Genomic DNA, 144,179 nt, shown 5'->3' with positions numbered 1-144,179 from the left:
CCAGGCTTGTCAGGTAAAACTGGAGAGGGGAGAGTAGTTGTTACACATCAGACCGGATTGTCTCTACTGTTTCATGTCAGTCAGTAGCCACTAACCTGCACTGGATGCAAGGCTCGTCTGTTCTCAGAATAGCACCGCTGAATCTGTTTGTGAAGCTTCCCAACATCCTGAAGACAAAACAAGATTATTGGTCAGGAGAGTCAGTACCTCGGTGGTGGGTATCCCTCCACAGTAATTCCCAGAAGTTTTTCTTTTTATACCTTGACCAGCATGAGGTTGTCGAAGCTGCAGTCCACCACCAGCTTCAGTGAGCTGGGCGTCACCTCTCGGCGTGGACGTTTCCTACATTTCTGGGCCTCTCCTCCGTCTTCCTCCTGATGATTGTGCCTCTGCAGCTGACGCTGCTGCTTCCTCTCCTTTCGTCTCTGCCTGCAGCAGAAAGCAGAGGACAGATACTGATATTTGTATACATTTGGTGCTGCAGTGAGGGGTTTTCATATCCCTGTATACATGATTTGTATGCAGTGTGATGGGCAAATCGAACACTCTGTGTCACCAAGTAGGCAGTAACCAGCCGTTTTAGTTAATGTTATGCCAGTGAACCAAATTAACAGCATTTCAAGTGGACTCATTTTTAAACTTTACTCAAATAAAGTGTTTTAGATACCATCTGCATAAACTGCTGGTTTGTTTACAACCTGCCTGATCATCTTTTGATCCTGTTTCCACTTCTGATTATTTTAGATGTTCCCAGATCCCAATAGTTACATTGTCATAACTAAAAGAACTGATGGCTGGAGTTACAAACATAACATTCTAATTGTAATAAGCCAGATTTTCCCATTACTGCTGATGGCTGATTTATCTGTATGCTTTGCTTTCGCAGAAATAAGTTAGGCAGCTATATGATGACCAACGCGTATCTGAGATGGTCCAGAAAATAACACTTTGATACTCAATTAAAGGTTCAATGTGTAAAACAGGCCAGAATTTAAAAGGGAAACATTAAAACAATTAACCAACATTATCAATAGAATGTGAAGAGGAAACAGTGTTGATGTTATGTCAAAGACGTCTACTGAAATTAGCAGTCTAACTGATTAGTTCCGCTTCGTCCAGTCTTGTAATACCACGTGTTCCTCTAGAGGCGATAGTGAGTCACTGAACCACCAGCACAGCTGCCTGACCATGGATGTATTGTGCCAGACTAGCTTGTAAATATTACAGCCATGTTAGTGTCTGTGGAACTGCAAACTCCCTGTTGCTGCCTTTACACAGGTCCACCAGCCCCCTGTGGCTGCGCTGCCACCGGAAAGACTAGACAAATATGTGGGTCGTTTTCTAGTTTCTGCCACTTTGGATTTAGTCCAATAAACAAACTAATGTAGCGTTACACGGACTACAACCCCCGGTTAACATTAGTGCCCCAGTAAGCACAGATAAATAAGCCACTGACTGACTGACAGGTATTACTCAGGAGTAAATGCAATACACAATATAAAGAATAAATTACAATACAATAAATATGTCAAACTACTACAAACTCAAATATGAACATCAGAGATTGTATGGACCCAGTTTAGAAGTACTGCCCCCTATTTCTTTGGAGCAGGTGGCACAGAATTACACATTGAACCTTTAAAAAAGAACAAACATATGTTATACAAATAGATAATGTTATCGCACCTCTATAGCTGACGGCATTAATGACTCTGACAGTATTGCTAACAGGGTTCAAATGAGCTTACTTACTTTCGTAGATCCCTGTCATCTTCCCATTTCTGCTGCTTCTGAAGCTTCTTCCTTTGCCTTTTGGACAAAGTTTGGTTTTCTGCTGCCTCTTCTGCGTTACTACTCACTACCTTCTGACTGCTCTTATTATCTCCATTATTATTTTCCTGATGGGCCGAAGCTTCACTTTTCACGCTATCATCAGCCATCTGTGAAGAAACAATGACTAACGTTTGCTGGGAAATGTTGCTGTATCAACTAGCTGTTGATGTTAGCTTTGTTAGCTGCTCTTTGCACAATGCTAACTGGCAGCATTTAATATTAGAGTTCGTTTTTATAATTTCACTAAGAACGAAACCTTTTAAAAGTACTTCATTGCCCTAAATGATATCTAACCACAGAAAGCCAGAGAAACCATAAAAATAAAGTCAACGACTTAATGGGCTGTTTAACTTAGCCACACATTTACACATGTATGTTATCTTCTTCTTCTTCTTCTTCTTCTTCTTCTTCTGCTGCTTTGAGATTTCATAGCGTGTAGCTGCTTTACCGCCACCTACTGGACCGGAGTGTGGAGCATTAGATTGGCAGGGGAAAAACTACATTAATCTTTTTATTGATCAGCCATACCATGTCAATAAAGAAAGAAAGAAAGAAAGAAATAGATTTTTTTATATAAATGTTTTTATATAAATTATAAATTATATAAAAATAATAAATAATAATAATTTAAACAAAACAATAAGAAGAATCTTTTTGGTGATTTGAATATATTTTAGCTACTGACATGCATTTTTTATTTGTTATAAATTTACAACAAATAAGAAATGCATTTGTTATGAATGTGATGATAACAAAAATCTATCATCACATTCAAATTAAGTGATATTATTTTGCCTTCAACACTTAATTGCATATGCTGTTTGAAAGTAGGCTTCATGTATGTTATGTTAGCACGCAACCCCAGCAGATGCTTTCAAATTACATATTCGCAATTAATATTTTTCAGTGTTATATTTCGGTACCATATAATAATAATAATAATAATATCAAAGATCTCTGGATGGCAATCATCTGTATAGGTTATGTCTTTTAACAAGTGACGTTTAATGTTATGTGACGTTTATTAACTGTAAAAACCCATGGCACTACACTCACTTGGGTAAGGGTCATCAACATTATACCTGCCCAGATTTAATTTCAGCTGGCCAAAAAAAATCACAGTTGACTTTGTAAACAAAGAGGGCATTGCAAAATAGCCAGAGGCTTGTGTGTGTGTGTGTGTGTGTGTGTGTGTGTGTGTGTGTGTGTGTGTGTGTGTGTGTGTGGGTGTGTGTGTGTGTATGTGTGTGTGTGTTTGTGTGTGTGTGTGTGTGTGTGTGTGTGTGTGTGTGTGTGTGTGTGTGTGTGTGTGTGTGTGTGTGTGTGTTATGGCTTATGATGTTATGGAATGCGTTGCAGACACAATGACTCTGTGTGTATACAGTTAGGGCTCTGTAAAATGATCCTGTGTCTATCATCCCCTGCTAACCCAGTTTCTATATGCGCCCACAGCCAGCAGAGAAGCCTTTAACACTTTAGCACATTTCAACATCATCAGTGCTAAGCCAGTTTGCGGGCCTCGCAAACCCGCGGGTATATTGTCAGTGCTGAATGGGACTTCTAGAAGATGAACACCACAGATGTAATTTTTGTGCAAGTTATTTTTGGTCAACTGTGGCCGAAAAGAACTGATTCCAAAGAAACAACCTGGACTCCTCAATAGGACAGAATGGACATAATATCATATCATGTTTTGAGTGTCTAAATACAACGTCTGTCTCTGAAAGGCTGTCTGCCTGCAGAAAGTGTTCATTACAGTTTCAGACCAGCTAAAAAGCATATTGTCCTTATTAAAGTAATAGTTCAACATATTGGGAAATATACTAATTAATATCAGTCTCATGTCTGTGCGTGTCTAGCCCAGAGCTAGAGTCAGGACCTGGTTAGCCTAGCTTAGCATATAGACTGGAAGCAGGTGATAATAGCTAATATGTACTATGAATGACAAATATAGACAATTCTATGCTGTTCAAGCCGCCATACCTTACTTACTTGTAAAATTGTGTATAACACTGTAAGGTATGCAAAGAATTCCACTTTTTACGTTTTTGCCAAGAAACCTGTGCAGCGGCTCCTGTAGAACCGGTTACATGTTGAAAATATAGTCATCAAATTGAAATTACACTCTTACATTACATATAAAAAAACTAAAAAAACAGTTCTTTGTATGTTGCACTTATATTGGTTTGGCTTATTTGTAGCTAATAGTTTAATTCTTATTCTATTGTTTCTGTATGTTGCACTTGGTTTGGCTTATTTGAAGATATTGTTTTGCACTTAAAGGATTGTACCTATTTGAAGCTAATGTACTTGCAAGATTCTTGCTGTTCGGAGTTGTATCCTCATGATGATTGTTTGCACTTTTTGTACGTCGCTTTGGACAAAAGCGTCAGCTAAATAAACTGTAATTACATTAAATTACAGGTCATTTTGCAGATGCTCTTATCCAGAGTGACTTACAGTGAACTAACTACAGGGACAGTCTCCCTGGAGCAACTCTTGGTTAAGTGCCTTGCTCAGGGGCACAATGGTGGCAGCCCTAGTATTGAACTCACGACCTTCTGGTGTTTGGAAGGCGTACCACCACCCACACCCTTACAGTGTTGTGTCTCCTATTTTTATCAAATAATGCATTTCTTCTGATAACAATGCAACAAATGATTTTGATGAGTTAAACCATAACCACCTAACAAGTTATTTTTTGTGACTACAGTAGTTGGCTTCAATTAGCTACTCCACGCACACAGCACCTCCAGACTATTTATGTTTGACAGAAGAGGTACAATAATGTTATACTTTTCGAGAGACTACAGTACAGACAATTCATACCTACATTGTGTTTATAGGTGTTTTTTGCAAAAATACTGTTGGTATTCCTTTAAAAATCAAAACTATACATATAGTTTGAATGCGGCGCAGAATCCAAAACTTTGTATTTGTACAATATGGAATGAAAATAAAAAATAAAACTACGAACCTGTACGAACAACAATCAGTGAAAAACATGACAGAGAAGTCTGCAAAAGGGTTTTGTGTTTATTACATTTTCACACATTTAATCTGATGAAACATCCCAGGGTGTATTCGTGACACAATCTTGAATCGAAACTGTACACTGGCAAAACACATCAAAAATAATATACCTAAACAAAGCCTTTATTTGAGCATTACTTTCACTTGGGACAAGATTCTACATCTAAATCCACCTTTCACCGTTTGAAATAAAAGTACCCTCATTCCAGAGGTCAAAAACGTCTTGACTTTTTCTCTTCGTGACTCATTGACTTTCTTTTACATTCACAATATGTATCGTCATAGTTTCAAAGCAGCAGGATGGTCTGGCTTCAACCCCCCACCCTGTTTGAAGGTCCTTGTGTAAGGCTTTGAATCAGAACATGAGGCCTTTCTTGAGAAAAAAAGTATTTACACAGAAATTAATTTCCCTATATAACAAACTGTATTTTTGCTCTGTTGCACATGAGAAAAAACTAGCTTTTCTCTATGCATATTCAAAAACCTCTGCTGCAATATTACTTGCAAAGTGCTGCAAAAACCACAAAACAAAAGAAAGTTAATTTCTCCCTTAACTCTAGTGGCATATAGTGATACCGACGGTTTTCGTTTTATTTGTCTGGATATTGAGATATGTCTCTTAGATTTCTGCCTCCGGTTTTGAAAAATGAGGATTAAAAAAAGTTAAAAAGCATCCTCTCTTTTTTACAGAGCCTTCCAGGTTTCATATGGTCAAAGAAAAATATTTGCATCTGAAATCATGTTTCCCCCCAATGTGTTTTTCAATCCTCGGATTATTAATAGGTGTAGGAATCTATTTGCTTGGTATATTAATCCGCGCACTCGGTTTATCAAACGATTTAGCAATTCGTTTGCACAGATTTCCACATAATTTTTGTTATGCCATATGACCCCCATACTGTTTTTTCGTTTTGTTTTTTATCTACCAGCTAGTGCAAATCAAAATGTTTTAGATCCGACCCTTTAATTTAGACTTTTTCCAATCTGAATGTATAATATTGTCCTAACACAGTTATGGCAAAGTGATAGACTGCAGTCATGGAGCAACATTTAAATCCAAAACAGTGACCACAGTTTAGCATTTTCTACATTAATTAAAACAAAAACCTTCATAACTATTCATTTCAATATAATACAATACTATTAAACATGAACACTTCTTAGAAAAAACATCTAAAAAAAAATCACTGTGATCTTTTCACAAATGGGGTGGTATTCTTTTATAACAACAACATCATTGTCACTATTATAAAAGAATGTCTGATGTTTGATTTCTAGTGTCTTAGCATAAAGACAGTAAAGTAACAAACAGTTGATTCAAAACAAAAGGATGGACTGGCCAGCAGATCCATTGTCTGAACTATTTTAAGTACAAAACAATAAGTCAGTGTCAAAATAATTACTTAGAAACAGTGTTACACATAAAAATACATGTCAAATGGGGCTAAAAGGTACATCTGTACAAACTGTAGAGTCATCCTTGAGGTCCCTCTTTGCCCTTCTGCTAGATCGCATCCTGTAGCTGCACTGCTCTTTACACCTTTTTAAGTGCTGCTTGGAAACTAAAACCCTATTTCTTTACATTCCAGTGAGTGGAAGAAGGATTTTCCTTGAATAATTAATTCATGTCCATGTGCAAAACTTAAATGATTCTAATGTGATATAATATTTAAAAATGTATTAAATATTCTGCTATGCAGGACAAGTGAGAGATCTCTAGGGTGTCTACCATTGTATAGGTGCAACACACACATTTCATCAATAGTGTTATGTAAATGAGTTCAACATGGTTCATTAACTTATTGTGACATAAAAACTTATTGTGACATAAAAACACATATTGGTAAATGCTGACTTTTGTAAAGCAATAGTCATGACACTGCATAAAAGCCAACATACAAGAGACGGTAAGAACATGTTAACTGGTATAGATATAGTCATCATAAAAGTTATTAAGCAATAATGTGTTGAAATTAAATGAATTACAAAATCACAAACAAAATACAAATTAAATCCTGATGAGTTTAGGGGATGATGGATTACAGTGCTAGCAAAGACATTGCAATATAGGCCTACAAATTAATTAAGTGAGACTTTCACATTTTTACAATGTGGTGAAATGAAATACATACTTTATACACATCTTGTACACGTTTGGGAAAGTAGGATGTGTATGAGCACTTTATACAATGGGCCTGATCCATCAACTCAAGCCAATAAAAATAGAAAATGCACTACGAAGAGACCAGAACCCAGAGCAGTCCAGCATCCACTCAGAACTCAGCCCTGTTGGGAACCAAGAAAACAAAAACAGACACTTAATTTAAATGTACACATTAACAGCTGAAATCCATTAGAGCTGTTTTTCTTCATTACTCAGTCTGAAATCATGTTCATGTTAGCTGATTTCTGCTTGAAGGGGGTTATTTTTCCCAAACCAATCAGTAGTGACTGAAGTATTAGACACAGTCTGCTATAGTTTGCTGTAAGCAGATATATTATATCTTAAATATGGCAATTTAATATTTGTTTTTTGTCTGTAAATTGATTTACTATAATCTGTATAGGTGATTTATTTTTATTTTTATTTTTATTTTTATTTTTATTTTTATTTTTATTTTTATTTTTATTTTTATTTTTATTTTTATTTTTATTTTTATTTTTATTTTTATTTTTATTTTTATTTTTATTTTTATTTTATTTTATTTTTAATTTATATTTATTTTATATTTATATTTATTTTGATTTTATATTTATATTTATTTTATATTTATTTTATATTTATTTTATATTTATTTTATATTTATTTTATATTTATTTTATATTTTATTTAATGAATATTCATTATTTATTGTATAGCACTTTTAAGAAGGCATTGTAGGGAAACCAGACTGGCCATCTGTCAAATTATTTATTTTGACAATTTCCAAAAGATTTTCTGACTGATTAGATAAAAGCGGACCTTTTTAAATTACTGAAATAATTAGAAATGTGAACAGACCTCAACAGTAGTCTGAAACCAGGCTAACTTTAGATACTTGAGAAAAGTTAATGTAACTAGTTCCTAGAGTAAGGCCTCTAATTAGATTATAATTTTTTCCTTTACAGTGTAATAATGAGAAGGACAACAGTGTTTGCTTCACTGTGTCTTTACTTACATACATGTACATACTACTATGCTTGAGCTTCCTCATCTCAAAAGTAGTGGTAGGTCATAGAACTACGACTCAACAACTATCTGTTAACCAAAGAAAAAGAAAGAAAAACAAAAACACATTTTCTCCCAAAATGTCTTGTCTGTTCAGGTACAATGTGTAGTTTCGAGCCACCTGCAACAAAGAAATAGGGGGCAGTATTTCACCTCTACTATTGGAACAAAACAAGCTAATCATTAAGCGTATTTTACGTTTTAGAGTATTATAATGTATTCTTTATATTGTGCATTGTATTATACAGCTATATATATTTCTCTTCTAGTGTTGATATATTTACTGCATGTTTTGTTTACTCCTGTGCAAGTCTGTCCATCTGCCTGTCAGTCAGTCAGTCCGGGCGGTATATAAGTCTAACGTATTATTATTATTATTATTATTATTATTATTCTGTTAGTGAGAAATAAAACCAACAAACTGTGTTTCCTGGTTTATGTACGGACAGTCATGAGTTATAAGGACACGTCTTTAAATGCTAAGCTATGGACTGGACCGACCTCAGGTGTGTTGCCTTCCAAAGCATTTCTCTCTTACTGCGCACTGATAAACTGAAAGGGCTCTCTCCCTTCCCCAAACCTGTTGCCCACCTATCTTATATGTTTGTATGTGTTTTATAACCGGTGGCGCATAATTCATATTTAGTAACCAATATGGAAGACAAAAACGTAAAATGTATCATCAATCATTCAATTCAAATTTCCGCTATCATTTAATGTTTCAATCAATTAATCTGACACAGTTACCCATCACTATGTTGGTATGGGGGTGTTCATAAACCAAGCCTCAAGTAAATATCAAATACTTTCAATTAGCCAATAACATAATTGGCCATGTTAGACTTGATGGACAGATGAAGACTTTGGTAACAGTGGTGTTGTAAAATAAAATAAAAAGTTTGATGAAAATGGTGTTATATCTTAAAGTAGAAAAGACTTCTGTATTTGCTTGAGTTACACCATGCTCTGTTCTGAACCTATCCATGTACTCTCTCAGATATTGCCCTTGCAGATTAATCACTGCCAAATTAGTTTTGAGATTAATCAATTTCCATATAAAACATACATACAGTATGTTCTCTTGTATCCACCTTTAGTTTCAACATTTTGTGAACAATCTGCATTTTTTAAACCTGTAGGTAATGTGTCCATTGCCAAACTCAAAGGAACCACGACAATAGTTGTACACAATAATTGTTCATCGACGTTCCCCAAACACAGTTTTGTATCCAGTCTTTAGGATTTAAACAACTTTCCATTTAAAAGCCCATTTTTCCAGCCTAGACTACGAGACTACAGGCTATCTGTTTTCTTTATAAACATAACTGATCCCCTCCAGTATGTGAATCTCTCAGATGAGAAGGGGAACTCCAAATGTCCTGCTGCTATGTGGCATGTTGTGTTTATGTAATTGCTGATCGGAGGCCATGTGCTCTCTGTCTTTAAATGACTGGTCCTATAAAAAGCCGTCTGACCCCACTGCGACTCTGACCTGCCAGGCAGCCTCTTGATGTCAAGCAGCAGCTGAGGCAGTCTGTGTATGCGCATAATAAACGCCTGCCATCGCATGACCTTTTACTCCTGCACACACTACAGTGTGTCCACCATACACTTTCAAACACCTAGCCCATGAAGAATCTTATATCAATATAATCCTCTGTATCTCTGCTGTGATATCAGAATTCACAGCTTGTGAGTGCTAGCGTCTGCAGAGGTGCTCAGTTGCAAACTTTACAAGCACATAGTCTCTCTTCCTTTTGCATGCATGTTGAATCTTAGTGCATGATTGGTTGCATGCTTAATGCCCTTATCCAATCGGAATGATACTAGAAATTTCATAAATAGACTGACTAAGTTGCCTTTAGGGTGTTAAATTGTCACATGGAGAGAGTGAATTCAATCCACTATGTACTTAAAGGCTTTTTGAGGTTAGATACGGGCCTCTATGGAGACACAAAGTGTTGAGAATAAATAAACAAGACATGAAATAAATGCCCATATACTGACGATTATGTTATTTCATCCTGTTTCTTTTGAATTATAACAGAGTTTACTGCAAGTTATTTGTTTAAACCTTTGACGATAGCAGGAAAATAAAGCCCAATTGGTAAGGAAGCCTAATGTGTCATTTAGAAATTAATTAATAAGACCCAGTAGTTTTTATTTAAAATGTCCTTTTCCAAAGTCTGTTTTTATTTTCATGATGCCACTTTTCATTACAAAGTCTTAGTGGGTCAATCAAGATGAATCGAGCAGAGCCATCATTTGATTGGGTATTGCTTTGATCTGGATAACAGTCAATAATAAACTGTGCATGTATTGGATCTACTATCCATCCATCCATCCATCGTCTACAGCTTATCCGGGGTCGGGTCGCGGGGGCAGCAGCTCCAGTAAGGAACCCCAAACTTCCCTTCTCCGGGTCACATCCGCCAGCTCCAACTGGGGGATCCCGAGGCGTTCCCAGGCCAGTGAGGAGATATAATCTCTCCACCGAGTCCTGGGTCTTCCCCGGGGTCTCTTCCTAGCTGGACATGCCTGGAACACCTCCCTAGGGAGGCGCCCAGGTGGCATCCTTACTAGATGCCCGAAGCACCTCAACTGGCTCCTTGCAACGCTCCTGAGCTTCTCACCCTATTTCTAAGGGAGATGCCAGCCACCCGTTTGAGAAAACCCATTTTGGCCGCTTGTACCCGTGATCTCGTTCTTTCGGTCATGACCCAGCCTTCATGACCATAGGTGAGGGTAGGAACGAAGATTGCCCGGAAGATTGAGAGCTTTGCCTTCCGGCTCAGCTCTCTTTTCGTCACAACGGTGCGGTAAAGTGACTGTAATATCGCCCCCGCTGCTCCGATTCTCCGGCCAATCTCTCGCACCATCGTGCCCTCACTTGCGAACAAGACCCCAAGGTACTTGAACTCCTTCACTTGGTGTAAGGGCTCATTCCCTACCCGGAGTAGGCAATCCACCGGTTTCCTGCTGAGAGTCATGGCCTCAGATTTGGAGGTGCTGATCCTCATCCCAACCGCTGCACACTCGGCTGCGAACTGATCCAGTGACTGTTGAAGGTCACAGACCGATGATGCCATAAGGACCACATCATCTGCAAAGAGCAGCGATGAGATCCCCAGGCCACCGAACTGCAACCCCTCTTCTCCACGACTACACCTCGATATCCTGTCTGTGAAAATCACGAACAGGATTGGTGATAAAACGCAGCCCTGGCGGAGGCCAACATTCACTGGGAACGAGTCCGACTTACTGCCGAGTATCCGGACACAACTCTCGCTTTGGGCGTACAGGGATTGGATGGCTCTCAGAAGTGACCCACTAACCCCATACTCCCGCAGCACCTCCCACAGTATCACCCGGGGGACCCGGTCATACGCCTTCTCCAGATCCACAAAACACATGTAGACCGGACGGGCGTACTCCCAGGCCCCCTCCAGGATCCTTGCGAGAGTGAAGAGTTGTTCACTCTCCATTGTTCCAGGACAGAATCCACATTGTTCCTTTTCAATCAGAGGTTCGACTATCGGCCAAACCCTCCTTTCCAGCACCTTGGAGTAGACTTTACCGGGGAGGCTGAGAAGTGTGATGCCCCTGTAGTTGGCACACACTCTTTGGTCCCCCTTTCTGATCTGCGGCCTCAGATCAGATGATACGATCACAAAATCGATCATTGACCTTTGGCACTGTAGCCAGGCTGACAGAGAGCCACAGCTCTACAGAGCCTTCTGTTCCTATATCTCTCAGTAGTGACGACTTCATGAGTTTCTTTAACGATAAAATTATAATTATTAGAGACAAAATTAATCTCCTCCTGACCTCAATTGGTAATGACTTAACTTCAACTGTTGGAATTTTAAAAACATCTGTAACTCCTGAAATATATCTAGACTGTTTTACTCCAATCAACCTTAACCAACTAACTTCAACAATCTCATCGTCTAAACCATCAACCTGTCTTTTAGACCCGATTCCAACTAAACTGTTTAAAGAAGTTTTACCCTTAATTAACACTTCGTTATTAAATATGATCAACCTGTCTCTATTATCTGGCTACGTACCAAAATCCTTTAAAGTAGTTGTAATAAAACCACTTCTTAAAAAGCCTAGTCTTGATCCAGAGGTTTTAGCCAACTATAGGCCGATATCTAACCTACCCTTTCTCGCTAAAATCCTTGAGAAAGCAGTCGCAAAACAGTTGTGTGACTTTTTACATAATAATAGTTTATTTGAGGTTTTTCAATCTGGATTTAGAGTTCATCATAGCACAGAGACGGCACTGGTGAAAGTTACCAATGACCTTCTATTGGCATCAGACAAAGGACTTGTCTCTGTTCTTGTCTTGTTAGACCTCAGTGCTGCTTTCGACACTGTTGATCATGACATTCTACTACAGAGACTGGAACATTGTGTTGGCATAAAAGGAACCGCACTAAACTGGTTCAAGTCCTATTTATCTGAGCGATCTCAATTTGTACTTGTTAACGATAAATCTTCCATGACAGCCAAAGTCAGTCTTGGAGTTCCGCAGGGTTCTGTACTTGGACCGATTCTATTCACCTTATATATGCTTCCTTTGGGCAATATTATAAGGAACCACTCTATAAACTTTCATTGTTATGCGGATGATACCCAATTATATCTATCAATTAAACCAGATGAAACCAATCAATTGGCTGAACTTCAAGCATGCCTTAAGGACATAAAAACTTGGATGTCTAGCAACTTTTTGATGTTAAACACAGACAAAACTGAAGTTATTATACTTGGCCCTAAACGCCTCCGAAACGCATTTTCTAATGACATAGAAGATCTGGATGGCATTAACTTGGCCTCCAGCACCACTGTAAGGAATCTTGGCGTCATCTTTGATCAAGATCTGTCGTTTAACTCCCACATAAAACAAATCTCAAGGACTGCCTTCTTTCATCTACGTAACATTGCAAAAATAAGACACATCCTGTCTCAAAATGATGCAGAAAAACTAGTCCATGCATTTGTTACTTCAAGGCTGGATTACTGCAACTCATTGTTATCAGGTTGTCCCAAAAAGTCGCTTAAGACTCTTCAGTTGATCCAAAATGCAGCGGCACGTGTATTGACTAGAACAAGGAAACGGGATCATATTACTCCTGTATTAGCTGCACTGCACTGGCTCCCGGTAAAATACAGAATAGAATTCAAAATCCTTCTCCTGACTTACAAATCAATTAATGGTCAGGCTCCAGCATATCTTAAAGATCTCATAGTACCTTATAAACCAACTAGAGCATTACGCTCCCAGACTGCAGGGTTACTTGTGGTTCCTAGAGTCTCTAAGAGTACAATGGGAGCCAGAGCCTTCAGCTATCAAGCTCCTCTCCAGTGGAACTAGCTTCCAGTTTGTGTTCGGAAGGCAGACACACTCTCCACATTTAAGAGTAGGCTAAAGACTTTCCTTTTTGATAAAGCTTATAGTTAGGGCTGGCTCAGGTTTGCCCTGGATCAGCCCCTAGTTATGCTGCTATAGGCTTAGACTGCCGGGGGACACCTCCCTGCTCTCTTCCTTCTCTTCCTCTCTCCTCCCCTCCCTCTCTCTTCTTCTCCCTCTCTATCTGTATGGATTTATGTAAATGTAGTTACTAACTCACCATCCGGGGTATCATCCCCGGAGTGTCTGTCTCTCATGTGGCAGGTTGCCACTGATAAAGTTTACGTCAGGATCATGAATCGTGGCTGCGCCTGCTGACCTGGTCCTGCTGGACACCGGGAAGCCTTATTGACATTTTCCTGGATTCATCCATACTTTCTATTTCTTTTTTTTCCAACACAACATAATTTCTGTCAAATGTTGTATTTGTACTATGTTGTTTATCCAGTACACACGACATCTATTGCACGTCTGTCCGTCCTGGGAGAGGGATCCCTCCTCAGTTGCTCTCCCTGAGGTTTCTTCCATTTTTTCCCCTTTAATTTTGGGGTTTCTTTTAGGAAGTTTTTCCTTGTGCGATGCGAGGGTCTAAGGACAGAGGATGTCGTAACCTGTACAGTCTGTAAAGCACACTGAAACAAATGTATAATTTGTGGTATTGGGCTATACAAATAAATTTGATTTGATTTGATTTGATTTGAATAGCTTAGTAATAGAACTACAGTATTATAATTAGAAATACAAATTAATCTTGTAAATAGATACATGAGGGCAACAAATCTGAGTTTCTTTTTTTTAAGTCAAGCAGTAGAGAGAGTAGCAGCACTAACTGTAGCCCGGAAGTAGAGTTTGTATCAATAAAAGTAGCAGTAGTAATAGTATTAGTATTGTGCTTAGACTTCCTAAGAGACAGGAATGAAAAGAGGGACCTCTTTCAAACACAAGGTTAAGGTCAATCTTTGCCCTAAGGTCACTTGATGCTTACCAGACACTTTGACAGACTGGAGGGGTACCTAACCAGCCTGAAAGGTACTTGGGCTGCTCAAGTCTCAATCTTGTGTGATATTAGAGTAAAATTAATCATGGAAGTTTCTCATTAGATCCCAATAAAACAAAAGTTTTGCAAGAAAGAGTGTCCCCTCAACATGGGCGGCAGTAGCTTGGCCCCGAACGTGGAGAGTGGACTGGCAGTATGTATTCTTTATTTGAGTATTTCCACTGTACTTCATAGAGGAAATATTGTGCTTTTTACTCCACTACATCTATTGTTACTGGGTATTTTCGCAGATTACATTTTAACATAAAAGACTGGTAATGAAATATGATGCAATGTTCTTGATTAAACGACCAAACAGTATATAAATTAGCTTTAATAAACTGCACCCCAACCAGCTACAATATACATTAGACACATCAATGATGGTAATCCAATAACTATGATATTATGGTAATCTGAAAGGGATGGTAAATCTATTCTTAGTATTTGTTTGGGTATTGAGTTCCAATATCAACAATCATTCTCCAGGATCACTAGCAGGTGTCGAGAATTTGTTTTTCAAATTCTTTTCAACGTCAAGAATAAACTTTCCATCTCAAGTTCTCAAGTACTATCTATTACAATTAAAAGAAACAGTGGTACTATTGTAATTGTCATTACACTAGAAATCCATCTTGCATATCAAAAACAGACAATTACAATACAAGAACATGTACAGAGATTTGTTTTTGTGCAATCAAATTTGTGGGAGACAAAAGAATGCACCAATGTCACCATTAAAATGAAAGCAAATTCAGATTTCTTCATTTATTTATATAATAAGAAAAGGTTATCTTTGCTTCTAATGGAATTAAAAGTGTTTTGTATAGTGGCAAAATGCACTTTTTGTAAAGTCAATCTTTACACACATGACATAATACATCATCCTGGTTCACTCAGATCTACTTAAACCTGACACTGTACATACACAAGCTAAACAATCAGGACTACTCACCTGTCCAGGTAAGCTGCCGTTCATCTGTGCTCCACCACAAAGCTCATGGTGGTCCCATCAAACGAGGGCGGAGCGATGATCCGGGGCCCCTGCTGGGAGGTGATGCTGATGACTGGCTTCGTGGCGTTGGAGAAGCCCTGCAGCGGCCTGTTGGTGGTGACGTACTGTTGAGCCCCGTAAACTGCCTGGGGAGACTTTCCAGTGGCCATATAGAAGGGACTCTCCATGTACATGCCCTCAGTCTGCTGCGACAAGGCTTTGTCTCTGCTCTCCGCCTCTGACTGCATCGACATGTGCGACTGCACCAGTGTCCGGGCCGGGATAACCGATGGTGTCTGCATTAAGCCTGGGTAGATCATGTAGGTGTGTCCGTATACTCCTGGACTGAGGGCCAAAGGTGAGATCGGCATGGGAACTGGGGTCATAGGAGCTTGCGGCATGGGCACGTCCACGTACTGACCTGTTTCGGGGTCAAAGAGTCGCTTGGTGGTCGGTTGCACAGGAGTGTCCACCAGGTAGTAGTTTCCAGTGGTGGGATCTAGGAGCATCTTCCTTTGGGTGGCCTGGTAGGGGTCCAGGATGGGAGCAGGGGTGATTGCCGGAGAGAAGCAGTACACCTGAGGCTGATTGGTGCATATGCCCATTGGCATAGAGTGGTAGATGGTGGCAGAAGGGATCTCAGGTGAGCATGTGTCCATCACAATGCTGGAGGGTTGAGGGGACTGGTTGTGGTCTTCCAAGCCCCTGGTGGTGGATCCCAAGTGTCTTGAAGGAGGGGTTGGTTGTGTCTGGGTGTTAAATTTGTACACTTTATCAGCAGACGATGCTTGTTTGTTGCTGCTGGCGTGAGACTTGGCCGGAATGGTTAGGTAGTTCTCGTTATCAGCTGAGGGGCTCAAGAGCTCCCTTGTGCACCTCTCTACCACCTTTGATTCAGCGTCTTCATTTCCACGCATCTTCGTCTGACAGATTTTTAAGGACAGAGGCAATTTGGGGGATTTTGGAACAAAGTTCTTTGGGCTGAAAGGTGTTCGTGTGTTGGTGTTTGGCTTTGCCGTTGTGGACGCCTTAAAGTTAGAGTTGAGGCCGAACATGTTTTTGTTCCCTGTGGTGCTCGTGGCTTGCATTGACCTCGCAACCAGCCTATCATCACGGCTGCCGGGCCTCTGAAAGAACATTGGGAGGTCTTCGTCCTCTTGCCTCAGAAGGCTGTCAGTGCCAGGGGATGCTGCTACCGCTGGTGGTGTCTTTTCATTGTTGGGATAGGAGTCTCTTCTGAATGTCTTGTCCATGATGAACCCCCTCACTCCTTCATTCTCAGGTGCTCGATGCTCTTCACAGGCTAGTTGTGAAAGCACATGGCTGTCTGCCAGGAGATGGCGTTCATTCTTCCTTTTCCATTCATTTTTGTCATATATATAGAGCTGCTCCATGGTTTTCACAGCAGCCTGGAGTTTTTCTAAAGCCCCCTGGTTCGCTATCTTTGACTCTGGTTTCTTATCTGTGATATCTGGTATATTTTCCTGCTTCTTTGAATCTGCTCTGCTTTCAATTCTCAAACCAATGACTCCATCTGAGGAATTACTTGAGTTACCTATGTTTGCGCTTCCTGTTGCCATTTGCAGTGGAGCATTTTTAGCGCCCTCTGGAGACGATCTGTCCATGTCAAACTGCTCCCTTTTAAATAACTCAGTATGATTTCCAGAATATTTTCCGTTACTATTTGTATTTACAGACTGACATTTGATTACTATGGGGGACACAGAATTAGGATTTCGATGAGATATTTGATTATTTTGCTCTGGATGGCTGTCAGCAGATGTAAAGTTGGATTTATTTTCGTTGTTATCCAAAGAAACAAAGTGATATGAACTTTTAACCAATTTACGCACGTCTCTCACTTGGTGTATGGGCGTTTGCAGCTTTCCTTTATTATCTCTAATGTCTCTAACCATGAAATGTGGCACTTTATCTGACGACTCACCCTTTAAAGCTGCAGCCAGCTCCTGGCATTTGAAGTCATCTGTTCTGGTGAGGCTGGCTGCGTTACAGCCTATATTAGGGGCGCGCAGTTTGGAGACGCCAAAATGTTCCGTTTTATTGTCTCTCACGTTCCTTAAATTAATTTTAATTTCCGGAGATTTAGATGTAGCCACACTCCTGGAGTTTGCAATGTATAATTTGCTGTCAGATTGTCTTTGTATCTCTCCTCCATCTCCATATGGAGTATAATTCCTGTTCTGCAGCTGCTGTCCGACTTCTCCGTCACTGGTCAGCAGTTGGATACTTGGCACAAACAAATGTGACATTTTAGTCAGTTTGCCGCTGTCCGCAAAATACGGATCCACTTCGCCCTCTTGGTCGTTAGCTGAAGGCGACTTCTCTGGAGTTTTATCGTTTTTATGATCCTTCTGAAACTTTACCTCCTCGTGTTTCCAGCATCTGAAAGCACTATTTTGGCTGCGAAGCAGCGTGCTTTTAGGCGCTTCCAATGCGCCTTTTTTAGTATCGATTCCAGCTTCACTTACGAGTTCCAAATTAGTTTCTTGTGCAGGAGCGGCCGAGTCTTGCCTTCTTGAGTCGCTCTTGGTATCACATGAGCCACTGTCCAAAATGTCCCCTAATTCATCTACGCACATTATGGTATAGTCAGAGCTGCTCTCGGAAAACTTGGAGCTCTGTCTGTGCAGCTCCCTGCTCCCCTTCTCCCTGTAGCTGTCGCTCTCCTGGTGCACAAAGCACTGGGAAGGCGTCCGACGCGCCTCACTTATTTCCCCTCTTTCCATCTTGCGCTCCTGCTCGAACTGCATCTTCTTAGAAATCACATTTTTGATCACACTCGATGCGAATATGGCTTTCTTGTGTGTGTCTTCCATGGTTTTGGAGGGCGACTTGCTGGCCCCTCTCATCTGGCCGCTTGGCAAATTGTTGGTAACTTCATCTGTGGAACGTGATCCTGCAGCATTTTGTGCAAAGTTTGTGTGTCTTTCTCCCCCAGACATTCCCGATTTGACATTACAACGAAAATTCAAAGTCTCTGTGAGTGTAATCACTCCACCGTGGCTCTGACTGAATTCCCCCATCAGCTCTATTTGCTTTGTAGATGACGATGCGCTGTGGGGGTTGCCATTCAGAGTGAAGATCTTGCTGGTGGGCGGTTTGATGCTTGCCAGTGCAATGCCCTTATAACCTTTATTGTCTATATTTTTGGCTATTTCAAATGAGGCCTTTGAGTTTTGAAGGGAAACAACACCTTTGTCCAGTCCCTGTGACATATTCATATTGCCATATTTCAGGTCGACAAATGTGGACCACCTGTTTATCCCTTTCCCATGCTCTGATGATGATTCACTGGAGGTGCTGAAATTAATGGCATCAATGTAAGGATAAGCCAGACTCTTGAAGGTTTTGGCTGTCAGGTTGCGCACCTCCTTGTCAGCGTCATCCAGCTCGCTGACAGCGCTGGACGCACCGCTGGAACACTCAGTGATCTCTTTCCCCTTCAATTTGCGGCCAAAGTGTAAGCGTCCAGGCGCGGCTATGAAACACTTCGCCCTGTCACACAACGTCTCTGCCTTCCCATCAACTCCCCTAAACACAAACCGGCTCATGTCCCCGGAGCGCCTGGTATGATAAAGGATACCTTCCTGTGCTTGGATGTTGCTAGGGTCATTTATAGCTCGAGTGCTTCTGATTGACAGGTGGAGCTGTCCCTTACTGTTGTCACTGCACTGCTGTTGCTGCTGCTGCTGGGGCTTTGACACACTCTCATCTGAGCTGGTGAACTTGGCTGCGTCGCACAGATCACTTTCAAGCAGAGTGCTGAGTGTTGCTGCTGGGCCCTGCGAGCGAGCCTGATGGCTTTCCCCCCTTCCCCCCACCTCTCCATCGCCCTCAAAAGAAGCATAATCGACAAAAGAGTACACCTGGTTGTCATCCTCAATGTCCCAACTGGTGGAGGAGCCCACCCCAATGTCGTAGTCCTCCTCATGATCAGAAAGCTCCGAGAGCTGGATCTCGTGCGTGGTAATGTAATGGGACTCATCCTCAGTTACGCACGGGACGCAGGCGTATGAAAGCACTAAACTAACATCATCATCCTCCTCATAATCATCCGAATCACTTCTCCCCAGATCATTATCAGTGCAGTGTGATCCCTCACCTCTGGGTGTGTTTGTGTTGTCTTCTTTTATGGACACCCCGGGCTGCGTTATGGCACGCTCGCCTTTGTCTTCTGATTTGAGGCAATCTTCCGACTTTGCGTTAAGACAATGAAATTCCGATGACAAAGATGGATAAGATGGATCCTCCTTCACATCTTCTGCATATTTCTCAAATCCAGAATCCTCGTGCTTTTTAGTTTTAATATTGGTTTTAATCGCCAACTCATGGTTTGGTTCCGTTGCGCGTAGAGCTCCGGTGTCACTGCTGTTAATAAGGACAGACATTTGTTTATTTTCACCAAGGCGACAGTCTTTCTCCGGCTTTTCCCCGCCTGTGTTCACGTCAACTAACTCCAAATCGGCGTATTTGATTTCGTCTTGCTTCTCCGGGGCATCCTCCTCTCCGTCTGCCGGTTTTTGGAGCAGATATTTGACCTCTCGAGTCGCCGGTGTCTCCAAGCAGCTTTGCTCTGTCTTCATAGCGGAACCGGCAGGTTTAAGCTTACATTTGGTGTCTGAAAGAAACAGAGACGGAGAGACGGAGCCACCCAGGATTCCTCAGTCTTTTAGGCATAGATGGTGTTGTGCGCAAAGCTCCGCGCCCGGTTAGACAGACACGATGACAGGGAAGGGAAGCGCTCCACACATTCCAGTTCACCGCGATATGAAGCCCAAAGCCGAGTATCTAAAAAGGACCAGAGACATTACTAACTACTGTCTACGCCACATGCTTCTCAAGCTGTGGTTCGTGGACCAATAGTTGAGAGGACTCCCCTCTTAATTTTAGTGCAGCAACTTGCCTATTTTTTCCTGTTTCAAGATACAGGAACACATTTTAGTTTAAAAATAAATAAATAAGTCTAATTAATCTGAAAGTCAAGAGACAAGAGTCCACAAGACTGACCACCACTGACGGACCAACAGATAACTGTTTCGTGCAGACAGAAGACTCACTGGCTGTTTATTTTTTGAGTACACGCCAAGGTCAAATATAGAAGGCACCATGGCAAAATGTGAAAAGTGCAGCTATGTTTGACAGGAGGGAATGTATGCAGGGTTTTGTGACACCTCAGATGAAGGCTGTCTGACAGATAAACACTCAAGTGACAACAACTCAGCAACAGCACACCCCCATGAGAATTGATCCACTGTGCATGGATGACAAATATCTGGGAAACCTCATGTAATTACTTGGCCACTGCAGATGTGGTAAAAATACGTAATAAAAACAAATAAGTAAGGTAAGGGAGGCGAGGTAGTAGGGGAAAGTTACATATGTGTGATTTTATAAAATAAAAAATTCAGGCAATATGTGGTGCAACATTAATTTATAGAATAAAAAATCAAGAATCTTCAGTACATGTACAGTAAGTTAATAAGTGGGAAGGTACAATTTCATACACAAAGTTTGGAGAAGGTGCTTGAGTCCAACTGGAAAACCGGGAGGGAGTGATCCTGTAGTTATAGGCAAAATCGTATAAAAAATGAATAAGATTTAAAGGTGTACTCTGTGTATTGCATTTCCATAAGGTTTTGGGAACAACTCTGCAGCACAGGTTGAGATATCCTGACTGTCCCTAAGGGCCAAGCTCTAAAAATGCTGAATCCTGCACTTCCCATGTTGCAACTCTGTAGCATATATTGTCAGACACTCCCTGCCTCATAAACATCCACACACCACTCCACCATTTTGTCAGCTTTCTGACTTAAAAAAAACAAAACAATAATAATAAAAAAAAAATTAGTTTCCAAACCCAAGCAGAGATATGCAAGTGATAACACTGAGGTGACTTATTTAGTCAGACTTCACAAATCTCCTGCAGAGAAATTAAACAAGAGTTTTCACAGGCTGATTAGAGCTAACCGTGATGAGTGAATTGACTTTGACATATAGAAATAGTAGAGTATCCCTTTAAATACGAGGTGGAAGGAAAAGGAGTATGATGGAGGAGGAAATAAGTAAAAACCCCAGAGGCCTTATTTTTATGGTGCTGGTACAGTATATCATAGATGCCTTGCATATTGTGTTGTACTAATTTCCAGTAAAATAACAACATAAAAATGTATCCAAAATTTCAACCTAACATTTGGTATCTTATAAAATTCTTGGATGTCCAGCTGAGTTTAAAACATCAGTGGGCATGGCCGAGCTTTGTTAAAGCCCACAGTAAAAAAAAAGAACTAAAGAAAGTAACTAAAGAAATCAAAAAGTACAAAAATACATGGCATTAAGGTGATTTTCAGTTATTTTGAGATATCCTGTAAAGCTTATGATCTCCCTCGATAAGAGTTGCCAGACCTCAATCGAGCGTTATTCAGTCTTGCTGTTGGACATTTTATTTATCATAATTGCAGAATAAATTCAAAACGGCTGACTGACCTGTTGGGTATACCTCCAAGAGGCTTCTTTGTAGATCTCCGGATGTTACATTTGCCTACCAACTTTCATACATGCACATGAAAGTGTAACGAGCAGCTTAATTTTAGCAACATTATGGGGGGGTGGTATCGAGCCATTTTGCCCCACTCGAGTACGAGACCCTTATTAGACGTAAATGTCATATGTGTGCAAAGTTTTGTGAGTTTTCAAGGACATTCAGCCCCTCAAAAATGCGAGAGAATAATTATCCATGGATATCAAGAGAAATCTTGGAATTTAGCTTTCTTTTTTTTTATATTAAAGGAATTCTTTAAGTCTGTCTCAAAACAATAGTCAGGGGGCCATACCAACATAGAAACAAGTGTATTGTAATCACTCCTGCTGTTTGTAACACAGGAGTACCAGATCTTTTAATGGCCAGCATGAACAGGAGCAATGAAGCAAAACCTGTTTCATTGTTCATCACCTGGTTATTGTTTTAGGACAGACTTTTAACTTCAGACTGATATGAGAATCATCATTAGGATTAGGATAATAGACAGTTTTCCTAAAATCAGCCAACACTCTGACAGGACTCCAAAGTTGACGACTCCTGACATATAAGACATAAGACATAAGACATATGAAGAAACTCACTGGAGAGTCACAGATGACAGAAACAGCTGGGTTGCAATTTTGTCTGGAATCTTTTGTAGGTTGGAGTACATACACAAATATGAATGTGTTTTCAAATGTTATATTAAGATTCAACCATACATTAACACAATCATTCAAATGTTGTAACTCCCAGTTACATAATGATTTAACTGGAGGAGGCTTGTCGATACATTCAATAAGCTTCTTATGACCATAATTATAAATATTGTATATTAGATGAGTGGTAAGAGGAGAATGAGAATTATGTATTTTTTATATACATAAAAGATGATTGAGAAGTGCAGCTATAAATTATTTTTTCACCAATTTATGCCATCAGCTACAGAAAAACTATTTGAAAACTATGATAAGACTAATACATAAGAATAAAAATGACTTATCATCACTTAGGATGAGAAATAGATATTTAAGGGAAATCCCCAGTGTAGCTACGGTACTGTAGAACTCAGACAGCATCAGGTAGTCCAGTCTAATTGGAATGAATAGCTGGGAATGCTGAAGGTTGGCTGGTAGAGACCCTGAACTCACCACCAGGCTATGAGGGGGGTTGTCATGTCTGCTGTTGGTAGGCAACAAAAATCTCCCCGACACCCCCTGCCAGCAGTGTAATACAGTAGATACTGAGTGGGAAACCAGAGAGGACCCTGAGCTTAACTGGGGGAGATATTGCACTACAAGTATCACACCCATACTCTTTATGAGCTGATCGTAAGGCTGAACAGAATCATGCAGACAATATACAGTGGATATAAAAAGTCTACACACCCTTATGAAATTACAGGTTTTTGAAACGTAAAGACAGAAATAACAACAGCGTAAATTTCAGACTTGTTCCATCTTTATGTGATCTTCCAACAAACAAAAATCCAGAAAGAAAATAATTATAATAATTATTAGGACATTTTTAAATAAATAAAAACCACAACACCCTGATTGCATAAGTCTGCACACCCTTTCATAATGGGGGCTCTAACTGTGTTCAAAGTTATTTAATCACATTCAAAATCATGCCTTTACGTAAATAGCATACACCTGCCATCAATGAAAGTGATTCTGATTAAATTCAGAGTAAAGTCAGCTGTTGCTGTAGTGTTTGCTTGAATGTTTGGGGTTGTACTGGGAGAGCCATGGACCGCAAAGAGTTACCAAAGAAACTGCCAGATCTAATTATTGAAAAGTACAAAGGAGAGGGATATAAAAGAATATCGAAGGCATTGCATGTACCGTGGAGCACTGTCAAAACCATCATCAATAAGTGGAGAAAATGTGGCACCACACAGACATTGCAAAGATCAGGACGACCCTCCAAAGTTGATGAGAGGACGAGGAGAAAACTTATCAGGGAGGCTACCAAGAGGCCCACGGCAACATTAAAGGATCTACAGGAATTTCTGGCAGGTACTGGTCACTCCTTGCATGGGACAACCATCTCCCGTATTCTGCACATGTCTGGGCCATGGAGTAGGGTGGCAAGACGGGAACCCTTTCTTACAAAAAGAAATATCAAAGCCCGTTTGAGTCACCCCAAACCATGTGGGAAGATGTGTTGTGGTCTGAGGAAACAAAGGTTGAACTTTTCGGCCTAAATTCTTAAAGATATGTTTGCCGCAAAGCCAATACAGCTCATCGTCCAAGGAACACCATCGCGCCTGTGAAGCGTGGTGGTGGTAGCATCATGCTTTGGGGCTGCTTCTCTTCAGCTGGGTCAGGGGCTCTTGTCAAGATAGACGGGATAATGAATAGCTCCAAATATCAAGATATTCTAGCACAAACCCTGCTGTCCTCCGTCAGAAAGCTGAAGATAAAGAGGAGTTTCACGTTCCAACATGACAATGACCCAAAGCACACGTCCAAGTCGACCAAGGCATGGCTTCAGAAAAGTAAAGTCAAAGTCTTGGAGTGGCCCAGTCAGAGCCCGGACCTCTATCCCATCGAAAACATGTGGAATGACCTAAAGAGAGTACACAGGAGATCCCCTCGCAATTTGAAGGAACTTGAACTTTTCTTGAAAGAAGAGTGGGATAAAATTCTAAAGTCTCGATGTGCAAAGTTAATATTAGTATTATAATAGTTAATCACAAAGACTTGCTGTTGTAATAAATGCAAAAGGTGCTTCCACAAAGGATTAGTTGGGTGGGGTGTGCAGACTTATACAATCAGGGTGTTGTGGGGTTTTTTTTATTTAAAAATGTCCTAATATTGTTTTCTATTTTTTTCTATCTGGATTTTTGTTTGTTGGAAGATCACATTAAAGATGGAACAAGTCTGGAATTTACGTTGTTGTTATTTCTGTCTTTAAGTTTCAAAAACCTGCAATTTCATAAGGGTGCGTTCTAGTGATGCTGTGGCTGCCAATTATGATCATTTTGACAACTACGATAAATCCAACTACAACTGAGTGTACTCAGGTACCACGTTTATTGCTTGTCGGTTTGTGGTAATATGATTAATATAGGGCTGGGCGTTAAAATCATCTGCAAAATGTTCATGATACAATCCTCCACGATAACAATAATACTGAGATTCTTTACAGTTCTTTTTAAATATGTTTTCCTCTTCCTGCGAAACACAAGAAAAACAGCCAGCCTACCCCGGTGCTCTGTTACGGCTGCAATATCATTCGTTTCTCTATCATAATGTGATCAATTCGGTCCAATAACATTTGGAAAGTCTAGAAGAGTCGCAAATTGAATTATTTTATCGTCATTCAAGTTAGCGTAGGTCTAACCGGAAGTTAGCCAGCTCGGCAGTTGGAATTATCTGGTGCCTCTCCTCAAAAGTAGCGTGTAGCAGCGCTGATAATAAATAACTAGATTATAAATCATAATTAACCTTGTGGTTTCTTTAGGGCTCTTAAGACAATACTCAAAAATCATCATTTATTTTTGTATTTCATGTATTCCTGTATGTCATTTCAATTTATGTAAATGTATAATGCATATATGGTTACCCTAGTGAATAGATGTAGCTGTGTTATGCAATGTTAACAAAATATTTCAGTTACTAGATTTTCATATGCAATGCCTCTTCCATAATAAATGCAAAAGGTGGGGGGGGGGGGGGTAAACCAATAGAAATCTGGACACAAAAATAAATAAATTAAGCATTATTATTACTATTAATGTAATGTAGTTAGGGAACATTTAAATATGTATCACTAAAGCACAGTGTCACTTTATGATGGATAAATATTGCATTTGCATCCTTACCACTAAGAGCACTGCCCTCTAATGCCTTATCTTGAATTTCTTTTCAATAGCATTTTTTATACTGACTATAAATAGTAACATACATTAAATTATTTTATACCAGAAAAAGTATTTTACCACCCTGAGTAGAAGTTCCTCTCGTACAACCTCCACAAATCAGAGGGTAGATGAGTAGCCTCGGTGTGTAGCCTGAGAGGTGTAACCCCAGGAAGTCAGCAAATATGCAGCTGCTGCTAGTAAAGCTTAATTACTGTGATCACATAGTAATACTTGTAAGGGATCTAGATGAACATATCAACACCTCTCCTATGAAGATTCTGTTCAGAGAGGTATTAGTATTAGTACAAGTTTAAATCATTCGCACTCGGGCAAGAAATTACGTCTATAGATAGATATAACTTTGAAAATTGTTGTGCAACAGTTGCAATACACAGTAGGAGACAGTATAAGATTTACAAAACTAAAAAAGGAACAAATAGTGCAAGAATTTTAATACAAATAATATATATATATATATATATATATATATATATATATATATATATATATATATATATATAAGATAGAAACATTTAAGAAGATTAGATGAGATGGGGTAAGGTGCAATATTTAACAAGATGAGGAGGTAAGATGCAGTATTTGGCAAAATAACAACATCAAATCACAAGATAAAAATTACCAAATCAAAAAAGTATGAAGAGGGAAAGGAGAAAGAGAGAGAAAGAGAGGACCTTATATACAACTAATTTACAACAGCACAGAAGCCCACATTATTTTTAATTATTAAATATTAGCGATATATTTAATTAATATAATAAACGCATTTTTTTTTATTCAATGTATCTGTGAACTGACAGCATTTTCCATCTGTTTTCCCTGCTCTCCCCACAGTTTAAGCATGATAATAATTGTTATAGTTATGTTTAAAATAACTTATTTAAAGGTTATGAAACATTGCCATCTTGATTGAATGTTGAATAAGTCAACAATGATATGACACAACTCAATATTTAACTAAAATCAAGATTTTCCCTTCCCTTAAGTGTCGTTTTAGCCAAATGTAACAACACATGTGATACATTAAGCAGGACACAAACCCTGGTGTCTCATGCACTTTGCATGCCCACCACCTACCACAACCACCTCTCTGTGTAGTACAAGAGTGGCACCTCCTTGACTGGAGAAAGACACATTCCTAGCACATATATTCAATTCAGCAATTTAATTTTCTTGTATTTGGAAAAACTTAGCCATTTAGTGGTATATATTCTATATTCTAAGTATCTGATCACTCAGGTGTGGATTCAAAAGAATTGATCTTTGAAGCAGAAACATCAACGGGCAAGAAGGAAGCAGGAACTAACCGGAAAAAGTAAGGGTCATAACAAATCAGCAGGAAGACTTTAGAATTTTTAAATAGGATGATGAACAGCAGTGTCCTGGGTGTAAGTCATGCGTTTGTTTGAACCATTTCATCCCCTCATCCTTCTCCCTGCATGGACTTTGTCTCTGCTTATAGTACGTCACCTGACTTCCAAAAGCACTCGCTCTGAGTGTCTAATATTGCTGCGAAGCGAAATGACACGTGTAAAGCAAAAAATGCGTATCGATTATTATTCATACGTCATTTGATGATACCAGGCTGCACATCCTTGTTGAACTGTGATGTACTTTAAGTCTGCACTACAAGACATGCTACTGACCTGACAGCAATTCTTCAGTCCAAGGCCCAGCATCACTGTTCCCATTAGAAGGGATATTTATTGCTGAGTGAAATTGATTCAAGATTACAGCACAAAGTGCTAAAAAGTCACTTATTAAAATATGTTCTTTTCCATGTGGCCCCTGGCAGGAAAAGTTTGCACACCCCTGCAGCAGACAATCTGGCAAAGGGGGTGAGCAAGTGGGCCATTTATATGTGGTTAGGTGAGGATCTGGCACTCAAATCCCCTCAATAATATAGCTTACAGTATCTAAGGCTATACAACAACTCACCACACAGACTGTGAGACTCTGCTCTGGTCCCGGTAGTTGGTCGTCTGTCTGCGTAAATCTATTAAAACCTTTTGTTGATTGAGTGTCGCCACTATTGTAAATTTGCATCACAGATGGTATAAATTGTTTTGCATTTTGGTGTTGTTTATTAATCATGCCCCTTGGTGTGTTAAGGCGTTTAAGAGTGAAATAAATAGGAGTGCCTTGGTAGCAAAGTGGTTCCAGTAAATGTCATTAAAATTCCAAAATTGCACGTTTATATTTTTGGTCACAGATCTGGTGAAATTCCAACTCTGTCAGCCCAAACAGAATGAGTATGAGTATCAGTTGTTGCTCCAAACATGACTGGAGCCGAATTAGTGAATACTCAGCCGCACAAACAGGATATATTTAGCGTACTATTTTAGTGAGAGGCCTGGTGACTGCAGGTCTTGAGGAGATACAGTTACTTCAGGAGTCCACATTAAAACAGCAGGCGGTCAATCATGTTGGGCCATTAGTTCAGCAGGATTAAGAAGGTGGCATATGACCTGTAATGTAATGTAATAAGTAGTTAAGGAGAAGAGTGCACTGATAAATACACCTTTGCTTTCCTTTACATCCACTACTGGAATTACAACAGCCCAAACTTAACACTTAGGTCATATTTAATATATTGTTTCGTACTCTGACATGAAATACTTTGTAAAAGCGATCTATGTCTCACAGAATAGCAAGACGTCTTATTTAGCAGCTAATAGAGACTCATTTCAACATTTTCAATCGCACGGCAGCAGGGCTATAGATGGCTAAATGGCTGGCATGACATGGCAATGTTGTTTATGTCGGTGTTAACGTGCTAACATGCTAGACCGAACATGATAAACATTTTACCTGCTAAACTTTAGCATGTTTGCATTGTTATTGTGAGCATGTTAGCACGCTAAACAATAGCATTTAGCTAAGCGCCATTGTCTCACTGCTAGCATGGCTGTAGACTTGAAGTTTCATTATTAAATCATGACCACAACTTTTACTTACCTTCACCAAGAAGTATCAGTTGCTTGACCTTAAACATACCTTAATCTTGCTGTATTTGTCAGGAAAAGGGTAATACAGCCATATGAAGTTATCTCAGTGGGCTAATTAGCCTGACATAAAAGCTGAAGCCTATCTATGTACAGTAATTAACCTGCTAAGCTACCATATCATAATAGAATTGACAAAATAATTATTTTTATGTCCTTTGCTTTTCAAGTTAAATACAGTGGATCTTTCCATGGAGTCAACCAATTAGCTAGATTATTTCTGTCTCAAACAAAGGGTCCAAATTGCAATCATGGACCAATATCAGAAGTCTGACTCCACAGCAGTGGTAGAAAGGTCCTAGCATACAGCATGCACTCTATTGTAGGGTTCTTGAGTGCAGCACAGCATTTGATAGCTACAGCTGGAATTTTAGAGAGGATATGATGCTAACAACTAGCCGAGGTCCTGAGACTTTAGAGGCAGACTAATCTCTTCTCCATCTGGCACTGGCCTTTCATCAACACAGAGAGGAGCCAGAGATAATAAAGGTTGATATTCATCATGTGCTCTTCAATCTAAACTTGAAACTGCCATTAAGTGGAAGTATGACTTTCTATATGTGTAAACCCTGTGATGAACTAGAACCCTGTCCATTTGATACTCCCTAATTTCTTTACCTTGTTAATCTGTGAATTTTAGAGGTGTTGGTGTTTTTTGTTTTTTTACAGCCTTGCTGTTTCTCCCTGCTTCCAATATTTTTGCTTAGCTAAGCTTACTACATCCTGACTCAACTCTCATTTATTTTATTTATAAGTATACCAAGCAATTGGTATTAATTGTCATTTGAGATGTAGTTATCATCCACACAGTTAACCGGAGCAGACATGTAATATCCCTCCTCTCTTGACCCACCATGCCCTTTGACCCTGCCACCCACACTGAGGGATGACACAGAATACACACAAGTTTACTGTGTTCGGAACTATTGTAACTATGTTTGTAAAGCAGCCTTGCTGCTGTTAATATAGAGAGACTCATGAACAGTTTACAAATTCTTTACTGTCTAGGTTTCATGACCTATGACCTTGATTCTGATCCCCGCAAGAAGAATTTATTATTTCCACCACTAGAGAGCAGTGCATACTATTTTAGTGAAAGCAACCCCTGTGACTACTATGTGTCTTTAAATCTAAAAGATTGGATGAATATGGTATGATAAGTCAATATGATGAAGAACTGTTCAATGACAACACTTATGCACAGTAATCTGACACAAGATATAGACAAAATATATAATATCAACGTTTTTCTGAAGTTAATTGTTCTTTTTACTCTTAAACTGTTGTTTTCTGTGGACAATATAAAAGTTTGTATGTAATTTGTGCTGTTGTTTATTTGTGTCCAAAAACTTTATTTAGTATGATAAGAAAGATGCCACAACATTTGTTCTTTAATCTGGTACGGACATACTTAGGGCAGGTATCTAACTTTTACATTTTTAGATCACATGAAAAATCACACATTATCAATAGTCAAAGTCGACTAATATTATGTGAGAAGTCATGTGCCCAAAGGCTAAATATAGTATAAGACATTTTTCACTTTTCAGCAAAATGGTTTTAAGCAGAAGACTTCCACGAAAAAGGCACAAATGGTATACAATATTTATATTTGTCCGTTACATAAATACAACAGTATTGTCAAGAATTTACACTTGCCCTCACTTTCATCATAACATTCTGTTTAAGGTTATGAGAAATAGTGGTGTTGGTAAAGGTATGGTCTCACTTCCTGCTTCTAATTCTAACATTCTATACATATACTGTGAGTGTGGCTCATTGTTCTCCTGCTGCTCCTTCTCTCCTCTCTCTCCTGAGCCACACAGTCAGCTTTGTTTTTGTAGTTTTGTTTTTGGGAGCTGGGATAGTCCAACGTCAGACTCACACGTGGAATGTCTACTTCCTACTCGCTGTAAAGTAATAACTGTTAGAATCAGCGTAAGGAAGTACTACAAAACTCCGATATTGCAGCATTTTTCTGCTCCCAGTTGAGAAGGACTATGAAGTAAGAGGCGGGTCTCACTGGGAGAAAACTGCTGCAAGGAGCCACAAACTGCACAACAAAACAATTCTTCTTCAACTCAGACAGTAATTATGAGATGCCTCTTTTACCCGGACAAAAGGAGAGTTTTGAGAGAATGTAAGTGAGTATAATGAGGGTTACAGCTGTGTATGATTTCTCGCTGTGGAAAGGAATGTGATGCATTCACAGGGCGTGTTAAGGAATGTAAGGCTTGTCATATACAAAGCTTCATTTACTGTCATGTTTCTAAGCAGTAACAGCGAAAAACTGTAAAGTTGGCTTAGAGCTCAAATCTGACAGATTAATACTTATATTGCAGGTTTTATATCCAAGATAAAACTGCACTGCACTGAGTTTTAAAACTACACAGGTTGACAGATAGGACTGTTTTCTCTAAATAATTACTGTTTTCTAATCTGCTGTCAGTGATAAAAATAAAAATAAAATTGTATTAAATCTTTATTTTTTTGCTGACACGTCATGTGCAATGAAGGCATATTATTTGACTCTGTTGTAAGGAAGAGTCTAAATTACAATCATACATACATAGACTATAGAACTGCTAGCTTGCACGCCAACGTAAGTGTAGCTAACGCTGATGGCAAAATAGTGCAGATTAAAATACATTTCTAGCCAAAAGAAAGACATGAGAGTAACATAACTTGCTAAAACACAATATATGTACCTTTTGTTTAGAGTGCATGGAGAAATTAAAACTCACTTGGAAGAAAACATGAAGGCTTTCAGGAATTTTAGAAAGATTATCCTGGCAAAACCTTTTTTTTCCACCTGTTTTTAAATCAGGAGAAAAAACAACACCAGAATAATTTTTTTCTCATTTGCCTCTCAGGGCTTCCGTACCTTTACCTCAGGAGAGTGACATTGATCAATCTATTGTCTGTGCGTTAAGAAAAGCCTGGACGATGTTATGACTACCAACACCTCTAAAGTTAATTAGTGCATTGAATCGCAATCGTTTATTTCGTACTCAAAAAGAGAAAAAAACACCTGGTTTTAGAGTGAGTTACGTGCATAGACTGTATGATTACGTGGTGTAACAATTTCTTGATTGGGAGTGGGGAATTCCCGCAGAAAGCTAGCTTCCAGTTTATGCTACATGTAAGCTAAGCTAATCACCTCCTGGCTCCAGCTCTGTATTCAGACACAGACAGGAGAATGGTTTTCACCTCCTCTTCTAATATTGGTTGAACTATTCGGTACAATGAAAAATTACTCTATTCAGAGTTTTACATTTTTGAGAATTTAATGTGTAAGCAGCATGTGTGGTGGTGTTACCGTCAGTCTAACTAACTTAGATCATTGTAATGTAATTAAGTTATACTTAAACATATTACTTATAAAGTACCTGAGCAAATGCATCTGTGTTTCCATGCAATTCAAATGACTTAAAATAGTTCCAGTTAAATGATTTATGAGAATATTCGAATCAAAGAGCATCTGCATTAGCAGTAAACCGAACCTTCTGACATTTTGACTTGTCAAAGCAGGAAGAGCAGAGGTGTAACTGATAAAGGCTCCATTTACTCAAAGTGTACCAGTTAGCCATGCCAGGAAGCCATAATAATTGGTTACACCTGTGCAGGGGAAGATAGTCCAGAGTATGAAAGGCCAATGATGAATCGACAAAAACCAAATGCCAATTTTCTTCTCTTCCAGGCCCAGCTTCAGGCTTGCCTACATTTTCTTGTATAACCTGTTCCAATTCTGTGGGCATACATGGGTACTGGCTAATACCATAGCCAGGTTTCTCACATTTGGTCACGGTAAGTTTTATCAAAAAAATGTTTAACTTGTTATTGTACATATATTTATATTGTGCAATATGGATTAGCATTTTAAGCTTTCTGACTGGCTCTTTAAATAATTATTGGTTTTATAGGATAGGCTAAACCTCCACTAAACATATGGCATATGTTTGAAAGATAACATTTTATTTTTGACTTTGCAGATGCCTTAGCAGACACATTTTACTCGGTTGGCTTTGTGATGAGTCTGTGCCAGCTGCTCTCCATCCTGGAGCTTTTCCATATTGCAGATGGGATCGAGAAAGCCAGACTCCTCCCTCGCTTCGTCCAAGTGTGTATCACGCTCATTCATAGTCATATGAATGTTATAAAATTAACTATAAACTGTGCTTTCAAGAGTACTTTATCCATTTGAAGCGGTTGGTGGATTGTGCATACTATCTGTTTTCTTTAGGTTATGGAGAAGAACATCATGCTCATCATGATTATCATGCTGGAGGAGATCCAGAGTAAACCAGTCGTGTGTGCACAGTTTTTCTTGTGGAACATTATGGACATTATACGGTATGTACATTATACGGTATGTACATTATACGGTATGTACATGGCGCTCCATTGCTACACATTGCCACACAAATGCAGGAGCAACAGTTGCACTTCTGCCAGATGTTTAAATTTGCTTCACAAATATTCTTTACATTTTTGTCAAATAGTACAAGTTAAATAGTTTGGTCCAAAACAAGATATGAGAATTATATTGTATATTTATTATTATTACATAATCATTTTCAGTGGTTTCCTTTGAACATTCATGCTCCACAGAGGATGGACTTATTGTATTGGTATTTTAATGTGCCACCCCTAACCAGTTTATGGAGCTATGGAGTTTCTATCAACCCCACCCACACAAAATTGTTTTGGAATATCCCCAATGAACCCAATAATAACAGTAAGTAAGGTCTAAAAGGTAGATTTTGAGGACCTCCTCATGTGTTGATATTGCCTTGTAAATTACATTAAAGAAAATGTACAATCGAGCTAATTAATAAAAGCTATGTACCTGTCGAGCATTTGGCTCTGTTTGTAGTCCACCCATGCCTCTTGAAATAGCTTTAGTCTGATTCACCAGTTTATTAAGTGCACCTCTATAGTCTATAATCCATTAGAAAGCTCTGCACTAAATGCTTCCTTTGTGAAGCTTTAACACTCAGGTTTTGTTGACATTGGGTCAGAGAGGAGTTCCACACTATGGTCATTTTGGAGACTACAGTTAGTGGTGGTGTTGTATTACACTGAAATAGGTTTCTGGTGTTGACACCACCCCTTCCCCTTTACATAGACACTCATGCACAATATTAAAGACACCTTTTAATAATGTGCAATTTTGAAATAAGTCGAAGAGATCTACAGTGAATTCCTACATCCTTTCTTACTTTCATAGTTTTGTCCTTTTATTCCTTGTCAAGTTAAACTAGAATGAGTTGTTGTATCGCTCCACAAATCAGTCAAGTTGCAGTTTACAACCGCGTCTGTCCAAAATCTCATTAGACATTTGTGTGAAATTGTCATAAATATGAAATCAGGAGTTGTGGCCAAAACATATTTTGTGAGGTCACAGAGAGACCTTGACCACCATATTCTAATCTGTTCATCCTTGAGGCTGTCACCGGTACTGTAGACATATTCAAAAAAAAATATATATATAAAGATTAGTTCAGCTTTCAAAAATCAGCGAGCCAAGATACTAAAATTATTGTTCAAGTACTCTCCTCTTAGAGCTTGTAAAAAGTCTGTCTGCAGAACTGTGAACTTATTCAAGAGTATGTTGAGCTGCAGCAGTATCATCTATTAGAATGAAAATGAGATCCAGAGAGCTGCCAAGTGTAATAGTGAACATGTCTTACGATAAATATCCAATCAACTGTCAGTTATTGTGTAATATTGCCAGTATGCCCTCAGGTTAACATTTCAACGTGTACTGTTGGATGACAGGTATCCACATGAGCTGCTGTGTGTTATGGATAGACCCTCCATCACCATGCTGTGGATACGCTACACACTCTGGATCCCCTTGTACATTCTGTCAGTGGCCAACGAAGGTGACACAATCCTTTATTAACTTCTTTTTTACTATCAAATAGTCAAACTGGAAAGTTGTATTTAAAAACAACAACATAACAAATGCATGCTCCAGACAGCATCTTACTACATATAAAATAATAAATGGGAAGTTATACTGTAGCTGACCTGACACACAACAATTAACAATATGAGAGCTGCTTTAATGTGTCGAAGGCTGGTAATTTATTGAGGAAGTAGTGCGAGCAAACAGGAAATAAGTTGGCAAAGCAGATGATTACATGTCAGGAAGTGTGTGAGGAAAGGATTCCAGATTCTGCTGAATGTGTGTGATAAAACACATGTTCAGTGCATATAAACACACACTACAGACAGCTGTGAAGCTTGAGTATATCGGTAACACACAGGCGGTGTAACTACTCACTACTGGCATAGTGCGTCCTGTCAATACATCTTATCCAGAGTTACTTTACTAAGAAATATTCTTTATTGGCTTGCAGCATAATATTTAATAATGGTTTTAAGAATCCATGAGACAATAGAAATTCTGTGTTAAATGAATACTTCAGCATCTTGTTTGTGTTCCATTTCTTCCTCAGGTGTCACTATATACCAGGCCCTGCCTTATGTTGAGCGTAGAGCACCAAAATCATCCCCTTTGAATTCTACGGTGTCAACACACATTAACCTCCCCTTCGTCCTGATGGTCTACCTGCCTTTTCTGACTCTTGGTAAGATGAGTTAGCCAACATTCAGACAGAAAACAGCACTGTGTTAAAACAACAAGAGAAAAGAGAATGCATTGTTGAGGACAGTTTGAGTAACAACCCTCGAGTTTGTTTTGCAAAAAATGTCCGGGGTGGCACCAACACTGTGCCAATGCAGTAGGCCTGTTAAGTATGGAAGATGGAAGCTGCTAGAATAAAAAATAAATAAATACAATTTAAAATAAATAATTAATGCAAAAAATTAAAAACTAATTAAATAGGAAAGTAAATAAATAGAAAGGTGAATAAATAAAAAGACACATTTAACAAGAATATCAATTTATGTTGCAATTTATCAACATACCTACATATTTAATTTTGGTACATTTAATGACATTAATTCATTAATTACTTTTGGCAGCTTCTGTCCTCCAGCTGTACTTTGTGATTATCACCAGTATAATCATGCTAACACGCTGAGATGGTGACAATTGTAAATATAATACGTGCTACACATTAACATCTTAGCATAGTCACTGTGAGCATGTTAGCTTGCTAACGTTAGTGAGCATGTCAGCTTGCTAACGTTAGCCTTTCACTCAAAGCACTGCAGAATCATTTTATTTTTTTATATTTAGTTTCTACATAATTTTCCTACATATTGATTAACTGGGGTCTACAACTTGCAAATTACATTTTGAATATAGTCTCACAGAGCAGCTAGCATAGCTTTGGACTCTTAATCTGGTTACATTTCTGTTAGTTTACACATTAAAGGTACAACTTGTTAATTAGTGAGCTTAAGAAGTGTTGGTAGGTGTATTTTTTAACTCTTGACAGCTAGGCTAGCTGTTTCCCCCTGCTTCCAGTCTTCATGCTAAGCTTAGCTAACACAGACATGAGAGTGGTATCGATCTTTTACTTTTGGAAAGAAAGCAAATAATTGAATTTTCCAAACTGCCAAACTAGTCTTTCAAACTAACAGTATTGGGATTCGTTCAACTTTAAATAAGTGGAAGATTTGTTTGTTCCAGCTGTGTGATTACAGTCTAACAAAGACTCTTACATCTACAGCAGGTTTTATTCTGTAATGACCATCTTTTTGCAGCTGTTAGATTTGGACTTTCTAACAATAGTGGTGTCTTTTAGGAGCCTCTGTTACAGTCTGGCTACTGCTGAAGGAGAGACATCACCACCTGGAGAAATGGAAGAAGAAGATGAAAAGGATATGACACTTTATGAGCGAGTGTTTGGATGGGCTTCAGGAAATTCCTCTGAAGTTTATTTTATTGGAAAGGACAATGGGTGCTGTTACTTTTTATTTAATCCAGCAAGTTTTATGTCATCAAGACAGAGGACATTCTTCTTCACGTTTTTATACGTGATTGAAGTAGAACTACAACGGCAGTTTGTGTTTAAGATCATAAACGCACAGAGTCCATGTTGCTGTGGTGAGCCTCACGCATTCAGAGCCATCACTGCATCCGTGTCCAGCAGTTAGAGGCAGGACAGGAGCAGCTTGTTAAAGCTTCAGCTATGTCTTTGTGAGGAACCGCTGTATGCGTTGCCACGGTCACCGTCTGTCATGGCTCCTCTGGGCTACCATCCGTATGCTCTGGTCCACACAGCTTTCTTCTTGAACTCAGCGGAGGACTTCAGGGACAACAGGGCGGCTGAAAAAAACCAACCAGTTTTCATTTGTGCCAAGAATGTTATTTACCTTTATGAATGTATAATGTAAATACAAATACAGGCATGCCCTGTGGAGTTTTCTTTTAAGCAGTTTGTTTACATTCAGTTTCTTAACAACATTTTACATTTTTACAGCCTGGATGCCTAACACACAAAGTGCTTTTCCTTCCCCATAAAACATTTACATAGACCAAGTTTTGTGTATTTGGAAACCTGCTTGGTTTACATTAGAGTCAAAAGATTAATTAACACAACTTGTTTGCAGTTGGAGGTCTTCTATCAACAGTTTTACAGACTTCTAGAAAAGTGCACTCAGTAGACTGCGGATCAATCAATCAATACATTTTATTTGTCACATGTAATCATATAAGGTACAATTCCAGTGAAATGTAATCCTGCCAGTTCTTTCCTTCATCTCCACCAGAGGCCTGAACTACGAAGCGGGATTTGGTGTTAGCGAGGTAACGTCAGGATTAACCCTCTGTTATCAGTTTTATGATGGTGGTTCACTTTTTACCATGGGTTTTGGGCTAGGGTTCTGCTGCACACCTAACTTGCTCCGGAGCAGGTTTTGTTCGAGATAAGAGATCATCTTGTATAAAAGCACCGCCTGCTGACCAATCAAAGCTCGGTGTGGGGAATCGTAAGACAAAACGAAGTTATAAGCAAAATAAAGTCATAATCCAGGCTAAAAGCAACACAATCTGAACTGACAAATGCAGGAAGAAGATCTGGCAAAACATCTCCAACTGTGTAAATGCGTAAATTAACAGGCTTATAATATCACTCAGCTTTTTGAGTCGTGTGCTTACAGTCACACGTACAGTGTAGGTCTATGCTGTGGGTGATTATCAATATATGAAAGCAAGTCTGCTCAGCGCATTGAATTATGTTTTTTAATTTTTTTTATATATTTGCTCCCAAATCTGTTTTACACCGGTTGCAGCTGAAAGAATAACACTAAATTATTATCATCCAAGCCATGAGAATATATGTAAGCGACTCCTTCATTTAATAGAATACACACAAGTAATTATAGTGAGATCTACGCATGCTCTAGATGGGCAGTGATATCATATCTATTCATTTACACTTTCACACAGTTGGAGATTTTTTTGGCAGCTGTACTTCCTTCATTTGGCAGTTTAAACTGTTACTTCTAGCCTGGATTATGTGATTAACGTCTTCGTATTTGTCTAGTTTGCACTTCATTTGTAAAATAGGACGCTGTTTGTGATTGGTCATACGCAGCAAACCCCGCCCCTTTTATGTGAACGCTCTCATAGCCAGACTGAGTTGATAACCAGCGTGGTAGGACAGTTTAGGGTCGCGGTTGTTAGGGCCAGATAACAACGATATCCTGGGTATGTTGAACTCGTAGCTTCGTAGTACAGGCCTCTGGTGTGTCTCCCTCTCCCCTCCCGAACAAAGAGGACATAAATCTCACTTAATTGTCTCTCCAGGCTCAAATTGACATCATCTGTGACATCACTTTGACACTTCCTGAGAGCGGGAGAGTGTTAAGACTTTCAATAGTGTCTGAGTGAGGCTGAAATTTCATACTGTGTAATATAATCACAGATGTCTTGATTTTGTCTGAGGGGTGACCCACAGTGTCAGACTTTTAAAACACTGTCTCGTATTATCAACATTACACTTTCAGTGGCTCAGCGTTCCAGCAGGGCTTTACATTTTATAACAGTGTATTGTATGCTGTTGTGTTTGCATTTTGATTACCTTTGGCTGCGCGGATGGTTGTGGCCGACAGACTCTGCTCAGGACCTTCTGTGATGCTAAAAAGCCAGTCTATGAACTGAAAACACACACACACACACACACACACACACACACACACACACACGCACACACACACACACACACGTTGTCATCCTCATATTTGGCTCTAAAAAAGTAAACCATAACCAAGTCTTTGTTTATAAAATCAACAGGAAAGTATATGAAACCCTAACCTTGTGTCTTTGGCTGCTCCAGGGCTCTTTGTCCAGAAGCAGAGCCAGACTGTGGGACATTCCCAGCATGCATTGAGGCAGGGCATTGTCAGTGAATGACTCCTCGCCGTACAGACAGTGTTGCAGAGTCTGGGGCTTGGAGCCGGGTTGCCATGGGAACCACTGGGCCCTTATGCCAAGGAGGAGGGGCATGTAGTGGTCACCCCAGGAAACTACAGCAGCGGCGAAAACCTGGAACAGGAAGTCTGTGGCCTGCAGAAAAATTAAGGGAATCTAGGTTTAAATATTTATTCAGGTCTATCATTACTACTGGCCATCGTTCATGTAGTAACATTTACAACCTGTCTGACTGTCCGACTGCTAGCGTTGCTTGCAACATTTGACTTTATTGTAGCAATGTTGTTCCCACTTCTCAGCAATTAACATAAGCAACAAAAACTACGAAGATTAGACCCAAGTTAAAATGAACTGGAATTGTCCTTTAACAGAAGACGTCACCATTCTAATGTGGAGCAGACCATTTGCTTAGTTTACTTTTAAATACTTAAAACTTGTTTTAACCTTATTTAACAGGCCCAACAAGACAAACAACCTCAGGAACGTTATCCCAGAGGAGCCCTTAACTTTCGCATCGATGCTGAAACTTAATCACAGCTACAAGACAGCGCTAGAGAAACCACACGGTAGTTTGCCAGCATGGCACGGAAACATACCAGTTTCGTGTCTCCACATGTGACGGAGGTTGCATCATAGGCAACATTTCGGATGTGTCCCATTAGCTCCAGGAGCCACTCCATTCGTTTCATAACGCCTAGAACAATGAACAAAACATCTCAACGTGTGGACAATAACATATTGTAGAATTAGGACAAACATGCATTAATATGCATGCAGCGAAAAACAAATAGAAGCATACTATGTGTCGTCTTGTTAATAAATAAATCATTACAACCATTATGTGTGTAATTTGCAAACTCTCTAATTTAGTGCCACCTAGGGGTCGCATCAGAAAAAGTTTTTTTTTTTACTTTTGAAAACTTAAAGGGGACATATGAAAACTCACTTTTGCAGTGCTTGTGCACATACATTTTGGTATTTGGTGTGCGGGCTGTCAAGGTCAGAAAACACGGGATTCAACAAGCTCAAATCAAATTACTATGTCACATGCAGGCTCATTAGAATATACTGCGCCCCATCTGAGTATGGCGTATTGAGGTGTGCCATATTTTCTTCAAAAGCCAATCAGAGCTTTTCTGGGAGGGGGGGGTTTAAAGAGAAGGGCACTAAAACGGAGCGTTTCAGATGAGGGTGAATACAGGTATATATTTAGACAGATAGTATGAGAAATATTATGTGTTTTTGGAACATTAAAGCATATAAACATGTTCTAGTATAAATTCAAACATACAAATATGAACCTGAAAATTTGCATATGTCCCTTTTAGATAGTATGTTTTATGCCACTTTAAATATTTTAAACTATGCATTGTCAATCTTCCTAGTGGTTGTGAATGAATCAAGAGAAGCTCTTTAGCTCTAGAAGGTGACTCGTTACTGGCCTAACCTGTATTGGGGTTGGTGGCCAGGCGACACTGGTAAAAAGTCTGCAGAAGGAGCCAGCCGACTCTGCGGCTTGACCAACCACTAAGCACACCGGCAATGACGTCATTGAGACCCAGGAGGGGAACTCTGCCTTGGGAGGTCAAGTGAGCCAGGACGAAGCAGGTCTTCTCCATCTGAGCCTAAAGAGTACAGGTTTCACTTTAATTTATAAATGTACAGATTGTCTAGCTGTGTTTTGACTTTTGCTTTTTTCCTATACCTTATCCCATCGTACTGTACCTCTGTGACTTTTGTGATTCGGTCAATCTCTGCATCGGACATCTCAGACAGACATTTGGTGATTCCAACATACAAATCCACTTCATTATCCTGAAACAAACATCAGCAGGAGAAATAAGAAGATATAATACAGTACTATTTTTCAAAACAAATCACGTTAAAATGTCTTAAAATATGAGGCAATGACTAGGCTGAAAGTAGTTCAAATATTTGTCGACCAGTAATAAGTACGTAAAAGAGTAAAAATGAATTAGTGTTGGTTAATGTGTAAAGGCTGAAAGCAGTTGAAGTGCCAGAAAAGTAAGTAAGTGGGTAGTTGAAGTGTCAGTTGGTTGGTAAACATTGGCAGCAGTTTAAATGTCAGTTGAAGTATTTTAAATGTCTGGTGCAAAGAAAAAAAAAACTTATTTGCCAGTAAATGTGTAGAAGCTAAAAGATGAAACAAAAGATGAAAGTAGTTGAAATGTCAGTTGAAGCAGAAGTTCCAGAGGCAGTTGAAGTGGGAGCATAGTAAATAGTTGAAGTGTCAATTGTCAGCTGAAAATATCAGTTGAAGTACATGAACTGTAGAAAACTATAGCATGTGAAGAGTAAAAATGAATTGAAGTGCCATTTAATGTGTAGAGGCTGAATTGATCGATTTGTCATTTCATAAGTAAGAGATGAAAGGAGTTGAAATTGAAAACCATGGAAGCAACTAATATTTCCAGTTGAAGTTAAAGTGCCAGAGGTATTTGAAGTGAGCCCACAGTAAATAGTTGAAGCGACAGCTGTTGTATAAACAGAGACAGCAGTTGAAATGTCAGTGGAAGAATAGAAATGAAGTGTCATGTAAGTAAGTAGTTTCTGAATGTGTGTTTCGACTCAGCTTCGTACCTGGATTTGGTTGGGCAGCAGGGCAAAGATCTTCTCCGTGGTGGAGCAGAGGATGGTCCAGCAGTTGTTGGGGGGGTTCGGGAGAGCCATGGCCTGAGCGAGGCCCTGCAGCAGGGAGCGGCACAGGGACAGACGCTGGGGTCGAAGGTCCTCCTGGAACTGCTGCAGGCCCAGACTCTCCATGTGGACCTGGAGCTTGTCCTCAGCAACATGCTTCATCCACAAACCCAGGCTCTCATACAGATGAGCCCGAGTCTGGTACTGGAGGAGAGACATAAATTCTACAGTTATTTTGTTTTAAAAATATTAATATATTTAGGCAAAGTATGGCTTCTTGTATGGCTGCTTGTGTTTAGGGAATATATAACTATATATATGTGCAGGAGGTTGAAGTTAGAATATATATGTATAATATAAGTATAATATGTAAAAATATAAAAAAAAGATTCTGGTGATCTATTTTCTAAGTAAAAATAATAATTCAGTTTTGCCAGGACAGTTTTTCTAAAGTTACATTTTTGATCATCTGAGAAATTCTTTGACACATTTCGCTCAATACCAAACTCTACTCGAGAGGAACTTACACTGAGACTGTGCACAAGAGGCGGTGACAGCCAGGAGCCCAGAAAGAGAGAGGCACTCTGAGAAGACTGAGCTTGACATGCTGCCAGCACTACACACTGATGCTGCACATCCTCTCCTGTCGAAGAAAAGAAGATGCTGAGCTCGGTGCTTTGACTCTGCGAGCCCTTAGGAACAAAAGAGTCAAATCTCTTACCAAAGCTGAGCCTCATCAGAGGAGATAGCACAGCACTCCAGTTGATGGGTGGGTACTGGAAACTGGCTCCAACTGATGCCAGTGGAGTCAGAGCGGACTTAACCAGAGCTGGAAGGGCAAACTCTGGACCTGGGTACACAGGAAGAGAGGATATTCCAAAAAGTAAGAGAGCAAGGGGAAATTCTAGCATATGCAGGCAATTTGTATAAAGATATTGTTATATCTTATATTTACATTCGTACGGAAGCCCTCAGAAAAATATTGTTTCTGGTGATACATTTTTCTAATTCATCTAAATTGAGTTCTCTCCTGCATTAATTAAGAACAGGTGGGAAAAAAGGATATTTGCAAGGATAGTCTTTCAAAGTAACTTTTTTTTTTAAATTGTTTTTGGTAATACACTGTTTTGTGCGCTGTAAATGTGTATTATATGACATATTGTTTATTACAAATGTTTAATTCTAGCTGTTATATTTTGTATGGCCATTGTATAGCAATTTTTAAAAGCACAAGAAAACAGTGTTTGAAATAAAATAGAAAGAAAATGGATCATCAGAGTTGTTCAAAAGAACGTTATTAAATGTGTCTACAAACCTTTTGTCCCCGCCTCTGTGATGAAGTCAACGATGGATCTGATGACGCTTTTCTCTGAGAGGTAACTGAAATCCGGAGGAACTGAGAAGATGACAGGAGACATATCACACCAAATAGCTCCTCATTTTGAAGACAGACAACACCTACAGTAGGCTCCATCCCAGTAAACAGTTATAACATGGAGATTCACACTGCGACCGACTGTTTCCAACACTTCGAGCTGCTGTGCCTACCTGCTGTGTGACTGTGACTGGTGGACATGTGGGCCAAATGCAAATGACCAACCAAACAAGTGCTGTTGGACTGCAAACCAATGGCTCCCGAGAATGTTATGATCTGCAAAAGAGACATTAACAAAACAACTAAAATTAAATAGTCTCAAATGTGATCTTCAAAGTTACATTATACGGTATCTTCAGTCCAAGCAGGAATATTCAAACCTGCCGAGTGAGTAACAGAAATGTTGGCCTGATGGTGGTGTTAACAGTAATTACACAAACATTTTCTTTTTTAAACGCTGCATCACTTCAAGTTTTTGGCAAAATCAGACAAGAAGTGTCTGACATTAGTTGAGACTTCTTGTAGTATTTAGTAATAATACTACTGAGAGGCGAGAGGTCACATTTTCCCCCAATGAAAAAGCAGTATTAAGAATAGAAATGTGTTTACACACCTGTGTGATGGCTCGAATAACCTCATTCAGCCTGCTCTGCTGCTGGGAGGAAAGCTCCATCTCACCTGTTTGCTGTACCACAAGGGGGAACAATGACACTTACAGTACAGTATGATACTCATGAAAGCAAAAAAGTATTATGATCATCGCCACCTTTTTACACAGCCATCGACTGCTGACTCATCAGTCCTGTTAACCGGCCGCAAGTGATCAACAACCTCTTCGGTAGCAAAAGGCATTTTTGGCGTCGGCTTGGCTGCAAACAAGCCTTACCTTAGTCTGTTAACGGCCACATTTTGGTCTTTGTTATGGCTCAAAAACTGTCATCCATACAAAGGTTTGGTCTCATTTTGAAACTGGTGCATTTTCAGATTAATTCCATACCCGATAAGTTAGGATCCACTACAGGTAGGCACCACACAAAAATGAATAAGTCCCAATTTTTGTTATCTTCGCAGCCATCTTGACTGTGAACTAGCTGGGAGGGCTGAATATCTCTATGTGGTGCTCACTGCTAAGCCCTCACACCTGTGTGCACGTTGACTGATTTTAACTTAAAAAGCAGAAATCAGCTGTGATACATCTTCAGTAACTTTTTGCCCTCGCCTCTGCGTACATTATGCACTTGCCCACCAGTGACACAAACAAACAATATTTCAAACTGATTGCAGCAGATAAGTGGATTTCTTACCTGAAAGAGGTACCGCTCAGATCCTACTAAAGCCACGAGGCCGTTGACGGCGGCCAGTCGCTGCATAGTGGGACAACCCTGAAACACGAAGAAAACTCCTTTACTGAACATTCTTGCACTGGGAAACAGACTTGCTTGGTTTCATTCAATTAAAGCATAAAATAATAAATACATAATGTTTAAGTAACAGGTTCTTTCTGTTTGCAGTTTATATTTTGCAGGTAAAATGTAAACCTCAAACACCAGGAATCCTGGGTGTCAGAAAGAAGTACAGTTGCTCTACAGAACAATAATCGACACATTGTTTGATAATAGATTAATCATTAAAGTGATTTTTCATGATTTTTTCAAATGATATATTATAGATATATAGATACTTTATTTATCCCGAGGGAAATTCAGGCATCTAGTAGCTTAAAACATTTACACAATTAAACAATTACCCATCTACCCCCCCCCCCCCTCCCGCCATTACAAATGTACATTTCAAATAAGACTTAAAATAAAATAAAAAGTAAAATTAAGTGATAAAGTGATAAATGCTAGAAATACAATAAAACTGTTATAAATACAAAGTGAAAGTTAAAGTACAGTTGTGATTTGAAATTGAATTGAATCTGAATCTGAATCCCCCTGCCATCACCAAGATGAGTTGTACAGTCTTATGGCCAGGGGGACAAAAGAGTTCTTGAGCCCATCTGTGGAGCAGGACAGGGACAGCAGTCTGCCACTGAACACGCTCCTCTGCCGGGTGAATGTGCTGTGCAGAGGGTGGTGGGCGTTGTCCAGGATGGATAACAGTTTATCAAGGGTCCTTCTCTCTGCTACTGTCACCAGGGAGTCTGTGCCCACTACAGAGCCAGCCCTCCTCACCAGTCTGTGCAGCCGCCCAGCGTCCTTCTTCTTGCTGCTTCCTCCCCAACACACCACAGCATAGAAGAGAGCGCTGGCCACCACAGACTGGTAGAACATCAACAGCAGTGTTTTGCAGATTTTGAAGGACCCCAGCCTTCTCAGGAAGTACAGACGACTCTGCCCCTTCTTATGAAGAGTATCCATATTTGCCGTCCAGTCCAGCTTGTCGTCCAGCTGCAGCCCCAGATATTTGTAGGACCTGACCACCTCCACGTCGACCCCCTCGGTGGACACAGGTTGCAGGTGTGGCCTGATCCTTCGGAAATCCACCACCATCTCCTTGGTCTTGGAGGTGTTCAGCTGCAGTTGGTTCGACTTGGACCACCTCACAAAGTCCTCCACCAGGCTCCTGTACTCCCCCTCTTGTCCATTCCTGACACAGCCAATGATCACAGTGTCATCTGAGTATTTCTGCATGTGGCAGAGCTCAGAGTTGTGCTGGAAGTCAGAGGTGTAGAGGGGTGAACAAGACAGGGGAGAGTACCCCCTGTGGTGCTCCAGTGCTGCTGACCACAGTGTCGGACGTGCAGCCTTTCAGCCTGACGTACTGTGGTCTCTCTGTGAGGTAGTCCGTGATCCATCTCACCAGATGTGAGTCCACCCTCATCTCTGTCAGCTTATCTCTCAGGAGTGGGGGCTGGATGGTGTTAAAGGCGCCACTCCCCTTGTCCAGATGAGAGTAAGCCCTGAGTAACAAATAGAGGATGGAGTCATCCACGCCCACCTTCGCCTGGTAAGTGAACTGCAGAGGATCTTGTGCATGGTGGACCTGGGGTCTGAGGTGATGGAGCAGCAACCGCTCCATGGTCTTCATCATGTGTGATGTCAGTGCAACCGGCCGGAAGTCATCTGGTTCCCTAGGGTGTTTCTTTTTGGGGACAGGGATGAGACATGAAGTCTTCCAGAGAATTGGGACCCTCCCCAGCCGCAAGCCCAGGTTGAACATACACTGAAGGGGCTCCCCGAGTTCAGCAGAACAGGCCTTTAGCATCCTTGGACACACTCCGTCCGGACCAGCTGCTTTACTGGGACGCAGTCTCTTCAGCTCTCTGCTCACCTGACCTTTGGTGATGGTGGGGGGGAGGGGAGTTACATTATCCATGGTGATGTAATGATCCATGGTGACAATTATCCATGTTTTATTCCAACATCAGGGGGACTGCCGAAGAAAATTAGCCCTCGAGCTAGCTCGGGCAAATTTACATTTGTTTGAATGTTGTTTAAAATATACATAGTTTCAATTAAAATTAAAATTAAAAAATGGCAGAAAATGCTGTTTGCAGCTTCTCAAATATGGTATTATCTGTTTTATATTATAATTGAATATCTTTTGGACTGACAAAACAAGACATTTAAAGACATGACCTTGCACTTTGAGAAACTGGGATGGACGTGTTTCACTATTTTCTGACATTTTATAAACCAAACGATTAAACGAATAATCTTGAAATTAATCAAGCAAGCGATGAATCAATAATGAAAAAATTGTTAGTTGCAGCGCTAGAAAAAAGGTCTTCAGCGCTTCAGAGCAATCAGTTACTTATGACCGGCTGTAAAACAGGAGTATGGGGATGGCACATTCTTCACTTTGATTTAGGCTGACAAGCTAGGCAGATGTTGTAAATCTGATGCAGCTGTAAATAGGAAAGGAAATGCAGATGTAGTACCTCCGCCAGTAAGATCTTTATCCAAGCAGCCAGCAGACGAGGGAGGATGTCCACTGCTTTACCATGGCCGGACATCGACAGACCGTGGACCATCAACCCTAGAGCCAGGGAGAAGCCTGGAGTCTAAATATAAACATTAGAGTAAAGAAAACAGGGGTTTAGAGTATAGTGACGGTGCCTACTACAGCACTTACAACATAATGAATCATTCTGTTTCTATTGTATAGTTTTTTTGAAAATATTTCATATCAGTGTGGCTCAACAAGCTCTATCCTGCTGACCTGTTGGCTCTCCTCAGTCAGGGTGCGCAGAGTGTTCATGACCTCCTCAGCCTTGGCTGCATCTATAAGGCCTCCACTGAAGGCAGAGACACCCACACACGCCACAGAGTACGCCAAGACCTGCGCAGGTTGGACATATTCAGAGACAAAAATCCTTCAAATACCATTACACTGTAAACACATCATTTTATAATAAAGGTTCAGGCTTTATATCTATACCATTTACCCTCAGCCTGTAGGGTCTACATCCATTATGCCGCCTTACATTCGGGTCAATTAAAGCTACAGTGGGCGTCAGTGGAGTAACCACAATGTCTGCATGTTTTAAAACAGATTTTGAGTATTAATGCATCATAATGAATGTAGAAACATTATCAGACACCGACATCAACGCCTCACATTTAGTGTGGAGGAAACATTAGCTTGGCTTTACTCTAAATGAGGTTATTTTGTATGTGTTCGACTAGCTATTTTAAGGAATACAAAAACAAAACAATCATCACACAGCAAAATTGACAACAAAGAACATGTCAAATCATTTTCAGCGACAGTTATTTTAGTTTTCAAGTCAAATCCGTGTCAGTTCAGGGCAAGAAGACAGAAACCAAACCCCAGGCACGCTCACACATTAGGAGTAAATAGTATTCCTCAAAAGAATCCAGCAAATATTTCTGTGTTGTGTAGGGCGGTTTGTACCTCCTGCAGCATGCGTCCCTGCCCACTGCTGTCCTGCAGGCTGGACAGCAGCTTGTCGAGTGTTTGGGTGATGTGGACATGTTGGTCCGTCTGTCCACTACTGCAGAGAGCTGCGAGCACCAGACCCAGACCTAACACGCAGCCAGTACTGAGGGAGAGCACAGAGGAGGACGAGGTCAGGCAAAAGAAAACTAAATCAAAGTGGATGTGCAGGCGAGGTGAGGGTCATGAGACCGATGGAGCTGGCATCAATGAATTATTTTACTTTTCAAAATAAAAGCACAATGCTGGAAATTCCCTACAATGCAAAAGGATTCTTTATGACAGTGTTGGCTCACATGCTCACAAACCACTGGTATAAACCATACGGCATATTGTTATCCCATACTGGTTAGTGGTGGTGGTACAAATCTGGTGGTGGTACAAATCTGAGGTACTTCTATGCATTCTATGCAACGTTATACTTCTAATCCACTACCTCTCAGAGGCAAATATTGTACTTTTTACTCCTCGACAGATTTAGTTACTTTGCAGATTAAAATGTTTCATTAACTTCATGTCCAGTGAAAACCACGTATCTCCAAATTTGATGATTTTAATTTTTACGGTTTGTGATGAACGGACGGAGGAATTGTTGAGAAAATTCTCACAATTCTCAAGCAAAATAAACTATTAAAAAACCCTCTCGGATCAGCTGGATAATGCATCGGCACAAAGCTGAAAACAAGGCTGTTTTTCTGAGCTTGTGAAACTTTGACAATTTTTAGAGACATGTGGTTCTCACAGGACAACAAAGCTACAAACATATGATGAGCTTATAGAATATGATTTAATTGCTGTAGATTAAAACTACTCAACAGTAAATGAAGGACTTAAAATGAACACAGTGGGAAGTACAATGCAAAATACACATTAATATAGCAGTAATATGAATCCAAAAGCATCATATATAAAATAGTAAAACACTGACAGGGAACATTTTACTGCATAGTGAATACTTTCACTTCAAGTACTTAAAGTACTTACTTGCTTAAGTAAAGTTGAAGTGAATGCAGGACTTTCACTTGTAGTAAAGTATTTTCCCAGTGTGATATTAGTACTTTTACTTAAGTAAAGGATCTGAATACTTCTTCCACCACTGCTGGTTAGTACTTCACATCATGTGTAAGGACTCAGCACTAACTTGTATTCCAGGTTGGGGTCGAAGGAACAACTTTCGAGAGCCTCCAGAGAGCTGAGGAGGACATCAGTGTCCTTCTGAACATCACTGGATACCAGAGAGAGAGAGAGGGACTATCAGCTCGACTATAAAGGACGGGTTACAGCATGTGTTTGAGTCATTACTACAGACACGCAGACTCTACCTCAGGCGCTGGTGGTGCAGGCTGGACAGCACCATGCCGAGCGCCAGGCCGGAGTGGAACTGGACGGCCTGGGAGTCGTCAGCGGTTGTGGAGCCCGGCAGGCCGGCCTGCAGCGCTGACAGGACCTGCATCAGACCGTCCCTCTGCCACACCACCAGCACGGGGACCAGCAGTGACAACGCCAGGCTGGCACAGGAGCGAGCTATTGCGCTCGCTGTGTTCTCACCCGAGTAGGAACGCTGTGAGGGGAAAGGAGGAGGGTGTTTGATTGGTTGATTAGTCAGTGAGGAGAAGGTACAGCTGTGTTGCGTTACGCAGGTTGTGATGATATTTCTCAGTGCAGGCTACAGCACAGTGAGAAAACAGCAGACAATCTAGGACACCTGCAGGAAGTAAAGGCTCATTACATGCAACTAAAAGGATAGTTTCAAATAGTTTTCAAGTCTGTCACATATGTATGAAGCCTATAGTGTCCCCTGAGGGAGCTATGGGAAGTCGGATACGTTTTCACAAGTGATGTCTGACTCGAGTCAGTGTTGGTTGGGTCTGAAGACTACACGTTTGAAAATGAACAAAATCGGGTGCCGTGGAGTCACTGTTTCCTGCATGGAAACATTTTTACAAATAGGAAGTAAACATTTCAAAACCTTTGACTGGAATGCAGCGTAATCAATTTTATCAATATTAAGCATGTAGGGCTGCAACAAACTATTTTTACATTATCGATTAATCTGTCCGTTATTTCTCAATTAATTAATTGAGTTTGGTTTCTAAAAAGGACTAAGAAAAATAGTAATTTTATTTCTGATTTACTAACTTAAACAATCAATTATCAAAATTGTTGCTGATCAATTTCCTCTACGATAATTATTAGATTAATGGGCTAATTGTTTCAGTTCTATGCGTCTGAACCACACTGATTCTGGGAGCGCTGCCTAGTACAACAACATTTTCTGTTGGTTAACCAGCTGCTGTGTAGATTTGTTGACTAAATCTGTGGTTATGTGATACTGAAATAAGTATTTATTCTAAAATCTCAGTGTAGTAAATTCAGAGTTTATTTGAAATTTGATGGATATAAAACATGTTGTTATTATATAGAATATTTATTCTACATACTGTAGCAATACAAAATGTAATAAATAAAAGGTTTTTTCTTTTGTCTATGTAACAACCAAAATCACTTTATAAAGTGATTAGTCTTTTGTTCCTGCATTTATTTCATACACATATAAAAAAGTGATTTTATTGGGTTTCATATTAAGCCTCAGGGCAATATCAAGAGTACAACTGAACACTGGATTAAATACTTTTTAATGGACCGAGCTGCTGTGACCTAATGTACATTATTATTCATAGTAGACACAAAGACATCAAGCAAACAAACTCAGAAGAAACTTACATGAAGGAACCATGGGAAAACTTGACCTTTGGCCTTATAGCTGCTGCTGCTTATGCTGAGCAGGGTGTTGAGAACTATAGCCAACCAGCTGGCTGTGGGCACAAACTCTGGTCCAGCCTACAGTGGGGAGTCAGAAAGCCCTTTCATGAAGCTAACCAAAGGTTATAAAGTTTTACAATGACAGAAACACTGTGTAGTAAATCACACGGTGATAAAGAAACATATTACATATAACATAACATACTGTTTAACATATTGAGTATCTTACCCCGAGGTCGCCGTCGGTATCAGCAGGCAGGTTGCTCTCATATTTAGCCAGGACAGCAGCCAGGCCGCTCAGAGCCAGGATGGAGTTTCCCTGAACAACAGGACTGTCCCTGAAGAACACACTGCTGTTAGTATTGACACTCAAAAGGCCACATTTCTGATTGAACTCAATCTATCAAGTTGTAACCTACAGATCCCCTTCAACAATGTTGTTTCCGGTGAAACTAAAAAGCAGGGGACTCACTTTGTAGCAGCTTTGATGACGTCTGCCAGCTGATCTCTGGCCCTGAGAGGGAAGAGATGAAAAAAAAAAAAGATGGAGAGAAGAGGAAGAAAGGATGAAAGACACAGAGAGAAACGCGGTATAAAAAGAGGATTCTTCTTCTGCTAATGCAACAATGTATGAACAACAGCATGCATTCAAACTAACACACACTTTCATCTCAGACTGGTGCATCAGTCACCTGGCTGCAACAGCAGATGTTTGTTCTTTATGTGTGTGTGTGTTTGATTTACGATGACAATTATATATAATAATAATAATAATAATAATAATAATAATAATAATAATAATAATAATAATAATAATAATAATAATAAATATATATATATATATATATATATATATATATATATATATATATATATATAAATAATATAGTTAATTTCTATATGTATATTTTTGTATGTATATTTTTAACATAGTAACACAGAAGCGTATTTCTGAATAGTTCATTCATTGCTTGTAATTTATAACATTGTAACTGGTACATGTCACTTTCAATGGCTACACCTCCCTTTCTACTTTAATTTAAATGTTATGGTAGTATGCATATATATATATATAATTTATATATATATAAAATGTATATAAACTTATGTAATTTATATATTTATTTGAGTTTGTATACAGAGCATCTTGGACACAAACATCTGGAAATGAGCCAAGTGCTAGAAAAAGTGTAATGTAAACTTGTAGCTTGACAAATGACCTTGTAGGTTGTTGTATACAGTATGTGTATGAGTACATTTCATTATTTAAAATAAAAAAAAGATGCATTTGAAAAAAGTAGTGTGTACATTCACGTGTTGTTTTTTTTAGATTTTGTGCTCATTCTCAGAAATCGTGAATAAAGAAAAAGTTAGAAATGTCACTCTAACTGTAGTGAAGAAAAATATAGCATGAAATGCCAACATACAGTATAAATGTTTTATATCTCGGTCCCTTTGCTAATGTCAAGTCAAGAGTCAATTTATCAATCACAGTAAATAAATATAAGTCATTTGAAACCTGTGGTTTTAATTACATGTATGCCATTAAATTTAAAACCCAGAATGCCTTCCAAAAACTTTTATGTTGAACAATAAGTTCATATTTAGCAAGTTCCACATCTCTATGATTCACTTTGTGGCAGGGCCGAGCATTGATGATTGGTTGTGTCCACATCATGTGTCACCATAACAATGTGCCAAATATGGACAGAACAATGCTCGTCTGAGTACTTTCAATAAGTGCAAGTGTCTGGGGCAGTGTGCTGAGATTATGTATATCTTAGGTACATTTTTTTAATGTTATTGAGCAACCTTTTTCAAAGACTTTCTGAGCAATAATGTCCTGAAATTGAGTTTAGAGAAAAGTAGTAATAAGGTTATACGATAATAAAAGTGTTGTTTATATTGCCTGTAAATGTGCCCTTTAATACATCCTGCTACTTACCCCCTTTAGTAGTAAACTGTATTTGCATGTGTGTGTTTGTGTGTAAATATTCAGTAAAGGTAGCAGTGTATTCTCACCACAGCCAGGCACAGTGTTGTTTGTACTGTAGCTCTTGTGGCTCCTCTTTGCCTTGTTTCTGCTGTATTTCCAAATCAGCACGTCGACCCTGAGGACATACACACATACACACATACACACATACACACATACAAAACCACAGAAGGCCACATTTAATTTTACCATGCAGGACATCTAACCATTCTGGCAAACTCAAAGAAAGATGTATGGGTATGGGTTTTTATAGAACAATACGATGGCACAACATTGAAATTTCACCGGGAAAGAAATTTGGATAAATAACCATGTAAAACGATGTAATAGTATTAGTTATTGCAGTAGAATTCATGTAATTACTTCATAATACAGAGCCCATTATCTTCACCAGTAATTGTAATGTAATGGCTACTTGTTATACTGTATGTTGACATGCTAAATATGGAATGCAAGAGATGCAAATACTTAAATGAAATAGCTTTCTAATATCTGTGTGAATGAGTTATGACAAAAACACATTTAAAAATAAAAACTATATACATTTTCGTGTTTGAAAATGCATTATTACTGACAAAATGAAAACTCGATTGATAAAACACCATACTATGTGAAATTAACTTTTTCCTTTTCAATTCAACAGAAAACGTGCAACCTAAACGTGGAAATTAAACTGGACTTTTAAATCTGCAACGAAGCTCACTGGCTGAAGTCAAATCAGGACTTTGTGGTTAATGTGGCATGTGTCTTAGCCCCTAAATGTCACACCCTGATTGTAGCCTATTTGTAAAAATCTTTAATGGAAACAACCTTTTTCGTGGTTATTTTTTTATGGAAGGAGTTTCCAGGTCCTGCTTTGTAAAATCTGTCAACCATTAAAACAAATAGGCGGGACATAACTTCCAATTGGCCAAAACCCACCAATTTGAGTCAGAGACAAGGGAAGTCAGAGACATATGTTACTGCTCTGGTTTCTGGCCAGGGTTGCCATGTCTGGAAGAAATTCAGGCTTTGACAAAATAATCTCACACATAGTCCACTTACTGGCTTTTTCTAGAGTTAAGGTCTCCCGGCTATATATGACCACCGGTTATCATGTGACTACCGTTCCATACGTAGGTCATGTGATAACATAGGAGTCATCTACATGACAACTGAATAAATATATACCATGATGTGCGGTTGAAAGTTGCAATGAAAACCCTGTGAGAAGAAACTTTTCTCCTTGCTCTACTGAACAGTGCCTGGAGAATGTTCCTCTTTAGAATCACACGTAGAATCGATCAGTTCTTCCATAAACATGTCCCCAATCTATCAGTTGCCGGAAGCACAAACCTGCAGGACAGCGTGGAAAGCTCGGCTCATGAAACCTCGCCAGGCCTGGGGCAGGAGCAAAGCACGGTGCCATTCGGAGGGCTGAATGTTCACCTACGCATTAAAGACAACAAGCAGGAGTTTTAACTGTGTGAAACGGTAGTGGTTAAAAACCAAAGAGTGAGAGGCAGAAGATGAAAAGGTTTAGACATACTTCATGAACGAGGGATGCCAAGGTCTGCTGGTAGCTGCGGCTGCGGCTTATGAGGAAACGATCGAGCCGTTTGCCTTCGCGGTCCGTCTGCACAGGCAGCTCATAACTGAGCAGCAGTCCAGCTACAACACACACACACACACACACACACACACACACACACACACACACACACACACACACACACACACACACACACACACACACACACACACACACACACACACACACACACACACACACACACACACACACACACACACACACACACACACACACACACTCAATAAGCTATTTAAGCTTTGTAATGTTTTAGCCTCCGTTTCTTTTGCTGCTAAATGCTCCACGATGTTCACCAGCTAGTCTCTAAAGGGTCTGTCTGCTGGTTGGTGCCGGCAGGAAGTGTACTGTGGGTTTATCAGAACTTTCTCACTGAGAATTGCTGCTTGCTGCTGCTGGAAACAAGGTTGATGAGAGTGGACATCTTAACATCTTAAGCTTCACACAGGTAGGGGATGGATTTGCTCACCTGCTAGTCCAGGCTTCAGCCCCGGCTGCTTGTTTTTCTCGTAGGTTTTCAGCATGAATGATGGAATTCCAGCCATTGTTTTACCCTGGTCTGTACGCAGGTTCCCGCCTCTCAGGGCAGAGAAGTATACCCCACGTGGCATCTGGCGCATCTCCTGCTTCACCAGTGAGGTCAAAAAGAGATCGAAGGCTGAGAAGAATAAAACAAATTGAGAGTCTGTAAGAAGTTGTGAGATTGAACTCCTGCGATTTAACTTTCCAGAACTGTAAGGTGAGACCCAATTATGATAAACAGTAGCAGAAATCCAACTCCTCAACATGATCTCTCACTGGCTTTCCCCCACCATTATGAAGCCTGACCACAACGCGAGCATAAATGTACCTGGCAGAACAGATACGGGAGTGAGAGCCATCAGCTTCACATAAGATGAACCTGGGATGGAGAGATCCTGCTCTTCTTCCTCCTTCTCGTTCCCTTCTTCATCCTCCTCATTTTCAAGAGGCTTTGTAGCTGGTCTGGCCTAAAGAGCGGAAAGAGAAGCAGCAGCGGATACAACAGAACCAACGAGACGATGTAAACAGATGATCAAACAACCTATAATCAACAGATGTGAAACCTTCGAAGAGCTATTGACAGACTGTCTAAACTCTAGCAGGTCAAATCATAATATATATATAGACCAGAATCTAAATGACCATAACAATTCTACGAACAGTTAATTGAAGTATACACCTGGCATTCTGAAGCTTAACAAACTACTTATAATATTTACATCATTATTTAGTTAGTTTTACAGTATTCACTTTATTCTGAGCCGTATCATATCACACATAATCATTTGCATTACATTCTTGGACGGAATATCCACTAATATAAGTTTTGTTTGGAAGACAAAAGTATTCAATGTGAAAGGTAAAGTTACAGACTAGAGAGGAGCGGCACACTTACTGCCTCAGGAAGAAGATTTATTGTGTGGACCGCTTCAGGAAAATCTGCCAAAGCCCTGTAGCCACAGCTGGCCACCTCTGGGTCCTGTTACAGCAAACAAACAGACACTGTTTCTTTCCCCCATAGTTTTGTACACACAATGATGACTCAACATTTAAAATATAAGCACACTGTGGGAGATGTAGACGCTGTTTTTATACAGATGGCTATCTGACTGAAGTTTGAGCAGACTTTTGGGGCAGTGAAAGCAAAACATTGACTTTGTAAAGCTGAATACGCTGATTTCACAAAACGTATAGTCATTTCATCCATTGTTAATATAAAACTGTAAGAATGTACTGGGTGTTTAGTTCAGCATCTGCCTTCCTAAATCTGAGCAGATAATTTGTGTCACTCAGTCCGTTCTGTTTCTTAAATTATATGTAAGAAACATTTTTCCTGCACCATAATTATGACAGGAAGTATTTAAAATGGTTAATTAAAGCTTCAAAATTGACACAAATCCTCCCCCTCCATCACACACACACACACACACACACACACACACACACACACACACACACACACACACACACACACACACACACACACACACACACACACACACACACACACACACACACACACACACACACACACACACACACACACACCTTGCTCACAGCATAATTCCAGAGGAAGCTGACCACCTCCTCCTTCAGTTTCTGGGAAAACAAAGATAAATAATAAAAAGAGCTTAACAATGAGATACACTCGCTGCTTATGTTTGTAGAATTCAACAATGACACCGAACATGTTTTTTCTTTTTTTATACTGTAGCTATAGTCACATTTACATTTTGGAAAATATGCTTATTTCTTTCTGAGAGTGAGAAGAAAAGATCTCAAGTCTCATGTCTAATATATTACAGTTTGAGTACATATTAAAGTAACATATTCCACATGTTAGTGATCATTAAAAAGGTGTCTTTGTGCTAAGCTAGGCTAACCACATTCTGACTGTAGCTACAGACAGACAGAAGCTTATTTGGTATTACATCTTTCATTTTAAATTTCAAATGATAAACCAGAAAAAAAAGCTCATCCACCTGGATTCTGACACACAAATCTTTTGTTTACCGTTTAATACTTTAGATATGAAGAGAAAAAAAAGAAGAAAAAAGAAAAGAGTTACGACACCAAAAGGAATAACGGTAAATTATTTATTTTTAATAAACAATGTGTAGATTATTTATCTTATAAAGTGTTTTAATAATTTGTTTTGATATTTATTTTTTAGATATCACCACTAGGGGAAACCAAAGTAAGAAATGTTCTACACATGGTAGCTTAATTTCGGGATGCACCACAAAAGAGACAAAAAAAACCCTGAAGCTTTCATGAAGTAAACCAGACACCTCATATTCTTCTGACTTGACAGGGAGCTGGGGAACCAGAGTCAGAAGTTCAGCTATGATTTTGACCATCAGTGGACGGGAGTCGCAGCTCAGCTCGGGTCCGAGACTTCTCCATGTTGAGACGAGGTCCACTACCTGCAGAAAGAGGACTTGTAACACTCAGTGGTTACATTAAATTGTATATGCATCAAACATTGGCTGTGTGTGTCTGACCTCTGCCCGGCACAGCTCCTGTAGTCCTTGCAGGGCGAGAGCAGCAGGGGTTGCCATATCTGGTCTGGTGCACTGTTTCAGAGTGAGTGTAATTGCAGCCAACATGTCACCTCCATGCTGGTAAGGCCTGACACACACACACACACACACACACACATACACACACACACACATACACACACACACACACACACACACACACACACACACACACACACACACACACACACACACACACAGGCAATGTTATGATACATAATGGATGACAATCTTCTAAAAAAACCTATATTTGAGGCTACCAAATGTGAATGTAATTTAAACAACCGGAAGGAAAAAGCATCAGATGGATGACTTCACCTATGCAAAATTCTTTGTCAGTCCCCATTGTATTGAATCAACTCAACCCTAATTCCACTCTCAAAAAAAACGTCACACAGGTCAAGTGTATGTTGTGGTCTGACCTCTCTCTGCAGATGTCCCTGAGGCAGGCAGCTCTGGCTAGGATCTGCTCCCACTGGGCGTCCTTCCCCACCGTCACCCTACTGTCCTGCAGGCTAAGCAGACGCTGCAGATCAGGGTAGATACGATCCTGACAGGAAGGAACAAAGTCAGTTGTGAACAAGAGGCAGACAAGAATACAATACAGGAAATAATATTAAAGGGATAAGATTTTCACCCCTTTCCAACAGCGAACTGAAGCCTTTATCTCAGCTGTCTCTTCCCAGCCACCAGACTCCATTGACAAAATCAGTCATTTTACGTCGAAAAAACAAGGGAGTTGCTGGTCTACCGCTGCCTCGATCAGTTTGTTTTTCATTATAGTGTGCCTTTGGTGTTTTAAAAAGGTCAGTTCGGATTTACCAAAGTCACACTATAACACAAACTAACTAACCAATTGAGGCAGCTGTAGACCAGCAACTCCCGTGTTTCTGTATTCTTAATAAAGCTTACTCTTAAACTGATATTGACTTATTTTTAAAAGGGGAATTCCTTTAGGTGGCTAAAATATGTTTTGCTGCTGCCCCTTGTCTATTTAGTACATTGCTTTACTCCCATGCTCGTACCCCTGTCTGCGTCTCCAAATTGGGGGCGTGCTGACCGCTATCTACTGTAGCCAATACACTGACTGTAATATGTAGCTCATACAACCTTAAGTCAAACTATCCGAACTATCCCTTTAATATGAGGATGACCATTTCTAAATCACAGACCTGTTTCTTCCAAAGAGCAGCCATGAGGCGCATTGCCATTGCTCTCAGCTTGGGGGCGCTGGCCAGCATGTGGAGAGTCTGCAGCACCATGGGGACACACAGCTGAAACATTAAAGCACATGGCACGTGTTAATGGCTAATGTCAAGTGAAGTAAGCCTCCTGCATACGGACATGATAATGAGTTCCCTGCACAAACACCAGATTTGTTTAATATTCATTATATGAATGAGTAAGAACAATCCTCTAAGATCGTGGCAGTGGTTTGTATTTCATGTCATAACAACAGAGGTGCTCTGTACCTTATGAGTCCCGAGGTTTGGCAGGCAGTTCAGCACAGCGTGAGCCAGGACTGCATTCTTTTCCTTCCCCAGTTTGTACAACAGAACGGGAATAAGTGAAGGGACCTGCAGACACACGTCAGGTTGAATGAAGGAAACTTAACAGTCCACATTTTTCTTTTTCCTTCTTCTAGGACTGGGGAGTAAAAAGTGTTTCTTCTTCCTTTCCTTTCTGTGTTTCAGAGGAGTCTTAACCGCACCAGGAGAAGGAGGTCACGCAGATATTCCAGATGTTGGGAATGACAGATAACTATAAGCTTATTGAACAATAATAGTGTGTGGGATGCAGAGAAAAACATGTGCCGTCCCTGTAAAAACAAAACAATGTCCTCAACATGGTCATGGAGTCCCGGCTCATTTCCATTCTATGAAAGCTTCATGGATAGTTAGAGTGTGGAATGAAGAACAATGCAAAGTTAACAGTGGATCGTTCCCTTAGTGCTGAGGTCAAAAATACAAAACGAGTCAGGGTCCTTGGACGCATGTAGTCAACATGCTCTGCATTGTAACACCCTTTAATTAACATAAAGCACTTACTGCTGCCCCTGCACCTTGGCTGTTGCATAGCAACCCCTTCACCTGCTTGTGAAGAAGAGAGAGCGGCGAAGAAGAAGGAAATGGGAGTTTTTCCTTCAAATGTAATCCCTGAAAGGTCTGGTGTTGACCCTAAACCATAAACTTCAATCAATACCATATTATTCCAATAAATAATTATGGATAAATAAATGTTCCTCTGCGCCACCATCTCTTGTAACAAGGAAATACTCAAAACCTGCAACCGTTCCGTTTGTTAGTGTGATGCGAAACCGTGAGGATGGAAGTCAGATGGATTCAAATATGGCAATAACGTTCGACAAACGTATCAAACCACTGGCACAAGTGACACTCTGGGAGCAATTAGACCAGCAGGGGAATACTCCGAGGCATCTAACGAGCCCGGGTAATGAGCAGCCAATAACACCATGTGATATTTCACATCATCTTCTGGAGCTTGTGACTCCATTTACAGTCCCAGGGGGTCTGTTAAGTCTGTCAGTTTAAACCTCTCTCTTATTACAATTGCAGAACATCCAGAAGCTGAAGGCAGGAAGGGAAGAATAAATTACAAAGAGTCAACGCCAATGATACATTAGGTCCAAAAGATGCATAAATACGACAAGTAATCATTACTTAACCAATTTTACCAGTGTCATTAGTATTACCAGTAGGGAAAAATATGCAGGAAGTGTCATGTTTCATTGACTGTAGCTTAACAGAATAAAATAAAAAATAAAACAAGTGAAACAAACTGTAAATGATAGTTAAAAACTGGTTTTCTTCATTTCTTTACATATGAGGCATTAGAGTACAGGTAATCCTTTTTAGTAATGAGCACTGGAATTATGCAACTTCACAAAAAATACTAAGAAAAGATTTAAAACATCTGTCTGTCTTGTTCTTTGGTAAATGTACGCCCATGTTCATGTAGTGTTGTAACTAATTATTATGATTGAAGATAAATTCTCATGAAATGCCATGATAATAAAAACTGTTACCAAATCTGGCTTCACAAATGAAAGCCACTTCTATGGAAAAGTCTTCTTTTGGCATGAAAAGAAAAGGGACTGTAAATGTTTCAGTTTTAACAAACTGAAGAGAAAGAGAGTCTCGTGCATTGTGGATTATCTACCTGGCAGGGGTCGGCTGCAGCGATGGCCTGGCATGCATTCAGAGCCAGCTGGCAGACGTCTTCTCGACCCGTGATGATGAGATGGGTCACGATGAGGGTGAGGGAGCAGAGCTGGTTCTGGCTGGAGGACAGGGCCGAGATGACCGACAGCAGCCAATCGGCTGCCACTGCCGGATTATCTGTCACTTTGCGCAGTGTGGATAGGGCCACACTGAGCTCGTTGTACCAGGAACTGAGAGGAAGTGCCAATGGTGGACCAGACTGAGAGACGAAGAATGACGTTTGTTTGTTACTTGCTGAAACATGTTCGATGCTAAAAGTCTGATTCAACACATAAATATATAAACTAATCATCAACTGAAAAAGTAGAAACAGTTAAAAGGGAAATTCTACCCTTTGCGAAAGGAGCCAGGCTTTGTTCTTCTGTCTCAAACTTTAGTTTTCATTCCCTACACAACTATTACTTACTATTACTAAATCTTTGAGAAGCAGCATCGGTATTACCTGTCGGGGTTCATCCGTCTCCCTGCTGATCCTGCGGAGCAGACTGTGGGCCAAATCCTGGTTGAGTCTGTGCGTACGCTGGTCAGCCAGAGCCTCAGTGAGGCCGGAGCAGGACAGGAGCTGCAGCACAGGAAGAACCAGGACTGGACTCAACCAGGGCGACAGCTCAGTCTGTTCAGGGACTAAACTCAGAGCTGTGTTTTTGAGAGGGAGAGGAGAACAAAATGAATCACACGAAAAAGTATAAAGCAGGCGAGAGTCGGGGGCTTAAACAATGCCATCTTGGGAAATGATGCAGCTCGGAAGGAATATGACAGCTTCAACTATAATTTATAACGTATGAATTAATCACACTTCATTTACCACATTTCCTTTTTTTTTTTTAGGTCCTGTGATTTCTTAACGATTTCCTACGTGGAAAAATGTATTCTGGCACAAATTATAAGGAAAATAGAAACAATGTTCTGAGACAGTTCAGAAATGTACTAATGCAATTATTTGAGTATTTTAAAAAGGAACTTTTTGAGCTCTATTTGAACCTAAATGCATATGATTTATCGTTGCAAACTTTATATTTGAAATGTATTGACTTGTATGCTTTGACTGTGGACACATTCTACATGTTTGCCTGTTCAGATAACATGTTGTCCACTGAATACTGCCTCCATTTTTCCTCCTATAACAGTAGCACCAAATTGCATAGTCGTTTTCAGGAACCCTTCATAAGAAATTACAGTTACAGTACAGTTCCTGTGTAGGAGAATTATAGGACCATATAAATGCATAAGATCAATAGAATTAGTTAATGTGTAGGTATTGGAGAGACATGGGTTGATTATTTAAAGATAATACTTTAAAAAGATGAGCGTCTTTGGTCTTTTTCCTTGAATCATGTCATTTGGAAGCCAGAATCTCACGTTGAATTTCAAGATTTTGAACATGCCAGCTTTGGAGCTTCAGTGTTTTACCAAGTGAGTCATGCTACAGGTCTCACTCTGATCCCAAGATGAATCGTCTCTGTGGGTTACTGGATACTTAATAACCCCGGAGAACTTACTCAAGCTGTGTTTCTGTCTAATTTCTTAAGCACAAATTAAAATTTTTTACATAAAAGTGGAAATGCTACAAATTTGACAAAAAAAGTGAAAGTAATGCGATGCGTCTGTCTGAGGTTAAAGGGGGTTTCTCGAAAAAGAGAAGATGCAATAGATGCTGATGAAACAGATTTTTTAATTTTTTAAATACACCTCAACATTGCAGACTTCTTCTTCTAATGTAGACAAAGTATCCATATCATATTGAGATTCACTGTTACAGGACAGATAAGATTAGTGATTATGAGCAAAAATCAAATTAGATCTGTGGTTATAAAGGGCTGACCTATATCGCCAGGTCAGCTACATCCATCACTTGGCATATACAGACTGCTCTCACCTGAGTATTACAATTAACATCTGGAAATATTTCTTTATTTAGAATGTATTCAGTACAGATAGTACAGATAATTATACAGTATAGAGCAGTAGCCCTTATACTTTGCCATACTGTAATGCTGTCTGTGATAATTCCCAGTCATGCAGATATAAGGATATTTAATAATAATTTGCCAAAATAAAGTTTAGACTTTAAGACCACGTGTCGAGTACTGAATGTTTCACCCTTAGCTGCATAATAATAATAATAATAATAATAATTCAAATGTTTTTTTACCCAGACTGAGCAAGCTGGTCTGCTGGGATGCAGGGACTTCTAGCAGGAGCAGGGCCACGCCCAACAACAGCTCGTCCAATGGCAGCTCCTACAGATAACAATAAAGGTAACCCACAGCACACATAACGTTGACACACATAATGTACTAGTACATAGTGATCTGGTTTAGAGAAAATAAAAAATCTTCAGTTTTAATGGTTCATAAGCGTTGCTGTGTCACCTGTTGACAGACAGGCAGGAGCTTCTGTAATAAGTTGAGAAGAGGTCGGCAGTTTCCATTTAACTTGAGGCAGCATTGGCAGGCACAGAGCAGCTGCAGAAGCAGCTCGGCTCTCTCAGTCCTCCAGCGCTCCTCCTCCTCCTCCGACGCCGGGACGAGACCCTGAAGCAGAGCGTCTACGAATCCGCACAGCTCCAGCACCGCCTCCACACTGTCCACCTGTCAACGCAGAGAGGGCACCAACACCTCTTAATGCTTTGATTTTTACCACATTACCTTCACAAAATATGGTTGAAAAATTCATTTAACCTATCTGAACCTATGTGAAACAAAACCGCCACTTGAGTGGATATTTTTGCCCAAAGATTAAGAATAAGATAATGTTGGCATAAGATTTGTTCATATAAAAAGGTGACTGCTGTTTGCCAGGCTGTCTTTTTTTCTTTTTAATATATATATCATATATATACACACATCCTCTAGGAGCGCCACATTTGGAAATGTTAAAATCCTACACAGAGGCTTGAAGGGGAGGACAGATTCTTTTTCCTGATTAGCAAAATCTGACTTATTATTACTTTCTTTACTCACTAAATTAAAAAAGGCTAGGGAGGTGAAAAGAATACATTTGACTATATAATGTCCCTTCTTTTCCCAGGATTATCTCGAGCCAGTTCTTTAATCATCATCATGAGGTGACCTGACTGAAAGTGAGTGGAAGAATACTAAAAAGCAGAAAAGGTTGGAGAGAGGAGTGCCGGTGTTGTTGTAGTTTGTTGTGTTGGAGTACAGAAAGCGTAGCTCAAGTGTTTTCCAAAAGATTTCAAATTTCATGTCTGAATATTTAGTTGATATCGACAATGTGGATACGATGCAAGATTTCAGAACAAGACTTTGAAAGTCCTGTCCATAATGTTTCACACACTTAACAATAACAATCTGTTAATGTCAGTGGCACTTTTAGTGGACGTAAAATGAAGGTGTGAAATTGTTCCATAAGATTACATTGAAGCCCGTTTAACAGCTGCTGGCTGGAACACTCTTGCTAAACACTGGACCAATTTCAAAAACAACAGAATATCCCTTTAACTGCTTTTACATTCCAACTTTTCATTTGTTATTTTATAGTCACACTTTAAATTCAATGCATCAATTCCCGTGGGCAGAGACATCCCATTGCAAGACATGATTTAAAGATGTGTTGATGTTTTTGCACTCACACATTTTTATTACAATGACCTCAAACAAAAAAACAATACCAAAGTTTCATCAGTGTGTCACCTGCATGTGTGGCACCAGCTGACAGAGGCAGTGCAGCAGGCTGTCAGACACCGGAGAGGTCAGTTCCTGGTCCTTGTTCTGGAGGTCTGATCCAGCTCCTGGCTGTATGGGCAGCAGCACCCTGAGGAGACTGTGGCGCAGGAGTGCGTGCTGGGATTGCCTCTGAGGTTCACAGTACAGGTACCGCAGGAAGGGGGCCAGCATGGTGATGTAGGCTGGTTCATTTCTGCAAAAAATACAATCCAGAGACACTACTTAGTGTTGGCCAATGACAATATGCCCTTCCAAGGTACAGTTAGATACCAAGTGTGAAAAAGAAAACGAGTCATACTGTATGTGCCGTGGTGTGTCTGTATGTATTTGTCAAAAAAATGCATAATAACAGCTGACGGTGGTGTGATGAGTTATTTGGGATAGTTTGCTCGCCACAGATGGCTTTAAATTCATGCATTGACAGAGGGGGTGTTTGGATGGAGCGTTCAGGCCTCTGTGGCAGCCATGCTAACCTCTCAGCAGCCTGCCGAATGAAGTCATCAATCTCCAGCAGCAGAGCTGGCCAGCAGTCCACTCGGTTCTCTAGTACAGTGATGTATGGGTGAGGGCTGCTCCTGCGAAACACCGGGACAGAGCAAAGTGACGTCACAGATATGATACAGATGTTACTAGATGAAACGGTAAGGAATCACCAAAGTCATGTCTAGTCATCCCGTGGGGAACATGAAGCTGCATACCAAAGACCATGGCAATCCAACCAAGATGTTGAGACATTTCACAATTTGGTGCCAATCTGTCTGGTAGATGTTGACATACTGTAGAAGATATTACTAGCGTAGAAGATATTTAAGAAGGTAACATCTATTACAGGGTCTGGACTGGTAACTTCTACCTCTTTTTTGGTTGCCTCATCGTCCTGTTAATCCTGCAGTTTGAGACTATTTTCCAAAGTGTTCTTCATAACGGATCTATGAGTTTTTTTTCCTGTGCTTTGCATGTTGTAGCATATGATTAAAGGAGACATATGATGCCCATTTTCAATTTCAGATTTGCTTTTTTGGTTCTACTAGAACATGTTTACAAGCTTTAATGTTAAAAAAAACATTACTTATATTGCTACGACACCTGTTTCCACTCTCTTTCTGAACTGCTCTGTTTTAGCACCCGTTTTGTTTTGCCCCCCCTTCTGAAGAATAGTCTGCTCTGATTGGTCAGAGTTTCCCATCTTCCACAACTGCAGGATTCACTGTAATAGAGTTGAGCTGCACTTCTACCGTGAAACAGAGTCAAATTACATATGTGTGTGTGTGTGTGTGTGTGGGGAGTTACCCCATATGTTTTACTTTATTAAAACAGAGTTAGCAAAATGTGGAATAAGAACGTAAAAATAAAAGATAATTGATGTTCGCAGCCTTGCTGCCTGCTAAAAAGTAAAAATATATTTTTTTAATTTGAAAGTCTGAAATTTGTTAGCCCTCAGTTGAATCCAAGAGGTCAAATCTGAAATGCCTCCACGTCTGAAAATAAACTTTATGGTTTATAGAAACACTGTTTGATGCTTTAGTCAAAGAAATGCTAAATACCGTCCATATACAAGCTTATCTGCTCTAGCCTTGGATTTGTTGGAAATACAGAAACACAAGCTTCTTCCACTTACAATTGATCTTTAGCGGCGCAGAGAAACCTAAAGTTTCTCGACATTGCCAAGTTCCCGCCCTCCACCTGTCCTGCCTGTGAGTGTCAACAACACACAGCCTCCATTACTCTTGGATTTGCAAACCCATTAACATCCAGACAAAACACTGGGGTCAAATCCAAGGTGAAGCCTCTGTGTATCTTTAAGATTCCAGCCCACAGACAGGCCAAAGGTTAACACAACAGGATTGTGTGTGTTGGGTGGACACCACCATCAGGTCCACTTAACCAATGCCTTCCATCAATCACATATTTAAGTGTAGGAAGGAAGTTCGATGACTGAGCATGTCCGTGCATGTCTGCAGTGTGACCCAGACATGGACTATTCAGTGGCTGAATCCCCGCCCCTCCTCCTCCTCCTTCTTCTTCCCACTCCTCACACAGTGTAATCTGTCTGACCATCTCTGTCCCCCCTCCTTAGGTTCCCTGTGGCTGTCTCCAAACCTTCAAGTTCAATACAGCTCCCATCCATCAGCCTCTCACACCGCTCCCTACTTTTCAGCTGCCACACAAAGGAAGTGGCAGGAAGTCAAGGCAGAGCCCTTCCTCCTTTTACTTCAACTCCAAGTTCACCGCTGAATCAGAGTGCTGGCAGACAAATGGGCCAGGTAAGATCCGTCTGGTCTGCTGTCATGCTCAGCTTCCTGGGGATGTCTGCAGGTTAAAACCAAAACCTCTGGAGGGGGTTGTGACACAGTCCAGATTAATTATCAAATACGAATGAAGATTCTGTTACTGCGTTGCCTATTTCTCCAGTTTTCAATACGGCGGACTGGTCACAAACGTTCTCATTTTACAGATAAACAGTACGCTAAAATGTGTTTCTGGAAATATTTGAGGCGAGAAAATAGGCAATGCAGTAACATAATCTTGATTATAATGATGTGATAATTCACAAGACATGATTGACACTGCTTTAGAGACTCCTCTGCTCTGATTGGTTCTTTTCCTTCGGGCACTGGTATCTTGCAAATGCCATAATGAGGAGCAAGAGGAATCTCATTTTTTCACAGATTATTATGCACTTCTGCATGAGGCATTAATTCTGTAGAATATGATTTGTAAGCGGGGACATCTCTGCAGCATCACAATACTTCATTCAGATTAATGTTGCAACTAATGATTTTTGATTAATCTGCCGTATATTTTCTCGATTAATCAAAAAATATCCATCCCAGTTTCTCAAAGTCCAATGAAATGTTGTTAAATGTCTTGTCTCACAATATGATATCAAACAGAAATGCAGGTCATCTCCAAACTTTCTGACATTTTAGAAATTAGACGATTAATTGATTACCAAAATACTTTTTTTCTGTCGATCAACTAACTGCTTAGTAGACTTATCGTTGCAGCTCCAATTCAGAATTGCATTTTGAAAAATATTTTGATATTGCACTAGTCCCTATCGCGATTTCGATTCAATTCTGATCAATTGTTCAGCCGCACTAACTTCCCACATCAGTCCACAATTTAATAGTAATACAGACTCATATTACAACATATATTTGCTAAATACTATGTCCCTGTACCTGAGCAGGCAGGCCAGATGCATTGAGTATGTGGGAAAGCCCGCAGGGAACACTCAGGATAGACTTCACTTTACCGCCAGACTAACATCACATGAGAAATGAGGTGGTGTGGCGGACAGAGCCCTGAACCTTCCCTGATCCTGCTGGGGGCTGAAGTGGCTCAGAGTCTCAGTGGCAGATTGCACAGGGCAGTGGCGAGCAGACGGTCAACAATGGGCACCAGTGTGCATCCTCCATTAATCCTGCAGCATTAACAGTTACCCAGCAGTGCCAGGCCCAAAGACCAATGGAGGGCCAGACTGCCAGGCCAACGGCGCCACCCTGCTGCCCACAACACATTCATCTTCCCACCAGGGAGGTACAGGCTGCCAGACAGACGCAGACAGCAGAGACAGCGATGAAGACAGAATGAGAAAGAAAAAGGACAATGGGAAAAAGGGAGAAGACCGTAGAGGAAAAGAAAGAAGGGATAGAGATGTGAAGAAAGAGAGGTTAAGAGGGAGTGAGTGCAAAAAAAGGAGGAGGTGAGGAGGTAGAGAGAGGAATATGGAGAGCAGGAGGGAGGAAGGGTAACATGAAGGAAATGAAAAAAAGACAAAGCAGCACAGTCTTTTTATTACCCCGCTGTAACTGATTAAGGAGGCCCCAGGATCTTGGCAGAGGTGCTAGAGGAGGAAGAGGAGGAGGAGGAGGAGGAGGAGTTAGACTGACCTGTACCACAAACAACAAGACCGTTCTCTAATCAAAAGCAGTAACACAAGCATACAAGTAAGTTAGACCCATATTTCCACTGGTTAAAATATTGTTCAAAGCAACTTCCTTGATTTTTGTGATTTTATAAAGAATAATGGATAAAATAATGATGGTTCTTTTCAAGTGTCCCCGTTAAGCCATGACAGTGAGCCAGCACGAACAATACCAAGAACACCCTGAAACTGAAGCAGCTCAATGGAATTCAACCATTATTCATTTGATTATTTACACCTGTGTGTTTCCTACTGTAACATGTCACTAACTAGCCTGGTTCCGTCTCAGAAGCACAGCTACCAACACCTCTCAAGATCACCGATTAACAAGATGTACCTCATTTGTCAAATCTGTACGTAAAGAGAAAGAAGTAAAAATGACAATTTGTGATTTAATAGCTTTGGTCTGTTTGGGCTGGAGTGAAAGCTGTGTATCGAACTCTGGCTGAGACCACGTGAAAATGTGGGTCTTGTTCAAATTGTGGTGTGGTTTGCTTCTAGTGTGAAAACGAAGCACACCAACTATAGGACTGTGTGATAGTAAATATGTGATTGATTCTAAAGCTAAACTGCTGTTAAAGTCATCTTTAAATGTCAACTGTCAAGTTAGCAATTTCCCATATACAGTATGTGTGAAGCATAGCCTTTATTTAAGAAAATTGGTCACCATGGTAATATGCAAGTGTGTGCAGAATTTCCCTGATACGTCAAAAAGTGAAAAGGGAGTTCAAGCTGTCTGTTGTTTTTTTCTTGTGAAAGTGAAACAACGGAAACGTAACAACCACACGTTTCTGTCTGCATGTCCTTATTTGTGACGCATGTAATCCAGTTGCAGTCTCGACTAATAAGACTCATAATCCGTTATTTCTTGGTGTGACCAGAGAACATAAATGCAAACTTAGGAGGTAGCATTATGTGTTACACAATAGTTATAAACATTGATGTAGGAAATCGATATTCTTTTATTTTTTTTACCAGACAACACACAAAGACACTACCCAAGCCAAGACTGACCTGATGGAGTAAGGACAGGTGAAGTGTGCTTCTCCGTCTCTCTGGTCCGCCTGCATCTGTAGCAGCCGTCCAATGACCTTTATCAGCCCCTGGACATTTCTGTTCACAGTTCAAGCCAAACACAGAACACAGAGAAGATCAACAAACACTCAAAAAGGAGGAAAATTGTAAATCTTCTTTTCTGAGAGTGAGATGAGAAGATCAATATCAGTTGATTCGTCTTCGCCTGTCGCAATTATTACATAATCGCCTGATCGCGATTATTGAGAAATCTTTTTGCATAATCGTTGGAATCCACAACCAAGGGAAATCTAAACCAATGAATTAGGTGCTAATTCATCCCCTGGGTACGTAAAGTGTCTACCTGAGTAAGAGGTTCCAATGTCAGAGGGGGGAGAAAGAAAATGGAAAAAGAGAGCTTGGCTATCTAGATCTTAATGCTGTTGGACAGGTTGTTCGGTTTCAGCTCACATGAGAACGTATTTGTTGCTTGGCAAGCAACGTGATGACAGAGAGGTGCCAATAACGAGTCTCTTGATTTAAAGTGGAGAATCTCCCCTACGGATGCAGCAGTGTGTTTGACAGCTCTGGGTAAAGTTATACTGGAATCGTCACTCACATCCCTCTTTTTTAATTAGATAACTCACATAAAAATGTTTGAATGGAAGCATGGTGGTTTAAGAGTAGAGGTAGGATCTCTCAGGAGTATCTCAGTGTGTGGTCGAGAGAGAGAGAGAGAGAGAGAGAGAGAGAGAGAGAGAGAGAGAGAGAGAGAGAGAGAGAGAGAGAGAGAGAGAGAGAGAGAGAGAGAGAGAGAGAGAGAGAGAGAGAGAGAGAGAGAGAGAGACAGAGAGAGAGACAGAGAGAGAGACAGACAGACAGACAGACAGACAGACAGACAGACAGACAGAGAGAGAGAGAGAGAGAGAGAGAGAGAGAGAGAGACACTCCCTAACTGTTTCACCAGCTAGCCTCTAACTGTGTCTGTCTGCTGTTTGGTGCTGAGCAGATACTGTACAATGGGGTTTATCAGAGATTCTTCCTCGATAACAGCAGCCGCTGGAAAAAAGGATGACGAGAGCGTTGAGAATAAATCCAAAACAGTAACGTTGAATGTATTGTTCATATAAACATATCGATAAGTGCGGATATACTGTACATCCATTATTTTGGCATGTCAAAAGGATTAAGGGGAAGTATTTTTGTCCCACCAAATATTGGAAAAAAGGTCATTTAAAAGGCTGACTCAACATTTTCCATCTAAGATGTTGAACAGAAAAGGTCACTTTGCAGTTAGACTGATCCCTTTGCTCTGATGGTTGGTACATGGAAAGAATTAATAGATCCAGGTCAGCAGAGGGTTCAAGGACAATGTGGAAGTGTCCTATTACTGAAAGCTGAATTATGCTTCTGCATCGAGGTGCTGTGTTACCTACTGTACACGTAAAATACAAGTGCACTATGTACTGTGGGGTGGTTTGCCAGTGTTCATTTGGTCAGATAATTTAGCCATATGATCAAAAGTTCACATGTTCATTTAAAAAATGTTTTTTATTGTTTTATCTCCAAATGTCATTTTAGTTAACTCTCGTTTTGTCAAGGAGAAAAGGTTGATCTTTAGTTTTTGTTACTGAAGTGAAACTATTGCTTGTTCCTGTCAAGCTTGTTTTTTTAAAAGTTGACAAAAAAGTGCTTTTTAACAATGGTATATTTAGAAACCACACCAAGTGATCACACACCTTTGAATGCATCTACGGAAAAACTAGAATTTTTATAAAAACGAATTTAATGGGAATATGAGCAAGTGCTAAGTGAGGGCATATTTGAATGTTAATGCATTTTCAGAAGACCACAGTAGATGTCTACGAAAGCACTGCCTCATCTGTGAAGGATAGCAAAACAAAGTTTTATTTTTCTTGAGGTTCAACTTCAAGGATAATTCTGATTTGGTAATACAAATCAAATCGGCTGGCTGCTTATGTTTCTTATCTTATCAAGAAACACAGGGAACACATGGAGAGACCACTTATCTTGAGGCATGCCTCAGAACTAAGTTAAAGTTGTAATAAACTGGAATTAAACTTTAAGTAAATCAGGTACAAGAATGGCAAAAAATACAAAATAGGTCAAATCCAAACTTTAACCTGTGTAGTCCTTTAAAACAGATAAGGCTCTTGATGAACCCAGCACACCGAGTTTGCTTGTAGGCACGATGCTTGTGTACCTGGCAGAGGGCAGGAGATTGAGGACTCTGTTGAGTATGTAGTGCAGGTCTGCGTGGCCTTGGTCCACCAGCAGCACCACGGCATCGCAGCAGGATGAACGCAACAGAGCGCAGTCACTGCAGCTCTGCTGCCAAAGACTTTCCAACGCTGGACCCTAATACACAGCAACAACACACACAACTTTAGATTTTGATCCAGATTTAGCTTAAAAATACATTAAAACAGGACTCTCCAAAAGCAGAAGATGACTGTGTGGACCATGGATGTTTAAAGAAAACTGGAAACAGCATTGGAAGCAGGACCCCGTTAATTACCCGGATCTTCCACGTCAATGGGCCCATAGAGCAAGCGCACTAGCATTTTCTTTAACCCCAACTCCCAAACGCTCGGTCTCGAGCTCTTTCCAATGACCAATGGCATCATGTGACGGACCCAGAAGTTTTAATAACAGTTTGGCCACTATGTCAAATTGGCCAGAGCTGTTCCCGGAGGATAAAGAAGGAACAGAATTTGATGTCCTTCATACTTTCCAGTCCATATTCAGATTAGGAAACATTTCATTTTTAACAGCTTGGTTCTTGTTTCAAGCAAGTGACTCGTGCGGCAAAACATTCTGTTGTCAAAGGCCAAATGACATAGACATACTATAAAGTGGCAATAGACACGTTTTTTGCTTTAAATTATCATTATGAAGTAAATGTAGATTGTGTTTATATTGGTTCCCTATTAGCCTTGCTTTCACTATGCAATTCTGCCAGAAGGTACAAACTCCCGGGAATATGAAGGCTTTATTTACAGCACAAAGGAAGTGCTTCAACCATTGCGCAACTGTATCAGAAGGAGGATAGCGCTTTTGTTTTCCCCGGTAGCTATCAGTAGCTATCCCCAGTTACCAAAGAGTATCAATGTAAGTTCTTTGCAAATACTATCCCCAGTAGCAGAAATGGCGGACGGCCGAAGAACTGAAGTAACTGTGGAAAACAAAATGCAGTGTGTCCTGTAGGCATCAACTCCAGCCAACGAAACAATCAAAATGTTTCTGACACATCCAACCTATCCAATCAAATAGTCACCTTTCTTTCAACTTCCAATGAACCCTTACAGTGTAAAGTCATGCCCAAATATCTTGTTAAAAGAAAGCTATTTAATGGGGCCGTTAAGCCACAAAAAAAAACAATATTTTGATAAGTAACTCACCTGGGTGGAGGACTGTGTGATTTGTCCATTTGGCCCCTTCTCCTTCAGCACAGCAGCAACAAGATTTCTCACCGTCTGGAAAACAAAAAGCAGGCTTGTACTTTTTTGATTTAAATAAGGCACTGTCTTTTAACAAGATCTTTCTGTTGGTTGTCCTACCTTATGCTGGTTTGGTGAGTACCTACGTTGTTGTCCTGCATTGGTTGGAACTACTATCCTAGCTTACTGATTGGCTTACATGACAAACCTGCCTCTGCCTAGTTCAATGGTTTACTATATTTATTTCACAGTTTACTGGTGGGCAACCAAGGACGTGACTCGAGGAGTTATTTCTTCATTACACAAATGACCAGACACTTTTCCTGACATTAGAAGGGTAGATCCAATTGATTTTTTCTGTCATGAAAACTGGTCACTCTGAATCTATGCTGACCACTGTTTTGTAATGGAACAAACTACAGTTAACTTATTAACTTATCTATTCATCACAGTGATAGTTCAGCATTCTTGGAAGTCAATTTATTTGCTTTCTTCCTCAGAGTGAAATGAAACGATTGATATCAATCTCTTATTTGTATTTTAAGTCCAAAGCTGGAGTCAGGATGAGGTTAGCCTAGCTTAGCACAAACACTGGAAGCAGTGGGAAACAGCTAGCCTGGCTCTGTCCAAAGTTAAGAAATACAACTACCAACAGCTCTAAAGCTCACTGATTAACATGTTGTTTCTCATTTGTTTAACTTGTACACAAACAGAAATATATTACGACAGTTTATGGTTTTAGTTGTCTGGAAATATGTCTGACTGTGTGCTATTTCTAAGTCTTATTTTCACAGTGATGTTGGCAGGCCTGGTACCATCATGCCTGTAAAAAGGCAAAACTGTGGTCAATGAACATATGTGAGAAGCCGTGCTATAGACTATTCTGCTGCACAGAACTGAAGGGTGGATGGACTATTGTTCACCAAGAAATAGACCCAACACATAACTCCTCCTAAAACCACAAACTGTGTACAGAAATTGAGATACAAGGTGTAAATCAGTGAGCTTTAGAGGTGTTGGGAGGTGTATTCTTTTTACTTTGGACAGAGTCAAGCTAGCTGCTTCCCCCTGCTTACAGCCTTTATGCTAAACTAGGCTGGAGTCCTCTCAACTCCTTTAACAAACCCGGAATCCCTTTGAACCCATTATTAAAGATTTTCAATTTATCTAAACTTAAACTAAGGCTCTAATATACTTAAACAGTAATAATAATTTAATTTCTATAGCGCTTTTCTAGAACTCAGTCAAAATCTGATTATATATTTGCTAATTAACAAAATTTCCTGAAAATATTGTAGATTGCTCTTTTCCAATAAAACAGAGATACACAAGATTCAATGAGAGATAAACCAAACTTTGAGCTTAACACATTTTAATATTTTTTATCAACTAACCAACTTGAGAATGGAACCAGATATTGGATCCATACCCCTACCCGCTAGCTACTACTACGTCGAGTTATCCAAACGAGGCAGGGATTAGAAACGACAAAAGTCCCAGGAGTAGAAATGGGAATGAGGAAAAAAACTTGATGTGGACCACAGAAGATGGGAAGAAATTATTCACTCTCACATAACCGTTGAGACAGACAATTAGTCAGTAGCTTACCTGTGCTTGTATGACGGGGCTGGGGAAATCAAAACGTATCTTCAAACTCTCCATCATAGTTGCCGGTCATGCCTGGGAGCAGAAGGAAACTCCATTAGAATAATTTAACAAAACTTTAACAAAACTTATGACAGTAACCAGTGTTAGAATCCCAAGGGGGCTTGGTGCTACCCTTCTATTGAACTCTAGAATATCACATATCGGTGGTGTTGAAGTCAGCCTTTTTAAACAAAAGCTAAGTGATGCAGCCACCTGTTGCTTCATAGTATTAATGGGGCAAACATTCCAGGGAGAAGCACTGCATGGAGGTATTCAGCAACGACCCTTCGAAAGCTGATCCCGGCCATGTGTTATCAAATTATTGGCCTGTGGCCATGACATCATTTTCATTAAATTATTCATGAGTTATCAGTAGACCACCCCACTCACTCACAGGTTGCTAAGCAGACGAGTTCCCCATCTCCGGTTGTCTCATTGGGGCCTGACAATATGCCATACAGGTGCTGACCACCAGCTGTCTGCGGCATGCACCACAGCTGCTCACCAGCCCAAAGCAGGTTACCCTTTATTGGTTTACTTATAGGTTATAGGTTGTACTCACTGAAATATGTCTGCTGCTGACTATCAAAAACTAGTATTAAAAATTGGCACTGAATATATTTTATGGCAGGGCACAAAATTAGCACCATTTACTAGCCAAATGCTGGTAAAATATGCAAGTAGCTAGCTAAAAAAACCAATAACAATATGAATAGCGGGTTATTTAACCAGATAGATCTAATTTAAATTAATATTTCAAATCACATTTAGCCAATTTATGAAGACTAGTTCTGTAATCTAGACGAGTTTATTAAGGCAAAGCGTGTCGTTAGACAACATTTAGCGCTTGAGAATGTTATCTTCTTTTGTTGATTGAAAAATATACACTTCTTAAAGTTTAGTATAGTATTGTTGTAATATAATATGTTTGTACGTCGCTTTGGACAAAAGCGTCAGCTAAATGAACTGTAATGTAATGCTGTCCTTGCATATACCAGAAATGCTTTAAAGGAATAGTTATATATTTGCTTTCCTAGCCATTCTTAGCATTGGACTGGTAACTGACAAAAACACCTAAAACCACTAACTGTAGTTTTTACATTTCTGTTTGCGTACAGATCGAACAAACAAGATACAAAGTGTTAATCAGTGAGTTTAAGAGATGTTGGTTGGTGTATTTTTGGACTGTGCGAGGTTCGCTGTTTCCAGTCTTCATGCTAATATAAGATAAGCTAATCGGCTACCGGCAACAACTCAGTAACACAGACATGAGGCATGAGGTTGATATCAATCTTCTCATCTCACTCTCAACAAGAAAGTGAATTTAACAAAATGTGGAACCATTTCTTTAATGTTTCTCCCGTACTGTATCAAAAAAATATATATCATCAATAATTTCAAGTAAGAAAAAAGCATACAAAAGAGTTTTTAGTACTAACTGGAAACATTTTAGTCTCTATTCCGTCAGTAATCAGTAAACCGATATATTGGTTTAACATTACAATATAAACACATGGGAATACGAGCCTCATGTAGCCTAACCCCACTACCCCCTCCCTAAACACAGATACCCAACCCAACCCCCCTGCTGTTATCTAACTGATAAGCCAGTCTGCTTTGCTGTACTGTCCACCACCCTGCGCCTGTACACTCTACACTGGCTCCCACTGCCTTTCAGCTTCATGGCCACATAGACAGGTAAGTCAGCAGCACCTGCTACTAAACAACTATACTCCAAACTGACACTGAACTTTGTCAAGTGCTTATTTATTGATGTTTGTAGACAACGTGGCTGCTTATCGTGAAATATCGACATGTCACTACTTGTATGTCTTGCATTCTTTAGCATAGAGTTGGAGGAGTTTTGACAAGGATGTGGGTGGTAGAAGTTTTTTTTTCAGTGAAACTAATAAGAAGAACTCAGTCATCACTTGCCATAGTTAAGGGGAAGGCAATAATTTCGAAGTAGCTGGCTACTTCACTCATTTAAAGACTGCCAATAGTGCCATTTAAAAAAAGAAATTAACAAAACAAGACTGTCAATGGTCAGCTAAACCTAAAAGAAAAAAAAGTTTGTACACCAAACAGTTCTAGTGATTTCTTCAGCATATGTACCTTACAGCAAAAACAATATAGGCTGGCCTGTACTGCTAGGTCTGCATTAGCAATAGAAGGGAGGACAATGCATGAACAGAGTTGAGCCAACAGTGCTTTAGAAATTACACCACTGAGGCTTTACTGTGCAACACTCACTGCTGCAAACCGCACATGACGGACAAGCACGTGGGATTTTGATGGGCTTTTTTATAAGAGCCACAAACAAAATTAAGAGGGAAGGAGAGAACAATATTTTTTAACCTGATAAATTAAAGCCACTCTGTTGAGTTTCTGACCACTAGTAATGCTGTGAAGCAATCTTTTTATGAGCATGTGATCTGATACTATAGATTGTATATATAACTATAAGATGGACGACATGACATGACAGCTCCTGAGAATTTAAGCCAAAATATCTCCATCAAAATATCAACCTGGTGGCTGTTTGCAGTATAGGCCATAAACCCCGCCTCCTACAAAACACACATCAAATACATTTTCCAAAAGGTGGTTTTATCATGCAATCATGTTTGTTGAAGTGGTCATTACCTCCACTCACAAGGTTATGCTTTCGGCTCGGTTGGTCTGTTTGTCTGTCAGCAGGTTTACGGAAAAGCTACTAGCCCGATTTTCATGAAACTTGGTGGAAGAGTGTAGCATGGGCCAAGGAAGAACCCATTATACTTTGGAGCGTATTCAAATTATGTGACGGATACACACATATTTGTTCCCTTTCGTTAACATTGCGAGTTAGGGCATTTGTGCTGTATTCACGTGGTCTCGGAATAATCGGATAATCGGATCAATAATTGATCGGCACGATAATCGGAAAACAATCGGAATGATGAAGCTGCAATTATTGGTTGACCATCAGTGGACTTAAAAAAAAAAAAAAAAAAACAATTAGGATTGGTCCGGTGTAAACATTTTCAAACTGGTGTTATACTTAGCTAAGCACTGGACCGGACTGGTACACCGAGGTGTCTTTCTCACCTCTACTGAAATTGGATATCCCCGTCTCGGAAGAAAATAACATTGTATTAACCAAACGATTAATTGAGAAATTGATTAAATAATCGGCAGATTAATCGATTATGAAAAGAATCGTTAGTTTCAGCCCTAGCTATCAATGGATTGTTAACGCTGTAGACGTTCTGAGCAACAAAAACATCTAGCCTTCTGTGGCAATAGTATTGATAAACAAGTTTTAAAATGGAAAAGTTTTTAAAAGAGCTGTGGACATCCAACATGGCCACGTGAGAATGTACATTACTAACCCAGCAAAAACATAAACTATGCAAAACCTTAGATGATATTCTGACCAAACTAACTATGATAGGTATAGCTGTTATACTCAAGCATAATATAAAGTATAATATAGATTACTGCTGTTGTGATAAACAGCAACATCACCCCATTCACTATCATGTCTATTTTATGCTATCTTGCTTTCCCATTTTATGAAACATTACTCAATATTATATACTGTATATTACACTTTCCAATACAATCCAGCAGGTGTTACATCAACTGAGTGATGCAGCTGGAGCTCACGGTAGTATACTTTGGCAGCAAATTAGTGGTTGTTGTTCAAAGCATGCAGTTTGGTAGATTACATTTGTGCCGAATTAAAGGATGCTTTCTGCACTGTCAGAAAACGCTCTCAGTAGCGTTGTGTGTGTTACTATCTTTTGCTAATAAGTTTGTGAAAATAAAGTTGACAGATTTTTCAATGGGGTTTATTGTGGCGCGTTCTCTAAAGCTAGTCCTGGTCTGATGCTGGCTACGTGACGTACATACATAACCACGTAAGATAACTATAACACAAACCTTTGTTTGACAAGAACATAATTAGTCATTATAATAAATAAAATACAACACACACGCTAGCAAATTAAGTCATAGCTAGCTGAACAGGCTAATAACAGCTACAATTGAGTTATCAACACACAAGCTCAAGCCTCTATCTTTCTGTGCATTCGTAATAATAAAGCCAATAGGACTGCGTTTCCTCCTGCAGTAAGCTGGGTAACATATAAATTATAAAAGTTATACATGTTAATGCTCTAACTTTACCTAATTCATCCAGATCCTGCCTCCTACAAATCCGCATGTAACTACGGCGTGCATGGATGGACACAATTGATAGAGAGCGACACATGGTCACATCACACAGTCTATGGGTCACACACCATAACCATGTAAAATATACTGTAAATGATGTTGTAAAAACCTTAGAGTAACAATTAAGACGTTCATTAAGACTTAATAAGGAAGCTTTGAATAGCACGTTTACATTTGTAGATATATACACCAGAGCTTGTATTCAGTGTTAACAACTGGTTTAATAATTCCCTCATATAATGGACTATAGTTCTTGTATTAGGAATGAGACAGGGGGACTGTTAAGAAGTAAATGGCTGCCTATATTAAATTAAATCATCATTATTTGTTTTATCTTTATCTAACAAGGTTGCCACACTTGAGATTGAGATTGCACTTTCAAGGGTGACCTGAGTAGGAAGAATTTAAAAATAATAGAGGAATGGCTAGTAAACAACAATAATATACGTAAGAATATAATCAAAGTAGCAGTGTGTGATTATCTATCAACTGAGTTTTCATTTTTATTTCATTATTGTGAGTGAGTGTGCATTTTAACATGAAAATACCAATTAACATTGGATTTTTATTTTAAAATATTAATATTATTTAAATAATATTAATATTTCAAAATATTAATATTATTTAAATAATATTTAGAGGTAAATAATTAGCTATACATAAATACAACAAAGAGTCAGTATTATGTGACGATAAACCCATAATCAAACGTTTCGAATGCATCACAATAGCTTGTGTTTCAGGTTTGTTTGTTGAAATTCAGGTGTTGTCGCGTTAAGAATTTTAATCACATCAATCGCACATAAATGTTGGCTGCTTTAAACTGGAACATCTCGTTTAAACTGTTAAACATGCTTTATTTGCCGGTTTCCCCCTGGGACCTGAATGCAACATAATTACAGGATAGTTGTGGCCACCTGATTGGAGGCCCATGTTTCTGGTGTTCTCTTATTGGTTCTTTCCATCTCGTGCTCTGTCTGCAGCCCCAGCGTGTACACCAAGCTGCGCGTGCGCTTTTCCTCTCAGCATTGTTAAATTTGCCGAATTGAGGCAGAGAAGTAACAGAAATAAGAACATTTGACATTCAAAATAAAAGAATGGAAAATAATGGACAAGAAGGGAAGAATATTATGTCATTGAATGATTTGTCAGAAAGTAAAGCTGTACTTTATCTTAATTTCCCAATAGTCTGTTAGTAGTTAAATCAAATCCATAGCTGGTTGGAATATAGAATATAAGTGTTAACAGCAAAGTAAGAATTATTCTCCTAACCATGAATGTTTCTGGTAGATTATGCTTAAAGATGATCTACTTTTATAGTTGAGAGCAGTGCATGATTTATTGATTAAGATGGTTATGATATATATTAGATGTTATATTAAAGTTGTTTTACACAGCTACAACTACAAGAGTCTAATGTACTAGTATGGCGTATGTATTTACAGGTTGGGCCCTTTGACATTAAACATCTAGGGACCTATAAAGATCTTTCTTCAACCACACTGATTATTCAACATTGAGAATCACAGACATACATCCAAACTTCAAACGTTCTCACTTGGGTGCTACATTGTAATATTGCAATGTGATGTGGTGAATTTTTATATGCTGATTTAATATTTTTAAGACATAAAATATCTCGATTTGACCACTTTCTGGCCGACAATTAATAAATTAATAACTTCCCCACCAGAGTCAGAATGTTAGTCCTGGCACAGCACATAGAGCTTAATGTTGGGAAATAAATGTCTTAGGCAATCGAATAGTTGACTAAATACAAAAATAAGATACATCTAATGTTTAAATAACTGTAAAACAATATAGAGCCTTTATCTTTGGTACCTGGTCTACATTTTCTAGGAAGGGGTGCTTGGACTCATGAACCTAATATTTTTTTTAAAGCCCTCCATGTCAGGGCTTCTGGAGTAAATACAATGAAAATACCGTGTCAATTCAACGCAAAATAGCAAAAGTATTGCTTTGACAACAGTATTCTGTCATTTTGGTTGGTACACTGAATAGGACCGCACTGCAGGGGTTTTATTTTGAAAGTCCGCAGCGGAATGTATCTAGGCTATTGCGGGTAATTGATAGCCGGCAAGGCTTTGAAAGTCTTGAGGCTGACTTCAGTCCAGGAGAGACCATGTCCGCCGTCATAGGCAAACTGTACTCACCTCTACTCTCATTTAATACTAATTCTCCATGAAATAACAGTAACGCGGGGCCTCCAGGATGGCCAACTCGGTAAGTAGCCAATTGGAGGATTTTCTTTCCAATCCGGTCTAATGGAGTATTATTTTTGGACATTTTGCTGTTTTGTCACACCGGAGGAGTCGATGGTTTTTACTCCGTAACGAGGATTTTCAAGCCGTACAGCTAGCAAGAGCCGATACGTGCCGCTATGTTCTGAATGAACAATATAATGCAACAATTCGCTCAGAAACCTGGCAGTTTTTATATTTTTCTCCTTACCTCCAAAAACGCGTTTGCTAATGTGTAAAGGAGGGCAATTTCCAATTGAGGTGGCAATCCATCCTTCAATTCAGCATAATTTTACACGTAGTGCATAAAGAAGCACGTACATTGGGTGAAATGTCAACTTTCTCAAGGGTTTTTGTTATTTTCATTACTTTTAACAGCCATGTAACGGTAACGTTACCAATGGTAGAAAACAGTGGGAGCAAATTTCAATAATATAAAGTTTTTGGAAATGTTTACTACTCTATGAGTGCTATACATTCTGCATGTACGTGTATGCTTAAGCTAATAATAAAACACCATAAATCATTATAACGCAGGTGTGTAGATTAGTTTCATTAAATTATCAGATTTTTTCAATAGAGTTTTACATGACGTTCTCCAAGCAGTAGACGTACATACAGGCCTACTAACTGTATAATGTGCCGCTTTATAAAACATTGGGTGAAAGCAGCATATCAAAGTCATAGATGCGTTTACTTGAACGTCGGCGTTCAGGCTTTTCATTGTGCAATATGTACAACTTGGGCTAGAAATTCTTTATCAAACACGTGTTTTGGTCTGTTTGAAGTTTTTTCTTTTTTCTTTTTTTTCTTATTGTATTTGAGTAATAACCCAACATCATTTTAATTCGCAGGGTGCTGTTCAGGTGAAACTAGAACTTGGTCATCGTGCCCAGATCAGAAAGAAACCCACTGTGGAAGGCTTCACCCATGACTGGATGGTGTTTGTCCGAGGACCAGAGCACAGCAACATTCAGCACTTTGTGGAGAAAGTAGTTTTTCACCTGCACGAAAGCTTCCCTAAACCAAAAAGAGGTAAGATACCTATATTTCTGCTTTATTCCGTCCCCTTTGATGTTTGTTTTGGCACCATTTCCTGAGTTATGTTGTGAGAGGGGGAGACCTTCACACAAATGAGCTGGGTTTGAACCCATATCAGCATCAAGCATCTACAGTGCTCATGTGTCCTTGATCAAGTCTATTGAGTCTCTGTAGCTGACTCTGACCTCTGACATCTATGGCGGGTGACAATTTAAAAACAATTTTTTCCTTGTTTTTAAGTGTCCCTGTACTGGTGCATATTGTGGAGAAAAGGAAGTTGTTTTTGGGTCTGTGAGCAGAAACAATAGTGCTTTTTATGTCCTGTTGCGAAGGGTTGATACTATACAGTGGCAAATGAAACCAGTTATGTGTGTCTATGAAGATGGAATGGAAAGGTTGGAAATAATGTTTAATGATGCAAAAATGCATTTTATGGTGTTTTGTTGTCAGTTTGGAGCATTTTAGTGTTTCTTCTAAATGTCACTCCAAACAGACGTTTCTGTTTGAAATGTATTACCGGATGTTGCTTTGGATATGAACAAACCTTGGATATAAGTGCGGTTTGATTTAGGTGCTGTAAATGTAAAGCAGTGACGGGTATGATTTGTCAGTCAGGCACTCAGCTTCTAATAAGCCGGTGAGTTTTAAACATATTGAAAAATGAAAAGTCTAAGGTTAGACTTGTATAATTCCTGTTCATCATGAACTTGTGCAGTCTCCGAACCACAAATGAATTTACACACATACTCTGCATATGCACACATGTATGTTATAAGCTATTAAAACACTGTGCAATCACGGCAATCTTGCATGTTCTTTGCCAGCTTTGTCCAGTTTTCAATCATATATGACAAAGTCAAGCATCAAATTTTGACATCTGACAAGCTGGAACCAGAAACGTTTTGTCATTTTTGCCTTTTGATCGATTGATTGAATAATCAATTAATAATTTCAGCTCTGGATAAATTGAAAGATTCTGTGTCAGATTGTAGGATGAATGCATACTGAATCATTAATGTGGTACACTAATGGAGTATAAATTAAATAATATGTATGTGCATTGTCATCAATATGTCTATGGGCACTTGCAGTGCTAGATTGATCAGCGTATACTGTGTAATCTCATGCTGTATTCTGATTGGCTGGTTTGCAGAAACATGTTTCCCTCATGATTTGTGAGCTTTCCTTCTTGGACAGCCAAAGTCACACAGTGTATAAGGGCCTTTAATCTTTGTGGTCAATCATGCATGGTGTGTGTGAGGTAAAGGAGTACTAATGGAGCATCTGGCCAGGAAGGGATCAATTAAAATATCTTCTCCTTTTCGAACCCACTTCAGCCTTTTTGCCTGTTTGGTGAAACTTGGCATCAGTCCAATGTTAATTCCTCTTGTTGCTCCACATGTGATTACATAGGAGTCAGGTTGCACATAAACATTTGATTTATAGACTCCACTCTACCCAATAATATTGTGGTAAATTCTCTCTAATGTAAATAAGGACCAATATGTCTGACCACTGCATACTGTCTGGAGTACCTGGAGTCAAATTAGACTTTTTTCCCCCTTAATGTATCTAGGGCTGCAACTAATGTCAATTATTTATTATCATTTTTTTCTGTCAGTAATTTTCTCTAGATAGATACTTTTATTGATCCCGAGGGAAATTAAAGTTTTTGATCAAGATAATAGCAGTGAATTAACTAATTAATTAATGAATTAATCGTTTTCACGCCAAATGTATCCATGAGTTTCTTCTATCTTCTAATAAGCGTACTTCTGCAAAAGAGTTATTAGCCTGGCCTCAGTAGATAATTGTTTTGTGTTATGTCATGGTTCTTACTTTCGGGAAAACATTATCATAATGCCTAATTGTTCATGCATGGACCTGTTATCTAATAATGTCTATTTGTGACATCAGACTAAAAATATATTTTATAGCCCTATACAAATGAGTTACTTTTCATCATAAGGTTCCCTGTCTCACCTTCTACTGCATATGTGCACCTTACACAGACATGATGGTGTCACGACTAATATGTGACAGTAAAGCTCTTTTTGACAGGAATCTATCGATCAGTTTTTGTTGACAAACTAAAGTTTGGTTGATCCATGTCGAGCTGAAACGATTAGTCAATAAATCAATTCGAAAAAATGCCAAAAAAGTCTGGTTCCAGACTATCCAATACGATGCTTTCTTTTACAATTGCTTGTTTTCTTGAGTCAAACTAATATATCTGAAGATGCTATTTTTTCACTACTTTCTGATATCATAGACAAAACCTTTAGTCGATGAATCAATAAAATAATCAGCAGATTAATCATTAATGAAAATAATAGTGATTTGCAGCCCTAGTTCCACGTTAGAACGGATGGAAAGAACAATTTATTTGTTAAAACTCAAACATGATTTGCATGTTTGAGGTGACTCCAATTAGCTGGAGACCCGACCATTTGTAAATTGGTCTTTGTTCACCAGTCCTGAAATACTTTTGGAATACAGTTTGTATTAACTGTAATCCTTTTCCCACTTTTTTTAAAATAAAAAAACAATGTACACTAAAGATCAGTCAGAATGATTTGTTACCCATCAGTAATATGTACATTTTAATTAGAAAAGATTGAAGCTGTGTTATAAAGACTAAGGAGAACTAATCACCTTTTGCTTTAAAGAATCACAATCTTTTGCCTCAACTATTTGTTGTTAACACTTTTCCACCATCAGGGCAGAATAGCATATTATGCATCTTCATAATGCTTTCTCAGCAGGAGGCCAACAACAGAACTCCATTCTCTTTATGAAACGCATCATCATAAAATTGTATTACTATGTATTGTAAAATATGACTGGAATCTTGAGAATGATTCATTTAAGGATCTAAGCCATTAAAAGAATAATAATGCCATTTGTTCACTTCACCTGCTTAGGTACGGACGCTCAGCACCTTCTTAGCTAGATGCATGAATGAGTTTGCAGCACTTTGACCAGCGGTACCAGGGTCTAAATTTAGTTCCTGCTTTTATACCGGTTTAGACAAAGTAGAGACAAATAACTAATTGGTGGAAAAATAACCAAAAGGTTTGAAGTAAATTTTTCTTTTCAACATGTGAAAATGATATTTCTAGGCTGCTGGAAACACCTGAATGGTCTGAAATTCTAATGTGGCAGGTACATATATCACCTTGATTACTCACAAGCTTAGAAATTGATGGACTTCAAAGCTGTCAAAAGCTTTGAAAGAAAAGGTGTTTCGAGACGGGCCCAGTGCACACAGCACGTTGGAAATGTTAAATTGTATTTATGTACGCCGGTGCCACGAAGCAGTCTATAAATGAAATTCCTATCTGCTGATATGGAAACTTCAAAGCTTGAAAATTTCTCCTAAAAAGGCTTTTGATTACAAGACACCGAATGAGTTTTGGCTTCTGCACACCTCATTCTTCTCACGCCACTTTTTGTGCTCCAGCCCAGTCTTGATAAATGTGATATGTGGCTGTAAGAGTAAGACCTAAAGCCCAGCAGGAGAATACTTAGCCTTCAATAAGTCTCACACGATGACACATGCCAGGAGATCTTTCCAATGTCTGAAGTCTTCTGGGGCTGTGTGTTTTTACATGGTGACAAATTGTAAGCCAAAGTGCCCAAGTCTAATAGATCAGAGTGAATGACTGTATTATATGTTACATTTACATTAAACTAATGTCACCGACACAAGTCTCCCCTGTTTCTCCACCCGATTGAGAATCAATTATTTTAGCGATGAAATCTACCTTTTGTCTACATTTTTTGCTATATGTACATATAACTTCAATTCCTTTAATTCCTCAAGTTATTTAAGTGATAATGTACAGCAAGCCGGTCATTCTTGTGAAATGAACCCTAACAGGGTGAGCAAGTTTGTTATCCACGGCAGAAGCAAAACAATATTCAGCAACCATTTTATAATCAAATAAGTATTTAATCCATTTTCAAGCAAAAGTACCTTTTTACAGCTTCTCACTTGTCTTCTTTATCTCTTGTATTATTGAACTATGAATATTTCAGGTGCTGGAACGATAGATTTTATGTCACCTTGGACTTAAGAAATGTTCTGACAGTTAAGGAGCTGCAACAATTAGTCGGTTAATCGATTATTTCATTGACGGATATTTAATCGGCAACTCTTTTCTATAATTCATGATTTCTGTCATTTATCAAGCAAAAATGCCAAAGCTTATGAAATGAGTGGATTTGCTTCTTTTCTTTGTCATATAAGATAATACATTTTTATATCATTGAGTTTGTGACTGTTGGTCAGACAAAACAAGCTGATTGTATACCTCACTTTGTGCTTTGCATTTTCTTTCACATTTTATAAACCAAACAATGAATTCTGAAAATATTACTCCAAATAATCGTTAGTTGCAACCCTAAAGGCTGTTCTGACAAAGCCTAGTATATATTTTTTCGCATTGCTTAAATTTGTCAATTAATTCATTTTAAATTGAGTGGTTCTATAAATCGATTATCAAACTGTTGACTATTAATTCAATCAACTTGCAGCGCTTAGTTGTTGATGAAACAGAACAGGATTGTGATAGATATGTTGCTTTACACATTATGTTGACAAAAGACCCAAAAAGACCAAAAAAAAACATTTTCACCCAACGCAAATAAGTAACATTTGTAGATAGTGTTTGGTGTTGGTCAGTAAGTCTTACTGAGTGGTCCAACAGGGCCACAGCTGGCTACACGCATGCAGGCCGTTTTGGGATCAGTGCCAAGGATACTCTCTCTCTTTTCTCGTCTCTTGATGTTTAATTTCGCCCATTTTGCAGCAGTTGAAGATTACACTTCCTCACTTTAGAAGGAAGTTTTTTTTACTCACCTGCATACTTCCCATGGTGACTCGCTATCCACTCTAAAATAAATTGGGAGGCTCTTAAACACGCCGTAAGCACGAAGTAAATCTGTCGAAAGGAATTAAGTGCTAACATTTTGTTTTCAAGGCCTACAATCTGTGCGGTGTTTGAAGTCTATGGATAACATTTTACTGCTTTTCTGTTTTACTTTCATGGACAGCAGGAATATTTGTACAGGAAAGTAGCTATTGTTGGTTACTTGCTGGACTGTGGTGCCTCGGAAAGCTGATATTTAGTGGGAAGGCTCTGGGAGGAAAGAGCCCATCTCAAACTAATTGGACTGACACATACATTTTACTTCTCCCTCTTTCACTTGCATAGTCAAAGGCAGTTTGGGCAGCACAATGCATGAATATATTTTTAAAATCTTTTTTAAGATAAGAAACTAAAACAAAATCAAATCCTTAACGTTCATCCAATACATTTGAATACAAGGCCTGTGTGCTCAGATACCGCCTCTTTGATCTTCCCTTACATAACTGACATCAGTGTTTGATAAATGGAAGTTACATGTGTTAACTTAGATTCATGATTCTGCAAAAAGCACGGCAGCAGCAAAGCATTTGTTATGTGGACCAGGGATCCCAAAGGCCTGTCAAGATTTCAAAGAAAGGGGGTTAGTGAAAAGAGGGAGCTATAATCATAATTCAAACTCCCCTTTACTAATTTAAAATTGCAATGAAATTAATCATTGCCACTTGGCTTACTTGCAGTTTAATTTAAGAGGTGTCTATTGTTAGCTTTGTGTCAGCCACACTGTATTTGCTCTTATAAAGATACTGACGACAGGTAGGCTCTATATGGCACGCTGATAGGATTTCAAACGTCTTCCCCACATCAGTCGTTTCCTTGTTGCTCCAAAGACTGATTTCCTTCTTCTCAACATGTCACACAAGGTGTAGCAGTCAAAACATAGAAAGTTGTTAGAATGAGAAAAAGAGACTGTGAGCGTTAACTTCCTCCCACACTCTCAGTGATTTGTTGTGCTGCTCAGAGAAGCTGCCAGACACACATTAAGATTAATGACGAATCAGTCAGTAAAGCTGCCACTGCTTCATTATTGCCATGCGGTTAACGGGCCAGCGTGGAGACGTTGCCATAGAGACGGCCTAATGGCAATGCCGTTTGAACAAATGGAGGTAAAGAAGCTCTTTGGAACCAGTGAAGGGGGTGCTATTTTGGCAATAGGCGGCAGCGGCTCATGCTGCTTAAGCACCTCATTTGGAGCCTCGGTTGCCATTTAATCTACTCTGGAGATGGCTTCTCTTCAAAGGTGTTTGTGATATTTCAGAGGATTGGCACTTTTATGGAAAGATGTAAGATAGTGTAATGGGAAAGAAATGGGCAAGCTTGGTGAAAAGAGTTTTGGATTTGTGTTCTGTGCAGTGCACTAAAGATACAAGAGGTGAGTTTCTTTTTGTATTTACTAAGACCAAGGTGCTCTTTGTTACAGGGGGATAAACACTTTAAACCAAGATTTCTCCTGGTAGAAAAAGATGGTATGGTGGTGTTTCGGCTTGACTGGCCTGGCTCTGTAATCAAGGACCGTTTAACAAAACCTCTCCGGTGTATTCGAGTGTAATGCTTTTCAAAGCACCAAGGTTGGAATATACTGTATTAATATATTGTGCTTGTTTAGAATCGTGTTTTTAAATTAGTTGTGTTATGGTACACAAAATCCACAGTTCGGTATTTACCTCAGTTTTGGGATTTGGTAAGTTTTTGGTACAGCAGGAAAAACTAAATAAAGGGCAGAAGATAACTTTTTTTTAAATTTATTTATGAAAATTCGGTGTGAGAGCTACTGTTGTGACAGTGGATAATTCCTGTTCAACTGCAGATCATTTACACAGGGCAGTGAATAATTCCTGGACTGTAGCTTGTAGGGCTGTAACGGTTAGCTACATGTGCTGAGGTTAGCACAACAAGATGTTTGGCCCTGCGACTCAGTCACACTATGTCAAGGGAAATGCCGGAGCATTTAGCTGACGCTTTTGTCCAAAGCGACTTGCAATAAGTGCAAACAGTCATGAAGATACAACTCCGAACAGTAAGAATCTTGCAAGTACAATAGCTTCAAATTAGTCAAACCAATGTGAGTGCAATTTACAGAAACGATAGAATAAAAACTCAAACATTAGCTTCAAATAAGCCAAACCAAAGTGCTACATACAGAAATAAGAATTACTATTATTTTTCTTTTCTTTTTTTATTGGCCAATGTGTTGAAACGGGTGAGTTTTTAGTCTGCGACAGAAGGTGTGAAGACTTTCTGCTGACCTGATATCAATGGGGAGCTCGTTCCACCATTTTGGAGCCAGGATGGCAAACAGGGTTTTTATTTGAGGAGAATCTAGGTCCCACTCGCAGTGAGGGAATAGTGAGCTGATTGGCCGATGCCGAGCAAAGTGAGCAAGCTGGGGTGTATGGTTCGACCATGGTCTGATCTATGCACAGCACGGTAGGCCAGCACCAGTGTGTTTTTAGCAGATTTAGGCAGCCACTGGTAACCAGTGAAGGGAGCAGAGGAGCGGTGTAGTGTGGGAGAACTTGTGTAGGTTAAAGGCTGTAGAGGTTGGATGACAGGAGGGAGTTGCAGTAGTCAAGACGTGAGATGAAAAGAGCCTGGACCAGAACCGCCTTCTGGGTCAGTAAGGGACGTATCCTTCTAATATTATAAAGAGTGTATCTGAAGAAGCGGGGGGGATAAATATGACGAAATAAAATTATATCGGCGGCATAAAAACAAATATAAAGTGCATAAAAAAACTCACCATCACGCTGAATTAGTGGGAGCCCTGAGCTTGTGTCTCTGCAACGAGCCGGTCCAATATAGAGGTATAAATTCTTCAGCAATAGTAAAAGGTTTCTTCTCTTAGCGTCACTAAGTACGACGCTCTCAGTGCACTCGCATGTGTTGATGTGGTGACCATCAGTAATTGTTTATGTCCTTCTTGTTCATGTTTTTTTCTTTAAAGAAACTCCAAGGGCTTGTCTTTTAACGCCGGGTGCCGGCGAAGCCGTTATGAAGGCTTCGTTGCCTCATGTGCGAGCCTGTATATTATGCAGAGCGGCGCATGAGAATCACCTGTAGCGATAAACACGTATTTTAAGTAGGACTCCTGATGTTGTCTTTTAAATGTCTCCTCATTGGGTCTTTTCCCTTTTCCACTCATTGTTGCTTGTGGGCTTAATTTTAAAAGTAAAGTATCACGTGACAGACGAGCGTCTTGACATGTGTCAAGAGACACAAACGCACAGACAGATGTATCCGGTGATTTTTCAAAATAAAATATTTTTTTATTCAATCTTTCTGTGCGGCTCGGTACCAAATGACCCACAGACCGGTATCGGTCCGCGGATCGGTGGTTGGGACCACTACTTTAGGTAGTATTAGAGCAGGGAGAGAGCAGAGCCTGAGACTCTCAGTTCTTGGAGGGTGCAAAGAAGGATCTGGTGGTCAAACGCAGCAGAAAGGTCCAGAAGGATGACAACAGAGGAGAGGGAGACTGCCCTTACACCTCTAGTTGCTTGACCTCATTCATGCAAGGCAGTGTATAATTCCTTTACAACTTTAGCCTATTCTAATTTATACAAATACGTGGATGATTGGAGCTTCTGCTCATTTATACAGGGTGGGGGGTAATTCCTGGACAACTGCAGCTTGTGCACGTTTACACAGGGTGGTAGATCATTTCTGGACAACTGCCGCTTGCGTTTGTTTATACAGGGTGGTGGATAATTCTTGGTTAACTGCAGCTTGTGCTCATTTATACAAGGCGGTGGATAATTCCTGGACACCTGCAGTTTGTGCTCGTTTATACAGGCTGTTATTCCTGGACAACTGCTAGTTGTGCTTGTTTATACAGGGCGGTGGATAATTCCTGCAGATAACAGATCACAACTGTTCCCCTATCAAAGGTTTCCTGGTGGAGCTTGCTCTTTAAATTTACGTTCTACAAGTGCCAAGTTATACCCCTAATTAGAGTGCATGAGGCAAATTCTACAGTAAATATTTGGTTTGCAGAGCGAACAAAACCAAAGAAAGTCGCAAACCACACTGAACTTCCTATACCAAACATTTCAGGATAAATAGACATACTGTTACACCCATATTAGAAATCTCACTTCTATCTTATTCTCCTTTTTAGTCTTGAGGATGAGCACAGGCACATCCGTTAAACAGCAGTAACTCATCACCTTGTGTGTTCCCAGTAGGGAAGTTTGTGTGGCTGCGCTCTATTTATGTGATCCCATCAAAATAATTGTAATTGTCTTTACAACTTTAAGTATGCTTTCTATAGAAACACTTGGGGATCAGCTGTGTGCTGCTATTCTTAAAGTGGAAAAATGTACCTCAGAAATACTCCATGAGTGAATTTGAGAATACTTCCAATAAAGCATAAACTCTTCTCTGTGTGAGGCTTGTCCCACTGGTTTTTGTGTGTCGTCTTATTTGCCACAAAGCTGTAATGGGCTCATTGCTGCTCTTGTGACTTCAGACTTCAGAAACTGTGAGTTTCATCACAATTACACTTGGAAGCTATCTGAAGCTTTACGTTTACACCTCCTGTTTTAGGTTTTTCAAAATTAAATCTCCGAGACATACAAAATGACTTCCTTACACTCTCACTTACTTAAGAGTGTCTCCTTTCCTTAAAGAAAGAGCATTCTGTTCTGTTAGCCAGATTGGCAACAGTAGAAACTCCTCTCACACACACACACACACACACACACACACACACACACACACACACACACACACACACACACACACACACACAGATTGATTCCTTAATGATTGGGCCAGCATGTTAGCCTCTGGCCATCTCCTTGGCTCTGTAAGGCGCTCGCATGAAACCTTTTAACTCCCCTCATCCTCCGCTCAGGCTTAATTTGTGGCTTGTGTGCACATACCACATAAGTCAAGTCACTGCAGTGACCTATACATAAGATACAGATCCTCGGGCTGAAATATGTCTCAGAAGCTGCAGCGCATTCCTTTCCTCTTTGCTGTGGCTTTGCTAATGTGATCTTCCTGAGCTCTCATGATACCCGTATTGCTATCCTTGCAGGAGATGAGGGATGCTTTCCTGTACATGTGTGCATATGTGGTCTCTTTTGTCTTAATCCTGTCTGAATAAAGATTCAAAAAGGAAAAAATACTGGCATCATCATAACTAACTTCATGTAGTCAAATACTAGTGACTTTTTACAGAGAAGGATGCTGCATTTCAAGTAGGTTAAAGATGAAGTTATTTATGTTATTCAGTCTACTGTTCAATGTGGTGTTACAATACTGGGGGAATGTTTAAATTCATTAATTTGCCAAGAAAGAAGGCATCAAATGCATATGTATATGCACAGTAGAAATACTTGTATTACAATTTCTGAGCAGCAGCATAAAAATGTTAACTGTTTCAAGTGAGGCGGGAAACTCTTTTTTAAGAAACAAATTAAACACATTTTCAAACACATTTTAGCACTGGGGCAGCCAATTGCAAGTGAATGTTGGACTTGTATTTGGCATGTGGTCAGAAACAAGGCTCCGATGTTATGATTATGTTCCTCTGTATCTGCTGTGTAAAGAGTCAAACACAAATCAGTGAGAGGTCTTTTCTCATGCCGATTGCTCCTCATCAATTTCAGGAATCAAATTGTCCCAGTTAAACTTTCATTCATATCATAACAATAATAACTGATCAACTTTATACTCAAGACCTTCATTACATCAAGTATCTTGTAAGAATACGTTATGTCAGATTTAGTAGCTACAGCGCTTATTTTAATGTGTCAGATACATATTTAATGAATATTTAGGTAAGTCTAAGTATCAGATCAGACTGAATGGGCTGATATACAACGTTAAAGGACTCGGATTGGGGCCAAAAAAAACAGGTACATCCCTAATATCCATATTTTTTGACAGTCTCCGCTGTCTGCTCATTAACATTTTCTCCTGCTCTTCCAGTTTCAACAGCTCTCTGCAGTAATGTGAGTTCTAAAACATAATTCTTTCTGTATTAAGGGTAGGGGATTAGAGAAACCTGATTTCCAGCTAGATTTCTCCTGGAGAAAGCCAATTTCTTGGCCATGTAGACGAGGGCTGCAACTAACATTTTTTTATAGTATTGATTAATATGCAGACTTATAGTTTTGTCCAACCTGATTTCTTGAGTATGTGCATGTAAACATTGATTGATTATTGTCTGTGCACTTATCAACAGTAAAATAGTAGCATAATGAAGCAAAGCTTTGAGGAGAATTTAAATTAAGGATATTTATTTCAAGAGTTCATCAAATAAGTATTTCGACTATAGTTGTGTTTGTTTGCTGAACAGAAGCTATAGTGTTTTTTGTGGGGGGGGTTTTAAACTAATTAAAATTACAACGCAAAATGCAGCTCTCAAGCAGTGATTATCATCTCACTGAGGAAAAAGCCCCCCGTCAGTCAGGAGCAGGGAGTATGTCACTTGCAGGATCTGCAGAAATGCTGCAAGTTCTTCTTCATGGTGTCAGGGGTTCAGTTTTACTCAAATAAAACGCTGAAAACAACCCACAGAACACACATCAAATTACTGTGTTCCAGCAGCTGGAAGTTTGCTCTGAGATCATTTGTTTGCTGCAAGTTTCTGAGTTGGTGTGTACATTAGGGATTAAACAGGAGGTTGTATGTGCAGCGTTTTTGGATGAGAATACACAACTTTTTGGTTAAAGGGTCCTAAAACCCCCTCCTTGTCCCCCTCTTCTAGTGTCTGGCAAAAATCAAAGAGCTGCAGGAATTTGCCGGTAATTGTTTTACGATTCCTCAGAAATCATACCTACTTGTATAGATGGAACACAAAGAAAGCAAGAGCCATGAAAGCTGCAGGCTGGCTACTGCTGCTGGCATGAAAGGATGGGGAAGGGGAGGAGGTGCAGATAGACGGGGCAGCCACCACCAAATAACAGGAACTGAGCTGTAAATGCCGGCCGGCTCTCCCTCTGTTTCAGTCAATGAAAGGAGGTTGGAGGAAGTGGTTTCTTGAAGCATGGTTTATATGAGCTGTCTCTTGGCAGCTCTTTCACCCTTTCTCACTCGCCCCTGCCATAAAACATTTGCCTTTTTTTTTGTATTTACAGCACCTCCACACACCGTAGCTGGAAGATTTAAGTCAGGAATCACTAGACAAGCCATGGTATCCCTTTTCATCAATGAAATAAATAGAGCCAAAAGGTGAAATGATTTACCACAACTAGGCTAAGACCATTAGTGTACCATTTCTTTTGTTACAGTGGTTTAATTTGAGTCCATTGACAGAAAGTGATTATAGAAATCATTTGTCAAGCAAAACGCCAAACATTCAAATGGGAGGTTTTGCTGCTTTTCTCTGTTCTTATATCATCGCTAATTCGATTGGATTTGTTCTGTGGGGTATCGTAACTTAAAAAATGTAATTGATTAATGGAAGAAATAATTGGCAAATCAATTGTTAATGAACACAAATTGTTTGTTGCAGCCCTAGCTACTGTATATCCCCAGTGTTGATGCTAAACAATTTATCTTCAGATTATGTTTTCTATATCAATATTTGAATGAACATATCTTAAAAACAAGGACCTTCCAATTCTATTTCCCAAAGATCAGTTGACTTGTTTGCATCTCTTAAATGAAGTTATTGTTGTGACAAAGCTATACCATTGTGCACTGGTGATAGTTCTGTGAGCAATGAATCTTACATTGAATGTTTTTAGTTTGTCTCAATATGTTCGTGACTTTGCTGCAGATAATTATTGTCCCCAGAAGATATTAATAACTACTTTCTCAATGAATTGATTAATTGTTTAGTCTATAGAATGTCAGAAAACAGTGAAAATGCCCTAAACCCCAAGGTGAAGTCTTCACATGGCCAAAATTTCAACTTGTACACATGGAATATCAAAACTGAATTGGTAGATTGCCTTTTGTGCTACTGAGTATATTCATGCTCTCCAGAGGATGGATACCGGAAGTCTATAGCTTTCCTTTTGCACCATCCCCGGGCCAAAATATCAGCTATGCATGAAGGTTATCGTAAAATCAGAATTTAAGTTTCCTATGAATATTTCCTAAACTTCCTGATGAGATGACCCCTTTTGATTTTAATGACGTCATAACCTTTTGATTAGCGCTCTCTGAGGATCTTAAATCAACAGTATGTAGATTTAACACAGCTATATTATAATAGTCTCCACTCACCAGCATATGTACATGCGAGGTCTGAAGGAGCACCCTAATGATTTTGCCCCCAATGCCCACCCCAAGGTAAATTTCCCCGTTGTGGGACTAACAAAGGATTTCTGATTGTCTAATCTAGTCCCTTGAGGTGGGTGTGGCTTCACACCTATGTATTTTGAGTCCAGGATGTGCATACTGAATATGGTGTTGTTTATGTATATATTGTTTTGTCATTTAATCCAACCTCTGTTTCTTTCTTGACAAACATGCTTTTGTCCGTGTTCTTCCACGCTTTACTTGCTGCTGGTGGGATGGGAAGAGAATTCTGCCGATAACCTGGTTTGTTATTCAAATCAGCCCCAGGTTAACCAAGTGAAGATACTTAACATGGTGAGAGGTGAGGCGTGTATGTCCTTTTCAACCTTTTTCTTGCCACCTGTTCGGCCACTTATCTAGTAAATTGGCCTACAACACAAATTTGAATGTTTCTTGCATTCTGGTCTTTAATCTTGGCTGATTAATCTTGACCCCGTTGGTGTTCTAGGGTCTTGTTGTCAGCTGATTAGTGTGAGGTCGTTTGGGTCAGCAGAGTTCCTGCGGGACTGGAGAAAACTATAGTGTGACGTTGTTTTTAAGGGACTGTGCTCATTCAACCAGAGACGCCATCCCCACTGAGCTGCTAATCATCACCCACTATTGTTAGAGCAGCTCATATCATGGCTACTCAATGTTTTTTGGACTGTGTCATACAATTGTGGTTTGTTGAAGGAATTGAGTAATGCTATGCTCCAACTGTTGAATTGTTTCATTAACTCGAGTATCAAAGGTGTGTCTGTCTGTTTTTTTCTTTAATCAAATATTTACTTTTTTCACTATTTTAGTTCAAGTTCCTGCTTGTGTTGGGAAATAATTTACCATTTGAGAACTTAAATAAACGTTTTTTGTAGAAAAACATATTCAGGTTGTTTAAGTCAGGTATCAAAAAGCGTCTGAACTAAAACTCAAAAGTATTGTCAGCAAATAATAATTCAAATGACACTGATCTTTAATAAAGTGGTCACAGGCCAGAATATCTCAATCAAAGATTCACACTGAGACGCTATATTTCAGGAGCTTTGTGACAGTTGTCCAGTATTAATACTGTGGTGGATTGGTCCTGGAAATTGTAGAAACAGCTAAATCACTGCCATTGAAAATGAAAATATTTATTTAAAGACCCTGTCTAGACATATTTTTAACATTAAAAACTATGCAGTTTTGATTAGTAATAATAAGTTATAAGTGATGATAAGTCAAAAGATTACTGGAGTTGACAACAACTACTCAAAAAAGCCAATACTTCATTAATACACTTGTTGAACAAGCTGAGACAAAGCAGCTCCTTCTCCCTCTACCAGCAGGACCTTCAGGCAGTCCCATCAGCAGAGGGAGGAGGACAGATGATGGGAGGAATGACTGATACTGACTGATGTCCATGTTCTTCATTCTTTCTAGCTTCAGTCATGAATATTATTTATTTTTTGACATTTTAGATTTGTTTCCAGTTTATGTATTGCCGTTGCTGTTATCTTTACTCTTGCTGCTCTAGAAACAACATTTTGTTATATTTAAAATATTAATAAATTCCAATCCTGTTTGGAATTTACTCTTTTTTTTAAATAATATATATTTTTAAAAACTATATAAAATAGTAATAGTAGGAAACTACAATAGGAAAAAGCAAATAAATGTCAAACAATCTCTCTGGCCGGTAAATTCTTTATCTACCAGACACCTTTGCCGGTAAGTCAAAAAGTAAATTTTTGGACCCTGCAGACAGTTAATGAACACAAATAATCATGCAGGTTCCCTTAAATCAAAACATTGTTTTGTTGGGTGTTATAATAACATAAATAAATCAAAATAAATAAAACAATGCAATGAAGATGTAGATAGTTGATTGTTTGTAAGAGTTAAAACTGAGTCACGCATTGCAAAAAAGAGTAGGTATCAGTTTTATTTCATAGATTAGACGGCACTTGAATGACGTAAAAGCAAAAACTGGAATTAGAAAAATCGTTCAAAAGCATCTTCCCTTGAAATGCTAATGGTCTCGAGTATTTAGTGTAAATTTAAGCATTTTTACAATTGAATGGCTGCATTAGAGAACAGCAGCATAGGCGTGGGGTGGTGCTGAAATCTCATATTGTTGTATTTGTTTAGCAGGCCTCAAGATTTTGTTTTGATTTAATCCCTGTAACCAAAATAAGCGAGAACTTTTACAGTTGAAATATAAACTTTTCAGTGTTTTGTGCTTAAATAACCATGCTTTTTCTTTCTCTATGCTGCATATGTGGACAAACACCTGGCCTTTGCCTTTGCAATGCTGAGATGAATGGCTCCATTAGGAAACAGAGGGATTAACAGTAAATCAGCGAGCGGAAGGAGCTCTTATTTGAGCCACAAGCCTCACTTAAGAATTTCTTATTTCCAGTCTTGTCTTTTGTTTTATGGTCAGGCCTGTTGTCTAGACTGGCCTCATTACAAACCAGTCTGTGTAGAAAGGGCAAATACGTAGTGACTGGCATTGTTCTGTGATTGGCATCTTGGTTTAAACCAAGGCCATGTTAATAAACGACACGGCCTTGTACCTCCTTTGAAAGCTTCTGTGACCACTGGCAAGGTTTCTGTTACAGGTCAGTGGTTGCATTGTGCATCTCTGCCTCTCAGACGCTCCTTCAGATAATGTTAACCTTTTCAACCTGAACTACTGAACCCCAGCCAATACGCTGCACTGACTTTTCCTTCAGGGTTTTGCTCTCATTTTAACCATAACTTGACCTGTCACTTGAAATATGTGGAGAGGTAAAGATTACATTTATTTTTAGTTACAACACCACTGGAGAGTTTGGACAGTATTCAGTCAGTGCTCATTGCTGAAGAGTTATTGCTGAAATATATATATTTTTTAATTACTAATAAAAAGGTCATGGAGGTGCTGCCTTCAAAACAAAATAAACATGCAGGGTCTTCCACGGGAAATTCTCTATTCCCCTGGCAAACCAAAGGAAAGACTGGAGGCAAACACAAATCACCTCAGAGTAGTAGGCTAGAGTTGCTCATCAAAAATGGCATTTTGGCTCTAACTTTCTTTGCATTCATTTGAGATGACAAAGTGATTTGAGGCTCTAGCGAGCTACAAAATCAGTAAAGCGTTTCAGAGATGGAGACATAATGTTGCTGATGGGTTAGCCTTCTGCTAACCATTGCAGCATCCGTGAGCCGTTGGCTGCGGTTAGCAGAAGCTAAACTATAAGCAAAATGTTCTCTCCATCTCTGAAACACGATTGCCGATAATGTTTACTGATAACTCTGTTGATAAGTCCGTCTTCCTTTTTTGGGTTGCGTTGCAGTGTAGGCAGTTGCTGCCAATGCTAAAATAGCAACTTTTTCTGCAGAATAGTTATAGGCATCCAAAGATTTATACGCCCTCAGCTTCTCTTTACTGTGGATGCTTGGTTTCATTATCAGGGGTGTAAATGCTTTTTTTTATCTTTTTTTCTGGGGAAATTTTTATTATTTTTATTAGATAGTGACAGTAGAGTTATGAGATGGAGAATTACTTGCAACAAAGGTCCCTGGATGGAAATGAACCGGGAACATTGCTGTTCATGGCCGGCACCTTAAACCACTAGGTCACCACGGTGCCTGTACTTTTTAGCATATAACAGAAATGTCCATCGTTTGTCCATCAGGGAGTGCTTAGAAGATTATTATTTTTAACAGTAAAATGTCCCACTCAGTACATATCTTTATCAAATTTAAGGAATTTGTATCAAGTGTATTTGTTAGATTGTTCTTTTTTGCGTTAAAAGGAATATCCCAGTAGGTGCACGGAAAATATCTCTGCATGACGTCACGTCGACCCAGTTATCTATACAAATAAGAAAAATATACCAACACATGTAGAGAGTTTATGTGCTGGAGTGTGAACCTTTATTTCCATTATGGGGTGGTTTAGCTCATCTCCCTCTCCACCTGGGTTTGTATAAAGGTGTGGTGGTGAATGGGCTCTTTTAGCTGGGTGTAATTGAACCTGACCCACTTGCACAATTAACTCTAACCCATAATATTTGCTCAGTGGTCTTGGGTTTTGGATGGCTTGGCCCCAGCGGTGAGGTCGACCTCAGCGTAGTCTGCCGAGCCATCAATCACTGCTGCAGCTCTGAAGGGGACTGAAAACTTGTACTTATTCAGCGTATTAACATGTTAAAGGAAGTATTGTTTTGCATCAGGCGTTGTTTTGGCACCAATGAACATTTCAAGTGAAACCCAGTCCAAATCCACACAGGGTTCTGCTTCACTTGAGGTACAAAACATTCATTCACACATTTTATTGATGTTTACAATCTAATATTGAAAATAATATTACAGTAGTATGACTTAATAGTAATAGGTTATGGCATAATATTATTTTTATATAATATCATATGTTACAGTATTGTTATAGAGATTGATCAAATAAATAATAATAATAATAATAATAATAATAATAATAATAATAATAATAATAACAGTATAATAACAATGGCAAAAATTGTAATGATGATGATTATGATAATAATCTAATAAGTGAACACTGCTCAGTGGACCTTGAGTTAAAGCAGTAGTTTCAATACTTCTTCTCTATCAACAATAGTTGTGTATTGCCATTAGTGCTGAAATTATTACTCTTTTCTCTTTTAGTCAATTGACTAAAGAATCGACCAGATTTTTAGAAAAAAAAATGTTTATTAGTTGCAGACCTAATTTTCTTTTTTCATTATTTAACTGAGTTATTTTATGTGGTGTGGATTTAGTATTATCACTGCGGATACAGATTCTGGATACAGTAGTACAATAGTAATGACTGATGGTGATGGAGTATATTTTCAAGGTGCAATGCCATTGTTCCATTGTTGTTGTTTTTTACTGAAAAGAAGTTGTCACATCTGCAATATCCTCCATTTGTGCTTGGCATCAGAGTGGCCTTATCTAAAGATAAAGCTTTTGTTTGTTCCCCTCTCTTCCAGTAAACACACTCACGTCTCCACATACATGGACTTAATTGGTACTTTTCTGCAGTCCACAGGGAGAGAGGCTGACAAACACACACCTCCAGGGAAGAACACCTGAGCTCTTGTAGACTTTGTTTGTCTTTAAAGGCCCATGAGGTTGAGCAGGGGGGGGGGGGGGAGTGAGTCTACACAAGCTGGGTGGATTCATAAGCTTTAAAGGCCCTGCCCCGATTCAAGCCACAGTTTTTGTATTGATATCAGCAATGAAAATGGGAGTTAATGAGATCTCACAAGAATAGAGATGCATGTTAAGTGACTCAGTTCATTAAGTGACTTTCAGAAGCAAAGGCTTTATATATTTATATACACCTGATTTTTTAGTCAAGAATAGTGAGAAAATGTTCTAATTATATTAATGGATGTGTTCATGTGAGCACCTTTTCTCCCAGCAACCACCAGCACACACAGACCGCTGCTGTACACTCAGCAGTGATTGAATGGAAGCCACCGCTTTGCATTTATAGAACTAAATGAATTTAAACTTGTCTCCCTGTTTCCCTGTCAGCTTGTGTCGAAGGTCGATGGCCCTTCTTTAATGGCAAATTTCTCTTTCCTTTCAGTTATCAAGGATCCCCCGTACAAAGTGGAGGAGTCTGGATACGCAGGCTTCATCTTGCCTATTGAAGTTTACTTCAAAAATAAGGTACATTTAACATTTGCACTCACCAGGCAACTGTACATTTTACATCATCAACAATCGCTTTTAATCTGCTTGGTTTTTGTTTTTTGGCGTCTGACTTTTCAATGATTAGGTTTTTGCTTTTGGGTTTATTTATAGACTGAGACATCTGTAGACCTTATACCCATAATCTGTTTTTGTAGAGTTTTGGGGGAATTTCTGCTTTTTATTTTTGTTATAGTGAATAGAAGAGAGGTGAACGGAAATGAGGAGAGAGAGGAAGAATGAAATGCAACCAACAGTCACTGCCCCTATACTGGAGTTTTTGGAAATTTAAATATTCTACATCCATTTAAAGATTCTGTATATTTTAGTAGTTCTTCATTGTGAGACTGAAGAAGTCTTTGATTTAGAATAGTCATTCTATCTGAATAGTATCATTCATTCAATAACTACTCCTGGTTTGCTTTGGATTATTTAGAATTTGGATTTTGTATTCTTCTTTGGCGTTATTAATTCTGGTGTTTCAGTCATCGTTGTTGCCTTTGACGCCATATTTTACTGTCATTTTAAGTTGAACAAATGTGAGATGGCTGGAAGTGACAATTGACTTGAGAAAGGTGATATATTCTGTGAGATGATATCCATTTGTCAATTGTCAGAGACTTTGCCATATTGTTTATACCATGAAAGCTAATATTTCTGGGGGTTGTTGGCAAAGTTTCAAATCAATAAGCAGTTATTGTAGCTATTGTATGCCAATATTGTATTTCGGTTTGATGTTTGAAACGGTGAGATTTAGCAACTTGATTTGCCAGATATTTTTATTGGCTGGATTAGCTGAAAACAGAAAGTCCTGTATGCTTATTTTAAGATTATTTAGATTTTCCAGAAACAATATTGTTAAAAAAATTATTATAAACTGTCATAAAAAAAAGAAATGCCTTAGTTGGTCCATAAACTGGTCTTCATGCACAGTGTGCTGGCAACTGGCAAACTTGTAATAGATTTCCTAGCAGTAAATGTGCATATTTTGAGAAATCATGAACATCTGCCTGTCGGTATTTTGCATTGACATTTGCTTTTGACAGTTTCCTCTCAATGAGGTGGCTTGAAAATGTCTAGTCATTGTTAAACTTTGAGCGCTCATCCACTTGAGTTTTGTCGACTCACCAATTTCTATCATTCTGGAGAACCAGAAGTTACTAGGGGTCTGTCAACAACAACTTTGTCATTTAGATTTAAATGCAGTCTTCAAGTGATGGAGAGTAGTGCTGTTGATAAAATAATATAATGTTGGTTAAGTCCTGATGAACTGATTGTGACCGTTCTCCTCTATTTCCTCTCTGGGTGGATGACCACTTCTCAGGAAGAACCGAAGAAAGTTCGCTTTGATTACGACCTGTTCCTGCACCTGGACGGCCACCCACCTGTCAATCATCTACGCTGCGAGAAGCTCACCTTCAACAACCCAACAGAGGAGTTTCGTAAAAAGCTACTGAAAGCCGGAGGGGTAGGAATGCGAGTGGGAGGCCGGGGCTTGAGTGATTTTAATGCAATACAGCAACTTCTACTGCAGCCCTCCTTTTTTTTCCCAGGGAAAATGTTATAACTTTAGCTTTAGTTGCAGATAGAGATGTCCTGATCATGTTTTTTTTTCATCCAAAACCTAGTCCTTTTAATTTTCACATTTGCACAAACCAAGTCTAATCCGATGCATATATTTACCTAAATGTTGATTTAAATATATATCTGACAAATTCTTATAACAGCTGCCGCCTCTAAAGTTGACCCACCTTTTATGTGACCAAGGTACTTGATCCAAATATTGAAGTTCCTGGTTCAAGAGGACTTGAGCACACAAACCCAACAACAGCCATGCTTTAATTTGGCCTGATCAAGTTACTCACAGAATTAATATATTACTGACAACTGATATGACCTGGCGCCGCCTGTGACATTTGTCATTTTAACCGGTAAAATTGAATGGACTGTGCTGGATAAAAATGAGAAGCTACTAGCTGAGTGTTGTACACACTGCTCTTGGCCAATAAGAAAGGATAAGATAACCTCTTTCTTACCATCATAGTTTCATGAACCTGTGTGTTTTGCCAACCTTGGTGCCATTTACATTATGTTAATTTCCCTGACGCTTTTATCCAAAGTGACTTACAATAAGTGCATTCAACCATGTGAATACAACCCAAAAACAACTTCAGCAAACTTTTAGAATCAATAAGAGATTGTTTGTTTTTATTAGTAAAGATGCAGTCTGAACAAATAAGTTCTGTCTGCGACAGAAGATTTGTAAAGTTTCTGCTGTTCTGAAGTAAATGGGGAGGACGCTCCACAATTATGGAGCCAGGACAGCAAACAATCGTGACTTTGTTGAGCAGGAGCTTATGAACTCTAATTTTCACTACGAAAGGATCGCAGTGTAAATGTTAGCTGTGGTAAAGGAGAGCAGTGCACTGAAACACAGCAGAGTACAGTAAAGAAAGGATCAGACTTTATCTTAGCCTAATACGATCCGTTATAATATGCCCTGATACAATCCTAAGAATGGGCTCAGGACAGTTGCTTCCTCAGTGTTTGGTTCACTCATTCTGTTGGCCCCCTGCCAGAGAACCCCTGTAGTGGAGGTTTTATGACTGGAGCTAAGTGCTCTCTATTTACTCTGCTCTATCACCCCCTTCTAAGCCTCAAAAAGGGCTCTATTGCTGACATAGACCATATCAAAACTCACATTTTCTTTTGTCAGGAGTTGGGTCTCACCACTGAAAGATCTTAGCATATTACTTTGTACAATTTCATTCCATTCAGAGTTACTTAACCACACCTTGTTCCACAGTTTTTAACATTTCATGATTTTAATGAGTTGTATTTTGTAAATGATGGTTATCCATCTCTTTTGTTGTCCCTCTCTTTAACAGCAACGGGATCCTAACAAACGAAGTTCAGAAGACCCAAAAGTAAGATTTCCAACATGCTTTGGGGGTCATGGATGAAACGGGCTTGTCTAATAATAACCAATGTCATTGGGCAACTCTATAAAGTGGCTTCAAATGCTTTTCCTGTGATAATACCAGTACTTTTATCCTGGCAGGGAGATTTACCGTCATGTGCCTCAGCACTCCAATATAGACACACTGAAGCAGCTGTGTTGTCTTGACTTGCATGTTCTGGAGAGCGTTCTGGCCCTCTAATGACTGCAAGATATTCCATCCAAAACAGGCAGCTTTAGATGTTAAAATGCCTGCTGTGGCATTAAATATGTCAGTGCTCTAATTATCGCTCTTAAGTCTTTCTTGAGTCCAATAAAAACACTTATTTTACTTCATACTGGACTATTTGAAATAACCTTGAGTTACTGTACTTTTTAAACATTGGTTATACTTTGTGTGATGAGTGAGGTCTCAATACTATTTAACAAATGTGTTCCAAAAACATGAGTTTCTTTAAAAGCACCTGCATACACTGCAGTTTCAACAGCATACATGTTTTTTAAATATAGTATTGACTTTATTCACTTTCTCTCAAAGAGTGAGATGGGAAGATCAATACTAGACCCATGTCTGTGTGTTGATTACACAGCTGGAGAAAACAGCTAGCCTGTGTGACCAAATGTTGGATATCGTTTGAAATCTTCTACTTTAAACCAGAGAAATACAATTTTCAATATCTCACAATCAAGCATAAAAAAAGTGTTTATTTTGTAACAAAATCAGGCAATCTTTCTATTCTTTATTATTTGTACCTTTTAGCCCAAATAATTGAGTGGCAGAGGCAGTTAAACCCAGTAACCCCGCAAAATAACTTTATATGCAGGTGATGTTGTTTCATGTACTAGCAGCACTTTAAGCCATTCTTGTTATAAAAAGTTAAGTTCAGTTTCAGAATATAAAATCAACTGTCTTTGCTGCAGCCTCTCAATATACCAATAGCAGACTAGGAATCCCATCAGCTTTATAACTGTACCCCGATGAAAAAATGTTTCAAAGCAAAGAATCCTCTGATTATGTTGGTTTGTTGCCGTTCCTCTGGCAGGTGATGGTAATGCAGGAGGGCTCCACTTCCCTGTTTGGCCAGCATCTGAAGCTGCCTACACTTCCTAACAGCTCGCTGACATCCACCTTCTCTGACCAAAAGAAGAGCAAAAGCTTCCACGGGTCAAAGGTCAGTGTTGTGTCCAGGTACTTTCCTCGAGCAAGTCAACCTTCTCCTCATCTCCGCTTTCAGCCACAACCAGCTCTGAAATATTTGACTTCTTCTAAATATCCACGTCCTAATCCCCCACATATTTGGCCGACTCAAAGACCTCCAAGATATTTAAACTCAAGGATTTCAAAGACATCCAACTTTGGCTTTAGCAAACTATATCTTGGCTACTGCTCAGCCATAAGCACTGACTGACTCCGCACAGGGACATGCTGTGAATCTATTTTGCTCCAATGCCTTTTTTAAACTATTTATGCTTAGAAACTGTACAAGCTGTACAAAAATAGTAAAGAGAATTTAAAAGAGAGAATCATTAATGATGAGCCTAGAAGCTTCATGTGAGATTTGAGACATTATCTTGTGAAGCATGAAATCATGTATGTCAATAACCTGGCATGATGTTTCTATTATGTGTTATTTTTAGTCCCTATAAATAGTGTCATTTAAGAGCCAGGTTAGGAGAGGCCCATTTCACATGGAAACAGTTTCCAGTCTAAACACAGTGTGTGTGATAAATTACTTGTGGAGCAGGAGGTCACATACACTCTCTCTCTCTCTCTCTCTCTCTCTCTCTCTCTCTCTCTCTCTCTCTCTCTCTCTCTCTCTCTCTCTCTCCGTCTCTCTCTCTCTCTCTCTCTCTCTCTCTCTCTCTCTCCGTCTCTCTCTCTCTCTCTCTCTCTCTCTCTCTCTCTCTCTCTCTCTCCATCCCCCTCTATTTCTCTTCTCCATCACATGTGGAGAATAATTGCATTGTTATTAGAACACATTAAATATATTTGTAATAAATCATAACTATAACAGCAAAAGGTACTAAATACTTAAGTTGTGTGCATAAAATCTTTATTTTATATTAAAAGATAAATAGCATGGTGTCTGTTCTAACTCGCTGTCGGGAGAGCAGAAAGCCTTGTGTCAATACTACCAACAATGAGTATTTAAACTGTTTTCAAATAGTCAGTATCAATACTTACTAGATACTATAAAGTAAAAAGTTATTCAATAACCGTTTGTAATTATGGTGTTTCACTCTGACAGTATTATTATTATTATTATTATTATTATTATTATTATTATTATAGGCCCTTCAGTGATTTACATGAACTTGGTTCACCTGCTAACCTGCCAATGTCACGGTGCTGAAAGGTTTGTTAAAAAGTGTCACTTTAGTGATCTCGTCAATGTTGATGGCAGTAGAGGCACTGTGTGTCCCCTCCAGAGCACTAAACCAGTTTTATGTTGGGCTGCCCTCAGAGGGAAGAAGGTTCACTGCAGTGGAGAAACATGCGGGAGTTTAGAATGAGTCGGCAGCTTTACATCCTGAGGTCCCAGGGTCACCAGGAGATAGACAAAATGAAAGGTTTTAGAGGTGGTTGGGCATAGTTGTAACACACCCCGTCGTCTAGACTGCTTTAATGGGTTTACTGCATTGATGAAATATTGACAAGGGGACTGGAGGTGAGACCCAGAGACAAATGGCCCCCGTCGTTAAAAGGAATGCATTTCCTCCTTTCTCCACATTGCCCTTCGCTCCACTTTTAAGGTTGCGCATGTGTGGCTGTTGAAAAGACCTCTCACCCCACTGAACAGCACTGTTCAAAAGAAGTCCTGAGTTTGCTCTTTAAGCCCATAGATAGGGACTAAGAAGACCCTTTTGATTTTCTTTTAAGAATAGACCTCTTTTCATAGATGGTAATGCCAAACTGCAGGGTGGCATGCATGTTTTCTCGTGTGTAAAAGGCAGAGGATTAATCTCTATTTGACCTAGCTGCCTGTTTTTTTTGCTCACTTTGTTGCATTTTAGAAGTACTACATGTTACATGTAGTCTAAATTGCAGTCATCACAATATAAACTGCAAGAGGACAACATAATCACAGGAGCTTTTTTTTCCTGCTGCAAAGCAAGGTTTGAATGCTGCTTGGAAAATGTGATAATTGAAAGTCACAAATGTGCCCGTTTTTAATATTTTGGGTTATTGAGTTATTTTCAGTGGTACTTCACTTATATCGGTTATTATCACAGCAAAACAAGCTCACACCATCCTCAGACAACAGTATTTCTCAGTGGCTAATTATGTGCTTGCCCTATTATGTTTGCCCACTGACCTAAAGTGGGATTTCCCTCTACCCTGCTCCATAATCCTTTGAGCTGAAGTTTATTCTTCTGTAGCTTAGATGATTCTGTGTATTTCAGCTCTAACAGCCTAAATATTGGTTAGAATTGTGTGTGTTATTTTAATACATGACCTGACTTGCCATCAGACAGTTTGTACATCATGACTTGATCATGATCATCAAGCCTACCCAATAAATCTAAACCTATTTATAATGTTCAGTCTTTTGTTCTTTAGGATGTGTTCATACAATGTAGGATCTTTCTCATTTGTTGGCTTTGATCCACAGGATGACTCCAAAGGAAGTAGCACCACCCTTCTCACCACCGCTACAACAGCCAGCACCAACAACATCAGCTTCTCCAAACTCCACAAACCCTCCAAGGACCACAAAGACAAGCCTCCAAAAGACTTGAAAGAGCCCAAAAGTGCCTTCAGAGACTCTGGCTGGGAACCCAGCAAAGTCCCCAAAGAACCTTCCAGGAAACCCAAAGAGAACCAGCCACTTAGAGATATAAATCCTAAAATGGGCTTCAAGGAACCGAAGTCTTTGTCCAAGGAGCATCGGACTGAGGGGATGACCCACGAGTCAGGGCTAAACAAGCGTCTGTCCACCCCTGACGGCGACGATCACGTGACCAAAAAACGTAAAAAGGGATTTGTGGATCCATCAGGGAAGCATACGTCAGGGTCACACGCTCAACATTTGGATAAGAAACTCTTGAAGGATAGATCCCAGATGCGAGCGAATAAACTGCGACCAGAAGTTGATGAGGCAGAGCGCAGGAAGGTGTTGACACTTCCACCATTCCAGGTGGACCCCAATGAGTCTGATATGGAGGACCAGTCCACCAAATCAGATGTAAGTTAAACGTATTTTTGGACTTTTAAATGTCATCGCAACCAAGAGAATAAGAGTTATTGGTCTCTCGTACCTTAGCTTAGTAAAGCAGCTGATTTAATTGTTGTGTAAACTTTCAGCAAGGTCCCATGTCCCTTTTATCATCATGGAGGTTTAAGAAGCAGCTGTCTGACCCTTGTACAAGTCTAGCACATTGGACTCACTGATTTTGACTTTCAAGGTATCCAAATCTTCCTAGGCTTTAAAGGGGAGGATTTGTTGGTGGTCAGTCTTTCCTCAGCAAAGAAGGGCTATAAAATCAAATGTCAAACAGAGAATCTTCTTTAATGGTGGTCTGGTGGACTCCAGGGGGCTGGGCAGGGGAATTGGAAGAAGGGGTGGGCACCATTAACTACTTCAGCTGCATTCATCTGGGTGGCCGAACAGGAAGTGCACAAAACTGGAGTAAGATATTTACATGATGCAGTTTTGTTTCCCTATTACCAGCAAATGGATGCTTTTGTACACTTAAAGTGTTTTTGTATTGAAGGTAATTGAATATGGATGTATGATGCTTACTTACAAACTTAAAGTATTCCTCTGTACCTCCATCAGGAGCAGGAGTAGAAAAGCTTCATGGCTACAGTGGCTCCTTTCATGAATAGGCTGACATTTGACTGGGTTGCCTGGTCCACGCACATTTGGTGGAGAACCTCCCCATAAAGAAGGGCTGTTTTAAAGCCAAATAGTAGACAAGAAAGATTTATGGTTTTACAACACCTGAGGAGAAAGGGGAGACGCGGCAGTGAATAGCATAGAGTTCCCCTTTAATCTTTTTAGCTTTTGAAAGAAGAAAAAGGGTTGAGCGTTTGTGGAAGAAAGGTCTAAATCCCTGTGCTTTGAGCAGTTTTCTTTTATGCCGTGGTATTTTTATTTCTATTCTCTAAAGCTTGTATAAAGCGTGGGTCTTTATGTATCTTTCTCTGTAGGGGCAGCTTGTTTAGCTAGAGGAGTTATTACTTAGCACTAGCAGAACCTGTGTTTTTGTCTGCGCTGTATGCAAATGCCTTTTAAGTTTTCCCATACAGAGACTGGGGGTCGAGTTGGTTGTAAAAGGGATGTGGGGTGACAAATGCCAGGTGTTTGATTCTCCCCAGGCTAGCAACTCGGGTGGCCGAGCGCCAGGCCTACACAGAGCGCCGCTCTCATTTCTCATGTGACCACTTGTTTGATCTCAGTGTTTTCCTCTGAGCACCAGGCCAGGAACAGCAGAGAGGAGGAAATGTAGAGTAGGTGATGACATGAAGGGAAAGCAGGCTGGCGTGTTAGCATGAGAACCTTGTTTTTCGAACACTGGATGTGGGCACAGGCTGAGTGATTTGTCACCTGCACAAGTTTGTGTAAACCTAAGCCCTTGTTTATTTAAATTCACATCATCACAGAGAAGTGTGTTGTAGATAGCTTAAATTATGTTTGTAACATGCATGGTAATTCAAGGACGACTGATTAATATTGTTTGCAATATTTTGGTTGATAAGTTTGATAGAGCCTTTGGAAAGTAACTATCAAACTGTTTTATTTATTTATTTTAAGCCTCTACTAAACAGTTATTAAGACTGGTATTCATTTTGAGAGAAATTAAGTTCAGCTATAACATAGACATTAAACATTTTAAAAGATAAATGAATAGATCAAATAAAAAAAATAAAGTTTAGGTTATATGACCTTTAGTTAAAGGGGAACTCCACCAATTTTACACATCAAAGGAAACAACCTGAAAAGGTCTGGTTTGAAAATCCCAGTATCCCTGTTGCAAGATATTACAACTAGCAAAGATTTGAGAAAACCATGAATAAGTTAATAACTGCAGCAAGAGTTAAAATGAGTTGATACATTTGTGTTGTACACCTCGATATCTCAGTGTAAAACAGTTGAATGAATCGACAGTGTCACACTGAAAGGCTTCTTAATTCACATTAAAACAGTTTTGTTTGGACAGCCCCTGCTGAATCAGACAAGCAAACCAAATGGTTTCGGTCAGTTTAGTGTTGTTTGCTGGCATTTCTTTTTGGCCATCCTAACTGTGCCAAGAGTTAAGAGAAGAAGCCAGATTGATGTCAACAAACTGACTAAAGACTATTTATTGTCTTTGAAGAGGGTGGCTTTGAGTAAAGACAAAACCCCTAAAAGGAGTGGTGGTAAGATTTATGGCACTCTGAAGAAGCTGTCCCATAAACCAACAGACCAGCTGTGTGTTGTTTGTTGTCAGGAGGTGACAGCCATTGAAGTCGCTCTGCCTTTTATCTTCACGTCTCTCTTTTTCTCTCATGTTTCTTCTGGATGTCGCTTCTTGCCACTTTGTTTTCTTGGGCAGCTCTGGTTTGCGGCCTGCTTTTTTTTTTTTTTTTTTTTTTTATAAATATGGGTTTGTACACTAACAGCAATTGCATTTTAAACACATTTTATATCCACACATCACGTTACATCACAAACATTATACCACTATGAGAACATATAAATGTGTGCTGGCAGAGATTTTTGGAGAGCGTTTATACCACAGTACCTGGTACCTGTAACATCTCTTGTAGTTCTCCACTACAAGAACTTAACAGCAGGTAATATGGGGCTTCCCTTATCCTGAACTTTTAGGAGCATGTAAACCTTTGGCATCTTCTTTGCAGTTCAGCAACATTTTAAAAACTAGGACGTTTCAAATACACACAATTTTTAAAAAGGCAACACTGTTGCTGATCGGTTACGATGTCAGTGTATAGGTTAATTTACGGTCTTCAATGCATCATCTGATCAGCTCCCTCCACCGATCACACTATTTAGTAAGAGTATCAGTAAATAAAATAACTGACTACAAATACTTGTGCATCATGTCAAGATAAAAGTCATCACACTTCTGCTTCTCCTTAAGCCATTGTTTGAGATGGCTTCTAAAAAGTGTCAATTGAGCACTGGAGTAAAAGCAAAGTATGTATTTCACGTCGACTTAAAGTTTATTTATTTATTTTTTAGATTAAACGTTATGGGGTTAATGGGTGTCAAAAACAAAATAAACCAAAAATGAAATCCCTCGTACCAAGTGAATGCAGCAGTACAAAAGGTTCAAGGAACATCAGTTGATTAGCCTTAAAGCAGAACACTGAATCATCTAAACTTGAGTGGCTAAACATCAAGGGAAAGTCCTGGGTATGATGGACTACAGTGTCTATAGAGACAGCCAAGAAACAATAAGCACATCAAATATTCAAAATAAACATACATACAGTAATACAAACAGATGCTATGTAAACATCAGGCTTCAGCCATCGTCAAAAACAGAGCATATATAATATATTATAGTTAATTAATAGCCTAATACTTGTCCAAATCCTCATTAACACCCAGTGGTTGCAATGTTCCTAATCTGGTCAACATCACCACCTCTACGAAGAGTTATCTGCTCAATACCCTGGAACCTAAGGGAGGAAATGAGATATGAGTGGTTATTAAGATTAAGAGGGAGAGTACTTTCACTAACATAGATTTTATCAACATTATGTGTTTTTGTAACTGTATGTCCAGTTCAAAAGAATCGAGAAAGTGAAATCAGAGAATTTTGACATTTTGTCTTAAAAACATTACTCTCAACAAATAATACATTTCAAAATAGTTGATTATTTTCTGTTGATCAACTAATTGTTGCAGCTGTACTTCATTGTTGTTCCTTCTTATTAAGGATAAGCTGCCATGGTTGATACAGATGCAGTAACAATAGGTTACGGTTGTATTTGTTGTAATCGTTTTTGTTATGTGACATGACATGTGCTTGACTCATCACATTCGACAGTCTCTGAAAGTACCTGAAACTTGCATTAAGCATCACCTCCTGAGCTGCGCCCAAATTAAGTCCCAGGAAGTCGTCCCTGTAGTGGCAAGAAATCAGTGAGACAACTTAAAAATAGCAGATAAAATAGCACAACCTGTCACGGATGTTGTGTTTACCTACTGCAGTGTAATTGTATTGGTTTGATGGCAAACCAATGAGCACGACTGTTTTAGTGTGATTATTGTTTGTGTATGATTTTTGCATCAATGCGATTTATTCATTTGTTGGATTGATGGTTAAGGCTAACCTTAGAAAGCTCAACACACTGCAACTTTAGAAAACTTGCCGTTGAGTAAAATGAAAAACACGCAGCAATTTGGAAAAGACTGCGATTAAATGAAACACAGCCAACTTAAGAAACGCATTCACCAATTTGACAACACATTCACGGCATAAAGAAACGCACAGAAAACCAAAGCAAATACAGAAATGCTGCTCTTGATAAGTTCATTAATTTACCTCCATGTACTACACAACTGTGGCCAATGTGTAGACGCTCCTGTTATCCCAAACCACAAGGCTTAAAGATGGGGGACAGAGCAGGGAATGGCATTCAATTTCAAAGGTCTTCTGAGCTCAACAACAAATAAAAAGATGACTTTCTGAGTCCATTTCATCTGCACACAAGTCTGCTCCCCCTGACCACTGACACTGCATCCTTGTTGAAATGTATGAGCTGTCCACACATCTAAAAGCTCTGTTTGAAGCGGACAGAGGGCAACAATTGACTTTGTATCAAAGTGATCAGAGCTGGCCAGTGTAGGACAGGCTACACAACTGCTCACTTTTAAGTTTATTTTATCTCCTGCGTTAAGTGAGTTTCCAAACATCCATACATTTCTTCCTATATTGTGATTGAACAAGAATGTGTTTTTTTGAAGAATGAAAATGTTACTCCACTGTCAACTGCTTTCATTGCTTTAGTGTGTGCAATTAACTAAAGGAGTAAACCTTTTATATATATATATATATATATATATATATATACCTTTTCCTTTTTAATACAACATATGATAAATGATGATGTCACACCCATAGTGTGTTTTCTGTTTTTGTTCCCACTGTTGGAACACACTTTTCTTGTATTGTGGCTAATCCGGTTGAGAGACTTGCTGATGTTGTTAAAGAAAATGTGTGCATATATGAGGATGAATGCAGGACCTATAAAGACAAAGTGTGTATGTGATCAGAGTGCAGTACCATGAAGCAAGTTGGCCTCACTATAGTGAGTATAGTATACATGGACATGGGTCATGTTATTGGTAATTCTTGAAAAGTCCCAAAAAGTATTGAATTCACTTCCCTCAAAAAAGTTCTAAGAAAGTATTATAAAGCCCATTTTGAAAATGTTTCTTGCCTGCTGCAGATGGTAGCATTAGTTATAACTCATCGGATTGGGGGCTGACAGGAGGCGTTGTACACCTATAAACTGAAAGAGAGACTGGTGTGACTGGATTGTACTGCTGGGGGCAGTTTAAGCCTTTTTTTATGGAGTTACAGTCGGCACCATCAGAACTGTAGCAAACACTGTCACTACTGCTAGCTACAGTAGCTAGTGTCTATTTTAGAAAATTCTTAAATGAACTTTAATTTAATTTACAATTGATTGATTCATCCATACATTTTCTGCCACTTATCAGGGTCCAGATGAACTTTTAATAAACAGCTGACAAAAACAGTGATTTAAATTTCATGTACTTATTAAATAATTTTAGGCCTTTTTTCCCTACTGGTCACTTTGACAGGTATGACCATAAAAAAAGGTATTGCATTTAATGCTATCTAGTATTTAACTTTAATTATTTAAAATGAATTCATCTTTATTTGGTAAACTCATCAGAAACCATGAATATATTTGTTGAATTTATTTGCATTTCTTAATAGCCTGAGCCTTTTTAAAAGACACGCTATGTAAAACATTTCATCTCCGTAGACCCGTCTTAAACTCCTCTGGGAGTCGGGTAGTCAGGAGTTGGACCTATTTGAATTTCATTAAAGAGGAAGCTTGATTAATTATGATTAAGTCTAATGGCTACTTTAAATTTGCAATTGTGCAAAATGGAATTAATTCTTTTTTTTTTTTTTTTCCCTCTCCTTGTCCTTTAACATCACAAGTCCCTCTTTATACCCTGAAGGGGTGAACAAAAAGTACAGTGTGTATAGTGTGGATAGATAACATGCTACAATATTGGGCTGTGTATTTTCCACTTTGTTTTACTCATGAGGCCAAAGTCAGGTGCCCAGGAAGTATATTCTGAGGCATGATCGTCCTCTGATGTTGCTAGTCCATGTCATATGTTGTGACGTTCACACAAGAAAGAATGTTATCAAAATATTTTTGATATTTCCGAGGGCAATGAACCATATTGGAACAGATATGTTCTTGACTTGTCTGCAAGTGTCTTCTAACAAAGCCTTCTGGCAGTTTGTGCGACTCAGCAGTGAACTAACGATGTCAGAATTGCAAATCTCAGGAATGAGGAGAAAAGAATCTGAGGAGCGCTTGGAGCTCTGCCTGTTCTCACACCTGTGCACACCTGGGACCAGTGCAGAGAGCAGACTTGGCTTATGGGTTGGCGGTGACTGACAATATATCACAACATTAAATAATTTATATATGCTATTTGTAACAACTAACAATTTCTTAAATGGAGTCAGAATGCAACCAGCAATTCTTGTGTTCAGAGAGACAACAAGCCAGAGCAGAAATGATTTCCGAGGGATCTCTGGTGGTGCGCATCCCTGCACCACCCACAAATTGTGGTTATGGGTGCAGTCACATAAATGATGCTAAACGTCGGCATTCCACACTAAATGTAGTGAGCAGCATGTGTGTGGCACATCATTAGACTCAGTGATTTACGATGCTAGATGTAGACCTGAGGCTCGAGTAGTAAAAATGATCTGCCTCTTTTCAGATGAAGCCAGGAGGAGAGCAAAAATAGACCATATAGAGCATTGTGAATTTGTTGGTTGGACGTTGGCTTAGGGCTCTGACGCACCAAGATGACTTCAAAATGATTATTGCTGACAGAGACGGACTACTGTGCCACCTCACGACTTGTTAAAAGCAGCACTTAAACTCACCTCAAAGTCTACAGCCATTGGCTCACCGGCTGCTGACGTGTCTTTATTTTGTGCTCCAAAGGAAATCATAGAAAAGAAACAAAACAAGCTGTGAACCATTTTCACTTGAGGTGTCTGAATTTAGATTTTAAATTGAATATCGATCGAAATGATCTTTGATTTCATCATCCAAATATAAAGCAGGACCGGAGATTCTCCAAGTATTTTCTTTTTCTCTCCACGCGTCACTCACAAAGACTTGCAGATGAAAGACAACACAGCATGTGCTATTACACTTAATATAGTGTAGCATGAAAGTGGTCAAATGTCAACATGGCAAACATCTGCACAAATATAAGATGGTGTTTGCCAAAAACTGCATCGATCAAACTTCAGTCTGCTTGATGCATATCTTATTTCTCACAGTTTGTTTCTTCTTCCTTCTCCCAGTCCGAACAGCCCAGTCCAGCCAGTTCCAGCTCCAGTTCCGGCTTTGCTCCAACACACCACAAACGACAAGGTAATTATCTGAAACATACATAAGTTTCAGTTGATAGTCTTTTTCAGTCAGAACTAAATGGAAGAGGCTCAGTGTTTGACACAGAATTTAAACTGTGCAGGCATTGATTCTAGGCAAACATCACATTTATCTAAGATAAAATAATCTTTAATTAAGATAAGATATGAGTATGGAAAACCTCCTCTCTCGGTTCCTAATGGGACATAAATAGATTTTTAAGTGCAGAAGTGTGTTTATTTGAACGCATACTTAAATTTCATTCAATTGAGGGACTGTTCTCCAGGTTTTGTCAAGAGCGAAAGTTATGATCTGAACGAAAAGTCTGAATTATTTCCAGAGAACAGGAACCGATTTGCCCTGATAACATTTTACTGACCAATTTCATTACTGAGATCTTGCGACAGAATATTGGGGCCACTTTTGGGGAAACTAAATAAAGACTTTTCCAGAATTGGGTCATAATATTTTGATAAAGATGTCATTTTGAGAAGAAGCCACAATACCAGGGTCATTTTTTACGAGAAAAGGTGAATATTACAGTGTAGGCTGTTTTTTAAATATATATTTAAAGTAAAAAGAATTACCTTTTATCAAATTCTAACTTGTATTTGTGGCCATATTATTTGGTTATATGAGCTACATGAATCACCAGATGGGGTTGGAAGTATTTTCCAGTGTAACCAACTTATCAAAATCACTTATTTAAAATTGAAATTAAAGTTAAGCATTGATATTATTATCCTGATTATAAACATGTTTGACTGTTCCCCTTCGGAATCTGTAGCCATTGCAACCTCTAGATCTGAGCTGTTGAAAATAAAGAGTGAATTATGTCCCATACAATTAAAGAAAAGCTCTAGAAGTCATTTAGGACTGACAATAGTCTGAGAGCGCCAGGCTAGAATGTATTGTTTGTTCCTAAATATGGGACATTTCTTTGCATTTTTTGGGGGGCTTCATCTCTTGAGGGTGACCTCTGCTTGTGTTTGTAATTTTCTCTGGATGCAGTGGTGGACTTCATCATCAGGAAAAGGGTGGCTATTCCTGCCACCACCCACACAGGTAACATTTCCTGTGAGGCTCCACATCTTTTGTCAAATCTGCATGGAGAATATTTTTCCAGCTTGTGTATATACATGAAAACTCATGCATCTCCCTGCAGTCATGTTGGGGGGGGGTTAGTATTCTATCATGACTACGATACCACACTTCAGAGCACCCATCACTGCTGATCCAACAACATGCGTACATATGTCTCCTTTCACTCTATGATGTGGGACACACTAATTATCTTTGAGGTGACTACCTCCAGTGTTGTCCAAAAACTACTGGCACTGGCCGACATATTACCATGAACACACACACACACACACACACTAGTTTATTTTTGACTTCATCCCACATACACAGTCTTGATGCCAGGAATATACTCACTACTGCACCAAATGTGTATTAAAGCTGGGCTAGGCAGTTTATTTATCAGCATATTGGGATTCAAGTGGTACCACAGAGTCGGCAGTTTTCTGGAAAAGGAAAACTAGTGGTGTCTTGTAATCCCTTGTGGGATGGACCAAATATTTGGCTCGACACAGAAATGAATGAATGAATGTAGAACAGCCAATAGGATCGCCAGCTCTCTGAAATGACCTGTGATTGGCCAAAGCCTCCCGTCGCGGGTTAAATTTTCTGAAGCGAGAAAACAGAGCCAAGACTGGGTTCAGTGTAGTTTTCTCTCAGACCACTTGAATTACAATATGCTGAAAGATTATTATGGAATTTTTACACGTGGTCGACTGATATGGGTTTTTTAGTGGCCGATGCCGATACTTAAAGCTGGGCGGATGATGGCCAAAAAAGACATAAAAATGCTGGACCTATAGGAACATTTATTTAACATCAGTATTGTCTGCATTGTCTTCGTTTGCTTAAGTAGATCTGCACTTTGTCTGCAGTGCACTTATTTTAAATATTTAAAAAATGTATCAACTAAATAACGGTTAATCCAAAAACTAAAACTTGTAAAATTGGCAGTGACAGGGTGGGAGAGTCAGAGAGACGAGAACAACACAGTGTTGGTTTTGGTCTTTTTGTGGGATTTGTTGAAGTAAGGAAATAACAGCCTTATTCTTCAAAGTAAAGGTCCCTGGAACCTACTGCGATCAAACCCCAAGCAGTTCTGCAGCTACAGGCTCGACAGGACCTTCCCACAATCCCTCCACTTCACAGCATGATAAAATAAAAATAATATCTAAATTCCAACATTGTCGTATTCTCTGTCACACTCACACAGTGCTGGGCCCGTTGCAGTCAGTCATGCAGGATCTGCACTCCGATGACAACGATGAAGATTCAGAGGACGACGACGACAATGACATGGACTCTGACATGGAGCGACCAGCACACACACATCTCACACACCACCAACGCAGGTCAGTAAATGGTCACAACAGGCCAGCTTGGTGATGGACCTCTGCGACACACATATGAAACCGTAATCATAGACTCAGGCAGCAGATACTAACGGGATACAGAAAGTGAAGGACTACACCATTGCAGCTGTGCGAGTTGTTAGCACGGTCCCACAGGTCCTTGATATCCTAAATTTGGGAATTTGAGGGAGAAGAATTGAGCCTGGAAAGTCCTTGAAAAGTAGGAATTGTGGGAATGCTGTGTTAGGGAGCAGGGTTGTGATTTTCCGTAGAACCTCTAAATGGAGTCAATTTTAGCTTGTTCTCACAAGCAGAATGGTGAACTTTGATCACCACATTGTGCAGCAGTCCAGTTTACAGACTGATATAACGATATAAACTACCATACTGTTTACACCGGGGCACAGTATCTATCAATTCAAATTCTCAGGATTTTTGCAATGGTGATTGAGCCTATGGTCCAATGATGAGAGCCCTTGCATTTTCAGTATTACAAACTGGGTGTCTGTGGCGACATTCACAGGAAGAATCTCTGGGAAGTGAGATCCAACACACCTGCCATTACCATCCATGGCCAGAGGTGCCGCCAAAGAGAACGAAACAAAGATCTTTGAGATTGTAACTTTAAGCTGCACTAATCAATACTTCTATATTCAAGATGGATAAAGTGACCATGTGTAATATGAACAGTGTCACTTGAAGTGATGAACCCACAAATAATTATCACATCAGCTCTACAGATCTTTGTGGCCCCCTTTTAGCTCATTGTTTTGGTTTTTACAAACTCCGCTCAGTGAAAAAGCTCTGAGAAACCCACCGTACACTACCTGCTGAGCACTGAACAGCAGTCAGACACAGTCAGAGACTAGCTGGTGAACATAGTGGAGCATTTAGCAGCTAAAGAGCCAGATGTTTTCCTCAGGAGTTGGTGGAGACCAAACTGTTCTTTGTCTCTCCAGGGTCAGTTTGAGTGATGGCAGTGAGAGTGACAGCTCCTCACCCTCGCCACCATCCCGCAATGAAGCCCCGCCCTTACTAAAGACTACTAATAACCAGGTATGATGATATTATATTATGTTTTTATGTTATTGTAATTGAATGTAAAACAAGGAAACCCAGGTGTTAATGTATGTAGCTTCAACCAGAGTGACTGACTGGATGTATTTACTCTGTCCTCTGTCAGATACTGGAAGTGAAGAGTCCCACCAAGCAGAGCAAGCAGGACAAGAACAAAATCATAGATTGTGACAAGGTACACAAGACTTTTTTGTGTTGTTTTTTAGTATACATCAGCCCACCTAAAATAGATTGGGAAATATTGCAGAAACATATGAGAGTCTGGCTCAGTATATTACATGTTTCATCCAGCCTGACTTCACAGTCCTTGCTCCTGACCAGAGTATAACTTGGCTCTGACACTGCTTGGCTTTGACCCCCTATATAAATACTTCATGGGTAACTTTAGTTATTGTAGAATTATTATTAGTTTATATGATTTGATTTCTGCAGCAACTTCTCATGCTGTGTTCAATTGGAGTTTCAAAGATACCAAAGTCTTCGCTTTGAATATACGTAGCACACATGAGTAAACATCGTATAGCTTCAATGATGAGCCCGAACTATCTTAAAGCTACTTAAGGGGGAATATAAGGAGGAAATGGAAAAATAAATCCTTTAGAAAACACCGCTTGGACAGTGTAGGTAAATAACCAGTGTAAGTATTGCAGCAATCTTTCAAGATGTGGACTAATTCTATAGTATGATGTATGTTTAGGGGTTGGTATCAACCAAAATGTGTAACAATCAGTATCAAACATTGGCTCCATTGTCTGGGTAGATGCATAATTCTATTTACTTTTTTTGTATTCTAATTTAAATCAAAATGTTTCCAACTTTAAACTGTATTATTGGGGCAATGTTGCTGTGTAACTGCTTGTGTTTCGATAACATTTAATATTTAAAAACGTTGGCTTCTTTTGTTAAATGAAAAAAGGGGTTTTGTAGTTATTAATAATAATAATAATAATAATAAATTGTATTTATAGGCGAACTTTTCATTTGTTCATTTCAATAGATCATTTATATTTCAGAATGTAAGACGTTATGAATTCCAACTATACCTAGCCGTTGCAAAAATGTGTCTTGTATGGCCCGCAGCAGCTTAGGACGAGTCTAGTGTGAATGGGTGAGATGTGGGTTGAGCGTATGTTTATACGCATTATAGGCACATTATGCTATCACTTACACCAGGTTACTGTGTACAAATTGCAAATGAAAGCCATAGATCTAACAACATGTTGCTGTGTGTTTCCCAGGCTTACCTGGATGAGCTGGTGGAACTTCACAAAAGACTGATGACACTAAGAGAAGGTCATATACTGCAACAGGTTTGTATGTGTGCCTGATGATGAACTGTAATGTATCATCAGTGTGTAACACTCAGTCAGTTGTTACTTGGTGATTATTGTCATTTCCTCTGTGGTGCACATTTTTCAGCTAGCCTGCCTCATCTAATTCAGATACAACTTTCCAGCATGTCGTATTACACTTATTATCGGAACTCCCAATGGATCTTTTTAATTATTTTTTATCGCAGAGCAAGAGTCTTTTTTTTTTTTTCTTGTCAAAACTTGGCGCCTGACATTACCCACAATGCAACTTGAATATCCAGCCAAACCGTTGGCAGTTTGCTTGCAGCAGAGATGAGGAGGTACAGAGTAGAGTTTTCTTAATCCCAGCTCCCGCTGGTTTACAGAACAAAAACCCCTCAAAAACAATAATAAATTCAAATTAAGTTCTGTGAAAAGCTGCTAAAATCAGGAAGACGCCACAGTATCTGTAGAAAGTGCGTTGTGTAGAAGTGGTGTCTCACGCACTGCTTCTTCTTTCTCTCCATTTCACTTTAATGAGAAACACGGTGTTGTCTGGTGAGAAGAGGGGTGAATACCTGGCTAGAATTAAAGTAATACTTAAACACGTGGATTATGTGTTTGCCGAATTACAGGAGATGCTTGGACAGATTCAGAAAAGATGGTGAATCTAATTTTATTGGTACCTTTGGTCGGTAATTAGAGGTGTGTTCCTGTTTTCCTTGTTATTTTTAACAGAGTTCTGCTAAGACACCAGCTCAGCTAAGAACAGGACTGTTCAGTTCACGACCTGCATTGTTTTCCTTTTCAATTTTGTCGGTGACTCCATCCTTCTAGTTAGCACTAGCTAAATCACAGGACCCACAATTAATTTTTTACATTTGAGATTTATGTCGGGTCCCATTAGAGTCTTCTTTTTTGGTCTGATTTTCTATAAATAGGTGAACACATTTGTTGAAAACATTTGATGTAGTGAGGTTTGGACTTTGATAGTATCACTTACATTTCTGCTTTATTGTTTTCTATGAAAATGTTAGACTGAACTGCCAAGCTCCAGATAAAAAAAGAATACAATGTATTAGGTTGCTTCCCACAGTTTAATAGCCCTATGTGCTAGTGCTATTAGTCAGCCATATTGTTGCGTTTGATTAGAAGAGGAGCTGAGATCTGAGATCCTCTGTAATCTGCGGCTTCATCTGGAAGCAATGAATTATTTGGTTAACCTCTCTCCACCTAAGAGATTGCGTGTTTCTTACTTATATTCTCGAGGCCTATCGTATGACTGTAATGGTGGATCTCCCGAGCAGTGGCTGCCAAGTTCTGCCTCGCTCTCCTAACAAGATGTCTGACTCTGAGAAAAGACAAAATCGCATTCAAAACGGCACCACACGGTGCACAGCTTTAACTTGCACAGTAATCAAGCCAATCTAGATGAGTTCACCAAGTGGCTCCACTTCCTGCTGCAAGAGATGGAAATGATTAATCGCAGCCTCTCCTGCACACTGGTGGGGACCACATATTGTATCACAAAGAGCACTGTAATGCAGATGGTTGGTCTTTAGACAGAGGAGCACGGCATAAGTTTGCTAGTTGTTTCCAGTTGTAACAAATCCTAAACAGCAAAGAAAATGAGCAAACGGGCCAAATTTCCACCAAAAGTGGACTCCGAAGAGGGAAGGTCTGAGTGTCTGACTGAGATCTAGACTGAGATTGTCCCATATTTTTGAGAACTAAACCTTCACCAAGATCTATGGGATGGTGTTCCAGCAGTGTTTTCTTTAGCTTGTATGTCCACAGGAAAGGTCACATTTTCATTATGCTGCATTACAATACAAGCTTTCGCACAAACTGTAAAACACTTTACATCTATCCAGATCGAATGTGGGTGGGACCCTCTTCTTCTCTTTTTGCTGATCTACATGGCTCAGTCACTCCAGTAAAACATTGTTGTCTTGACTTGGTTGTGCTCACATTCAACATGTTTAGTCAGAGCTTGCCTTTTTTTTTTGAAGATAAACTTAGATAGCATGGTTGAGATTTCCTGTGCTAGTTTCATGTAAAGTCCTACCACTGCCTTCACATGGGCACTTTCTGCTTATGTTATGCCCATGCTTATGTAAAGTTCAGTACATGACTGAATAAATTGTTATTTATTGCAGTGAAAGAGGTGTGTACTGTTGTTTTAGTTCCTGAAATGTTCTCCCTTTGGTTTCATATTTAATGAACCATAACCTGTCTCTAGTAACACTCTTAGTTTGGGCAGACACTCGACTTTTCAGCGCACTGATTACACGTGTGAATAGAAATAGTTACCCATTGTACTCTCTGTTTTCCAGATTGTCAACCTCATTGAGGAGACCGGACACTTCCACATCACAAACACTACTTTTGACTTCGACCTTTGCTCCTTGGACAGAAGTACAGTAAGAAAACTCCAGAGTTACCTGGAAACCTCCGGACTGTCCTGAGGCTCTGAGCAGCTGGCTGCTGGATCTCTGTCTCCACGTAGACTTTAGATTTTCTTCTCGAATAAACTCCAACTTTGGATGCAATGCAAAAAGCCCCACCGTGGCTGGATCCAGTTGCTGTGTGTCCAGCCTGCTGGTTGGACTGGGCTCTCTGTAGAGGCGGTCCCAGATACCAGAGCCAGGTGTTGTGGGGATGAGCCCTGTGGATCAGGAGATCACCCAGAAAGCCTTGAAAATTTCACTTGATTTCTAAAAACAAAATAAGTGGGAAGTGGTGACCTTGTTGCTCTTAACGAATGTGCATATTGTTACCATGTATGTTCCTTGATGTGTTGTTCATTGTGACAAATGCATGGTCAACATTGCCTTACAACATTGTAAGTCTTATTTATTGAAATGCGTGTGTGTGTGTGTGTGTGTGTGTGTGTGTGTGTGTGTGTGTGTGTGTGTGTGTGTGTGTGTGTGTGTATGAAATTGCAAAAAGGAAAAAAAAAACAGCAGAATGAGACTTTGTTGAAGCACTTCACAACAGGCATTACTGAGGACACTTGATTTGTCGCTGACTTGAATTGAAATTGAATGTCATATTGAATAATTATAATGGGAACAAAAAACTGCCACAAGGTGAAGGTGACGCTGATCAATTTATATTACAATCCATAAAAGAACAGCCTTGCAGAAGAACTCGTAAAACTTGTGAGAAGAATACAAACCAAAAATAATTGTCCATTTTCAAAGCCTTCAGTTCAATTCTTGGCGACTACTTTTTGGCCTTTATGTGTAGAATTCTATTTTTTATGCAAAAACCTTTTATAGGGATTATTATGACATCAACAACCTAAATATGGTGGCTTTAAATCCCCACAAAAGCTCTTGTTAAAAGATTTATTTCTATTATTGAATTTATTTTTAACACGGCTTGCAAACTCATTAGACTAATGCGTACATCAGTATTCCCCATTCACAAAAACTTTACATGACATTGTGTGATTGATTGGCTTTCCAGCTGTGAGGATTGGAGCACAGCACCACATCATTTGGCAGTTTTTCCCCCCATATTTTGACACTGTATAAAGTAAGACTTGAGTGACTGCTGGAGTGAGCTGAGCACAAATCACTTAAGGTGGAAGTTCTCATGATGGAATCAAAAATAATTTTTTTTACCAAATCTAGGAATAATGTGCTGCCGACCTGCTCATCAGCTGCAACGTAAAGAAAGCTTTGTTGTGTTGGCTCATTTTCTGCTACAGGGCCAATGGAACATGCCAAAAGCATAGTTAATAGAACCAGCTGGTTTAGGATACTACTAATGTTTGTCTACAGAATATGATTGAAGGGAAATCATTAACTCTTTGCCATCTGGGGAAATGGATTTGTAGAACAGACCAAGCCCTGTAAGAGGAAAGGAAGAACAAACTCCCTTTATGAGGACAGAAACGAGAGTCGGCTCCAGTGTTCTGCATTTCTGAAATGTGTGAAATATTTTGGGTAGATTTAACAAAAGAGAAAGCCAATGGGAATTTTGGCTGACAGGTACTGTTACGGGTGTAAGAGAAAAAAAAATATCTTTTATTTATTTCGTGGATGTTTGAGTTATTAAATCAAAGCTCGGCATTAATTTTCCAAGGAGAATGCCTTTTGTTTGATATGTAACGGAGGACACTTTCTTTGCCAGTCTGATAAACTAAAGTTCAGGATGGTAAACAGACTTTTCCAAATGACCTTTTTAAAGGGTTTTCTTACCCTGTGTTCTGTCTTATGGTTTCTTGTGTATTTTGAGGACATACAATAAATATTCTGTATGATGTACAGATGGTTTATTAAGTCACTTGTGGATGAGCTTTTCTTTTATTCTGCTTTTCTTTTCTTTTTCTTTCTTTTTTTTCAGTGGCTGTATATATTTTATCGTGGTGCACAAACTCAGTTTTTCAAACCCAAAAATATGTTATAAGTTTGTCTAACCTGGGGCTTTGTTTATAACCTGTCTGGTCTTCTGACTGCTTGTGTTTTGTTTTGTTCATTGAACCTATTTTTAGCAACGCTGTCCAGTTCTGAAATATCTGCAATAAGATTGGTGCACATCCATACCTGAAGACATTTGAGGTTATTTACCCGGTGTCTTTGTAGTTGTTTAGCAACTTAGGGGAGTTATTCTACAATTTAAAAAAATCTATGCTTGTAGCTTTTGATTCAGATTTAGACTGGATGTATCACAACTCCACTACTTTGTTAGTGGGTTAAGGTTAGGGTCGCTATACAGCAGCAGGAAGGCTGCTTGGAGGGACTAGGACTCACAGCATCAGTTTTCTGACAAATCTGGTTACAGCTATGCATTGGTGAGTACAATTTTATCATAACCCACATGTTGATCTACAACTAGACACATGTAGGATCAAAAGCGAGCCTGTATGTGTCGGCTGGGATTTTAAAATTCAGTTAAAAACTAGGGAATTTAGTTTTTAGGTTTTAAACGGTCCCTTTCACGTGCCACTTTCTTGTGGTAAACTTAACAAGTTGTTCAAATGAGGTGAGGATTACTACTAAGAATAATTTTTCTCTTATTCTCCTCCTCCAGTCCACTTCCCTCACAAGACTCCGACAAATATAGAGACTTTAAAATGATCACTGACACATTGGCCCGAAACTGAGCCCCTAGTCAAAACTAAATGAAAGTCCAGTACAGAAAAGGGACTTGAGCTCAACGTGTGACCCGGGTGTGTGTAGTATTGAAGCTGTATGTATCTACGAAGGAATAATCAGAAATGTGGTGACTACCCCCCCTCTTTCTGGAGAAACCCTAATATGAAATATTTGTACAGCAAGTTGTGGCTTAAAACCTAGAAATGCAATGATAAACGATATCCATTACACTGTTGATTAAACTTACCAGAATCAAAGTGTAAAGGGTTAAAAGGTTGTTAACAGAGAATCTTTGGATTCTGGAATCAAAATGTTGATCTCCCGCCTCTAGTCGATGACAAAAACTGTGCCATGCATGTTCTTTTTATGTCGGTCTAAGTGGGTGGTCTGATAGAAGAAAAGTTGGAAGTCATCCAGTTTCCCCATTTATTGTGGGCGAGGAAGAATCGTTCATGTTTTCCTCAGTCACACATCTTACTAGGCCTTCACTGGAACAACCTGTTCCAACTGGCTTAGGGATAAACGTTAAAAATGTCTCTGTGGAGGAGTTTGTAGGTGTTCAGCCGTCGTCGTCTATATTTAGTAGTAGTGCAAATCTATGCTGTTCCAGTCCATTTTCATCCTGTGGATTCTATGCACAACTCGTGTTTTTGCCACACTAGGCGAATATCTCCACAACGAATATCAAAATGACATTTCTTTTTGATTTTATAATTGACCCCGTGACCTTTTTCTACAGCATCACCCCCAGGACGGGCTTAACCAAGTACAAAGGCAAGAATGTGGACACCTGTTTCAAATGTGGGTTGCAAAGCCTTCCATTACCCTTCTCTTCCTCCTTGATATCAATTGCATTCATCGAATTGCACTCGATTGTACACAGAAATTCACTTTCTCACCTCCATGCCTCTAACCATTCGCTGTTAGGCGGGTGTAATTGTTGGATTGTCTGTAATATTCCGCAATTGTTGATTTGAAATATTGATATTAATGATTTAGTTGGCAGGAAAGCATGTTTTTCACAACATATAAAAGCACAGCCTATTAAATATAGGCAATTATCCCAAGACAATCCCATAAAACTCATGCAAAACTAGAAAATTACACAATTTGACATAATTTCCCACACAGTTTAACGGAGCTGATAATCCGACTGGAAATCTGACTTGTTGTTTTTTGTCTTTCTACAGTGTTTGGATGAGCCACAGCGCAACCTTAACCCTAACATTCCTCTTATTTTTATTGTTCCTAAATTGCCTTTTGGCTAATGGCGTGGGAGGCCAAGTATGAACCCCACACATGCCATGAACAGGTAATTACTGTATATGTGCTATAATTAAAAAAATAAGCTGGTATATCTGCTCTATATTTGCTCCTGACAATAGTTAGAGTTGGAACATATTTTCACACGCTTCACACATTGTTCCTTACTGTCAGGTGAACATATACAAGAAACATTTTCAAATATCTTTCCAACACTGTACAGACACGATAAGTCACTGTCACTGCACCTGGCTGTTGTCTTTCAAGAAATAGTTCCCTATCTCTTTAACTATATTCCTTTTTTTATGGCAATTCTTTTCTCACAACTTTCCTCTCAAATATTTGTTTACTTAGATTTCTCTGTGCTGTCGACTGTCGTGGTGTACGCTGGTGTGTGGTGTCTTGGGCTATGATTTGGTGTCTTTGGTGATTAATTAGACATATTATCTAATCTATTAGCAAATGATGAAAGATAATTCCATGAAACTGACATTATTGAGTTAGTTTGTTGACTTTATGACTTTTCTCTACTTGTGCTACTATTATTCTACATTTGAACATTTACTGTTATCCTGTAATTGACACACACACACCTTTTACATCTCAAACACTGTTTTGTCCATGTTAGCATTTTCAGGTTGTTTCCAAACAACAGAACAAATGGAAATGGTGGGCAATAATAAAATGGTATGGGACAGTAAAACTCTATCTGCGCCTGTAAATGTATCCACACTGTGTTAATTTGTTTCATATGGCATCATCTCCTGTATGCAGCAGACTTACCAAATAGTCCGGTACAACCAGGAAAGTTAGAATTTTTAATGACTTTACTGGCATTCCAAACAGAGACAAGAAAAAGAGAGTGGCTGCTCAGACTCCTGGATTAATTTGAGATTTGAGAGATTTTCCTGAGAGAATGGAGCTGGTGGAGGGGAGGGGTATCAAGGAAGAATAGAGCCCGGGGGGGTGGGGGTATGGTTCAGAGTCCAGGCCAGTCAGCAGGACATCCTGTTTGAGACCTTCGAAATAATCTCCCACAGAAGAGACACACAGACATTGATTGTCACCCTGGCACAAGGCCAAGACTGAGGAGAAAGGCTTCCCTCCCGCCGAGCCTCTGGACGGTAGTCAAAAAGCACCTCGAGGAAGTCATTAAAGCTCAAGGTTGATGAAAAGTCTCTCCTTCTTTCCACATCTCACCTCCCTGCACTGTCTGAAGGCACGCTGCTCAGAGAATGTTTTTAAATTATTTGCACAGAAGCCGGTTTAGCTTCCAGGGCTACATGATGGAGTTATAATATTAATACATTATAGCCTGACAAAATGCCTTCTCCAATAACTCTTAAATTGCTCTGTCCATGTTGCCAAAAGTGCACTTCCTTGATTCCTGAGCGAAACACCTGCCAAGTGTGAAGTTGATTAAATGAACGGTTGACAAGAAAATCAAGACGGAGACTCCTTCTATTGTAGACGATCTTGAATGTCTTGAATTCGCTCATCCAAATACAAAAAAGAAAAAAAACTCTAAGCAACCACTTGCTGCAACACACTAGCTCCCATTTGAATATGTAGAAAAACTATCTACCTACATAATATAGCAAACCCCCTTGTAAACTTCAGCAACCATGCGAAATACCCAAGCGACAGTTTTTGATGCAGTCACAATATCTTAGCAAGTGGTAGCTAGCAACATCTTATCTACCTTATTGAATATAAGCAACTACACGATGTGTGCAACTACAACTACACGTAGACATTAAAGGAAACTGGTTTACTGCAATTAGGCTTCTTTTGTCGTAGCTCTGGTTTCAGTTTCCGGTATCACTTCCATCAGTTATGATGACACATACAAGTCACACCAGGAAGTTAGATTGTAAACTGTGATGTGGGTAATCATTTTACGCCTTATTTTCTTCATCTGATGAAAAATAATTCTTAATAAAAACTACAGTATGTCCCAGTCTGCAATTTATGCAGTTTGCTTTTCATTGGTGTGCTGCTTGAAGAAAAGATGAAGTGCATATTTCCAAATTAGCTGTGATGATGTATTTCCAATTATTTCCAGAAGATGATCTATTTCATTCTAATTCATCATAAACACTTCTTGTTCACTTAATGCAGAAATGGAATAAATCTGCTTCAGTCCAATAATTAAGTTTAATTCAGATGAAGCGTGTTTATTGTGTGGAGCTGAATAATTGAGGGTGACGGGACGGTTGCAACATCTTTTGCATTTCACTCAATTACTCTGAGACTATTTGGATTAGATGCACAGTCGTTTTATATGTTAAACTTGCATCTGTCTGCTGAAATGTATATGAATGGAAAAAGTTAGATGTTGCAACTGACCCCATACCTGGGGATAGATCCAGGTATAGATCATGTGCTGTCACTCACTTAGAATCAGCGAAAAAATTATTCCAATCTAAGTAAGTCTGATGAATTCATACAAAAGGTCTGGACAGTTTGACGACAAATAAAGCTTGTGAAAAACATTATTTCATACCTTTCAATAAATAAAGCAGCAGACCTGGTTGGGGGAGGGTCTATCTAAGCATGTCCTGTATAAATATCATCCCTCTTGCATGTTTCTGATTGGAGGAATACGACTTGTTGCAACCAACCCCAGTCTCCCCTACTTTAAGTACATACAAATATGATATAAAAGTACAAAATGTGGAGCGTCCAGCTCATGTAAATCAGCCATATCAGAGCTCCTTTTAAGTATTTATTCATATTTGCCTACGCAGCCTATTGCTGTCTCTTCTGTTGGGGAAGCTGATAGCAGAATGAAGACCACCTAAGCGTGCGCTCTCTGTTTGCAAAGGGATTTCAGCCCCCTAACCACTTGGCCATTGTCATCAAATTTGCACAGAGCTGCAATAATTCAAAGACACTTATCACATGCTTTTGGCTTGCTTGTGTCCCCCGTTTCCCCCTGTGGCCAATCGTGTTGACCTTCCTGTCAGCTCCCCTGTGGAATTCTGGGTGGCAGGCGGTTCTGCCTTTCTCCCGCCACCCCCGCTCACAGAATGCATACAAATTAGCCTTTCAAATATCAGATCAAGTTATGTAAAGAACAAAAGCAAAGCAGACTTCAAAGGGGAGGGACGAGGAGGGATGCTGCACGCGGAGGCTTCAACCAGCTCTCTCAACCGGCCCAGTCCTCAGACGCTGTGGTGGATTTGATTATTGTTTTTAACTCCTCTCCTCCCCCTTCCCCCCGGCAACCTGAGACCCCCTGCACTACCAAAATGGGTCCAGCCTTTTGGAGCGAATCCCAATCCCAAACCTGGTCTTTGATTTCGGGGGGCTTGGCACTGCTCCTTCTCCCCCTGCTTTGTTCCTCTTGATGGATCTAGGCGGGCCGGCGAACCGTGACCCCTGCCAGCCCACCCCGTCTGTGTGAGCGCTCACACACACACCAACAGACAATGCCAAGCCGCCACAGCACCCAACAGGAAAGGAGGGGGAAAATGGAGGAAAATAAATTGTCGACAAATGTGCTGAAAGCATCTGTGAATCAAAGTCTCATCCCTGACAGAGATTACAGGCGCGGTTAGTGTCGTTGCTGCTTTCATTGTGTCTGTTCTGATAAGTTAGCCATGTGTGATGGGCGAGGAGGAGAGTCTGGACCGCTGCCTATTCAGCTGCTCTGAACCACCTGCCACCAGATGGACCCAAGTGTGAACTTGAACAAGGAAGAAGGGGGGAAAAAAAACACTTCAATTCCCAGCCCTCCCGGCAGCCGCCTCATTTTCTCTCTAACTGTGTTATCAAACCCATCACTATATCTACTTTGTACTGTGCTTGGTGCTGCGTTGACAAGCTATTACAGTCACTCGGTGCCAAATATTTCATGCTGGGATCTTTCTGTGTGCAGAGGCCAAAAACAAAGAAGCCGCTCATCAAGCATCTTATGAGAGGCTACAGGAAATCACCGAGATGTCTTTCAATGACCAGCATGTGGATAGTACTTTATAGATTGCACTCATACTGATGTGTAGTTCACGCCTACAGTCAGAAAACACTGTAAAATGTATCCAATTGATATTGATTAAAATGTTCTTATTACTGTAATTTTGCACATCATTTCTGTGTAACATTGCTCTCACCAAAGTAATTGTAATGCCACTGAAAAACTGAATCAAAGTCAAGGTTTTGCATTTCGCATCACTTCCTGTACATGCAGTAGAATATAGTACATTTGTTTCTTACATACCTGCCAGTAATGCCATTGGCTGTAAACAATAATACACTATGTACTTTATAGTATAAAGTATGGAAATCAGAACCACCATAAGAAAGTATTTCCAGAGACAAGAACTGAGCAGCGGTCTTTATCACAGACTGTAAATTCTTCAACTAACTTGTGATGGCAACCTGTTATGAGCTCTGTAAACCAAATAAATGCTAAATCCATCCAGTGAGGCCAGATGTGCTAATGGCTTCCAGAGACCACCAGAGACATGTCCAGCCTGAAGGAAGGTAGGTGAACGCTGCTTCACTCTCCCCCCCCCACTCAATCTACTCTTAATTGACTCAATAGTTGTGTGTGGGGAAAGCCACATTAATACTTCGGTTTACACCAGGCCTACAAAACAAATCGTCAATAGCCGAGCAAACACAAACCGACCACATTATAAAGTTCATTACACTAATTTCGACTTTTGGAGACGCTTTTGATCCATGTTAGTCCGGATACAGACACTTGATAATTAGTCCACAACGGTTTGGGTGAAGTAAACTGGTGCAAATGTGTAGCATGCATGAATCCAAAAGTAACCAGAGCTAAAAATAAAAATAAAAAAGCAAAATGCTAATGCCTGCATGCTAACATTCTGATGTTAAGCAGGTATAATGTTAGTGTTATAATGAGAGACAAACTTAGTTTAGCGTGTTAGCTTGTTAACATCTGCTGATAGGCTTTTTTTCACAGCAGACAATTTGACTTGTTGCAGTAGGAACAACAAATGTGTAAATAATATAATTAATGATGTCTGAATTCCATTTAGCTGCTTTGATTTGCATTGATTGATGACAGGGTCCTGGTATCGTGCATGCTTGAATAGAACGGAGCCATCGTTAGTGTTATTAGTAACACCTGTCGCTTTTCAACTGTAGCAAGTCAAAATGTCTGCAGTGAGAAAGGTCAATTAGCGCACTAAACACAAAGTACCCTACAGCTGAGGTCATTAGTTTTTCGGTTTACAAATTGTAATTTTGATACACGAGTTGATACATATAACCTCAATGTCCCAGGTTAATCCTTTTTTGCATGTCATACCTCTCTCTCTCTCTCTCTCTCTCTCTCTCTCTCTCTCTTTTCTACATTGTTACCTCTCAAGTAAAGGTAAAAATGCCATAACAAGTCAATATAAATGTTGACCTGATTGGCGATAAAAAGTCAGATGATCACCAAAGTTACTACAATTCATCCTGAGGGAAACATGAATGTCTCTGCCAAATTTCACGGCAATCCATCCAAAAGTTATTGAGATATTTAATGGAAATCACAAATAATGGCGCTAGAGGAAAGTCAGAGAATCCCTATACAGGACTGTCTCAGAAAATTAGAATATTGTGATAAAGTTCTTTATTTTCTGTAATGCAATTAAAAAAACAAAAATGTCATGCATTCTGGATTCATTACAAATCAACTGAAATATTGCAAGCCTTTTATTATTTTAATATTGCTGATTATGGCTTACAGCTTAAGAAAACTCAAAAATCCTATCTCTAAATATTAGAATATCATGAAAAAGTATACTAGTAAGGTGTTCAACGAATCACTTGAATCGTCTAATTAACTCGAAACACCTGCAAGGGTTTCCTGAGCCTTGAAAAACACTCAGCTTGGTTCAGTAAACTAAATCACAAGTATGGGGAAGACTGCTGATCTGACTGCTGTCCAGAGGACCATCATTGACACCCTCCATCAGGAGGGTAAGACACAAAAAGAAATTTCTCAAAGAGCAAGCTGTGCACAGAGTGCAGTTTCAAAGCACATCCACAAAAAGTCTGTTGGAAGGGGGAAATGTGGCAGGAAACGCTGCACAACGAAGAGAGATGACCGCAGCCTTAACAGCATTGTGAAGAAGAGTCGCTTCCAGAATTTGGGGGAGCTTCAAAGACAGTGGACTGAAGCTGGAGTCCAGGTATCAAAAGCCACTGTTCACAGACGTGTCCGGGAAATGGGCTACAATAGCCGTATTCCCATGGTCAAGCCACTTCTGAACTCAAGACAACGGAAGAAGCGTCTGACTTGGGCTATGGAAAAGAAGCACTGGACAGTTGCAGAGTGGTCCAAAGTCCTCTTTTCAGACGAAAGCAAGTTTTGTATTTCATTTGGAAGTCAAGGCGCCAGAGTCTGGAGAAAGGCTGGAGAGGAGCAAAATCCAAGTTGCTTGAAATCCAGTGTGAAGTTCCCACAGTCAGCGATGGTTTGGGGAGCCATGTCAGCTGCTGGTGTTGGTCCACTGTGTTTCATCAAGCCCAGAGTAAATGCAGCTGTGTACCAAGAGATTTTAGAGCACTACATGCTTCCGTCTGCTGAAAAGCTCTATGGAGATGAGGAATTCATTTTCCAGCATGATCTGGCACCTGCCCACAGTGCCAAAACCACCAGTAACTGGTGTACTGACCATGGCATTACTGTCCTCGATTGGCCTGCCAATTCCCCTGACCTGAACCCCATAGAGAATATGTGGGGTATTGTGAAGAAGAAGCTGAAAGACACCAGACCCAACAATGCTAATGAGCTAAAGGCCGCTATTGAAGCATCTTGGGCATCCATAACACCTCAGCAATGCCACAGGCTGATTGCCTCCATGCCACGCCGCATTGATGCAGTAATCCGTGCAAAAGGATTCCCAACCAAGTACTGAGTGCATTAATGGACATTTTCAAATGTTTGATTTTGTTTTGCTGTTATAAATCTTTTTTTTTTACTTGGTCTGAGGAACTATTCTAATTTTTTGAGATAGGATTTTTGAGTTTTCTTAAGCTGTAAGCCATAATCAGCAATATTAAAATAATAAAAGGCTTGCAATATTTCAGTTGATTTGTAATGAATCCAGAATGCATGACATTTTTGTTTTTTTAATTGCATTACAGAAAATAAAGAACTTTATCACAATATTCTAATTTTTTGAGACAGTCCTGTAGATGTATAGTGTGCAAACACGTGACAAAACTGTGTGACGTATGCGTGCAACGCCATGTTGGATGATATACAAATCAACAATGGCGTCTAAAGCGAACAACAACAGCAATACAACTTCTTCAAAGTATTCTGACTCTCTGGAGTCCTCTGCAAAGGCAAGATTCAGAGGAAAAAGTCCAAATTTGCGGCCGTGACCCGTACACGCTAAAGCCGTCGGATTATATTGAGGATTTAGAGTCATTACCGCGATTGAATATCCAGATATTGTGAACTACCTTGTGCTACAAACGTCGTGGGCAACCAACGGACAAATGAAGGCATACAAGAGCTTAGATGTTTATAATTTCTTTGTTTCTGGCTGGGTTGGTAGTCTTCTTACCAAACCACTGAAATATGACAGGGTGCTCGTCCATGCCCGTGTAAATCACTCGCAAAGAGCTCGAGATACACCGCTCAAGCCGTGGTTTGCGAGTGAGAAGAGCGGCGATGTTATCCTCGCACACTGTGATTGTATGGCTGGATTAAGCGAAGCATGTTCTCACATTGGTGCTTTACTTATCGCAAGTGAAGTAGTCTCAAGAATAAGCCAAACAAAAATATGCACAAAAGAAAAGAGCAAATGGCTGCCATCACATGTAAAGAAAGTGCCTTATTTACCAGTCTTAAGGAAGATTTCATGCTTAAACTATTTCTTAAAAAACAACAAGAACAGTTACTTTTCGCAGTTTTATCATCAGTTAGGTTGCCAGACTTGATACTGTCATACCTGTACAGATTGTGTACAGATATTAATGAGTTAAGGTCGTATATGCTGGCGTATATGAAAATTTGTCAGACTCCAAATACGTCCAACTTCACATCAGATCGGAAAGTGAACGTATACAGATACGCATGTCTAACCTATTGTAATCTAAGTATCACTTACTTATACAAAATGTATCAGACGAATACCCAACAAATACATGACGTATACAAAAATATGGCGTGTACAAAATATTGGCAATACGCTGGTTTACGTTGATATAAGGAAAGGCATAAGTAGTATTCGTTAAGAGCAGGCGGTGTTACGCTGGGGTACGTTGTTGAATGTTGATGTTTTGAGCATGTTCAGGACGTACCCAACGTGTGCTTCATAAGTTATGCAGATGTTATGTTACATACGTGAATACGGAATACGTACGTGAATATACATCGTTCACCGTTTATCCGGGATCGGGTCGTGGGGGCAGCAGCTCCAGTAAGGAACCCCAATCCCTTCTCCGGGCCACATCCTCCAGCTCCGACTGGACCGACTGAGGCGTTCCCAGGCCAGTGAGGAGATATAATCTCTCTACCGAGTCCTGGGTCTTCTCCGGGGTCTCCTCCCAGCTGGACGTGCCTGGAACACCTCCCTAGGGAGGCGCCCAGGTGGCATCCTTACTAGATGCCCGAACCACCTCAACTGGCTCCTTTCAACGTAAAGGAGCAGCGGCTCTACTCCGAGTCTCTCACGGATGGCTGAGCTTCTCACCCTATCTCTAAGGGAGACACCAGCCACCCGTCTGAGAAAACCCATTTCGGCCGCTTGTACCCGTGATCTTGTTCTTTTGGTCATGACCCAGCCTTCATGACCATAGGTGAGGGTAGGAACGAAGATCGAGAGCTTTGCCTTCTGGCTCAGCTCTCTTTTCGTAACAACGGTGCGGTAAAGTGACTGTAATACCGCTCCCGCTGCTCCAATTCTCGGGCCAATCTCTCGCTCCATCATCCCCTCACTCGCGAACAAGACCCCGAGGTACTTGAACTCCTTCACTTGGGGTAAGGGCTCATTCCCTACCCGGAGTAGGCAATCCACCGGTTTCCTGCTGAGAGCCATGGCCTCAGATTTAGAGGTGCTGATCCTCATCCCAACCGCTGCACACTCGGCTGCGAACGATCCAATGACTGTTGAAGGTCACAGACCGATGATGCCATAAGGACCACATCATCTGCAAAGAGCAGCGATGAGATCCTCAGGTCACTGAACTGCAACCCCTCTCCTCCACGACTACGCCTCGATATCCTATCCATGAAAATTACGAACAGGATTGGTGATAAAGCGCAGCCCTGGCGGAGGCCAACATTCACTGGAGACGAGTCCGACTTACTGCCGAGTATCCGGACACAACTCTCGCTTTGGGCGTACAGGGATTGGATGGCCCTCAAAAGTGACCCCCTCACCCCATACTCCCGCAGCACCTCCCACAGTATCACCCGGGGAACCCGGTCATACGCCTTCTCCAGATCCACAAAACACATGTAGACCGGATGGGCGTATTCCCAGGCCCCCTCCAGGATCCTTGCGAGAGTAAAGAGTTGGTCTGTTGTTCCACGACCAGGACGGACCGAACCCTCCTTTCCAGTACCTTGGAGTAAACTTTACCAGGGAGGCTGAGAAGTGTGATACCCCTGTAGTTGGCACACACTCTCTGGTCCCCCTTTTTAAATAGGGGAACCACCACCCCGGTCTGCCAACCCCTAGGCACCCCAGACTTCCACGCAATGTTGACGAGGCGTGTCAACCAAGACAGCCCCTCAACACCCAAAGCCTTCAGCATTTCTGGACGGATCTCATCAACCCCTGCGGCTTTGCCACTGTGGAGTTGTTTGACTACCTCAGTGACTTCCATCAGGGAAATTGACGATGATCCCTCATCAGCTTCCAGCTCTGCCTCTACCATAGAGGGCGTGTTAGTCGGATTCAGGAGTTCCTCAAAGTGCTCCTTCCACCGCCCGATAACCTTCTCAGTTGAAGTCAGCAGGGTCCCACCCTTGCTGTACACAGCTTGGATGGTTCCTCGCTTCCCCCTCCTGAGGTGCCGGATGGTTTTCCAGAAGCACCTTGGTGCCACAGCTTCTCCGACACGGCAGAAGCTGCCGCCCTTCTAGTCCTTCGATACCCTGCAACTGTTTCCGGAGTCCTCCCGGATAACATAACCCGGAAGGACTCCTTCTTCAGTCGGACGGCTTCCCTGACCACCGGTGTTCGAGGGTTACCGCCCCTTGAGGCACCTAAGACCTTGAGACCACAGCTCATCACCGCAGCTTCAGCAATAGAGGTTTTGAACATCGCCCACTCAGGTTCAATGCCCCCAACCTCCACAGGGATGTCTGAAAAGCTCCACCGGAGGTGTGAGTTAAAGACCCCCAGGACAGGGGCTTCCTCCAGACGTTCCCAGTTCACCCGCACTACCCGTTTGGGTTTACCAGGTCTGTCCAGAGACTTCCCCCACCCCTTGATCCAACTCACCACCAGATGGTGATCAGTCGACAGCTCCGCCCCTCTCTTCACCCGAATGTCCAAAACATGCGGCCTCAGATCAGATGATACGATTACAAAATCGATCATTGACCTTTGGCCTAGGGTGGTCTGGTACCACGTGCACTTATGAGCATCCTTATGTTCGAACATGGTGTTTGTTATGGCCATTCCATGACTAGCACAGAAGTCCAACAACAAACAACCGTTCGGGTTTAGATCAGGGAGGCCCTTCCTCCCAATCACGCCTCTCCAGGTGTCTCCATCGTTTCCCACATGTGCGTTGAAGTCTCCCAGCAAGACTACGTAGTCCCCTACTGGAGCCTCCTGCAGGGCTCCATTCAGGGTCTCCAAGAAGGCCGAATACTGTGGTTTGGGGCATAGGCACAAACAACAGTCAGAGTTTTCCCCCCCATAACCCGAAGGCGTAGAGAGGCGACCCTCTCGTCCACCGGGATAAACTCCAACGTAGCGGCGCTCAGCCGGGAGCTAGTGAGTATCCCCACCCCAGCCTGACGCCTTACACCTTGGGCAACTCCGGAGAAGAATAGAGTAGACACCACGTAGCTTCTTTGAGCTGTGCCCGACCGGGCTCCGTGGCAAACCCGGCCACCAGGCGCTCGCTGTCGGGCCCTCCCTCTGGGCCTGGCTCCAGACGGGGGCCCCGGGCTTCCTCCGGGCAGGGTCTCTCCTTTCCTTTCCATTTTTTTCATGAAGTCGTTTTTGAACCATTCTTAGTCTGGCCCCTCGCCTGAGACTAATTTGCCTTGGGAGACCCTACCAGGAGCACTAGGCTCCAGACAACACAGCTCTCAGGTTCATAGGGACACACAAACCTCTCCACCACGATAAGGTGATGGTTCCCAGAGAGGCTGAATAGAAGAGAGAAGAGAATACTTACCTACGTAAATACAGTACGTGAATACTTACCTATGTAAATATAGTACGTAAATACCTAAGTGTATACGTGAATACGTTAGAGGTACGTTAGATATAGGCTATGTCGGCTGACGGTGAACCCTACAGCCAATTTATTGATAACGAGTGGATACCCTATTCCTACCCTATGTTAACATTATGCCTGACGACGGAGTAACATATTACATATATGTGTTTCTACAGTATAGCTAGCATTCAGCATGTTAGCCGATCTCCAGCATCAGCATGACGTGAACCAGATGGCACTTTTCCAGCTCCGTTGGCCAGACGCTCTGATACTTTTTAAATAGGTAAGTGATAAGCTATCAATGTTTGACATATGTATAATAATTTGTTATGTATTCGTTATGTATACGTCAACTACAACACCGCTGTGGAAAAGTTGGACGTATTTGGACTCTGACAAATGTTTAGCGAATTTTCATATAAGCCGGCATGTTTCTGCCATACGGAACTGTGTGACAGGGCTGTATGTCTGGCGTGTTCGGCGTGTTCGGCGTGTCGTCTGCGTCCTTCAAACGATCACAACTTACCCTTAATTTATATCAACCTATTGCTGATATTTCGTATGCGCCGGCATACGTTTCTGTCATACGGATATGTGTGACAGGGCCTTTAGCTTTAGAGGTGTTGGTAGGTGTTTGTCTTTTCACCCTGGACAGAGCCAGGTTAGCTTTTTCCCCCTGCTTCAGATTGATATTGAGATTGATATCAATATCCTCATCTCTTAAAAAGAAAGAGAATAAGCTCCTTTCACTGAATGGTAAATTATTAATTTGGCCTGCTTGGTCTTTTAATATAAAGAAAAACATTATCTATATTGTTTCACCCAATGCATGTTGGGATCGGAAAGGGCTCTAGCCCAATGGATAATCCCTGAATAAGATAAACAAGGAATTTATACTACTTCTTGATTAAATGAAAAGAGTCTGTATGCATTAGTCCAAGAAAACTGACAAGTAGACTGAGCTGACCCTTTCCCTTGACTAAGTACAACCAATTTTGACCGTTGTGAGTTTTGGTGGTGTCACCTATGGGATCAATTTACTAATTATTCCTCATTATTTCCACATAAATGAGGCACAATGAGGAGTTCACCCAGGTTGTGTTTGGACTTATTTGTCCAGTTAAGGACTTCAGTCTCTCCTGCATGTTTGATTAGTTTGGACAAGCCAGCAAGACCAGCTCCGGTGCTGCGTGCAAGCCAAGTCTCTGTCACGCTGGAAAGTTTTCTTAATTATTTTAAATGCCACATCTGATTTCACTAGCACAAAGGGTGAAAAGAAAACAATTCAACTTTGCAAAGTTAAAAAGGAACTTGCGATGTCTTTCCTATTGATCTTGATAAAATATTTGGAAGAATGCTTCTTGCCCACAGCACGGCATTAGCTGCCCATGATTTAAGTAAAAATAAATGGATGAAACTCAGAGAACTCCTAACAGCTAGAATGTTGAAAGAATAGTTTGACAATTTGGGATATACGCTTTCTTTCTGAGAGCGAAATGACAAGACCAATTTCAATTTCATGTCTGTGTGTTGAGTACTAAGCTGAAATCGCAACGTAGTTAGCCTATTAGCATTTGAGACTGGAGGCAGGGGCAAACAGCCAGCTTGGTCGTTCAAAAAATCGGCCACCAACACCTCTAAAGCCTAATAAACGTGTATCATGTGACAAAAAACACCTCTGCAGTTCTCTATCTCTGCTGCAGGCTAGATGGTCCAGGCTACATTAGCTATACCAACATAACACACTTGAATATCCAACTGAACTTGAGTTGCATTGTGGGTAATGTAGGCCCCAGGTTTTGACTTTGAGATGAAAAAATGCCTGGAATCAAAAAGACAATATCTCTGGAGTAATCTTTTAATGCAGCTTTAAACAGCTTTTAATTACAGTTTATTACAACTTGGGGGTTAGGGTTCACCCTAACCCTAACATTGTCCTCACCAAGGCCATAAGGGCAATCAGGCAATCAAACAGGTTTTAACCTCTTAAGTGCTATGTTGATTATTGCAGCTTTAAATTAACCTAAATAGCCTGTTTCCCAGAAAACCCAACTCAAAGTCATCATGGTCAATAAGTTGGACATGGTTTTGTCCCCACCAGATCTCCATCCCTCTACTGTCTGGGATCAAAGTAAGTAATTTATGTACATTGTTGGATGTTGAGAATAATGTAGGTCCAACTGTCAGTATTTTTTATTTGTTGAATCCACTTTACAGCTTCTGTGTGTCATAACTACTAATGCCGTTCATTCTGATGCTTGATAAATACATGGCCCTGACTTCTAGTTATATGGGTCTATACATCACAATAACTGAGGCCATGGTTGGGACCTAATACAGTAGGCTTGTAGTGGTGTTATAGTGTCATCTAGTGGTGTTCTGGCGTTATAGTGAAATGATGGCTGAGGAGGAAGTTGATTTCAAGATTTTACTCTGAAAAACTTCCTGTATAGACCTATGGAGGCTTGAGATGTGTGTTCTTTATGAGAGGTTAAATTATTTTTGGTCAATTAGCAGTTCTTTAAGATCAAACGTCCTTGGAAAATTGTTAACCAAATATTCAGAAGTTTAATGTCAACTGATTTTATATAGAAAATCTTATTTTACATGCAAGCATTTAATTCAGACTTTATACAACCCATAGAAAACATTTGTACAGTCGATTTTACTAAACATCTTTCATTAACTGCGGTCAGTCACACCTAATGGATTTTAAGTTGACCTCTAACACTTCATACTACCAATCTTTTAACTCATCAAACCAGGAATGCAGTCAAACTGCCTGCGTGCAATAAGCCATCCATACATAACAATATGCAAAACATTCAGACTGTGCCAGTCCAGTCTTTATTCAGGAATCCAAATATGACTACAGGGTTTTCCCAGTTTATGCCTGTCCAGTTGTTAAAATGCTGCAACACATGCTTTGCAATTCATGCAATTACACAAGGCAGACTAATGGTTTGCAAATGTAAGACGGACCAAAGCATGCCATGACTCTTTCCACTTGTTGTCCTTTGGTTTTTGTTGATCAAGGTGGATTTCTTTCAACCTGTGAAGACTAAAACCACTAAAGCCAAACACGTGTACACCATCCACACTGGAGAAGCCAAGCAAATACCTACAGTGTAGAAATTATAACAAACAAGAACTTAAACTGCAAATGCCCAATAAGAGCTTTATTAAAACACTTTTTAAACATGGGAATGCCACAAAAGCAAGTTTGAACAAAAAACAGCAGCACCACAAAAAAAACAAAGCCAAAACACAAAAAATGAGCTTCTTTGAAGCCACTTTTTAAAAATACCCCAGGTGAGTAATGGCAAGCCCAACCATACAAATAACACCTAAAAAAGGTCTTCTAATCTAAGACATTTAACCGCTTTATGCAGACTTTGTCCTGAGATGGCACAACTTCCAGAGCACTTCAGGTTATACGGTCTTCTGCTGGCCCTTCTTTCCAATCAGAGACTTGTGGATGTGAGGGATCACACCTGGGAAACAACAAGCCATTAACAGTGGTAAGGTAAAACATTACATTGGTCAATAAATCAGAACATTAGGAGGCAACACCACAAGCTAAGTCATGTCTATATATTGTAAATGTCATCTTTGTTTTAGACTGCATTACTCAAACTCTTATAAACTCAATTGTTATACATACACAGCATCAAATCAATTTTGTAGTCTATATTAAAATAAATGAGTGCCTTTAGGAGAAAACTAATTGAATTAGATGTACACACATACAACCTTTAAGAATGTATATACATTATAGAGCTTGAAGCTTAATACAATTGGTTATTTTCAATGTGGTTCAGAACAGTCTCCTTACCTCCACCAGCAATAGTGGCCTTAATAAGTGAATCCAGCTCTTCATCTCCTCTAATGGCCAGCTGTAAGTGGCGTGGAGTTATACGCTTCACCTTAAGATCTTTTGATGCATTTCCTGCCAACTCCAGAACCTGAAACAAAGCCAGGATTTAGATATTTGCACGGGCCAAAAAACGGCAGCCATCAGAGGGCTATGGTACAAGACAAACGAGATTAGTTACCTCGGCCGTGAGGTACTCAAGAATAGCTGCGCTGTACACCGCTGCAGTGGCTCCCACTCTGCCATGGCTGGTTGTTCTGGACTTGAGGTGTCTGTGGATACGACCCACTGGAAACTGCAGAGAAACAAATGGTTGACCGGCCTGACAGTTAGAGACGACCAGCTGAGTAACCTCTGCGATGTCTGGATGTTAACGTTAGCTTGTGGTAGCGTTAGCACAGCAAAGTAAATTAATGAATTTTAGTAGACAAACCTGCAGTCCTGCTCTCTGCGAGCGCGAAATAGCCTTAGTCTTGGTCTTTCCAGAGTCTTTACCTGCCTTACCACCAGCCTGGAAAACATTTAACTGTCAAGGGGTTTGCCGCGGCCAAATCGCACATTACAGTGAAATAACAATCCATAAAAAAGGCAGCCAATTTTACCGTCCTTCAGCATTCTGTAAAGTTACCCAGTCTATTGGCAATACTGATAAGGTAGCTAGCATGATAAGCTAGTAAAACAGCTAACGCTAATAGTTAGCTACTCACTGAAATGCACCTTTTAACATGTATTACCAACAAACCACTAGCATACACATGTTACCGTCATGATATTTTGCTAAGACGACATGAAATACTTACCATATTTAAAATCCACAAATAATTTCTGAAGCTGCAGCACAAATTCGGGTTTCCTACAACCGAGCATAGACTGTCGTTTGGACTACAACCCCACGCCAATAATTGTCCATACTATATAGCCAACCTTTATCCGGGTAACTACAGTGAAAGCAATGACCAATCATATTTCGTCATGTGTTCCCTGCCTTGGTGATCAGCCAATGAATGAGAAAGCCCTCACGGCTACATTTCCGTTCAAAATAATGATGGATATTGTAGTTCCGACATCTAGACAGTCTAAAAAAAAGTTACTCTACACTTTTCTTTCACAGGTAATTTATTCCTCAATTTGATTTAGAACAGGTAAAAAAACCAAGTTTTTTTATTTATTTTTATCAAATACGTAATGTCCTTAGGCTACAGAAACTTTAACTCCAAAAAGTAGCATTTTGGAAATAATTGTATACTTTTCTTGCTTTATGATATTTTCTTTGATTTAAAATGTATTTTGCCAAGCGCCCTTCTGATATGCTGTCATGCATCCGTATAGTAGTCTATTTACACTTTAGATTACACTATCGTCTACAAACTTGAAAAGCCTATTTTTACAGCCATGATCCATCCATCAATTCTACTAAACTAAAGGCCTGAATTGAAAAAGCAGGAAAGGTGTTTACATTAACAATTTCATTGATGTTAACGCTGTGCTTTCACAGTATGTTTATTGCCCTGTTGTAGTTTCTAACTGAGGCCACATGATGGCAGTGCATGCTCATGATTGTACATGCAGTCTTTGCTCATAAACCATTAACTCTACTTCATAAGTTATAGTGATATTATGTTTTGTCAAGTTTTAGATGCAGAAAATGTTATTGTTGTTACACAAATCTAGTTTAATTATGGTGATATCTCTCCTGCTCAAATAAAAAAAGTATAATGATAATAATAAAATCCTAACCTCATGATGTAAAGCCAAACAATCAAATGGAATGGTCCCTATTTCTAAGCTCTTTTGGATCCCCGAGCTGAATTTGTTTGTGAGCTCCTTTTTAAAAAATGTATTATAAGTCTCCCAGCTTTATGGAAGTGCAATGCTATATTGTTGGAGTAATCTTTTAATGCAAACTCAGCACTACCATCATCAATTTCAAATTAAAACAGTTGCACTATCACAGGATTTTATTTATTTATTATTAATTATTATTGTTAGTAAATATTATGCTGATTTACTTTTGGGAGCCATATCAAAATCTGTGGTATTTGTTTTTCATTCTATATCTGGGTCAAGGAACCCCATTATATAAGCCAATAGTTTTAACTATTATTTGAATGTGAGATTCAAAAAACAAATATAATATTAAAAC

The 144,179-nt window shown here is 39.7% G+C and overlaps 6 protein-coding genes across 10 annotated transcripts in view; 2 read left to right on the top strand and 4 right to left on the bottom strand.

Moving 5' to 3' along the window:
* The window catches only part of trmt10a (tRNA methyltransferase 10A), a 7,198-nt gene extending 4,938 nt beyond the window's left edge, over positions 1-2,260 (bottom strand). The window contains exons 1-4 of the mRNA XM_029454374.1: positions 1,753-2,260; positions 261-429; positions 96-167; positions 1-19 (exon numbers count right to left, since the gene is read on the bottom strand). The exon at positions 1-19 is cut by the window's left edge and continues 56 nt beyond it. Of these exons, the coding sequence (XP_029310234.1) occupies positions 1-19; positions 96-167; positions 261-429; positions 1,753-1,940 (448 nt within the window). The 5' untranslated portion in view covers positions 1,941-2,260. The remainder of the gene's footprint in view (positions 20-95; positions 168-260; positions 430-1,752) is intronic.
* A 2,591-nt stretch (positions 2,261-4,851) lies between these two features.
* Positions 4,852-26,100, bottom strand: c18h4orf54 (chromosome 18 C4orf54 homolog). 2 transcript variants are annotated; one of them, XM_029454350.1, is made up of 3 exons: positions 25,994-26,100; positions 15,485-20,332; positions 4,852-7,152 (listed from the first exon to the last, which is right to left on the bottom strand). In XM_029454350.1, exon 2 carries the CDS (start codon positions 20,125-20,127, stop codon positions 15,505-15,507), a length of 4,623 nt encoding a protein of 1,540 aa, XP_029310210.1. In that variant the 5' UTR covers positions 20,128-20,332; positions 25,994-26,100; the 3' UTR covers positions 4,852-7,152; positions 15,485-15,504. The 2 variants fall into 2 exon arrangements, with proteins under 2 accessions (XP_029310210.1, XP_029310209.1); XM_029454349.1 differs by lacking the exon at positions 25,994-26,100 and having other exon boundaries at positions 15,485-20,415.
* A 4,685-nt stretch (positions 26,101-30,785) lies between these two features.
* On the top strand, positions 30,786-37,309 carry hacd4 (3-hydroxyacyl-CoA dehydratase 4). Of its 3 annotated transcripts, none has more exons than XM_029454457.1 (7): positions 30,786-31,099; positions 32,656-32,762; positions 32,948-33,075; positions 33,199-33,308; positions 34,737-34,843; positions 35,423-35,554; positions 36,680-37,309. In XM_029454457.1, exons 1-7 carry the CDS (start codon positions 31,050-31,052, stop codon positions 36,760-36,762), a joined length of 717 nt encoding a protein of 238 aa, XP_029310317.1. In that variant the 5' UTR covers positions 30,786-31,049; the 3' UTR covers positions 36,763-37,309. The 3 variants fall into 3 exon arrangements, with proteins under 3 accessions (XP_029310317.1, XP_029310318.1, XP_029310319.1); XM_029454458.1 differs by having other exon boundaries at positions 30,788-31,095; XM_029454459.1 differs by lacking the exon at positions 30,786-31,099 and adding an exon at positions 32,062-32,097.
* Positions 35,853-78,949, bottom strand: focad (focadhesin). Its single transcript, XM_029454454.1, has 44 exons — positions 78,814-78,949; positions 74,602-74,673; positions 72,955-73,029; positions 71,757-71,911; positions 69,533-69,631; positions 65,061-65,162; positions 64,555-64,780; positions 63,274-63,492; positions 63,054-63,141; positions 61,344-61,537; positions 60,840-61,100; positions 59,132-59,236; positions 58,832-58,933; positions 58,082-58,209; positions 57,621-57,747; positions 57,408-57,542; positions 56,665-56,715; positions 56,012-56,095; positions 55,445-55,583; positions 55,064-55,252; positions 54,535-54,656; positions 54,342-54,434; positions 53,033-53,121; positions 51,483-51,524; positions 51,240-51,348; positions 50,972-51,088; positions 49,570-49,808; positions 49,389-49,472; positions 48,206-48,353; positions 47,510-47,629; positions 47,229-47,351; positions 44,647-44,724; positions 43,956-44,027; positions 43,516-43,618; positions 43,283-43,363; positions 42,689-42,817; positions 42,495-42,610; positions 41,911-42,171; positions 41,035-41,124; positions 40,757-40,934; positions 39,906-40,003; positions 39,193-39,444; positions 38,960-39,035; positions 35,853-37,203 (listed from the first exon to the last, which is right to left on the bottom strand). The coding sequence occupies exons 2-44, from the start codon at positions 74,656-74,658 to the stop codon at positions 37,130-37,132; spliced, it is 5,430 nt and encodes a 1,809-aa protein (XP_029310314.1). The 5' UTR covers positions 74,659-74,673; positions 78,814-78,949; the 3' UTR covers positions 35,853-37,129.
* A 2,046-nt stretch (positions 78,950-80,995) lies between these two features.
* Positions 80,996-124,699, top strand: mllt3 (MLLT3 super elongation complex subunit). Of its 2 annotated transcripts, XM_029454455.1 has the most exons (14): positions 80,996-81,105; positions 81,977-82,157; positions 100,914-100,996; positions 102,342-102,485; positions 103,906-103,944; positions 105,020-105,148; positions 107,591-108,163; positions 115,536-115,605; positions 116,614-116,667; positions 117,896-118,034; positions 118,994-119,090; positions 119,218-119,286; positions 120,350-120,421; positions 122,740-124,699. In XM_029454455.1, exons 1-14 carry the CDS (start codon positions 81,094-81,096, stop codon positions 122,869-122,871), a joined length of 1,794 nt encoding a protein of 597 aa, XP_029310315.1. In that variant the 5' UTR covers positions 80,996-81,093; the 3' UTR covers positions 122,872-124,699. The 2 variants fall into 2 exon arrangements, with proteins under 2 accessions (XP_029310315.1, XP_029310316.1); XM_029454456.1 differs by lacking the exon at positions 116,614-116,667.
* A 16,615-nt stretch (positions 124,700-141,314) lies between these two features.
* On the bottom strand, positions 141,315-142,969 carry LOC115023869 (histone H2A.Z). Its single transcript, XM_029455188.1, has 5 exons — positions 142,837-142,969; positions 142,470-142,547; positions 142,218-142,331; positions 141,998-142,127; positions 141,315-141,656 (listed from the first exon to the last, which is right to left on the bottom strand). Exons 1-5 carry the CDS (start codon positions 142,837-142,839, stop codon positions 141,595-141,597), a joined length of 387 nt encoding a protein of 128 aa, XP_029311048.1. The 5' UTR covers positions 142,840-142,969; the 3' UTR covers positions 141,315-141,594.
* Between the last annotated feature and the right edge of the window lie 1,210 nt (positions 142,970-144,179).

Source organism: Cottoperca gobio, chromosome 18, assembly GCF_900634415.1.
Source record: "Cottoperca gobio chromosome 18, fCotGob3.1, whole genome shotgun sequence".
Lineage (NCBI taxonomy): Eukaryota > Metazoa > Chordata > Actinopteri > Perciformes > Bovichtidae > Cottoperca > Cottoperca gobio.
This window is presented reverse-complemented; position numbering and strand designations above follow the sequence as displayed.

Bases quoted from the DNA above. Each gene is read 5' to 3' on its own strand.
- c18h4orf54 (XM_029454350.1), bottom strand. From the start codon at position 20,127: ATGAAGACAGAGCAAAGCTGCTTGGAGACACCGGCGACTCGAGAGGTC.
- hacd4 (XM_029454457.1), top strand. From the start codon at position 31,050: ATGAGATGCCTCTTTTACCCGGACAAAAGGAGAGTTTTGAGAGAATGT. The intron at 31,100-32,655 runs GTGAGTATAATG...CTTCTCTTCCAG, and splicing joins AGAGTTTTGAGAGAATGTAA to GCCCAGCTTCAGGCTTGCCT. The intron at 34,844-35,422 runs GTGACACAATCC...TTTCTTCCTCAG, and splicing joins TCTGTCAGTGGCCAACGAAG to GTGTCACTATATACCAGGCC.
- focad (XM_029454454.1), bottom strand. From the start codon at position 74,658: ATGATGGAGAGTTTGAAGATACGTTTTGATTTCCCCAGCCCCGTCATA. The intron at 56,096-56,664 runs GTGTGTGTGTGT...TTGCTGTAACAG, and splicing joins GGAATTATGCTGTGAGCAAG to GACCCAGAGGTGGCCAGCTG. The intron at 48,354-49,388 runs GTTAGTGCTGAG...GCTCTCCCTCAG, and splicing joins GACCCCAACCTGGAATACAA to TACTGGCTGCGTGTTAGGTC.
- mllt3 (XM_029454455.1), top strand. The intron at 115,606-116,613 runs GTAATTATCTGA...CTCTGGATGCAG, and splicing joins AACACACCACAAACGACAAG to TGGTGGACTTCATCATCAGG. The intron at 118,035-118,993 runs GTCAGTAAATGG...TTGTCTCTCCAG, and splicing joins CTCACACACCACCAACGCAG to GGTCAGTTTGAGTGATGGCA.
- LOC115023869 (XM_029455188.1), bottom strand. The intron at 142,332-142,469 runs GTTTGTCTACTA...GTTTCTCTGCAG, and splicing joins CGCAGAGAGCAGGACTGCAG to TTTCCAGTGGGTCGTATCCA. The intron at 141,657-141,997 runs GTAAGGAGACTG...GTTGTTTCCCAG, and splicing joins GGCCACTATTGCTGGTGGAG to GTGTGATCCCTCACATCCAC.